General features: G+C 37.0%; 16 protein-coding genes and 2 long non-coding RNA genes across 24 annotated transcripts; 10 read left to right on the top strand and 8 right to left on the bottom strand.

The window, feature by feature from the left end:
- Positions 1 to 5261: 5261 nt before the first annotated feature.
- Positions 5262 to 8356, bottom strand: LOC110855104 (CRAL-TRIO domain-containing protein T23G5.2). The gene is made up of 6 exons (XM_022103525.2): positions 8092 to 8356; positions 7937 to 8015; positions 7543 to 7586; positions 7134 to 7248; positions 6317 to 6607; positions 5262 to 5588 (listed from the first exon to the last, which is right to left on the bottom strand). The coding sequence occupies exons 1-6, from the start codon at positions 8203 to 8205 to the stop codon at positions 5395 to 5397; spliced, it is 837 nt and encodes a 278-aa protein (XP_021959217.1). The 5' UTR covers positions 8206 to 8356; the 3' UTR covers positions 5262 to 5394.
- Positions 8357 to 12937: 4581 nt separating this feature from the next.
- On the top strand, positions 12938 to 14427 carry LOC118436925. The gene is made up of 2 exons (XM_035855611.1): positions 12938 to 14039; positions 14107 to 14427. Exons 1-2 carry the CDS (start codon positions 13616 to 13618, stop codon positions 14394 to 14396), a joined length of 714 nt encoding a protein of 237 aa, XP_035711504.1. The 5' UTR covers positions 12938 to 13615; the 3' UTR covers positions 14397 to 14427.
- Positions 14428 to 14505: 78 nt separating this feature from the next.
- On the bottom strand, positions 14506 to 15573 carry LOC110854835 (putative nuclease HARBI1). The gene is made up of 4 exons (XM_022103265.1): positions 15271 to 15573; positions 14838 to 15186; positions 14636 to 14773; positions 14506 to 14552 (listed from the first exon to the last, which is right to left on the bottom strand). The coding sequence occupies exons 1-4, from the start codon at positions 15571 to 15573 to the stop codon at positions 14506 to 14508; spliced, it is 837 nt and encodes a 278-aa protein (XP_021958957.1).
- A 3156-nt stretch (positions 15574 to 18729) lies between these two features.
- On the bottom strand, positions 18730 to 22424 carry LOC110855106 (zinc finger protein 501-like). Of its 4 annotated transcripts, XM_035855605.1 has the most exons (4): positions 20848 to 22422; positions 20183 to 20323; positions 19304 to 19756; positions 18730 to 18951 (listed from the first exon to the last, which is right to left on the bottom strand). In XM_035855605.1, exons 1-3 carry the CDS (start codon positions 22221 to 22223, stop codon positions 19717 to 19719), a joined length of 1557 nt encoding a protein of 518 aa, XP_035711498.1. In that variant the 5' UTR covers positions 22224 to 22422; the 3' UTR covers positions 18730 to 18951; positions 19304 to 19716. The 4 variants fall into 4 exon arrangements, with proteins under 4 accessions (XP_035711498.1, XP_035711500.1, XP_035711501.1 ...); XM_035855607.1 differs by lacking the exons at positions 18730 to 18951; positions 19304 to 19756 and having other exon boundaries at positions 20189 to 20368; positions 20846 to 22424; XM_035855608.1 differs by lacking the exons at positions 18730 to 18951; positions 19304 to 19756 and having other exon boundaries at positions 20189 to 20337; positions 20846 to 22424.
- Positions 22425 to 34709: 12285 nt separating this feature from the next.
- On the top strand, positions 34710 to 35899 carry LOC110854834 (transmembrane protease serine 3-like). Its single transcript, XM_022103264.1, has 2 exons — positions 34710 to 35154; positions 35562 to 35899. Exons 1-2 carry the CDS (start codon positions 34710 to 34712, stop codon positions 35897 to 35899), a joined length of 783 nt encoding a protein of 260 aa, XP_021958956.1.
- A 3300-nt stretch (positions 35900 to 39199) lies between these two features.
- Positions 39200 to 40471, top strand: LOC110854833 (uncharacterized protein F54H12.2-like). The gene has a single exon (XM_022103263.1). It carries the CDS (start codon positions 39200 to 39202, stop codon positions 40469 to 40471), a length of 1272 nt encoding a protein of 423 aa, XP_021958955.1.
- Positions 40472 to 48488: 8017 nt separating this feature from the next.
- On the bottom strand, positions 48489 to 50936 carry LOC110854831. Its single transcript, XM_022103262.1, has 2 exons — positions 49362 to 50936; positions 48489 to 49286 (listed from the first exon to the last, which is right to left on the bottom strand). Exons 1-2 carry the CDS (start codon positions 50934 to 50936, stop codon positions 48489 to 48491), a joined length of 2373 nt encoding a protein of 790 aa, XP_021958954.1.
- A 10766-nt stretch (positions 50937 to 61702) lies between these two features.
- LOC118436967 lies at positions 61703 to 62639 on the top strand. Its single transcript, XR_004835817.1, has 2 exons — positions 61703 to 61751; positions 62162 to 62639. It is a non-coding gene; the product is annotated as an uncharacterized LOC118436967 (long non-coding RNA).
- Positions 62640 to 74508: 11869 nt separating this feature from the next.
- Positions 74509 to 85851, bottom strand: LOC110855078. Of its 2 annotated transcripts, XM_022103507.2 has the most exons (8): positions 85221 to 85851; positions 84576 to 85147; positions 84081 to 84149; positions 76195 to 76620; positions 75427 to 75551; positions 75252 to 75352; positions 74944 to 75074; positions 74509 to 74886 (listed from the first exon to the last, which is right to left on the bottom strand). In XM_022103507.2, the coding sequence occupies exons 1-8, from the start codon at positions 85582 to 85584 to the stop codon at positions 74728 to 74730; spliced, it is 1947 nt and encodes a 648-aa protein (XP_021959199.2). In that variant the 5' UTR covers positions 85585 to 85851; the 3' UTR covers positions 74509 to 74727. The 2 variants fall into 2 exon arrangements, with proteins under 2 accessions (XP_021959199.2, XP_035711642.1); XM_035855749.1 differs by lacking the exons at positions 76195 to 76620; positions 84081 to 84149 and having other exon boundaries at positions 85221 to 85850.
- Positions 77300 to 82396, bottom strand: LOC110854830 (zinc finger MYM-type protein 1-like). 2 transcript variants are annotated; one of them, XM_035855751.1, is made up of 4 exons: positions 80232 to 82396; positions 80030 to 80131; positions 79310 to 79922; positions 77300 to 79249 (listed from the first exon to the last, which is right to left on the bottom strand). In XM_035855751.1, exons 1-4 carry the CDS (start codon positions 80559 to 80561, stop codon positions 79032 to 79034), a joined length of 1263 nt encoding a protein of 420 aa, XP_035711644.1. In that variant the 5' UTR covers positions 80562 to 82396; the 3' UTR covers positions 77300 to 79031. The 2 variants fall into 2 exon arrangements, with proteins under 2 accessions (XP_035711644.1, XP_035711643.1); XM_035855750.1 differs by having other exon boundaries at positions 80030 to 82396.
- Positions 85852 to 91038: 5187 nt separating the features above from the next.
- Positions 91039 to 92239, top strand: LOC118436990. Its single transcript, XR_004835830.1, has 2 exons — positions 91039 to 91344; positions 91691 to 92239. It is a non-coding gene; the product is annotated as an uncharacterized LOC118436990 (long non-coding RNA).
- Positions 92240 to 93990: 1751 nt separating this feature from the next.
- On the top strand, positions 93991 to 97453 carry LOC110855079. Of its 2 annotated transcripts, XM_035855783.1 has the most exons (7): positions 93991 to 94145; positions 94275 to 94380; positions 94764 to 95397; positions 95754 to 96379; positions 96807 to 96943; positions 97008 to 97098; positions 97349 to 97453. In XM_035855783.1, the coding sequence occupies exons 2-4, from the start codon at positions 94324 to 94326 to the stop codon at positions 96341 to 96343; spliced, it is 1281 nt and encodes a 426-aa protein (XP_035711676.1). In that variant the 5' UTR covers positions 93991 to 94145; positions 94275 to 94323; the 3' UTR covers positions 96344 to 96379; positions 96807 to 96943; positions 97008 to 97098; positions 97349 to 97453. The 2 variants fall into 2 exon arrangements, with proteins under 2 accessions (XP_035711676.1, XP_035711675.1); XM_035855782.1 differs by having other exon boundaries at positions 97008 to 97453.
- On the top strand, positions 96848 to 100765 carry LOC118437059. Its single transcript, XM_035855834.1, has 3 exons — positions 96848 to 96943; positions 97008 to 97098; positions 99855 to 100765. Exons 1-3 carry the CDS (start codon positions 96848 to 96850, stop codon positions 100763 to 100765), a joined length of 1098 nt encoding a protein of 365 aa, XP_035711727.1.
- A 15204-nt stretch (positions 100766 to 115969) lies between these two features.
- Positions 115970 to 116847, top strand: LOC110855015. The gene is made up of 2 exons (XM_022103446.2): positions 115970 to 116262; positions 116368 to 116847. Exons 1-2 carry the CDS (start codon positions 116048 to 116050, stop codon positions 116777 to 116779), a joined length of 627 nt encoding a protein of 208 aa, XP_021959138.1. The 5' UTR covers positions 115970 to 116047; the 3' UTR covers positions 116780 to 116847.
- Positions 116848 to 118843: 1996 nt separating this feature from the next.
- Positions 118844 to 119981, top strand: LOC118436965. The gene is made up of 2 exons (XM_035855688.1): positions 118844 to 119593; positions 119661 to 119981. Exons 1-2 carry the CDS (start codon positions 119170 to 119172, stop codon positions 119948 to 119950), a joined length of 714 nt encoding a protein of 237 aa, XP_035711581.1. The 5' UTR covers positions 118844 to 119169; the 3' UTR covers positions 119951 to 119981.
- Positions 119982 to 120059: 78 nt separating this feature from the next.
- Positions 120060 to 121126, bottom strand: LOC110854829 (putative nuclease HARBI1). Its single transcript, XM_022103260.1, has 4 exons — positions 120824 to 121126; positions 120392 to 120770; positions 120190 to 120327; positions 120060 to 120106 (listed from the first exon to the last, which is right to left on the bottom strand). The coding sequence occupies exons 1-4, from the start codon at positions 121124 to 121126 to the stop codon at positions 120060 to 120062; spliced, it is 867 nt and encodes a 288-aa protein (XP_021958952.1).
- A 7834-nt stretch (positions 121127 to 128960) lies between these two features.
- Positions 128961 to 131113, top strand: LOC110855038 (protein Skeletor, isoforms B/C). The gene is made up of 5 exons (XM_022103474.2): positions 128961 to 129253; positions 129847 to 129943; positions 130259 to 130442; positions 130518 to 130575; positions 130949 to 131113. Exons 1-5 carry the CDS (start codon positions 129085 to 129087, stop codon positions 131020 to 131022), a joined length of 582 nt encoding a protein of 193 aa, XP_021959166.1. The 5' UTR covers positions 128961 to 129084; the 3' UTR covers positions 131023 to 131113.
- Positions 131114 to 131549: 436 nt separating this feature from the next.
- On the bottom strand, positions 131550 to 136761 carry LOC110854928 (synaptosomal-associated protein 25). The gene is made up of 6 exons (XM_022103359.2): positions 136528 to 136761; positions 136165 to 136254; positions 134299 to 134519; positions 133681 to 133803; positions 133054 to 133198; positions 131550 to 132977 (listed from the first exon to the last, which is right to left on the bottom strand). Exons 2-6 carry the CDS (start codon positions 136249 to 136251, stop codon positions 132912 to 132914), a joined length of 642 nt encoding a protein of 213 aa, XP_021959051.1. The 5' UTR covers positions 136252 to 136254; positions 136528 to 136761; the 3' UTR covers positions 131550 to 132911.
- Positions 136762 to 142280: the final 5519 nt, after the last annotated feature.

Genomic DNA, 142280 nt, shown 5'->3' with positions numbered 1-142280 from the left:
GTAATAAACACCCCCATTCGTCACAATAAACTTATCGAGCAATATGCTTTTTACGGGGTTTATCCACACATGTACAAATACACTAAAATTTTGCGAGAAACAATGCTGCATAAATCATGAAATGTTTTAAACACAATGCAATGCGAAAATTAAAACCGTTATTCAATTCGACCCAGCTTTGTGCTAAGGAAATTGGTGATATTAATTCCAAAATTGTTCAATGCATCGCAGGTACATTACCCGAAATTGGAGAATATTCAGTACAGCATAAATTAACTACAACAACAGACCGCGATAGAATTTAATTAATTCCTGAACTCATATTTACACCCTTGAAAATAATGCTACCTTTTCACTCGCAATAATTTTGTGTTACGCTTGGGGTGGTACTATGCAATTGTACCGAGTGGTAACACTATAGTTTCAAGTTGTCTTCTGAGGGTAAGAAATTGGCTTAGGGGTCCGTAATATTTTTATTGCTAGAATGATGACATTTGGGCTTTTCAGGATTTAGCGTCTCTGATCATGTCACCTTTAGGTAATAAATTATTACCGAAGCGGTAGAATTCCATACATACATACATAACTCTGGATTCAGTTTATTCTCTTGATGTTGAATTAAGAGTGTATCTGGTTTTCCCAAGGGTAAAATTATTTTTACGAGTGTAGCATCAACTCATACTCTTTCTTCTACTTTAGCTTCACGACACATGGAATTTAATTTACGCTATAGGATTTATGTACAATCGCGACTGTGTTGGATAAAGGATGAATTTATTATCCACCGTAAATGTCTATTAATCATAATTAAACATGTATCCAAAATTAATTAACTCTAGGAACACTATTGTCATAATAGATAAATATGTGTAGAAAACACATACTATATGTGAGGACTGACAATGTAGGTATTTCAGTATATGCTCTCCGATTTTGACGAAATTCGTCTCACCCTATCCCAAACTTGATTAAGATGTCACTTGCCGATGCCAATATGTGTAAATGTTTACATCCAAAGAGGATAAAATATCCAATTTTTCAGTTTTTAAATTTATTGCGAGTTGAACAATGTTTTCGGTCAGATGAAAGGCTACAAGTCGTTGGGAGGAAGTCATCACGAAAGAGATGAAACTATAAGAGCAAAGATTTTAATATTTTACTGATTAGGATTTCCCCAGATTTGGTAATTAGTTTTGGTTTTGCACATTCTACCCTTAATAAGCGATTACGAGAAGCGATTATGCATAATTTAGGAACGAAAAGTGGAACACTAACTTGGATTTGACGCTTTATAGACCAACCTCGAATGTTGGAGAAAGATAAAAGGAACCGAAATTTTGAATTTTTATGATTTGAGTGGAAATAGCAAATCTGTGGTTGAGACATAATATAGAAAAATGTTTTGAAAATACTGATCGCTCTGAAGATACATACATATGTACATATTTAAATATTATGACTAAAGATATTTTAGATTTTACAACCATTCTGAAATAACAACAGCAATTTTATCCGATTTTCAGTAAACCTTAGTGAATATGTACTATGCAATCTAAATTCAGGTTTATACTCATATCTACTTTTTTATCACATCCATGTTTTCTCATCTTCAAGTATTTCTGCCAAACTTGACAATTAGCTGCTAAGGCCTTATGAAAAGTTTTTATCAATTAAATTTGTGATCGAATGGCACCCATTTGGTCAAAATGTGATAGTCGAGGCTGCGGGGTCTCCATTGTAAGAGTCCGTCATGTGCAAAAAAGAAAATTCCAGATAATTAAAGTATGCATAATTATGAGTAGTTTCTCTTGACATTTGAAGTGTATTATTTAGCTATAATAAATACGCGTTAATGCGAACACTCAAAGTTATATTGTTTAACATCAGTAAAATACTCACGTAGAATTATAACCGAAGACGCTCCATTCGCTGAACCGTTGTTTTGTGACCATGTGTACTGATGAAATGAACAGATAGAACTACCATAATTTTTGGCATAACGTCCTGTTCTAGTTTTGAAATATTCTCTTGTCTATAATTTTTCTATTAGTGCAAAATCTGATTCTTCAAAAATGTACACAACTCACTTTCTTCCTTTTCTACTGCGCCATTTAAAAATAGGCCGAAGTCTGTACTCAGGTCTGTTGGAGTTTGATCACAAATCTAAAAACCTTATTCCGCTAAGATACGGATATTTCGTCTGCAAATTGTTTCCCACCTGGCGTATTGCATTGCTATGCTGGCTCATCTTATCTTGCAGGATTTACCAAGGGCCAAAACATTTCAGGGTTTCGCTATATTTTGCATCTACTTTGTAATTCTATGTGGACGATGGAATTATAACAAGGATGTTGCCGCTGCACAGATAATCAATTCGAGTATGGATTTTGAAAAAAATTTGCTAGCAGGTGAGTATCTACGGGTGACCAATAATTTACACAATATTGTCTTTAAAAATTACTTATGTTTTTATATATTTCTCCGTAATAAGATTAATGAGACTACGAATAAATAAAATTAATTATGACACTACACACATTACGATAAATTTTAATCGTGCAATCTACAATCTGTTTGGAATAGGAAAACGTTCCTTGAAAGAAAACTTAGACTTAGAAAACTTAGGGAGACAAAACTGATGAAATTATTTCTTCAAGTCACCTTCTTCAGCCTCATTGCAATAGCATCCGCAATTACTGGACTAATCCTTTTGGATCCTTGCTCACCCCCATTTCTGCTCTCAATGCGGGACGATTGTGCGTCGATAACCTGGACAAATGCATTGGTGCTCAACATCTTACTTTCCTCTTTGATACATGGATGGCTTTCCATGTCTTACCCGGTACCTTGGAAATCATCTATATCCTTTTCGTCGGAATTGTGAGCATGCTTAACTACTTTGCTGTGCTGAGGGGGTAACTCAAAATACTGTTTTGAAAAATTCGCAAACAATTAAACAATAGAAATTTGTTTTTACAGAGAAATTCGTGTAGCTAGGAAATCTACCGAGCTCCAAAGATGTACCGAAGCGTATCGAAATATTCAAATTCTGGAAAAAATTTTCAACGAATTTCTGATGGTACGCCTCATTCCCGTCTACATGTTGTTGTTGCCGACATTACAGATACTTACGCAGTACGTGTCCCTCATGATGCATAACGAAATCCCGATGCCGGCCTTCCTTATTTTCCCTCTTGCCTGGGTGAACATGTTCGTAAACAATATCTTCGTCATTACCTTGGACTCCTGGGTAAATAATATATCGACAAAGACGGTGTAGGAGCAGGTCAGAGCTATTGTGCAATGCGGTGAGGGAAAGAGAAGATCTGCCCTGACTAAAGGAGCCAAAGCTTGCACCGTACTGAAAATCAAATTTGGGGCCAATTTCATCGACAGCGCGACACCACTGGTGATTCAAAATTTTTGTCAAACTCAAACAATGACTCTTATCCTGATCGGTGGGTCAGCGAAGGGGCGCTAATAATATTAAGGACTAAATAAGTATAACCTTTGCTATACCTGTAGTTACAAAAGGTTAAATCGCCTAATACAGTACAAAATTCTAATTTAGGGCAAACTACATGAGTAGAATTAATTTTGCTGATTGCAGGAAATAGCATTGGATTGTAATTTGTAGTAGATCAGGTAATAGAAGAACAATTGAAGTAAAGATGCTTGATATGGACCTACGTAATGCGTAATAGACAGTAATTTATGTAATCTATGTTATGTTACTAAAATAATCACACTAATCAAGATAATAATCAAGATTTATTATAAAAATTACAAATTATTGAATCATTAAAATGGTCGCGCTAGGTCAGTTAGAGGCTACAGTTACAAAAAGGCAACTAAATATTAATGTGGACACATATTTATATAGCCAATTTTGAAAACACGGCATTGTTTGTGAGAAAATACAAGTAGTTTTGCCGAGTAGTAATTATTTGTCATGGTTATTTTCAACCTCATCAATCGGATCATCATCTGCCACGGGTTTCTCTCTCTCGTTCCACAATTCTTTTAGGTGAGGGTAACAATTATACGTTAGTACAGTACCAGTCGCCTGATCAGCACCTATTACCGACCTGAGACTAATTTGCAATTTTCGATTCATTCTAATACAACGTCCACAAAATTGTTCAAACAGCACACGCGATTTAACATTGCGGAGAAAAACGACTAGCGTGACACATGCATTGTCATACCCTTCACGAAGCATTCCAAAAACCACAGCAATTTTCTTCTGGTTGCTGTGAAACAATTTTAAATTTGCATCTCCTTCCTTGGTTGAAACTATGAATGTTGCGTCTTCTCCCAGAGCTTCAGCAGTGTCTTCGGCTTCCCTTTTGGTCGTGACGAGAATCATGGCCTGTGGTGCGTGCTCTCCAACAAGTCTTCGTTCTTGACCGACGTGTCTTAACAAAGCTTCATCAATATCTTTTCGAAGATCTTGGAAGAATTCCGGATGTTTGAAAGGTGTATAACTCTTTAGTTCTTTCATCTAAAAAATGCAGTTCCGAATTGTGATTCCTTTGGGTATAAAAATAATTTATTTGACATGGAGGGAAAATTAAATTAATATGCATTTGGTTTTGTTCAGGGTATGCTACCCCGGGTTTGAGGGTATTGGGGTTTTGCGGGATTTGTTGGGTGTTGGGGCAGAAAATTTGAGCAATATCCACGGGTAGGGGGGTTTTCAAATATAAGAAAATTTAATAACAGGACATTTCTAACAATTCAACAAATTAATTAGAGAATATAATTGAATTAATATATAAGCAGCGTTATTAGGCAAAAAACAAGAAACAGGAAAACAATTTTTTTCACAAGTTAATACTTGAGACACGGACTCAGTTTACCCCCAAAACCCCGACTACCCACAAAACAGAGGTAAACCCCCGGGGAATGGGATTTCAATTGAAAAACCCCGGGGCCCACATTGCTATTATCCACCTTACACCTCTCAATTGCTAAGAGGGATTTTTTCACGTGGAAAAGTTTAGAAAAAACAAGAAATGTAAGTAACATCTTGAGCCTTTAATTTTAAAAAAACTTCCATTGGTATACTGGAAGTGAAATTAAGTAATTTCAATGAAGAAATAATTTAATTCAGAGCGAGGAACGTGTCGTTTCACATGAAAAATTCGTCCTGAGTACTAGGCTTAATCACGTTTAACAAGATAATTCCCTGTCTTTCTAATGATTAAAGAGAATAAATATTATCATAAATACATTCAAGTATATGCTGAAACACATCATTTACTTAATTTCATTGATTCTTTATTTGCATCGAATTTAATTTAAAATTAGTTTGTCCAATTTGCATACGATGAAATATTGACAATGTTTTGATATGAATTCCAATATTCATAATTAGTGCACAATGATTTTCTATATCTCGTTCCACACTGTCGAATATTTTCTCGTGCCGCCCAAGTTTTCTGGAAGTTGATCTTTTGCAAAGTGAGAGTAGACCGCTTTGCCCCATTCCTCCTTGTTCGCGCCAATTACCTTCAATGAATTCAGAGTACTTTTTGACAGGATGGGATTGATCAGGGAAAGAACAATTTGGAAAATTGAAGGGGCTGAAAAAAATGTAAAAAAAGTTTACATCACACACTCTTAAAAATAATGTTACCCTTTTGTAAATTACGGATAAATGCAGTCTGAATTCTAATTTACACAATCTATTCTAGTTCCAGAGTAAGGTTGACTTAATAAAGAGTAAAGTTTACTCTGGATTTACGGAGGTTTCGTTAATATAGAATTAAGTGTGTATTTACCTTCAAAAAGGTAACAATATTTTTAAGAGTGCACAATCTAACTAGAAATAAGTAATTTATTTATTTCGGCCATTTATTGCACAGTAAGCGAGACCTAAAATGTTTACGGGCCCAAATAAATTTAATACTTGTTCGCATCAAATTTAAATAATATCGAAATAAAGACTGTGCAGAAAGCACTTGATCGGTGTGAAGAGGGGTGGTATCCTTCCCATATTAATTATAACATGGGGAATATATGTAGGTTACGCACGGGGGTAGGGGTAAAAATTCCCCGAAAATCGATCACAAGCTTTATGTACGGCCTCCAGCTGCCTGACTATTCAAAATTTCTAACAGTCTGTAGTAAATTTGTAATCAAAGAGTTATGTACTTTTACTATGGGGGTGGGGCTACTTGTACTTATGGTTGGCATTTTATAATTAGACGTTTTTTTGATATTAGAAACATTTTTTCCTAATTCAGAGTTTAATGCTCAGACCATTGTTACCATCGGTAAAAATAGAATTCTAGAGATTGCTTTGACTTACAATTCACAACGAATAGTTTGTCACTTCCTCCCGGATAGCGGGACTCGAGAATGAGGGCGAGCTCAGTGTAAAATCGGAGGCATTGGATACAGAGGTGCTGCTGACGAGAGAGCTTATCCATGTCCGCGATAACGTTCCACTGGGTTCCGTTCGTCTTGCCGAGTTTGTGATATTCGATGGATTTCTGGTGAACGTCATCAAATGCTTTAAAGAACCAGCGGATCACGCGGTTCAGCCGGCCCTGGACTGCGGCCCCGCGAAGGTCCCACTCCGCAAAGGCAAAGACAAATGCTAAAGATGGGATTTGGGGGAACATAACGTTACAAAAATATACTTCTGTTCATAAATATTACCTTGATTAAAACCCAATTGATTACAAGCTCAAGAAACAAGTATTCATTCATTACTCGTTTATTCAAAATTTGGAAATTAATAGATATTTATCCATTATTAATTTTTTATGAATTGTATCTCAACTTTCCCCTATTAGGTCAATTTCTCAAGATACCACATAAAGATGTTAGCTTTAGTGTGAAAAATTAATATTGCATACAATTTTTCATTCTTTGTTAATGAATGACTGTGAAATGAAGACATATGCATATCTATGAATTTACGCGGTACTAATTTTTTTTATTTTTTTATATAAAAATTCTCACCAATTATTCATGAATTTACTGAATAATGAATGAACAATGTGTTTAGTTCTTTAAAGGGATTGTGGTGCAAGAGTTTTTTTTATTTATTGAGAATTTGTCCCAAGAAATTGCTTCATGGACCGCCCTTTTATTTTGAAAAAGTTAAAAACCCTGCTTACCTGGTTGTCCAAACTTATCGACTCCGTCCGTGTGGAGGGGATAATCTTTCTCAATACTTGTCCAGTCCTCGTTATGAATGTCTTTCATGTTGTTCTCCTCCCACCAGGCGACCGTCTGTAGGGAAACGAATTTAATTTATGATTGGAAAATATTTGGTGGCAGGTATTAAGTTTCCGAAGAAAACTCATTTAAAGTTTAAAAATTTGTTTGCTATCATTCCTGACTATTTAATTATGTAGTCCCCAATATGAAAACCCCGTGCAGAATTCTGGGAACTTTCGCAAATATTCTGCATAATCATGTTTGTAGGATCCTACACAAATCATTCCTTGCAAAGTTTTCTTCCAGAAAACGTATTCAACTTTGTGTCCAAATTGTTATTCGTGACACGTTTAATTAAGTGCATACCTCTTGCAGCATACTCTTAGCTCGTTGAACGTCCCATTGTCGAGCTAAAACATAAAGATAACTTAACCAATCTTTGAACAACAGAATCGATGTTTTTCGCCCGACCCTGAGCTTATGTACCTGTGTTGTCTTTCTGTTATCGATAACTCTTGTAAAATTTACCCTGCCAGCTTGAAATTATGCACCCACTAAAAACATGACAAATTAAGGGTTTAGTATGAAAAGGACTCGAACAAAAAATTTGCTTGGGAAAGAAGGGGCTAAAAAAGAAAAGCTTTTTGTCAGGATTTGTACAAACTGACCTATGTAAATGATTTGAGGTTGCAAAATAGTTTTTTGTAAAGCTTGGGTCGGGCTCAGCCTGTCCTATTTACATATTTAAAATTGGCTTAACCTCTTAGATACCGAACCAGATTCAATTCCTGTTGCATCCACTCAGCCGGGAAGGAAATTTTGGAAACGGCGTCTTTAAACTGAAATTCATATCGAATTAACACAAGTTTTTCAAAAATGCTTTGCAAAATTCTGGAATGAAATATTATGTATTACCTGGTCCAATTTTTGTTTCTCTGCTTTAGTCAGACTCAAATTTTCACGGGATAAAGTTATTCCAACCAGTGAAACAATTATAATGACGGTATAAAACAATTTCGAGTCACACATTTTGTTAAAACGACGGAATATTTGAAATCTAAGAAATTATTTATTTGTCGCTGATGGGAAATTTAAAAAAAAACAGTGGCCTGATTGAGAAATTTCAACACTTTTATTGTGACCCTTGGTCGGGAGTGTGGGCTGGAAGGACGTAATCCGACAAAAGGTGAAAATCCTTTCTTTTTATATGGACTTGCATTTTTATGAAAAATGACATAAACTGGATCAACTTTTGTTTAACATGCAATACGTTGCGTTGGTCAGGTTTAGGTACATACTTTTATTACTTTTGATGCAGATCTTTAAGTGAAAAAGATTTAATGTCTCGGAGCGAAACACACCCAATTTTTTATCCATTCGACAGGGTTTCCAAATTGCATTAATTATAAGTGTTCACTTTCATTTGTTTAATACAGAATGAATGAAATACATATGCATTTATTGTAAAATCAAGTCGTGAATAATGAGTGAATGTTTTTCTGAAAATTTTTTAATGAATGCATATTTATTAAGTATTTATTCATTTCATATTCGTAAAGAATAAATGAATAATTTTGTCGATTTTGCTGTGCTTAATACATGGCGTAAACTGAGAAATGAGGGGAATTTGGGCTAAAATGAATACCAACTAAATCATTATTATAAAATTTCGAATAAATGAACAATGAATGAATAATCTTATGGCCTAAAATATTTTGGCAAATTGTAACAATCGCACAAACTGCCTCATGAAACGTTGGTTGTATTTGGACCACAATTTCAAAATTTCAACCAAATCCGTGGGTTACACTTCACACGATCGCGTTTTAAGCTGTATTTAAACGAGAAATATTTTTTTTAATGATATGTATCAGACATTTATTTTATCGAATAGTTGGTCTGCATTATATAGACACAGATACATATCATATCAGAATATCTGGTTTTTCCACCCTTTTAAGAAACAAATAAAATCTTAATTTGCACGCCTTGTAAGCATGTTGCCAGGTGAAAAAGTGTATCCACACCGCAAACGAATGCACTTACGTATTCACAGCGTCTTCTTAGCCGGACTTTTTTTATAAAATGTGTCATAAACCGGCCCAAGTTCACATAAGCTTGTCTATTATTGTCTTGGTCAGGTTCAGGTACTTTTATTGGATATAAAAAGCCGAAATTTGCATATGTCATAATAACATTTTTATTATTATTATTACACCATTAAGCTCTTAAACAAAATATTCCCCTTTTGGAATGATTGGTGAAAACGGCAATTTCTGAAAAAGATTTTTCGACAGGTAATAAAACTAAGCATGGGTTAAGGCAATCTATTGAATGTATTCATACGTTTATATTCACAATGGTACTGCCATTAGATTACTTGACCTGATTACATATTACACAAAATCCTCCATAATTTCAATGTGAAAAATATTTAGGAAATTAGCAAGTTGTGGTTTCTGAAATTTTAGGTTTAACTAAGTTATTAACACTAGAATTCTTTGTTATTATTTTTATTTGCACATACAGTCAATCGAAAAAGTATTGGCAACCCCAACGCTAGCTAGATAAAATTGGCTATAACCTTGGAATGCATTATACAATTGGCATGAAAATTTGTACGCATTTAGAAAATATAATGTAGTTTTCGATTATAATCATGCTTTATTGATTAAAATTAGATAAACACAGTTTTTTAATAATTTGTTGGAAAATTTGCAAAATTAACCCGCAAAAAGTATTGGCAACCCTTATCAAAGATACGACAATTTTATTTCGATAAACTGCTTCCAGTACTGCGTGGCACTTCGCCTCGATGCAATAAGAGCAGAAATACGCCTTGGAATTGACTGGGAAAATTTCTTTATAACGATTTTGGATATGGCTTCCCAATCTTCTTTCGAACTTTTGACAAGCTCGTTTTTTGTAGAGTGATTTCCCACCAGTCCCTCTTTTCTCATCCCGGACAATCAGAATCACATCGGGAGTCTGTGCAGCTAACAATAGAAGCTTAACCTTTTCGGTCTCCAGAAATGTGCATCGTTAATGTGGATGCATGTTTTGGGGCCACTGCATTTTTGGATTATGAAATTCCTCCCTTGGTCAGGTTTTTGTCAAATGTTTTCAAATTATCGTTTCGAATGATTAATTAGACCTCATTGGTCATTACTACATCGATAGTGACCAGCTAACTGCGCAACGACCTAGTCATTCAACCCCAAACCATAGTCGATCCTCCTCCGAGCTTGACTCCCAGACGGCAGCAATCATTTTTGAGAGCCTCATTTTACATCCTCCAAACTCAAACCATCCCACCCGCACCGAATAAGTCAAATTTACCTAGGTGAGACCACTAGACCCTTCTTCATCAATTGGAAGTCTATTTAGGGTGGTATTTAGCTGATTTAAATACCTTGAGTTGGTTCGTTTCGGGGGCCTTCTCTTCTATGGGGCTACTGGACCCTGAAACCCCATGGCATGATTTTTTATTGATCACCAAATTGTATGAAATATTGACTCCACAGTTGGTTCTCAAATTCTAATTCGTTTTGGGTATTGAAATCTTCCGATTTCAAGTAATTTGTTGCTTGATTCATCATCTGCGTTTGAGCCTAGGTGACTTTTTTTCTTCTGCATTATGGAAAAGCAGAAACTAAAATTGTCATTTTATATTTGTTGGCTACATTTCCAATAGTAAATATGAAAAAGTATGTTTTTTATTGATTTTTAGATATCCAAGTTTTTTTTGCGAAAAATAAATTAATATTTCTAATTAAATATAGCTCGTTTGGTGTCGCCATTTTGGTTCCAGACAACACAACTGCTGACTTAAAATGTAGCTATGGTCATATTTTGTCACCTAATTAACTTACCGTAATGAAATGTGGTAGGTGATTAAGGAAATTGTTTCGCGTAATTAATTTGGCCACATGTTGCCAATACTTTTTGCAGGTTAATTTTGCAAATTTTCCAACCAATTATTAAAAAACTGTGTTTATCTAATTTTAATCAATAAAACATGACTATAATTGAAAAACACATCATATTTACTAAATGCAAACACATTTTCATGCAAATTGTATAATGCATTCCAAGGTTACAGCCAATTTTATTTAGCTGGCCTGGGGGTTGCCAATACTTTTTCCATTGACTGTATGTATACATACATATATGTACATTACATACGGCCGTCCTCAAAAGTATCCGTTATATGCATACATATTTGTAATTAGGACATTGTAATTAGTTTCTTGTGTACTTAGATCTTTGAAACTCTACCAAAACGCCCTAAACTACAATTCTTAGTATTCGTTTCGAATAGGTATGTACATACATATGTATTGTCATGATTAATGAAGTTTCTGCATGCTATTTACACGCAACGTGTTGCGATTAATAATTTACTCATAATAAATTACTCATGGCAGGACAATGTTTTTGTGAATACAATTTGAACCGTAAGTACACTCTTAGCAAAACGGTATTGATTCACATTGTGATAAATCTTCCCCAAAATGTGTAAACGTAACACTGAATAGTGAGGATTTAACACATTGTGGGGTAAATATTATCACAATTTGGTTAAGTCATGTGGGCTTCCCGTTTGGTGATGATTCAATACCGTTTTGCTAAGAGTGTAGCTATGTTAATATAAACACTCTTAAAAACCATGTTACGGTTTTCAGCAGTCAACGTACCCTCAATTTGATACATATACTAAATTCATAGTAAACTAGATAAATAGTAAGTAAATTTTTTCTTGGGTCAGTACGCTTTATATTTAATAGTGCATTTACTACATATTCAACAAAGTTATATTATTTTTAATGGTGTAGCATATTTATGAACGAAATTAAACGAACTGTCGAACGGACGTACGAATACGCGATGCTGAAATCGATTTAGTTTTTAGTTCCGAGAATACTTTACATATGTATAAACTGCAAGATTTTTAAAACATCTAGAAAAAATATGATTCCAGTTTTCCATATTCTTGCATCGTTTTATTTTTTCGACTTTACCCCTCTCATATTCGCCTTTAGTTCCCCACACGACACGATAATTACCTACATCTCCAACTTTTTTGAAAACTCTGAAATTTACTTTATTCACCAACAATTTCTTGGCGATCACCAAACTTCCTCAGGTGTTAAATATTTTGATACCATATGACAGAAAAACCTTTATTCACCTCAAACTATTCAAATGAGACATTATAAAAACGGAAGATATATTTTTACCAATAGTGACCTCGAACGTTACAGTTGGCGAGTAAAATTTCATCGGGTTAAGGTAACATTCTTGAATTTGGCGGTAACGTTAAATAATCTTAAACACGTCGAAACTCCCCCACACCACCAACTATTGGCCGCAGCAAAACAAACTAATCCGAACTTTCTCTTCATCTCGGTTAAGTTTCCTGCTATTAGAGAGTATTACTTAAATTATGCAGCCGAATCGACGTCAAAAGCAATCCTGTTATTTTTTGACCTCTATAATCCTAAAGTAATGAGTATGCCATGTATTGTATGCATTACTTCGCCTACTCCGATTCTAGTCAACCGTATCTCATCTCTATATGATCTCGCCGCTCTGTGGGACGCGACAAACACTCAAAATCTCCACCGTAGTGTTATGCTAACGTTGATCAGATTCAAAAAGCCCGACAGAATTTGCGGCTTTAGTCTCAGCGGCTTTGACGTAAACGAAACTTCCGTCGACTGTACTTTACACCTTTTAAATCAGCGCTATAATTTCACATATGACACGAACATAGGAGTCTCCTTAGGCGGTATTAACCAGGATAGTCAGAAAATCGTTATCGGACATATGGATTTCGACAACGCTTTAACGGAAGAATTTATCTCGCACATAGCATCGGAAAAGTTAATCACTTATGACGTCGAATTGACTACAATTCATTTCGTCATTGTTACCCGGGGGGGAATTCAATTGTGACATGCGTAAGCATAGATTTTGCTTACGCATTGCTGAGCATAGATTTTGCTCAGCAAAAAACGCGATTCAATAGATAAGCATGCGGAAGTTCAAAATTTGCGTATCTCTTGTCTTTTGCTTAGCACTGCGCAAGTTTTTCCACCACAAAACAGTGTCAGCTGGCAAAACTTATCAGAACAGTTATCTAGGTCGGAGTTTGATTATGTAGCTAATTGTCACAACAAAATAATATTTATGTGGTATGGATTCGAAAAGTTCAGTTAAGATGGAATTAGTTGACACAAATGGAAAGAGTAAGAAATTATAATTATAAATATTTATTTTGGGAATGTTCAGAAAACACGAAACGCAAAATTAGTCATTTTTTTACACATCCCTCGTAGAGGGATATAGTCCATTTTTACACCCCATTTTTTTAACTGATCAAGGGGACCAGTAACACAACAGCCTAACCCCTCCCCTGCTTTGCGTTACGTATTTTATGAGCTTTCCCTCTAATAAAAATAGGTCAATTAATAAATACTTTGTAGGACGCCCAAACTTTTCCACTAAGGAATGTGAGGCTTTGGTCGACACCGTTGGACTTCACTACGATGCACTCTTTGGAAGATTTAGTTCAACCTTGACCAACAATCGGAAAAATGAGCTATGGGATGATGTCACCGAAAAAGTTAATGCTGTCTCTTCCGTTAACATTCCTAGAAGCGTAGCCGAGGTGAAAAAGAAGTATCAAGTTTTGAAAAGTAGCGTGAAAAAAATCGAGACCAACAATTCGAATGAAATGAAAAAAACTGGAGGAGGGTCTGCGATTCTACAACCCCAAAATACCGTAGGAGAGAAAATTTTGGCACTTGTTCCACGGGTCGAAATTTCAGGAATTGAGGGTGGAATCGACATTAGTAAAAGTTAGTACGCTTAATTCAATTCCCGTCAGTCAAGCACAATTTTTAAACTCTTTCTTAAAATATTTAGTGTCGACCGTTGATACTGCGCCATTAAACTTGATCTCGGTAACGGGCCTCATCCCAATTGGAGACACGGGCTCAAGAACAAACAAACCGGCTGATGCTTCGGAAGAAAATGCTCCACATTTTTTCAAGAAACAAACGAAACGTCCTCTGGAAACTACTCTTTTCGCATTACAAGCTAAACAAGTTAAATTATTGGAGACTCAAACAATGCAACTGGCACAAATAGTTGATTTATTGGCGGAGCGAAACTCAATTGAAAAGGAGAAGCTACAAATTATGAAAAATAATTAATCCTCATCATTCATTTCTCTAATTATTTGATTATAAATATCTTCATCTTCGTTCAGTAATGCGATATTAGTCGTATGACAAAAGTTGTGAAGCGTGATTGTTGAAATAATTAGGCGACAAACTTTTGTTGGAGTATAGCAAAGTTCTCCCCCGGTCCTGTTAAAATGTTAATCAGCGATACACTAATTTTTAAAGGTTTAATAAATCGTTTAATTACCTGTGCATGGATCTAAACCTACTTTTCCATCGTCCAATTGTGCATTCAATGGCACATCGAACGGACGTTAACCTTTTATTGTAATCGTTCTGAAAAGGAGTAATAATTCCCCTAGCATAAGGAACCTCCATAAACGGAGAACGAGAATATCCTGAGTCACCTAAATAGATACAAAATAAATACATTAAATTAAAATTCCACTTTACTTCTTAGCTATTACCTACCTATTAATTTTCCATTCCCAAATTCTCCTGTCAAAAATCGGTGATGAATGTGAGAATTTCGGAACACAAACGAGTCATGTGCGCCACCCGGATTACTTGCCACGGCGTCAATGAATCGGAATTGGTCGTCGCAAATAATTTGGACATTGATTGAGTGGTTTTGTTTTCTATTCACGAATGACCTTTCGTCTTGACTTGGCGAAATTATATTCACATGTGACCCATCCATAATTCCTATTATATTTGGAAATCTACTCTTGGCATGAAAGGCTGTAGAAATTCTTTTCTGTTCAGCTGCATCGGGAAAAGATACGATTTTTGGCGACTCCGTAACAAGAACTCGGCTGACCTAAAATAAAATCGTAGAGAGCGATTGTAATCTTACAACATAATATAAGCGAGTGTTAATATTACTTAATATTAAAACTTTTACCTGCTCTATAATTCTTGACGCGGTTGGTTGGGATAATCCACAATCTGACCCCATTAACCATTGAAAACCTCCTGATCGAAAGAACCCCAGTGTCGTAGGAACTTTAGATTCCGCCGTCACAGCATGATTTGTAAATTGTTTCGGTTCCACATGTGGTTCTAACCACCCCAAAATCTCTCTAGCTCCCCACCATGGCAAGCCAGTGTGCTTTCTAATTTCAAATTCGGAGAGGCTCTCAAGTAACTTTCTTTGGGGATAGCGTCGATTACGTTCATTCCTCAAAACAAACAATGGCACCGACATGTTTCTTTAACCCTTTAAGAAGTATAATTAACTACAAGAAAGTATTTATTTGGGGACGTTATAAATATGTTGTGGCGACAGTGCGGGAGGAGGAAAGTGATTCACTGAAGTATTGATAAATATTAACTTTGGGCAAGGAAATGTTCAAATTAACATTTGGTTAAGAAAAGAGAAATCCCTCAAAGTTACAACAGATTTTACGCCGCGGAGAGAAAATCATGAAAATCAATGACCTCCTAGAAACGACCACAATTTTGCAGGACGGCTTTAATTTTTCTCTCGAGTTAAACCATCTCTTATTAAATGACGACAATTATCGTTTCAAATCAAAGGGTTAAAATGATAAGGCAGACAGGTACATACATTGGCTATGGAAGTTATTTAAGCAAGAGATAATACTGCTCCTGAGTACTTTAAAAATACGCAAGGTTTAAGAATTATATTTCTAATTGAATAAGATTTTTGGCGTAAGTGTATGAGTAAGCAAATTCCTAAATTCGGATTAATTGAATCCAAATTTTCCATTGCTTAGCAAAATCTATGCTTACGCAATGCTTATCTTCGAATTGAATTCCCCCCCCGGTTTCCTCAAGCGGTTAACAGCATCTGGGGTGTATTTACCCCGTTTGCAGGTGCCATCTGGTGGTCGATTTTGGTATCTTGTATAGGAATAAGTTTAATTCTGCAATTTGAGGGGAAGGGGTCACCCAATAATTACAGTGGGTTAAGATCCGTCCAAGATTTCATTATGGTTCAGTCACTCCTTTTTGGACAAGCGATTGCGGATGAGATTATCAAAAAGGTTAAAAACAAACGAATCTCCCGCCCACTTTTAGCAACTTGGTTCTTTGTCTGCTACATCCTTATGGATAATCTCTATCAAGGAAGTATCTACTCCGACTTGACAGTGGTATCTCCACCCCAAGTTCCAAAAACGATTGAAGAACTTGTTGCGTCGAATATGACAATTATCACGACTTCCAGAATCTTAAAATCTAACAAAATTGAGGAGGGAACCTCGCTGCTAAAGACGTACTTAATTCCAGAAATTTTCAACAAGAATTTCAGCGAAAGGTTTAATAAATTAGTGAAGAAAATGAATTCTAAACTTGAGTATATTCATGGCGGCACTGAAGACGTGTCAATGGTTAAAAATATGTCAAAGTCGTGTAAAGTTAGATCGAATAAAACCTCAAAATGGATATCGACAAAAGAGACTTTTGCAATTATGGATACGACTTTCTATCTGCAATTGTGCGTAGATTCCTTACATATTCTTGGTACAAGATTGGTCGTCAAGAATAATGCAGATGTCTCATTGGGCTTCAGCACATTGTCATTTGGCCGTCGAAACTTCATTTCTCCAAAGATTCGAGGGTTTCTGAGGCATTTGTCCGGAACTGGTATTCTGGGGCGGTTCAAATTCCTTCATATTGCAAATCACAAAATATACTTTATAAAAGGCTTGAATTCAAACTCAAAGGGGGCGAAACTGGTTTATGAAAGCTGGAATGAAAATGACGACGAGAAGGCAATCGGAGCTTTGTGGTACGTGCTAGCGTTATGTTCCCTCGTGGTTACGGTTGCTACTGCCATTTTTATGTGGGAAATCGTGTCGGCAAAAATTACAATAGAAAACATTAAGTTAAGACAGATGCAATTAAGTACTGTTAGGATGGTCGGTATCCGTCTTATTAAACCGTAAGTTAAAAACTGTTTATTAAAAAAAAATAAGTTAATGATCCAATTTTAATTATTCAAGCTGGTAATTCTCTAATAACGTTCTGCAAATGGATGGTTCTATGATTGGAATTCTGGATCAGCTAATACATTTTTGTATTATTTGCGCGTTAGTCACATGGGGGGAGTCATAATCATAATTTAACATAATCATAATTAATTTGAGATCATAATTGTGTCATATAATTTGCCAAAATCATAACAGACTTAACCAGCCTGATTATACTAAAATTATGCTAAAATTTGTGGCTTGGGTAGGATGTAGACTGCGGAAAATAGGGTAGCAAGTAAATTAATTTGACAAAATGTATAATTTAGAATAAAACGAGGAAAGTTATGTAGATATTTACTAATCTAATTTATAATTTATGTTATTCGTACTCAAGTTCTCAGCATTTTACTTTAAAATTGTCATTCCTTTCAATAATTAAGTATCCAAACACATATATCTATACACAACCTCTTGTCAAATTTGTTAACAGGTCTTTGTCACGAATTGTTTGATTTAAGCCATATGAATAAGTATAACCTCTGTTGGTATGAATACCAGGAGAATATTTTTGAACCAGCTTCAACGAAGTGTTTGACCCAATTGAAATTAGTAATTGCAATGTATATCACATTAATTAATATAGATATAGATGGTTTATTTTTTAATACATATGTAAGCTTAGACGAACTAATTTCCGATTTCCTGTAAAGGATTTAATCGCCAACCACATTTATAAAGAGGCAAAGGACATCATCTAGATAATTCGTACAATTTCTAATTTCGAAAGGTACTATTTGAGTAAATCTGGTTGAAAAATCAGTACATAATAATTACTGCTTTCCTAATTCTGGTTGTACATGTTTATTTCTTCAAATCGATTCCTTCAACATTCTTCGTTTCTCACCTGCCACTGCCTTTATAAATTTTTGCTTTTAATTTTGTTTGTTAATACTGAAATTTACTCGACAATGAGTTCTTAAATGATAAGTCGATAATAAAACTTTGTATAAGTTAACAAATGCGATACAAATGTCACAGGTCGGTGGCCAAGGTGGGCGACATTATGCATGCAGAATTTTTGTTTCTTTGTCAATAAACTAAAAAATTGGAAACTGGTTGACAATTTTAAGTGGTTGCTAGCAGGTGTACACAATTATGAGATCAGCGTCATACTGAAAGGAAATTTTATGAAAAATCAATAGTACAAGATAGGTTAAACCGACTTCTGTACATACATTCACAATACTGCATGCTCTATGTAATCATTTATAATACTGATTATTTATTAAGGACGGATGTAATGCATAATTAATGCAACACGTCCGGGGAGGATATCTTGATTTCCTTTACATATTGTAACATTATCCGCACAAATCAACATAGTTAACTGGCCTTATTTATTAACGCTTATATATTAACGCATATATGTAAACAGATAATATTTATTAACGCTTTTCAATCTAAAACTAAATTCATATCTATATAAATATGCATAAGTATTTTTCATCCATTAATAATAACATGCAAATAAAAATGTGCATAATTTCGATTGTCTAATTCATTTTGATTTTATGAGCATATAAAGAATGGCTTGAAGCTTCTGCCTTTGATTTGCACACTTTGGGACACTTTGGGCATTGGAAGCACTGCAATTAAAAAATAATCAAGCATAAATAAATATCCTCAGCGGAACGAAGTACTTAAACTGTAAGAAACCCGGTAAATAATTTATTACCAGGCGGAGTATCTATGTGACTCTACCGCATGGTAATTAATTTACATATTATTGAGTGGTAGAAAACTAGTTTCCAACTGGTAATATTTTCAAATTTCGCGACCAGGGTTACTACCGGTTTGGTAACAAAATGTCTACCACTCAATAATAAATAAATTATCATGCGGTAGAGTCACATAAATACTCCGCCTGGCAATAAATTAGTTACCGGGTTTCTTAGAGTGTATCTAATACAATCTTGCTTTTATTTTCGTTAAACTTACCAAATGTGGATGGCTCTTGAGACGATGATAATGCAATCCTGTCGTGCTAAGAAATCTCTTCGTGGGACACTCCTCGCATAAAACCACTTTCTCCAAAGTGTGTTTTACTCTCATATGATACAATAAGGATTCTTTCCGGGTGAGAGACTCGTGACAAAAATAGCACTGCCAATTTTCTCCTTTTCCCGAATAGAATCTTCTCACATGTCCAGCCAACGTGTCCCTTGAAATGTACAGCTTGTTGCAAAATTTACACGCGAATTTTACTCCCTTTTTCCTGTCTTCGTGTCGACGTAGGTGTGTGGTGTAGGTTCCTTTCTGGTTAAATCCTTGCCCACTAATTTCACAGGTGTGGGGTCTCTCTCCAGTGTGGGTTCTCAAATGCATGGCTAAAGAATACGTGTCCCGTACCACTAATCCACAGAAGGGACACGTCTTTTTTCTCCAGGTTTTCTAAATTTGACAATAAATTGTTTTTAGAATAATTATTTCAGTTATTTACAACCAACAATGGAGGTCTCCCAACGTATGCTCACAGACTTGGGCCAAACTAGCGTCAATCGATGACAAACATAATTAGTCTGAAATTTACAAATGACACTATCTGCTAATGCGCAGGTTTAGCGGAGATATTTGCATAAAAAGCGGAGAAAACGCACCCCCAAGGCTGGCAAATTTTTCATTTCCCAAATTTACTGTCAATTTTTCCCGCTTTGGATTTGGATTGCATTGGCAGATGGTGCCATCTGCAAATTTCATACTAATTATATTTGTGATCGATTTACGCTAATATTTGGTCCAAATCTGCGAGCATACGCTGGGAGACCTCCATTGTGAGTTTTTAATGATAAATGACCACAAATTGTCATGCTGCCTCACCCAATGAACCTTGTAGGTAGGCTGTACAGTTGGTGTTTCGAGTAGAAAAACTTTTCAGTGCATTTTTCACAGGGAAATAGTTCCGACTTTGTGTCCAAGCTACGGCCGCAAATCTCCACGTGATGCTTCAAGTTTCGCAATCTTTTGAAAGATTTCTCACACATTTTACACCACAGAATATAGATTCTACCAGAAGAATCGATCTGATGTATTCGAGTGACGCTTATGGAAGAACGGGGAGAGCCAACCAAATAATTCGGTGTACATTTGGCCCACCTGGGGGATGGCACCTCCGCATCATCATCATCACCACATCTCCTGGCATCAAAAAATGATGATGAAAGCACATGGGTGGCGGTGGCACCTCGATTTGTGCACCAGAACACACCATTCTGAGTATTTCTGAGCTGCGTCTCCACAAATTTGATGCTCTACGAGGGTGTGTTCTGGTGCACAAATCGGGGTGCCACCGCCACCTATGTGCTTTCATCATCATTTTTTGATGCCAGGAGATGAGGTGATGATGATGATGCGGAGGTGCCATCCCCCAGGTGGGCCAAATGTACACCGAATTATTTGGTTGGCTCTCCCCGTTCTTCCATAAGCGTCACTCGAATACATCAGATCGATTCTTCTGGTAGAATCTATATTCTGTGATTTTACACTTAAAGAATTCCTGCTCCTGGGTGTGGCGAATGATATGATCTCGCAGTGTCGCGTGGGATTCAAAACACCGGGGAAGTTTGATACAAAAGTAACATTTGTATCTGGGACCATTATGTTCAGTTCTGTCGTGGTTTCTGAGGGAGTAAACATTGTGAAATTTCCGGGGACATTTTGCACATTTGTGGGTCGGATCTCGATGTAATTCCTGGTGGTTGAGGAACGTTCCAAAGTTGGGAAAGTTTTTTGAGCAAATTTTGCAGGCAAAATATTTTCTTGGTTTTCGTGGTTCTGTTTTAATTTTTTCCAGGTTATGCACATTTTTCATGTGCTTCGAATATTCAGTCTGATAAAAGAATCCCCTTGGACATTGGGAACATTTGAAGGGGGGTTCTTTCAAATGGATGAGCTGATGCCGGGCGAGGGTAGAATGGCTCGGATAAACTTTGGGGCATGATGCACACTTTTTCGGTCTTTTCCAAGTCTCCATATGGACATTGCTTTCGTGATACTTGGCACTGCGTTGGGTTTTGAAGGTTTTCGGACAAAATGTACACTTAAACTCGCCATCAGAGTAATTAATGTGGTATTTCGCGTGAGATTTAAGACTACTGGAAGTGGAGAATTGTTTTCCACAATCTTCTCTTGGACAGGTGTAGGGTTTTTCTCCTGTGTGAATTCTGGTATGGACGGCCAGGGCGTGGGTATCTTTACACAGTCGGTGGCAGAATGGGCACTCCTTCGCCCGGTAGCAGGGTGGGAGTAGGTCCGTTTTCTGCGCTCGACTCGAATAATGCAAAAATGTGTCGGAGCACGTGCGACAATTGAAAACAGCTTCGTCCGTGTGAATCCTGATGTGATCAATTAGTCCGACACGAGTGAAACTTTTCTTGCAAAAGTAACACTTCCAATCCCGCCTCCCGTGAACCTTTTCGAGATGTAGTTTCAAACATCTTTCGGTTTTCAACTTGACGTTACACTTTGGACAAGGGTATCGGTTGAAGGGGTCGTGATCCTTGAGGTGCAGGTTTAACTGGCCTATCCGCTTGTACGAGGAGGAACAAAGGGAGCACTTGAAGGGTCTTTCGGTCGTGTGTACGTCGAGCACGTGACCTGTTAAGGTGCTCTTAGTTTTAAAAGAAACCCCACACTTGTCACATTTCCAGGGTTTTTGACCACTATTCTCATGCTGAGATCGGTGGGCAACGAGTTTTTTATATGTTTTAAACGAGTTCTTACAAGGCGAAAATGGGCATTTGAACGGATTTTCTTTAGTGTGGAGTCGCATATGGGTACTTAATTGAAATATGGACGGTGTTTCTCTTGACCACGTTTTGGAGCAGAAGTAACAAGAGTTATACGCCTTAGGAAGTGGCATTTTAATTTTTTTAAATGTTATTTAGCTTAAATAATTATTTATTAAGGGGATAACAATTTGGATAAGATTGTTAAATATGTAAAACTACTCTTGCTCAATTTTAGTCAAGTGATGGGATGGGAGTGTAACTGGGCCATAAAGTTAATGGCTGATAGACAAAACTGGACTGAATAAAATATGTAATACAATACGTCTGCATTCCATCCAAATGCTGTCCTAGTCATGGGCAAATGTAGTGAAATGGTTACATTGGGTTATATGCATTCCTCTCATACTTAATAGGTAGACACGGATACAATGTATGCTATACGTGCACACATCGTCTCTCCTCCTTAGATTAAGATTAAAAAGGCTGAGGGCATTTGTACATATTCTAAAACATTCTGGCCACCAACTTCCAAGAATTTTAATACAAAAATAACCTAACCCATAATAAAGAAGATGGACATACCTATACATACATAGCTAGTGGATTAAGTAACCTACATAGATACATAAAAATACAAGTGTGCACCGTAAATAATTTTGCAGAGTCATATACGTTACGAATTTTGTTGAAGATTTTGCACAAATTATAAGCTTTTAAAAGATTATTACAGACCAGGTAGACATTTATTACCAAATCTTTGCAGCGTCAGAAAAGTTATTTATGCGCCTCAAGACTCTCGAAACCACGCATAAAGCTTTTTTTCACTGGCAATCTTCCAATGTTTTGTGTGGACAAGGCTAATCATAAATTATACATACACACAAAATAAGGTAGTAATGAATCATTACCATGCGGAATGACTATGTGGCTCTACCACGTCGGTTACGATTTGTCATAGAAATGCTAATAATAAGTTCAGGGAAATTCAAATTCATTACCAAATATTAAGGAAGTTAATACCATTATGTATTAAATTTGAATTTCCATGAACTTATTATTACCATTTTTACGGCAAATCGTAACCGACGTGGTAGAGACACATAGTCATTCCGCATGGTAATGATTCATTACTACCTTATTTTGAGTGTACTTAAAATTATATCTATACAGGGATGGGCAATCCCAACACTTTCGATGGATTACGGATTACAGATTAATTAATTTCAAAATTATCATGGGATTACTGGATTGGGATTACGTCATTTCTGAAATAATGTGGATTACTTGTTGGATTACTGGGATAAATTGATGATGTGGATTACGGATTACGGATTACAGTAATCAGATTACGGATTATTATGTGGATTACAAAAATCTACATTTATGTATTAAGAGGTGAAGCGAAGCGAAATCCCTTAATGGAAATGTTTTGTCCGCCGGTCTGTAATTAACCACGATAACTTTATAACGATTTCGAATTTCATCATGCGGTTTTCGCCAATGGGTTTCTAATTTTTTGAAGTACGGATGAGTTTGAAAATGGGAATTGTAGGTCATAAGGTCATGGCCCCAAGGTGATGATGCCACGAATCAAAGGTGTCGAATTTTTTGTTTTGGCCATTTTAGATATAGTTTTGGACAGGGATTACAAAAATTTTCATAGTTTTGACGTGGCATTACCGCATGACCGTGTCGACGACGCCAACGTCGAAAATGTCGTATTTATGTTTTAATAGTTTTATACGTAGTTCTGGGCGGGGATTTTAAAAATAAAATCTAGACATAGTTTTGGCATGCCATGACCGTGTGACCGTCTCGCTCCACCCCTTTGCTGCATTTCATTTGGAACAGTTCATTCTGAATAGAGTCACACTTATATTTCATGATGATGATTAGTGTAAAAAACGAACGTTGAATGATTCATCCGACAGTTGGTTTCTTAGAACAGACAAAATTATCTTATGGCAGAACTAACAAGACCTTGTGCAGGTGACGATGCTGACAGAGATGTGTTGAAGTAAATCAACCCCTACTCATTTTTCCAAAATTCTCTAAACTTTGCACTTTGCTGAAGAATCCAGACGGTAGTTTAAGCACTCAAGTTCAGCAAGTGACTCAAACTCTGGAGAAGTTGCAAGATGGAGCTGTCACCCCGTTTACAGGTGCAAAGTAATCTAACAAAGTAATCCGTAATCTGATTACATTTTCCAATCTCGAAAATTGGGGATTACGGATTACACATCATTTCCAGACCTAGTTAGGATTACGGACTACGGATTACTTTAAAATGTGAATTTTTCGTGGATTACTGGATTACGGATTACATTCAATGTAATCTGATTACTTAATCTGATTAAAGTAATCCTGGGATTGCCCATCCCTGTATCTATATTATAATTTTCGTAGTACCTAATAAAAGTATCCAATGTATCTGTATAAATTATCATTTGCATCTACTCCAAGGTATGACGTAATATATATATGGATAGCCCCTAAATTTATAAACTCGGCATTTCCGTAGGCGTGGAACCTTTCTATAAATAACCAAACATTAGCTTGATTCCAAGAAAGCACTTTACAAATTAAGGTACCATATTATTGCGTTTAGTTGCTGGAATTTCTCGAGGGTTAAAATCCGTCGTCCACTCGAGGTTAAACTTTTGGGCTTATAAATTTTACATATTTACCAAACACAAAAACTTGTAGGTGTAACGTGTAACTAAAAAATTCAAATCTGAAATTACAATGTACACTGTAAAGAATCTGGTAAAAAACATTACCGAAAAGTGCAAGTATATGACTCTACCAAAGTGGCAATGACAAGTTGTACCGTGTGGTAATGGCTTGGTAATATAGTTTTCCCATCATTGTAAAGAATTTTGACTACCTGGTAAAATATTATTACCTAGAAATCATTACCTGCATGACTTTACAGGATTATTAAGAGTGTACCAGTGTTTTATAATTTTGTAGTGTGCATACCTGCTGCCCAATTTAAATACTTTTTAATGGTAAATTACATATGATTGAGACCTCAAAATGTGAAGAAAATTGATTATTTATATAGTAAGAATCTAAGATTAAACATATTTGGATTTTAAAAAAAGATTCGAGGCTTTTCAAAATTAAGGCAAACCAAGTTACAAATACATAACCGAACCCCACTGAAAGAAATAGAATGGAATTTCCATTTTTTAATTATATTTGTTTCCATAATGGAAACAGTGGATTGCACCCACTGTTCAAAAACATTTAATATAAAGACTAACCTAAAACGACATGTCGTTATACACGACCCAGCAGTAGCGGAACTATAGATTCGGGGCCGGTATGTGAGCTCGATATAGGGGCCTAAATCTAAATTAACTGTTACAAGTGGCAGTCAATTTTTTCTGAATTTTAGTTAAAAAGTTTATAGCAACACTGTAATTCTCCTAGTTAATATAGATACTCGGACCATAAGTTGCTGGGGATAAATCAGAAAGTACTGTTTTAAAATTTTAATGTATGAATAAGGTACTAATATTGTTGAGAAATCATAACTTGGTTTTCACTATTCCCTGCACGGGCTTGTACACAAGACACAAGTCGTGGCGGAAACTGCACGATCGGCACGGTTTTCATTGGAAAAGCGACCAGATCTTGAGTTGGTATGACTCAGGCCTTTTGCACGTGCGAGACTTACAAGGGAAGGTCCCCGACTGCTTATCGTGTCCAGGGTACCCACTATGTTTTTTAGAATATAAATTATTCTCAACTGGTCGTATTGATAACCAGTGGGTGACAGATTTTGATATAGCAATACAAATATAAGATTAGAGTAATATAAAGGGTGGTTTAAATATCAGGTTACAATGGGAAATTTTTCAATGGGAAAAATTTGCAAATCTCCATTACTTACCGAAATTTGGCTCTGAAATTCAATATTTTAAGAATTTTGTCATCAGTGTTCCATAAGTTTTGATAAAAATTAATAAAAATCTCAATCCCAAATCTTTAACTAGTGGAAATTTACGAATTTTTCTCATTGAAAAACGTTCCATTGTAACTTGACATTTAAACCACCCTGTATATATTTTGGCTATAATGGTAACCTGAATTTTAAGAGTGTGCTTACATATATAAATCAAAAAATGAGTTTAATGAATTGATTTTTTCCTGCTAAATTGCAGTGGACGCATCAAGAGAAATCATCAGATCAACCAATGTTCCCGTGCCAAGAATGTGATCGGACTTACCGGGACAAATCCAGTCTTATCTTTCACGTCAATATTTTTCATGGTTCTGGAGCAAGGAAACATAATTGCCGGTTTTGCGGCTACACGACGTATCACAAATCTCATCTAAACCGTCACTTAAAAAAGAAAAATAATTGTGTACAAGTAAACTACGAATGTTATTTCTGTGGAAGCAAATTCTTGACCTATTCCGCCCTGAGGAATCATTATGGTAGGATTCATACGATGGAGAAATAAATGTGATAATTTTAGTAAACTGTAGTTTTGACGTAGGATGAATTACATTTTGTTCAATGTTTTTTTGATAAGATTTTGAAATATTTAACAAAGTGGGAAACCGTTAACCAAAAAAATTAATTTGTTGGACAATTAGTTACATTTTAAGACACAAAATATTTATATTTTTGTTGCTTATACTGAGGATTGGTTACGTAGATTTTGAAGGTTAACAACTCCTAAGCTATGTGTAGTATCAAGAACTTGTAATACATACTTGTAATATAATTCAGATACAGAATATTGCTCCGCAGCTCAGAACCTAAGTAGCTGAGTAGCATAGTCAGTTTTCGTACACAATTTCTTAGTGGCTTACAAACTATTTAATTTATTACATATAAAATGTAAAAAAATAATATGTATGCAAAGTACATCAATTAAATATACTTAGCGTATACATACATAATTTATGCATAAATATGTAGTACGAGTACAGCCCCAAACTCGTAAATTGTATAGCCATAAAGATTACAATTTTACTTGCACTATTTATTTATAAGGTATTAAAGTTCCAAATTGTCGACAAATATCAAGTATGTAAAATGTTACACAATTCGTTGAAATACATAAAGTCTTTTTATGCGAAGAAAGGGTCAATTTGGCTTTCGAGCTTCAAGTGAATATGCATTCTTCTCTTATTTTGAAGGTAAGTGCAAAAAATACCTAAGTGCTTTTACATTAGTGCAAGTAATCCAATTTGTTTAGAGGTTCAGTCAATTACTTTGTACCATATGGGAAGTATGATTAAAGTCTTTCCATATGAATTGGACAGCGCTCAAGAAGTGTTCAAAGAGTTTCGGCTTTAATGCACTTAATTTTAATCCAATCGAAATAAACTGTCGTAAACGCACATAAGATAATAGCTTCAGACTCACATCACCCCAACCACTCCCAAGACATCTGGGGAACACTTAATTTCGCTGTATTTCATCTATAGATTAAATTGCATTAAAAATCTCATTTTGCACTGACCACACCCCCTGGCGCCAAGGTGGGTGGTCCGGTTGCCCCCAAAAGTTGATAGGATCCCCCCTAGGGTCATGTGTGTAATGTCGAAAACCGATTTCGATTATCTCGATCCGTTCTCCTGCTGACAGACAGACAGACGGACGGACAGACAAAGTCTTGGCATAAAGTAGCTTAAGGTACTTAATAAACTAAGTTTTGTCCGAGTTGTTCTCATAAAAATTCTTAGGCGCTATGCTATGCTACTGAGACAAGATTACTTCCAAATTTAAAATTTCCTAGAACAATGTATCAAAAAAATATATTTAGCCTAAATGTCTCCAAATCAAAAATTGAAAAATCACCTCAGGTCTCAAATATCTTTCGTACCAATTTCATTATCTGTTACTACACGGCTAGCTGTCCATTCAAGATTAATTTTGATTTATCCGTGTCATTCAATTGGTTCGCCAAATTAGTTTGCGGGCTTACCTTTTTCCTCGGGTTTTTGAAAAACTTTTGGAAACTTATTTTACGACTGAGATTGAACCATGGGAACAACCCGGTGGAGTATATTTACACTTTGAAATCCGCTACGTCCCTTTGGATGGCTTTAAGTTTCTTCACCATTATTTTCAAGAAAGGAAAGGAAATTCAGAATATATTTTCCCACCTGGAACAAATGCAATCTAAACTTTGCTGGAATCTTGGTAATAGTTTGAATTGGAAACTTAAAATTGTAAGACAAAGAAAAATGTGTTAAAATGCCAAAATTAAATTGGTTTCCTAGTTTAAATTAGCTTTTTCTTCATCATTTCAGGTCTGTAACCCACCTTTATTATACATTTTAAGGATAATTTGGCAAATCTGTTCACTCTACGAGGGAATAATGGTCGCCCTCCCGCCCAAGCATAAATTCCTATTTGCCACAAAATTTTATGATAGCTTTGCAAACTACCTGACAGGCACTTCAAATTCAGCGGTTGAATCAAATTACCCCGTTTATATGGATTCATTTCTGGGTTTGGTCGACATTGTCAGCTCCATCTGCACAATTCGCATTCCTTATAGCGTGGATTCTCTCTTGTTCACGGTAGCTCTGGGGCTGTGGGTTCCTTGCAAATATTTTTCAGAAATCTTAGAAAATGGTAATCTCGAGGTAAAAGATATACTCGACATGTTTGAAGATTTGCGAGTTTTGTCAGATCTTTTGAACCAAGTTTTTAACGGATTGGTTGTTTCTTTCGTGTTGAACACGATGTTATATTATTCCATTCATTTGATGGACTTTGTTCTGGCGCCGTCAATTATTGATAGGTTGGTATTGACAATTTGTTTGGTCGGAACGACTGGGACGTTTTATTTTGCGGCAGAATCTTGTGCAAATGTTAGTCATTACGGAGTTCCAAGTTCGTAAAGAATCGTTTTTTTTCGCTCTTTCACAAAACCCTTCCGCGTTCGATTTCGATATTTTGCTAATATTTTAGCTTAAAAAAAATCAAGATTAAAGGAATTTTATTTTTAGAAAAACTCGTTTTGAGAAAAGAGTGAAATAGCGGTTTTTTACAAAGTTGGGAGTTCCTATTGTATGATTTACTTAAGGTGACATTTTATTCAATATATCAATGTGGTTTGAAGGTTGACACGTTAAAAAAGTGGATATCCAGACACAAGAACAAATTGGATTTTGGGCTTTCATTATCGCAGATTCAGCAAGAGTTGACAGCTTATCCAGTCGGACTTTGTGGAGGAGGGATGTTTACCTTGGATTATTCCTTGGTTATCTCGGTAAGTAATGACATGTTGATATGAGCAGATCTAAAATAATTAATTAGTAATTAATCTTCGTAATTACTTTGGTTCAGGTTCTAAACACAATTTTCACAATTTTCATTCTCTGTGTCCAATTCCAAGACAAACAATAAAGGGCACAGAAGTAAACCATAACGCGATTTATCTGTGGCATCAATAACAATTTATTTGATTTTATACTTCATATGTAAGAAATGATTACCCAATTAAATACATTAATTGTACTTAAGATGTCGTCTACATTGTTAGTCATAGATAATTATCTCCTACGCCACAAATTCTTCCCCGCAAGTGCACAAAAACTGCTGTAATTTTGTACAGTTTGCATTGGCAACTTGGCAACTTGTTAACTCACGAAAGATTAAACTAAATATGATGTACAAAAAAAGATTTGGTGAATCAAATTTGTTTTCGTGTCGATATTAACATATACAGGTAGTATCAAACTATAGGACACTCTTAAAAATCCAGTAATAAAATTTTAATATCGTTTGTTACCGCTGGTGTGATAAGCTATTACTATCAGCGGTAGCCAAGTGTCTCAATTCGTCCCTCACCGCGATATGGAAGTAAATATTTAGTCTCGTGCCAGCATTACGAAGTACAGATTGGGTTGTTCCTATGGCGTAATAGTGCGGCTACGAGCACCGTAGAGTCATATGTGTACACCGCGTGGTAATACAATTTCTTAGAGAGGAGATAATTATGACTCACCATGTATATATATATATGTACATATTTACCAAAGGTTTATTTGCCATTACTTCATTTAATTAAAATTCTGCGAGCTATTTATGAAATTTTATTGCAATTCACTTATTTGACAAATCCCATTCGAATAAATTTTGATTTATCGAAGTCCTACTACCCAAACATATTGCTCTTTTTGACACTAACTTTTACTCCGATTTCTATAATTATTTCAAACCATTCTCAAATTCAAACTCAACCAACATTCTTTCAAGTTATAATAATAATTATCCCGTATATTTAGACGTACCCCTCGGCATTTTGGACATTCTTAGTTCCTTTTTCCGAGCACAAATACTTTCTGCTGTGGACTATTTTCTTCTTTCGGTGGCTATCGGGCTGTGGGTGCCGTGCAAATATTTTTCTATTGTTTTAGCAACAAGAAAGGATCTCAGTTTGCGGGAAGTTTTGGAAATTTATGAAGATTTAAAGGTCTTGTCAAACCTGTTAAATGAGGCCTTTGATACATTATGGGCTCCCTATTTGCTTGAGGTTTTGCTATATTATTCAATGCATTTGATGGACTTGATGATTCAAGAATCGATCGTGGGTAGAACGTGGTTGGCAATATGCACATTAATGAACGTAGCGATTTTATATTTCGCAGCGGAATCCTGTTTAAACGTTAGTGATATAAACTAATTAATTAATTAATTAATTGGGTTTATTTTAATTGAAGGGTTTTTCATATTCTTTAGGTGTAAACGTTGAAAAAGTGGATTTCTAACAACATAAACGGATCTGATACTTTGTCCCTGAAGGGACAGGCAGTCGCACCTGGGTTTTCTTTGATTGCAATGAAAGTTCAGCAAGAGTTGGCGGATTATCCGGTAGGATTAAGTGGACGGGGAATGTTTACCTTAAATTATCCTTTGGTTATTTCGGTAAGAAAAGCCTAATGTTTCAATAATTAACGCAGTCAAGTATGATAATTTAAAGATCATTTTTTATTCCAGATGTTAAACACAAGTTTTACAATTTTCATACTTTGTGTTCAATTCCAAGATAAAATATTAACCTGATTCAATTTATTAAAATAAATATGTAATTGCATGCTATTAGCGATCTCTAGTTAATTAAAAGCAAATTTTGAAGCACCGTGGCGTTAGTGAATTGAAAAGTGTTAGGAAAGTAGGTGTGATTTCGTTTAAATTGCGTTAAAACTAGGTGATATATATATCTGTCTTCTACATACATATATGCATAATGTCCTAGGTGTGACATATATTTGATCAAATATCTTGAGATATATGACGCTACAAGATATTTACATAAGTTATGTAACACATACATTATGTATACATAACACACACGTGTTTGTCAGTGTGTCCCTCATGCAATTTGAAGCGGGCTGGGTGGGCAGCTTTAAGTGGTTTCAGACTATCATGCACCCATTTAGGCTGAATAAATGACCCACTTTTTTCATGATTGAAAGACATAAAATGTTTTTTTCCAATTTTTCTAATGGCACAGGGATATGTTACATATGTATATTTATTTAGCGCAAAATTTGGTCAAAAGTTAGTGGGACAGTGACGTTGGTGTGTTGAAGATTTAATTTAATATTAGACTTCAAAGGGAAGACACATCTATTTATTTCGCTAATTAAAATATTGCATTTGCCTTAGTTCGACCGGCTATTTGAGCACTGACAACAAAGTTTAATTAAAAATGCAAGACGATGTCGCTTTCAAACACAATGAATCCCATTGGTTCATGGTATTGTTATTTTTTACCAAATTCAATAACCTATCCGCACGTCGTGATAGTGAATTTATCTCGTCGAAGGTAGCATCTAATAATCGTGAAAATCAAAGATTGTCACATATCGCAGATATATTTGTAAACTGCACAACAGTTTTTGACATGAGGAATGGCAGTCGTGATTTTGCCCTCAATGGAATCAAAGAACCTCTAATTCTTGTAAATCCGGAACTCGTGGTTACAAATATCGACACTGTTCAGATATCGTTGCCAAGACGGAAAAACATATTAGGGAACTGCTATGCATTTATTCTCACGTTCCCCGAGAATGACTATAATTTGAGAATTGGGATTGAGAGCGGCGGCAATTTCAAAGAAAATTTAATCGCCCACCGTAGCAGCGTGTGGTATTATATTAGACAATTCTATTTTCCACAATATTTCGTTTGGGTGACAAAATTCAGGTCCGAGTTTCAAAAAGCAATTCAGGCCTTGGGCTTGGGTATACTACGGCAATATGAAAATGGTAACCTGGGGGATTTTGGATTAGTGAACTTTGTGCTGATTGATGTATTAGAAGACCGTGGGGAAAGTGGTGAAGAATTTACTTACAATTCCGATATCTTACTACATTGTTATAATCGATACTATTCGGAAGAAACGCAAAATGTTTTGCCACCTTGGACCACCATTTCATGCAGAAATGGCTATTATCCCAGCTGTTTTGAGGATTTGATTATTCTCACCGATAAGATTGCCGACTTGAACAAATATTTCTGGACTCTCGAGGCCTGGCTTAAAATGAGTAACGCGGGTCCATACGTTGACAGTGAAGTTGTCCACTTTATCAAATCCAAATATTTAAGTGAGAATTCCGAAAGCTTTGACATGCGTGAAGTAGTTGAACTAACGACATTCGAAGAATTCGTAGGATTCTGGATATTTCAAGATGTTTTGTTTGATTCGGTGAATAAAACGGAACCGCAGGAAATCAAAGTACTTCACCTCCTTCCGCAAATAAAGGAACTAATGTATCTCACCTGGTACTATCATTCTGTCTTACCGATAGAAAGAAAATCTTGGAGTTTCTTGTCATGCGATGGGGTTGGTTATCACAGTAATATGTGGTCCCCACTGGTTACACCTTTCCAACTTGTCGTCTGGGCATTGGTTTGCATCAATATTTTGGTTATCGTCCTTTTCCTGAGGGTACCTGGGTCGGACATCAATGTAAAACTTCTAGTTGTTGGTATCCTCATGGAGAATTCTATCCTTTTGAATGTAGATAGCAAAGTTAAGGATTTATGGTGGAAACACAGTTTTCGATTATCTTCCGGATTCTTTACAATTCTCTTCGGCACTATATTAACTAACTATTACAAAACCAGCTTCACGATGGAAATGATAGTGCCGGCGGAAAAATTTGCAATGTGGCGAACACTCATGGATATGAAAAATTTCACATTTTACATCCCTTATGAAACCGTCTTTACTCACGGCACGATTGAAGGACTTGAGGCAGAAAACCTGCTGGACAAGATGTTTTACCCAAAATTGCAGCTCCGTCTATTGACCAGAGGATTGTGCAATGCGGAAGAAAAGTTGATCCCATCGCTTGCGGGGTATTGTGGTATGGCGGAATTACTTACGTATAGTATAACTCATCGACCTGGGAGTCACACTGAATATATCAGTCCGTTCTTTAAGCCGACACGCTACCGGAATTTTACACAATTCGTGAAGGAATTAGGAACTTGTGATAAGGTAGCGTATATGGATTTTTCTGGAAATGTTGAGAGTGCAATTGATCACCTTAATGATAACCAAAACCACAAAGTTTACAAAAAGGGAGCAGATGGGTTTATGTCTGTCATGCATGGTTGGGAATCTCTTCCCGTACAGAACAATTTTGTTTTCAAGAGGTTGAACGTCATGATTTCGTCAGGGATATTTAAATATTGGGATGAGTGGTTTAAACGTGTCAAGCCGGAGAAGCTATTTAAGCACTATGCAAATTGGAAATTTCCTGAATTCCGTCATGTGATACTGGAACAATTTAATTCTAAGATTTTCACGGCATTTTACGCATACGGGATTTGTGTTGGGATTGTTGTGATTACTTTTATGGTTGAAGTAGTTTTTCGTGTTTTAAAGCTCTGTTATGGCTTTTATTCGTCTGCACTACCCAGGCGGTGTAAATCTTACGTTTTGCATAAATTGTGCACTAGTGTAAGTGGTCACCCACGGAAACTGTAAATTATGTGTATGAAATGTTTGATAATAAATGCGTATCATTTTCTTCTAGGATGACCCAGCCAATTAAACTTTGTTAACCTTGATTTATTATACATGCTTGCACTTTGTGAAATTATCCGCATGATAAATTATTAAAGTATGTAATGCTTTGATGACTTGATAAAATGATAATTAAATAATAAATTTGACATTTCCGTCTCATTAATTTGGATAAATGCATTCACAAACACTGGCGGCGAATTTTTCATTTTTACTGCGCATTTTGTCGCATACTGCATCGCAAAAGTTTTTAATGGAGTTAATGAATCGTTTGTCCAAAATGATATGCACTTAACTTAGGCAATCTGTTGGATTTGCTCATGCCTGTCCAAATTATGCCGTCAATCTTAATCTGGATTTCTTGGAATAATAAAAGTGTCATTAGTCAAGTTAACAGCCGGTCCAGAATCTAGTGGTCAAATATGTGCCATATTTAATTTATCCTCTATAAATACATACTTGCAACTAAAACTGTGCATAATAAAATTGTCATAATTGTGTCAACTCAACCCTTAGTGAATCCCAGTTCGCATCCAGTTCTACAGTGGGTCGTACATAACTAAACAGAAACCTCAGAAAACTTAAGCTTTCCCAATAATGGTTAACAAGGTGACATTTGCTGAAAATCTTAATAGCATGTCAGCAATATCAGTTGGTCCATCATTTCCGGAACCAGTTCGGGCTGGTTTTCCAGCAATTTTGGGCGAATTTCCGTACCAGGTTTCTTTACAAGCCTACCACGACGATGAGTCCTGGAACCATTGTTCTGGTTCAATTTTGACCAACCTTCTAATTCTCACGACGGCCAGTTGTGTCGTACATTCGAGTCCGGAGGAATCGTACATCGAAGCAGGACTGGTACGGACGGAGGACCTGCGTGTCGATATGATCCGCGGAGTCTTGAAAATTTTGACGCACAAAGAATTCAACGTGGGAGGAAGGTTGGAGAACGATATGGCGATTTTGGTGTTGACTTCGCCCTTAGAATTCTATGACTATGTACATAGAATCAATTCCGAGACATATGGGGACGGAGGAAATAGCGGGTAAATTAAATTAAACTGTAGCTCACCCTGTAATAAAAATTTAAATGTAAATGTGCACCAACAGTGCAGAATAATTAGATGCATAAATTTTGATGTAATTTTGCATTACTGGTGGAAAATGAGTGGACAAAATATTGCGCAAAATGCATACATAAAAATTGGAATGTATGTACTGTTCACCTAACATTTACCAAAATTTCAAGTATCTCGAAACTTAAAATAGCGTCCGAGTTTTCAAAATCGTTCCAAATTCACCGACTCACTTTTTATTATGAATACATACATAAATATGTGCAAATTGTGCGATTTTGCAATTATTTTCTGGTGTTATTTATACCAGTATGGGCTTTGACAGCTTGCATTTTGACAAATGTTTACTATTTACTTTATTTCCTTCGTCCAGTCGGAACACCCGCTATTGTGGCTGGATGGGGAAAACCATTTATGCCTCAGGAGAACCGACATTTGTTCAAAACAAACGTGTCCGTGGCCTCTTGCAATACTGCGGATTCAGAAATCTTACCCAAAACAATGATCTGTGCAGGTCACAAAAAATTCGGGGCCTGTCACGCAGATTCGGGAGCTTCCCTTATCCTCGACGCTGACAAAGTAGGTGGGGTCATCATCGGGGTTTTTTCATATGGTCTCGAGTGCAAAGAAGGTGGTAGAAGGCTAGGCGTGTACACGAATGTGGCCCATTTTACGGATTTTATTGAAAATGCGATGGAACGATATAAGTGAGTCTGGACTTTTTTTTATATATTCGCAATCTGCAAAAATACAGGGTGGTTAAAATGTCACGCTGCAATGGATAATTTGTCGATAGGAAAAATTCGTAAAGGCCCCTACCATATAAGACTATCAATTTGGGCTGAACTTTGACCGCATAAAAATGATACACGACAAAGTAAGGGATTTTTGGTGCGCTGGAGAAAAGTTTGGAGAATTAACAAATAATTGATTAGTCCCGATTTTAGCAATCCCTTATTTTGGCGTCATGGGGTCACCCCGATGCTTCCCCAGCGGGTTTTTGCATGGAAATTGAACGAAAATTGATTTTTTTGCTGAATTTTTGGTAACCATGATGTCTCGCGGCACGTAAATGAAAATTCATCCATAAATATACCCATTCATAAAAAAAGTTCTAGCTTGCGGACTTATCTAATCATCGTGTGTCTGTCTGTCGATAAGTCCGTAATTGATCTCGTATGTTTGATCGGCTTCAAATTTTCCTGAATATCATGCACATCTCGTCTAATGTTAATATTCCCACGAGATATTTTTAAATACTACTATCTAATAAAAAGTTTAAGGTGCAAAAAGGTATAAAAGTCCCCATGGACACATAATAGAATGAGACACAGGTTCGGGCTTTATGAAGTTACGCTATTGACTATTTTATGCCAATGATTAATTTTTGTTGTCAAGGGCTTGATTTTCGAACTAAAAATTCGTAAAAACACCCATTAAAAAATGACCCAGGAATTATTAGCTCACCCTGCGTAGCACGAGAGCTATTGGATTCCTCCTGTCCGTCTGTCCGTCCGTGTGTTCACGAGTTTTTTGCATCAATTGATGCTAATTATAAATCCCCTTGTCCATTATTGACTCAATTAGTTGCACCATAGGTATCGAACAATCCATGACGCAATTGGTGCGAATCAATACAGAAAATCGATAGTGAAAGGACTACAATTTTAGCAAAACTAGCACCTTTGGGGTCGAATAATCGGTTATCGAAAATGATGCGAAATAATTGGGATCATAGTAGTATACCTGGTGTATAACCAGACTCCAAACGCTATACCCAGCCGGATATAGGTATATCCGGTTGAGTATAGGGCTAAAAAACCTGCTTCACGCGCTATAGTGGTTCGGATATAGGTATATCCCACGCTATATATGGCTAAAAATAGAAAAGGTAGAGGACGAGCCCATGTATATGAGTGTATATGAGACCATGTATATGAGTATATGCATGCATATGAATATAGACCACGTGATATGATCTTGCAGATGTATTTTCATGTGCTAATGTCTCATATTACCCCAAAAGTCTCATATCACCCCAAAGGTCTCAGGTCACCCCAAAAGTCTCACATCACCCCAAATCTCAATGTACCCCAAATTACACAAATTATGTTACAATATATAAAACTTTATTCACAAAAACAAAAACAAAAAAAGCAAATTATAAATTATTTCGAACCTAGAGAACTAATAGTAGTAGAAGAACTGGCAACTAATGGTGGTAGTGATTCAGTAACTATAACTCCTTGTTTGATAAGTCCTGGTATGGATTTAATAGGCGGTGTGTCGTGGATAATGGAGCCAGTTCGATATCCTACAAGCGCATCATGCATTGGTTGTGTTGCAAGTTCAACAGCGTCATCCAAGGTGTAAGGCTGATCGTTTGCCAGGGTATCTACGATTTGGCTCCATATTTAACATAACCATGGAGTTCGCCATCATCACCATGAATTAAAACTTCACTTCCAGAAATAAGTAAATCCATTGCAGCACCACCAGCAGCTCCACCCACGGCAGCGCCTGCAGGTCCTCCAGCAACAAGCTGCCTTGCTTGATTTATAGTGTGGTTGATGTATTGTATGCCAAGAGCACACGTTATTTGCTCCTTAAGTACTTTTTCAAGAATTTTGTCAATTGCGACAATTAGGGCAGTATTGTTATTAACTTGAAATTGGCTATATGAATGTTGATTTTCAATTACGGCGTAAAAACACATTACAACAAGGAAAATTAAATTCGTTACTAAGATTATGAAACTTAGCCAAAATAGGTCTTTTGGAGCGCAAATCAACGCCATCTTTACTCGTTGAAAGTTGGATTAAGACTGATCATTTAAATAAAGGTTGAGACCACGTTAAAGGCATTTGTCAGCTAGATTTACAAGTGACAACATGTCGTCGTTTTACATTCACCTGGAAAGTAATTCTTCGTATAATCATTTCCAGGACAATACAGTAACAACGTTTAGGAATTGGATGAGCACGCCTATAATATTGGAGCCAAACCAATTCGAAATAGCCTTGGTGGAATGTTCCTATCCATCTACACCAATTCAATTTACTAAAGGGACAATATTATTCAGATTTCAGAAAGAAAGCAATTCACTTTACATGGATAATTCTGACAATTGGTTCAATATATTTGCTTCCATAGACATTAAAACAATTGACGAGCTAGTTCAGTGTCTCAATTGTGAAATCAATTTCAAATTGAAGGACGGATTTGTTTGCCTAGAGCCTGTTAGTGAAGTGTTATACAAACTAATTGAAAATCAGTATATTGGCGATACAACAGCGCCAATGCTGCGTTCATTTGTGCATGTGCCCACTCAACAAGATGTCATAGTTTCAAAAAGTTTCAACAATTTACAATATGTTTCGTTGGCCAGGAACGAATTTGACTCTATACAAATGTATATAAGGAACGAATTCGCGAAACCCCCACCATTTACTTTTGGTAGTTTCAGTGCCACACTTCATTTTAGAAGAAAACGTATGTAGTGAAAATGTATTCCTGTCTGGACAACGTGGATGACGACTTTTATGAGGTGTATTTACCTCAAGTCGGAGGTTCGCTTGCCTATAAAGCTAGTTATTATCGACAGAAGGGAGCAGGTCTTGGAGGTATATTTGGAGCCATAGGAAGAAGGCTATTGCCCTACGTTAAAGCAATCCTGCCACATGTAATACCATCGCTTAAAACTGCGGTGAAAAACATTGCTTCAGACGTAATTAACGACAAACAGTCGTTTCGCAGCTCTTTAAAATCAAATGCCATGGAAGCTTTAAAAGGGGTTGGAAACAGTTTAGTGTATCAGTCTGGTAGTGGAGTTAAACGACGAAGGACAGTGAAGCGGAACCCTAAAAAGCGAAAATTTGTTCGCAAACGTAAAACAGTGAAACGTAAACCTTTAAAACGGCTCACACGAAAAAGAGCAAAAGGAGTTACACGAAAACGGAAAGCAAAGCCAAAACGAAAACTAATTTCAAAAAACAGCTTATTTGACTAAAAATGGCGAAAGCAAAGAATGTGGTTAACTTTATCCGATCAGAGACAGATCTCTTTTCGGAACCAGGATACGATTTAACTCTTTCAAGCTCTAATCGAGTTGATTATCATCCAATTACAAATATACAAGACCGATCGACGCCGCTAACATTCATTATTCAAGGAAATGATTTGCAGTACATTGATTTCTCAGAAACTCAATTGTACATTCGTTGCAAAATTGTTGACAGTAAAGGAGCTGGAGAAACTTCAGCAAATATTGCTCCAGTCAATAATTTTCTACATTCAATGATACATCAAGTAACCATTCTTTTAAATGATGTACAAATTACTCCACCATCAACCTTATACCCTTATAAAGCGTTCATGGAAACTTTCCTTTCTTTTGGGAAAGACTATACAAAAACCCAAGCTCAAGCAGCTCTCTACAGCAAAGAAATTGAACCTACTACAGACGACGCGGGATGGATTAGTCGTGAATCTTTGAGTCATAACAGCAAAGTGTTTGAAATGTGTGAAAAATTGAGATGTGACATTTTCAATCAAAATAGGCATTTAATTCCTGGTGTTGATGTGAAAATAGTTTTAAACCGATCGCCAGATAACTTTTGTCTGTTGGGAAAAACACCAACCGCTGGTTCTACGCTTGATCAAGCACAAGTTCATATCGTTGAAGCCAAACTGGTTGTTCAGAAACATACACTCTTCCCATCGATTACGCTAACTCATTTAAAACTCTTAGATAAGGGTCAACCAGCTTGTTATCCTATGCGAAGGGGGGATATCAAATCATTCTCTCTTTCAGCTGGAACGTTACAATATACAAACGAGAGCTTAATCACCTGTCTGCTACCCGATCGATTAGCAATTGGAATAGTTTCAAGCAAAGCTGTTCATGGAAATTATCTGGAGAACCGGTTCAATTTCATGCAAGCTGATATTTCAAGCATTTCGGTGACTGTAAATTCAGAACAAGTTACTTCTCAAACATTTGAGCTTGATTTTAACAACAAGAAGAGTATTGAAGCCTACTTCAGTGTGTTTTCTGGACTTGGTCTCTCAAATATTGACGCAGGACTCGACTTGACATTTGAAGTTTTTCAGAATGGAAAAACTATATATATTTTTGATCTACGACATCAACATGATGGGTTCGCTATTCCACGACATGGAAGTGTTAAAATTGAAATTAAACTAAGACAAGCAATAACATCAGCTCTAACTGTAATTTGCCACTGCGACTATCAATCAGTGCTCTATATTGACAAGAATTGACACGCATATTTCAAGGACTTTACAACATGAATACTGTACAAATCTACAAGATTTTATCTGGACTTTTTTGCTCAACCAATGTTACGTACAATGTCTTGGCTTGTGATGAATTGGATTCGTTTGAAACAAAAAAATATCCCATTGCACTAGTTGTAAATAGTAAGCCTTCTTCTCATCCTGGAGAACACTGGCTTAGTTTATTTAGTGCAAGTTCCACTTCACCAATTAACCTGTTTTGCATCTACGGACTAGGGATTGAAGCTTACTCGCAACATTTTCAAGATTTTGTGGACCGACACGGGAGAGGTGTAATTCAGAATAATGTGCAGTTACAATCGCCAAATAGTGCAGTGTGTGGTCAATATGCAATATATTTTTTATGGAAACGTGTTAGTGGTTACTCGTTGGCGAGCGTTTATTGTAATTTTTCATATGATTATGGTAGAAATGATAGATTAGTTAAGCAATTTCTAAAGAACAAGTTGTATTTATTGAATCGAAAGTGTAAACATTGTAACATTAATCAGAATTCAATAAAATATTTATTAAATTAAAATTTTGTCCATCGTACAATTCTTGGCATCCTTTTGGCTCTTTTTTTGGCTCGTTTTATGCTAGTCATCCTTCCGCCTCCAACCTGTTTCCTGTTAAGAGTGGCATTAACGCTTGCTGGGAATAGATCGATGGGTGGCTTTTTGCTCTTGATGAACTTTAAAAGTTGCATGACTGTGGGATCAGTCAAAGCAGTTGATTTTGCACTTAATCCATTGCATAAAGTAATTAAGCATGTATTCATTTTCTCGAGGAAATAGCTCACACCACCAACATCAACTTTATCGCTGCTAATAACGGCTCCATGCTCCTTCAGGAAATCCAGGATTCTTGATCCGCGTGCAGTTGTCTTGTTTAATAGTTTGTTTATTGTAGTTGTAGGTAGAGATTTTTTAATGTCAGCTGAAAGTGTAGGTTTCTCCTCTTCTACGTTCTTAACAAGCAGTGGTTTCTTGTCTTGCTCATTTTTTGTCAATAATCTGTCGATTTAAGTTCTGCAGCAAAGGTAGCTTGATGTCATCAGTCAAATTGGAATCTTTAAACAGCTGATTTCTCTGATCTTTTAACTTATCTTCTAGATAAGTTCACATTCCGACAAGTTCGGAATCCTTTTGTGAGTTGAGTGCCAAAATCTTGGCACAATTTTCATTTTCTGGGCCATAATGCCGGTCCGAGAATTGCAAGTGTTTTAACAATTGTCCCCAGCAACGGTAGAAATCCGCCAGATTGGTTCAGGAATTTCTTCCTCGTCTTTATACTTGGCTTTTTTGCAGTCAATTTAAGTAAGCTCGATTTGAATGGCAACAGCTTGTTCTTTTTGCAAGGCGTGACTGGAATGTTTTTCTTGCACAAATTGACGCACAGCTCGCAAATTGAACGTATTTCTTCTCCACTGGCCTTATTTATTAGTTTCTTTCGACGCTGCGGTTTGGCGCTACATACGCTTTTGAGGAATGCAGCGTTAGCGACTATACGATTCTTAGCCATCTTGTTCAACTGAACTCGTCCAGTATAAATACTGCCCTATTTATACGTTGGAGATTAGTTCATCATGGAACTTCAGCCAATATGGAGTCAAACATTAAACGTGCCTATCTTAACCCAAGATTCCCATGCAGCTTTAGCGGACTGACAGGATTTAGAAAGTCTGGAAACTTTATAGAATCCGTGAAGCAAATTGAAAACGTTTTGAAAACAATTCCTGCTAACACTTTGCATCGATCAAGACGAATTCATTTCCCTAGACGAGTTGTTTATGCTCCTTATATAAACGCACAGTGGGGAATGGATTTGATGGATATTTCTAAATTCGCCAAATCAAATAACGGAATGCATTTCCTTTTGACTGCAATTGACATATTCAGCAAACGTGGTTATATCCAGCCTCTGAAGAACAAAAGCTGAATTGTTGTGAAACAAGGAATTGAAAAGATATTTCAACGAAGTTACGGAATCCCTAATCGAATTCAAACAGACATGGGTTTAGTATTCTATAATTCTAATTGCAAAGACTTAATGGACAAATATAAAATTAAACTATTCTCAGTTCAATCAGAATTAAAATCATGTGTTGTGGAACGTTTCAACAGAACTATTTTGGAGAAGATTTATCGTTTTATGACACATAACAACACTCAAAAGTTTGTAAATAGAATTAGAGAAATAGAAAATTTGTACAATAAGTCATATCATAGAAGTATAAAGTGTCGACCGATTGACGTTGTGCCAGCAAAACAAAGTGAAGTGTATAAGAATTTATATGGACATCTGACTGATATGAAGGACTTGAGAGCAGAGATATTTAAAGTGGGTGATATAGTTTTAATTTCTAAAGTGAAGAAGATATTTGAGAAAGGAGCAGCAACAAATTTCCAAGCGGAAAAGTTTATCATTCACAACATTAGACAAACTGTTCCCCGCACATATATTCTTAGTGACCAGTCTGGTCAGATTCTGGAAGGTGGTTTCTATAGAGAGGAACTACAAAGAATCCGCCATTAGAACCATGGCTGCGTTAAGAAACTATTTCGGAACCATTTGTGATTCCATTAAGCAATTCAAATCAAACTGTTGTATTTATATTAGATCTACCTGTTGTTCGTCTACATCTGTACTAAAATCGGGTAAAGAATTGAATGTTGCTGAAATGGAATTTGCTGTCAATCCCGTTAGAAAGCTAAAATCTGATTTTTGTTACAAATCCTGTCAATTTTACATTAGTGATGAGGAAGAACCCAGATGGATTCTCATGTGCTTAAAATGTCGAGTGGTCTACATGGAAAAGTACCCAGAGTTAAAAATACCTTTGTGAGCAAAAACGTTTTAGTTAGTAGTATAAAAAGCTGACTCGCAGCTCATAATCTATCAGTCACAATGGCGGGCCCACGCAGCGATTTTGGAAGGAACACTACAGCAAAGGAGGAAACTCCGAAAAATCCATTTGATCCAGCTGGAATTGTACTTGTTGTCGACGAAGGAATTCGCGATGGCAGACCAACATTTCGTCTCAAAAGAAAGGGGAGAGTTGTGGAGCTCAATCGCTCGGATTGTTTCAATTTGATTGAAAAAATACTACTTGGAAGACTACGCTCAATGGAAGGACTTGATCAACTGTTTAAGCTGATGAACGACACATTTCCAACAAAAGTTTCAAAATTGTTGTTTGGAGAAGCTGCGGCGAACAAATTTGAAGAAAAGAAAGCAAGCAACACAGAATACGTCGTCTGGCTAAGTCATTTCGACCACATGGACTATGTCTACGTGAAAAGTGGAAATTCTGTCGTAAACTTTAATAGTTTACTCGTTATTGAAACTCTGAAGAAGATTGTGCAAATTTGCTTCACAAATCTGGAGAAGGACATTGGATGTTACATTGACTTCTTTTCAAAATTTTCAAATTTGTTGACAAGCGTTGTCACATATTTTCCAATGATTGTACAATTGTCATCATACAAGGAACTTCAAGATATACCACAACATGGGACAAAACGAATTTCGTGATAAGGCTCCTCCGATATTTTACTTGGTCAATGATTGGATCATGCCAATTTCTCTAACTCCAAGAGTTAAAAAGAAAAAAAGAAACGGAAGGACTCGCTTATCCATGGGGACAAACAATTCTTCGCGCTACAGACCAACGAGGACAAGAATGGATAAAGTACCTCGTAAAAGACCCGTTTTCACTTTACGGTGTGGCATTTGATGAAGTTGACATGTTTTAGCTTTTTTGTGTTTTGAAATAAAAAATCAATTTGAATTGTATTTTGCATTTCGTTTCAAGAATCTCATTTTAAGAATATATACTGCATACATCTCTCGTCACAGTTCATTCTTCATTTGACTGTCAAGATGGATAGTGCTGCTAAATCATTCTTTTGTCATCCACTAATGTTTATTTTTGGAGTCATAACGTATATCTGGATGACGATATACATGTGCGCGTTTGTCTTCTATAGTCACTTATTCATTCTGTGCTTACAACAACAGAGGAATATTTCATTGTGTAACGCAACGTTTTTCTTCAACGAAACGTTTTTAAAAAGTTAGTCATCGTTCAGCTATCGGACAGTAAGCATCTCAAAATAGATCCGCTCACGAGCCGAGACGTATACCAAAATATTGGAAACCAGATAAAAAAACGAAAAAATAAAAAAGATCACATGGACACGAAAAAACCAAAATTGGTGCAACGAGCCATGGAGGACTTACAAAAACTCAAATTGACTCAAACCCAGATTACTAATATGGATTACTATTGGAGGGGTGTTGCAGTTATACATGAAAACCGGCCGATACGGTTTGGATAAAGACGAACATCCAACGTTTATTCCAAAAATAAGTTTTGTGCTAGTGAACGACACTGGTAGCCTAGAATTTGACAAAAAACAGTTATTACATTTATCAATCAATCTACTAAAAGCCGCTATGTTGGACCCTGAACTGGATATAACTGAATATAAGACAGCCGTAGACAAGATTTTGAGGGGAGGAAAGCATCATCTAATGAGCCATCAAACAATGGTGCTACGTTTTGACGACCGTCGAGAAGCGCCATTAGACGGAGCTCAAGCCGTGCTCAAAAGTATGTTCAACATGTATAATCAACGTATCCAGAAACAACCTGCTGAGAGCATGGCTACAGTGGGACCACCCGCTGAGAGCATGGGTACAAAAGCACCCGCTAAGAGGTTGGCTAAATATAAAAAAGCACCCGCTGAGAGCATGGGTACAAAAGCATCCGCTGAGAGGAAGGCTAAATATAAAAAGGTACAGAGGATGCGCCAGTATAAAAAAAAGGCACACGACGAACGTCGGGGCTCAGTCGTGCTCCAGTAACCACAATGAGTAGACTGGAACAAGAACATAATCATGGCGCCTGCTCCAAAAAAAATAAAGACAAGATACAGTACCGACATGGACCGTCTCAACCAAAGAATTAAGTCTTTCATTGGAACGGAATTTCCCCATCCACCTAATGTACTCGCAGAAGCTGGTTTTTATTACCTGGAGTGTAAAGAACTCTGCATGACTTTTTGCTGTGGACTACTTGTTGACGGGTGGATGCCTGAAGACGATCCATTATTCGAACACGCTTTACACTCTGAGGATTGTAACTATATAAAAAGGAAGACAAGGAAATTGAAAATAATTCAGAACGTCACTCAGCCGACTGTTATCGCACGAACGGATTCTCTTTGCAAAGTGTGTAAAATCAACGAAGCAAATTACGTGAACATACCGTGTAGTCTTTTAGCTACCTGTGCAGAATGTGTAAAGAAACAAGAAGAAGGATGTGTAATTTGTAAACCCTCCATAAGTTGTTTTTTAAATATTTTTATATAAATTGACATTATGGATTCTACGGAGGCTGTTGACATGGATTCTGAAGACCAGCCCATTGTCACAGATCCTCAACACAATCTCCTATTTCCCTTAACAATTAACAGATATGAAGCAATTTCGCATCCAGACATGATCCTCCTTCCCTCAAGATTAAAATCTTTTGAAGGAAAAATTTCAAAAGCCAAGCAAACGCCACAACAACTTGCTGAAGCTGGTTTTTATTGCGATATCGATGGTGGATGTATCTGTTATTATTGTGGTATTGGTATTTATAAGTGGAAGCCAGAAGACGATCCATGGGTCGAACACGCTTTACTTGCCTCTCATTGTGGATTTTTAAACTTGTGGAAAAGTGAATTGAAATGTAAAATCGGAGAAACTCCTCCTCCTGTTGAGACCATTGTTGAACCAATAGACATTTATCTATGTAAAATTTGTCAAACAAACGTAGCAAATCACGTGTACTTGCCGTGTCGTCATTTGGTTAGTTGTTTAAAATGTGCAACTACACAAGATAATTGTCCAATTTGTCGTGAAAAAATAATTTGGTTTCTTAAAATAATCTTATAGACAAAAGGTACAAAAACCTTTGTATTGTTAACAAGAGGTCAATGGCCTTCATTGTTTAGAAAGTCCTTATTGTTAAAATTAGAAACCTTTGTATTGTTAAAATTGGAAATCTATAAATAAACATAGTCCAAATCGTCAAACGTTTTTGTGCGAGTATAAAAGTAGCCGCAGAGCTCAACTTTTTGTCAGTCGTGTACCGGCATCATCATGGAGAACATCAAAGGACAAATTTTACCCTGCAATACAGGTGTGTTCGAGTCTTTTGTAAAGAGTAATGCTTTCAAAGATTCGCCCTTTGGACCTGTTCACTTTCTTGTGGATCGTGTTGTTATACGGAACAATCTTGGACAAATTGAAATTGAAAAAGAGAAAGTTTTACACTTGGCCCTGAATTTACTGGCAATTGCTCGTGATACACCAACACTTCAAGACCATCTCGGTTATTTTGTGAGTGAGTGTCAAAGCTTGGTTGAAGATCACAACAATTTCAAAATCAAAAAAGGTGTTTATGCCAACAAACCGGATTTACCTCAACAATATTGCCCGAAATCGTTTTTGTTTTCAAAGTGGGGTGAAGTTTCAAAATACCAGCAAAACGTTTCTCCACCAATTTCAAAAGAGGAGAAAAAAATCAAACACAAGTTCATTGCTGCTCGACTGCTCGTCATTGGCGATATTGCTGGCTATCGAGAACACAGGGGCTGCCCTTCAACTATCTGTACCGAAGACGTTGCTGGGCGGGTTTGTGACGTTTGCTACCATATGCCAGAGGCTCACTCAGCGTGGGAGGAGCCTGCACGTATGCCAGAGGCATAACCTATCTCTGATATATATGCCGAAGGCATAGCATATGCGAAGCATAGCCTATCTATATGCCAGAGGCATAGGCGTGTCTACCCCCTCCCCCCTTTACGTTGATCATTTGTGTCAGGATGGCGAGTTCAACATTGTTTGACTAAGCACTAAATCTATTTGACGACTTAATTCAACAACCAAGTGACGAGCCAAATAGTAAAAAACGAAAATATTCACCTCGGAAAGACTCATACTCTATGAAGACCGAAGTTATTCAAGGAAGTACGTTCATCACAATCAGTCAAGTGTTTGGTGATGCAGAAAACAAGATTCATATTCAACCGTCAAGCGTCCCTCTTCTTTTGAAAAATTTGATGGATTTTTCGGTCATTGCCTACCGTAAATCTCTATTGGACCAGGTCGGACATGATATAGTCGTCCCCAATGAAAAAAGTACGAATAGGACCCGCAATCCTGTTCTACATTGAAGACGAGTATGAAATTGAGCAACAGCGCAAACAATTCAAAAAAATCTTGACAAATCGTTTTACAAGATTTTGTGCTTGGTGTAGAAAAATGTTTAAAAGACGTTAAAATTACAAATTTACAATTTATTTATTCAAATTTGTATAAACTGTACAGTTTTCTGGAAATAAACTAGATCGTATCCTTAACTTGTCATCCTGTGTTTGGCTCAAGTCTATTACTAAATATCCATACGACACTTTCATAACATCAGTTAGAGCATATTGCAAAATTGGGTGATTTCGTCCGCCATTCATTTGCCGACCCAATTTGCTAACAAAAGTTGTATCTCGTGGATTTTTTAGAGCAACAATATATTTCAAATTCAAAGTAATACTTCTAGTTTTTCCCTTTTCAAAAAAGTTTTGAGTCAAAAAGATTATTGAGACATTATTGTGATGGGAATAAACACTAAAGGCTTTCACCATTTCATCTGAACGAGAAATGTCAGTCATTAAGTCATCTAAAACTAAAATTAGCGCCTCTCCATCATCATTAATCACATTGGGCAGTCCTTTTTCAAATTCAATATGTGGTATATCCTCTCGAATCTGCTCAAATAACTTGGGCTGATACTCCTGATAACAGTACTTCACATTATTTACTGGCGGATCCAACAGTTCCATGCGGCGAGAAAGCAGCTTTGCAGTCAAGGTACTTTTTCCTGATTGAGTTCCCCCAACGATCGCCATTGTAAAAGGGGTTTTTAGCGTAATGTCAATGTCACCCTCTATCATACATACAAGGGAATATCTTTATGTCCGTGTGCTAACGTAGTCAAATGATCAATGACACAACGTTTCGTATCAAAGCCATTTAGACCCTTCTTTATAGTTGCACTCGTTCGAAGCACATGTTTCCGGCTTAGAATTGATTTAATCACCACACTGGTTTGAATATTTTCGTCCAATACTTTCCAATATTGGTCAAACGTGATTTGATTGGCGATTGCGGCTTTCTTGATCCCCTTGGCCACTTTTTTGGTATATATGGTCATCTTTCCGTCTTCAATTGAAAGTGCTTGAGCTCCGTACATTTTTGGTTTTGATGCCGCAAATCGAAAAATTACACTTTTTGGCATTTCGTCCTTCATCTTGCCGAGGCGCTTCTTGTTTTCTTGATTATTTAAGTGAGAATGCATTCCAGCATAGTCGCTCAAATCAAAACGTTCCTTGTTCTCCACCATGTCTTGATACAAATCCTGAGTTTCCACGTGGTAGACTAAGGAATCCGTGTCACCGTAGAGAACTCTGGCCTTGTCGCCGTACTTTTCCTTCGTGTAATCATAATGGAACTCATACATGAAACACTTTGAAATCTCTAGAATAGAGATTCCAACAGCAACTGGTTTATCCAAAAGCACTTGAGTCACTTTCTTCACACCCAGATGCACTTTATCGTTAATGGTAATTATTCGCTGATAAGTGGGTTTGTTGACAATCTTCTTGAGCTGCCTTTCTGTGGTGACGACTGTTATTGACGTTCGTTTTCTTTTCTGTTCTATTGTTTTTCCGAATGAAGAATTGTTAAGCTAAAAGGGCAAAAAGAATGCATAAGTATGACAGTCAACATAGTTAAGATGAGCAGTTGGTAATAGGTTACTTACCAACTTGAAAAAGTCTTTTTCAAAGTCTGTGATTGCCTTCTTCCTCATTTCGGTGTTGAACAAGATAAACGGTTTCATCCAGGCCCTCTGCGTAAATTTGACCGCACGATGAACTTGCGTAATGACAAGTCCAAGCTTGATGTACATCTTCAAGTTACGATAGTGTGTCACATAGTGCTGTTTGGGCAGCAGGTCAGCTACAAGTTTTGCGTTCTTGAACATAGATTCAGGTACTTGGAGATCTTGAATCTGCTGATGCTGGTGTGGGGCCACTTCGTCCTTATTCACACATCTCTTGGTTGGGGCTGGCGGGTAGTCGTTTAGCTTGTTATGAATCTCTGGCGGTATCTCAAGATTCACTTCGAAGAAGTAACCAGTCTCTGCATCGTCTTGCAGAGAATTTACGAAGGCGTTTGGATTGGCCCGTACTCTGCTCAGCTCATATTCAGTTAACCACTTGTAGTCTTTTTCAGGAAGAGCAGAACACATTGCTGATCCGTAGAGGTTATTAATATCGAGGAACGAAATGTAACTGTCAGTCTTTGTCTCATCGTACTTCTCTCCCATATACTTGTTATTCGCCTCGGCTGCGCGAACTCCACCAACACCGCACACACCACCTCGAAGTGCTGTTTCGAACCAACAATGCATTGTAACATCGACATAGTCCAGTTTGGCTTTCCCCATCTTGCAGCATGCATCATACGCGATCATTGGCAGACTAAAATAGTGAGCCAAGTCCAAGTTGTAAGAGTCCCAGAGAATTTCTCTGCTCCTCTCCATACAATCAGCTAGCAACGTCACATCTAGGAGTACGTAGAGATGCCAATCTCCAAGATTTTGCACGTTGAAACTCTCCCAGACTTGTTTAGCATGATCATATACTTTCTGATCTAGTGGCTGGTCATTCAGATCGTTGTAAAACTCCCTGATTGGTGGAAGTTGGGTCTCCTCAAAATTCGCAGGCGATTGCATATGTGTATATGGATAGGCACCTTTCTGTAGCAGCAAGTCTACATTGATTTGCTGTCCCAACTCTTGAATTTCTTGATCAGTTCCTCCACGGTTGTAAAGTTTCATTACATTTTCTGCTTTGCCGAAAATCTCCTTGGTAAGCTTGAAATCGTCCGTGTTGTTCTTCTTTAAAGTGTTTGTAAGATTTTCTAACGAGGAACTCAAGAATGAAAACGAGTCACAAAATCTAATTTGTTTATTCACTGTAAACGACATAAACTTTTCTGAAGAACACGGTATTATTGTCGCCTCCATCGTCTCGTCGAATGCTTGCACAAGGAAGTGGGAATCGTAAGACTTGAGATTGTGAATGAAACATGGAGATATCGTGCTGATTGATGCCTCCAAGTTGCATCGATTGTGAGCAAGGGCAACGAACTTTCCCGAACAGTGATCATGGTGGAATACAGCCATGTTTGGTCTGTCTTTAAACTCCTTGGATATTTCTTCTTTGCTTAGCCTCTTAAACTTTTCTCCACAAAAGTAGCATGGATCAAGTTTAGTTGGGTCTTCACGGATTTGCTTCTTAAGACTATCTCTCAGTTGAGGGTTAATTATCATGGATTTAGAACTTTGTTGCTGAAGTAGTTGTATGACGTCTCGTCGTAACTTGTGGTCTTGTAGTATTTCATCAAAAAATCTCTTGGCAACATTTTCTTCTTCGTCATCCGTACGGTAGACACTCCACTTAACTTTGCTTGCCAATCAACACACACCCAAGCGTAGCCGCACGGAATATGATTTGATTCTTCCACTTCTAGTCCGTTAGCGTTCCGTTTTCTTGTCTTTGGTTTGACAAAGGCCTCGAAATCTCCGTAATAGCGATATGGAGTGCGCACCATACGATGATACTGGTTGAAAAAGTAGAAGGGTTCTTCGGGCACGTCGGTTTTCTGAAGTTTCATTTGATAACAGAATTCGCGATGGTCCATGGCAGACACGAGTGTAGTGAAGCTATTTAGACAATTCCGGCAAGGATGTTTATACAGAGTACCAGTTCTTAGAAACGATGATAATTTTCTGATTAGGTTGAAATGCGAATTGTTTCCATCTTCGGTTTCCTCAATCACAAGCAATAAGTCAATTTCGATTAAGTTTGACTCCCTCACCGATTCGCTGCTCTTCTTGATTCTGTCTTTGAGTTCAAATTCCGCAAGTCTCTGAGACATGTAGAGCGGGAATGGAGAATTTCTTATGGCACGATGAACTGATGTCTTTTGAAGGTTGGTCAAAGCACTAAATGGTTTATCGCGATACTTGAAATATTCTGATCTTGCAGCGTCGCCCTCTTCGTAACCGAACACACTGATGGCAAAACCAGGGTTTTGTTCTTCGAATTTAGGAAGTTGGCTTAATGTCATCGGAAAGACAAGGCCGTCAAAGTTTAGTTTCTTCTCATTTAATACTTTTTTGTATTCTTCGATTTTACCATCGTATCTACAACTATGCGCGCCCCATTTCTTCTTGAATCCACACACTTTCTCGTGTGCTAAACACGAATACATAAAGCACCTCATCTTGTCCATATACACGATTGTCAATATTGAGGAGGACACTTTTGTCTTTAAACTGTAGCAAATTATTGTTGGGTATATAGGCTCCAGCTCTGAATGGGGCAAATGGAGAAATGCTGAATTGAAGTTTGGAAATGAAGTCTAAAATCCATCCACTTCCCTTGTGAATAAAATCATTACAACTTTCAATCAACTTGAAGGCGATGCTGTTAATTATTTCAGGAATGAAATGGCTCTGGAGGATAGTGTGTGGAAAAGCATGAAAAACTGGATCTGGTTTGGTATGTTTCATTAGATCACTTTGTTGTTGCTCAATGTCCTCAAAATCGACAACATCCGCAGCCAAATACGGGCGGTGAAAGTGGGCGTGCATCTCGGTGGCTATCTTCACGCACTTGTGTTCATCCAACTCTGTCTGGACGATGGATTGGAGTTCACGGACAATTAGTCTAAACACACTGGCTACGTCGGTGTAAGTGTGGCTAGCAGTGTCCAAAGTATAAACTCGTACGGTATTTAATATGGTGTTGGATAGACGAAGTTGGTTGTCCAGACCTTCACCTTCCTGGTTAAAGTAGAGTGGTTCGGCTGCCGTTGATCCATGATGTTGTTGGTAATATGCATCCAATGCTCCTTTGTAGGTGAACACTTCCCCGCATACTTTGCACGTACCCGTCCTGTAATCCAGTCTGGGTTGTTTTTGAGCGAGCGATGGTGAAGGGGCGATAGGCGGCGGCGAATCTTCAAAGTCAGCCAATATAATGGTACATTTACTGGGGCAACGTGATTCAGAACAGAACGTGCACTTTTCACTGTGATGATGGTTACAGTCACTACATAATTTAAAAATATCGGGATATGGGGCAGGAAGAGAATTTTCAAAGTCGTCCAGTATATAGTTACAAACACTAGGGCAGTGCTTTTCTGAACAAAACGTACAGTTTTCAGTATGTTGTTGATTGCAAGATGAGCAAAGTTGGACGGTGCATACATTTGCACAATGAAGTGCGGCACAAGTTTCACAGTGAATAATGTGAAACCCGCCACAAGCATCGCAAAAACTCTCTCAGGAATCCATGTTGCTGCAATAAAGTCTGAAGCTTGACTGACCCTTTTCTTGCTTGGTGTCGAGGTGCTTGGAATTTCTAGCGAATTCAGTTGCTCCAAAATTCTTAGAATTCAGCCGAGTACGTTTCCCCTAAATTCTTGGAAAAGGGTTGGAGTAGAAATAAAGTGTACAATTCTTGGAAAATGGTTGGGGTAGAATAAAGTGCTCAATTCTTGGAAAATGGTTATGCTAGAATAAAGTGCACAATTCTTGGAAAATGGTTATGGTAGAATAAAGTGCACAATTCTTGGAAGTCAGAAATATGGCTTTATTCAAAATCCTTGATGCAAGAAAAGTGACCCTAAAACAGGTAGAATCTATAAATAGAATTCTTGGAAAATGACCCTTTTTTCATGCGGTCAAACATTGACTCCCCAACTCTCGGAAATGCAAGAAAGGGTTTTATAGTCTAAGTTAGACCTAGGAGCGTGCAAATGCAACGCTTTTGGGGGTGTAACACCATTTTGAAATTTTCCCTGCAACCACTATGTTGCTTCTAGGTTTTTATTTACACAATGGCATGAATGAACTAATTTCTCTAAATTTAAGTTCCCAATTTAACACACAATTATTTTTATTTATTGCTAGTTGTTCCAGTCCGCCACTGTTGCCATTCTTCGTCGTGGTTGGGGTCAGGCCTACCTCAATGACCTCACGACCACTATCTTTGGAACCCCAAACCCGAAGTGGTCACCTTCCAACAATCTTTTGTGGAATCGGCTTCGTTGGGATGAATACGACGAACTGACTCATGTGACTACGGACAGTCAAGATCTTCTCAAATCATATGATGTTACCTCTCCAAATAATGACGACTCAGAGGGGGCTCTTGATTCGAGCACGAACGCTTTTCTTTCGTCTCGCGTCACCCCACCCAATGTGGAAATTTCGTGTACGTATGTCTTCAAATTTTTCTGTGTAGATACTAAAATCCGTTCAAAAATAACTCAAAGCCAACATTTCTTTTTTACGAACTACGACTTTCTTTGTGATATGCATGCCAATCACAAAGATTTTCTATTTATCCCTGTAACCTTTATTGCTGCATATTTTCGTGATTTCTTGCCTAAGTATTACTCTGGCTGCGGTCATGCCGCCTTTATTTTCGTTGACACGACGCGAAATATACTTGCTTATTACGATTCTAACTATATCGACGCCGACCGACACATTTATGACCGTGCAATTTACTATGCTGCTGAACAAATAGGAAAAGTTTGGGGGAGAAAATTTACTGTTCGTGACTCTACGGATCCCCATTATTACGAACAAATTAAGGACAAGCGTGGTGGCATAACATTAAAAAAGCATGACAATGACCTCTGCGACTTGTTCCCTTACATGACGGCGGGTCGGGGCGACTGCGCTTTCTCTGTGGCTGCTAGTGCTTGTCTTTTGTATTCTTCATCTCCACGAGAAGTCTCTGATATTGTTGGCTTAATAAAGCACAACAGACGAGTATCTTTAGACCCTGGTCGATTGGATGAGACGTATACCACTCACACTTCTGTATATCACTGGACCGTGTCTTTCATGCATTTAATGCGTTGCACTATTTACGATGTAAATTCCATCTTTCAGGATCAAAGCTATTGGCATATGCTCCACATTTTTGGTTATGACGATGACGGTCTTTGCAACCGAGCTTACGTCCGAGACTTTTGCAAAAAAGTTCGTAAAAATAAAAAAAAAAACTTTAGCTAAGGTTCAAAAGTATAAATGTATGCGTAGCAAAGAGGAGTGCTTGGCCCGCTTAAATAATAAAGCTAAAAAGCGAGCACTTGAGGGAATTGACCCGAGGCCAATTTCTTCTCCAATTAAACGCGACCCCAACGAACCGGTTTATTTACGTTTAGAACGGGATCGCCTCAACGCTGACTTTTTTGCCTCTCACCCTAATAAACGGGTTAAAATTGAATTGGCTTAATTTTTTATTCTCTTTTTGCGATCGCGAATTCTACTTCTTCGCATTATTTATTAGGTAAAAATATTCGAGTGTAACTTTACACACTATTATTATTTTAATATTAATAATTTTTAAATACATTTTTACACACTATTATTATTTTAATAATTTTTAAATAATTTTTTATTAAAAATCTTACTTTATTATTATTATGCGTCTTACTTTAATTTGTAAAATATTTTATGTAAAAATTTTTCGAGTGTTATGAAAAATTGTAATTTATGCGTCTCGCCTAAGGTTTATAATTTTGTACATTTTAACTTGTGTGTTTTTCTTAAAAAATATAAAAACTTGTATATTTGTATTTCACTTGTCCTTCACGTGCTCTATATTCATATTCATATGCATGCATATACTCATATACATATATACATGGTCTCATATACACTCATATACATGGGCTCGTCCTCTACCTTTTCTATTTTTAGCCATATATAGCGTGGGATATACCTATATCCGAACCACTATAGCGCGTGGAGCAGGTTTTTTAGCCCTATACTCAACCGGATATACCTATATCTGGCTGGGTATAGCGTTTGGAGTCAGGTTATACACCAGGTATACTACTATCATCTATGCAAAACGCACCAAAAGTGCAGAATAACTGGAAGAAATAATTACACAATTTTGATTAATCAGTATGCAAATGGTGCGACGCAGCTTGGAAAATTGATCGACGGAGGACTACAATTTTTAAATAAGTCGCACCGTTAGTATCGAACAATCAGTTGTCCAAAATGATACGAAACAATTGGGAAAATCGATGTAAAATGCACCAACATTGCAGAATAACTGGAGGAAATAATTAAAAAAATTTGACATCATGTTTTAATTCGTTCGTGCCAAAAGTCCAAATTTCGTAAAAACTAAATATTTATTTTCTTGCGTTATCCTACACTATTGGTGCAAAATTATATGATTACCATAAATATCTAATTTCCGTGATTGCTCTGCACCAATGGTGCAAAATTGGATAACACGTATGCACTTATTTTGTTGGCTAATTCTGCACCTTTGGTGCAAAATTATAGCAAATCATTATTGCAGGGTGAGCTACTTCTAACGTTACTACGGTTTATTAGCTCACCCTGCGTAGCATGAGAGCTATTGAATTCCTCTTGTCCGTCTGTCTGTCCGTCCGTCCGTGTGTTCACGAGTTTTTTGCATCAATTGATGCTATTTAAAAAGTCCCAAAACCATTTTTACCCTAATTGGTTGCACATTTGGTATGCCTTAATGTATGTCAAAATTATTTAACAATTTTTCCCGCTTATTTTCCATAATTGGTGCATAATTGTATCAAAGTTATATATCTAGTTTGTATAGTGCAAAACAATGGGGGCAATTGATGAATGTGCAGTGTCACTTAAGCAATCTTGACACCTTTCTGGGGTAGCTGGATAAGAGTCCAAATTATGTTAAAATTATGTATGTGTTTTTCACGCCTACGTCCCACTATTGGTATCAACTTGTGTCGAAACTATGTATCTCCTATGTCGGCTTATTCTGCACCTTTGATGCAAATGAAATCCAAATTCTGCCCGTTTTGATCGTTTATTCTGCACCTGTGGTGCAAAGTTATATCCCTATTATTATTCCAGGGTGAGCTACTTCTAACGTTACTACGGTTTATTTACGTTTCTGGGGAAAATTTACGATTTTTGTTCGAAAGTTAGCCCACACAGATAAGCTTAACCGGTAGGGGCCTTTCCATTACTGAAATTTTGTCTCTAAAATTCAACATTTTAAAAATTTTGTCATCAGCTTTGATAATAATTATAAAAATCGCAATTCCAAATCTCGTAACTAATGGAGGTTTAGGGACTTTTCCCGTTGAAAAATTTCCCATTGTAGCGTTACATTTAAACCACCCTGTACATATATTAATGCATAACACAACCGAATATTGTATTTGATCCGGAATTGTTACGTGATTACAAATGTGATATTTTTTTTTACCTATGTTAAGTACCAGCAAGTGTGGTCCCAACACATTCTACTGTATCAAACAGGATAATTGCATCCCACGATGGAAGCTCTGCGATAATATAAATGACTGCCGTGATTGGGCGGATGAGGAACTCGAGTGCGGATGTAGAGATTATCCCTGCTCTTCTCAGAAGGTTGGAAAATTTGTCTTTGTTCGGGACAATTTTATACATAGTGCAACGGAATTTAAGCTGAAGATTGCAATATTTTCGAAGAATATTTGGTACATGGTTGGCTCCTGGTTCGGGGGGTGATGTATTGCTTTCAATCAGTGTTTGCAAAAAGGCTGGCTTTTTGCTATTTCTTCATGCCTTTCTCCATGCCTGTTTGATGCCTTTTTGCTCGATTTTTGACGATTGAACCAGATTTCTTGTCGTTAATAACGTATTGAAGATATTGTAGCATCTACGTGGGTGTTTTATTATTGATTTTCAAAAGGTATGTTCCGCACTGTTTCTGACCAAACTTTTGATGAAATAATAAACTTCAAATACATTTAGGATGCTGTGATTTTTTTCAGTTCTGTAGGTTAACATTAACACTAGCAATAGCTCATCAAAATTTACCTCTAAAATATGCCAAAATTTACGACTTGATTTCGTTATCATCAGAAAACCGTTTCCCCCTGATGTCTTTCTTTAAGTTTCGAAACGAATAATAATCACCAAGGGTCATGTCTGGACTGTACAGGAGGTGGTTTATCTAGGTGAAGCGATTTCCGTCTGCAGCAGCCCTCGTAAAAGCCAGGTATGAGGTGGCGCTTTGGCGTGCTAAAAATGCACCAACTCTTTTTTTTGACCCCACGTTTTTCTTCAACCACAGCACACAGCTCCTTCTGGATTCCTGCATAGGCTGCCCCATTTATCATAGTATTTTTACCAATAAATGTAATAAGGAGGCGACCTTTGGTATCCTTGAAAATGGGAATCATCAATTTTTTGGCAGGTTTTTGCACTTTTGCTTTCATGGGCGGTGGCGACCCCCCGTGCTTCCATTGTGTGAATTATTATTTGGTCTCGGGGCATAATAGTAAACCCAAGTATCATATCCAACTATTAAAATATAAATCAAGTTCCAGGTTTCATTTGAAAGGGCAAAAGTTTCATTCCAAAAGTCGATTCGATCCAGTTTTTGAGATGCCGAAAGCAATTTTGGTACCCAACGGGAGGAAGCCATTTTCATACCGAAGACTTCAGTTAACATGGAACAAATTGTTGGTTTTGGAACACCCATCTCATCTGCTAAATAGGGCAGTTTCAATCGCGGATCTCTCATTATTGGTTCCTCTAGTTTCCGGAGCCTTTCTGTGGGAGAAACAGATTTTGGGCGTTCTAGCGGCTTTTTGTCCCAGACTTTTTTTCGCCATCATTTGAAATTATTAACGCAATTGAATTTGTGTTTTGTGTTGGGCAGTTTTCATCGTAAATTTTAAGCATTCGATCATAAATCTGCGACACGTATTGCCCCTCCAGCATTAAAAATTAAATCACGCTAGGATATTTAATTTGCAAATCTGACATTTTTTCCGTCGAGGTAAAGTTTGCTGATTTATTTCTAGTGTTCATGTTAACCTACAGAACTGAAAAAAATCACAACCTCCTAAATGTATTCGAAGTTTGTTATTTCATCAAAAGTTTGGTCACAAACAGTGCGGAACATACCTTTTGAAAATCAATAATAAAACACCTACGTATTTAATGTTTTTAAGATAGTATTGGAGTGTTCTGGCTTTCAGCGATACTTCAAATTAGTTGAATAATTTTCCATAGATATGTTTTAGAGATGTTTTTCAGGGTTGGGCAAAATACATGGGTTGCAAAATACAAAATGAAAATACACTATTGTGAACCTTCAAAATACAATTACAAAATACAAAATACCCGAATCTCATCAAAATACAAAATACAAAATACTTTTGCCCAAAATCGACGAAACTTCAAAATACAAAATACGAAATACGTACTTAAAATACATTTCAAAATACAAAATACTACTGCCATATTTAACCCGGAAAAATGCAATTCAAGCTCAAATTTCAAAAGTTTTGCTAACTGATTTTATTTCACAGCGTTATTTGGAATTTAGTAATTAATGTAATTATGTTACTGGGCATGTGTGATGTCATTTGAATTTCATTCTATATGAAATTAATTATATACGAAAAAATTATATATGAAGAAGCCCGCAAATAATTTCAATCTATCTAATTTTAATCTTTCTCACACTACAAAAAGACTTTATCGTACGACATAGCGTGGACAATGAAGTAAAAATATAGAAGTTTTAATTACGATCTTAATACTTGATAAAAATTTTAAAATGAAAATTAGTCACCCGCATATGTAAATATAAAATATTTTGTGTAGCTTTCTGGCACAGCCAGAGTCCATTCTTTCTATTCTATGGAGTCCAGAAACTGAAAATAACCGATGAGGAATGGTAGCAATAGATATATTGCATAGACCAACTCTTGTTCTTCTCATGAGTTCGTCTCATATTTCTCAAATGTATTTTGTAAAGTATTTTTGTATTTAAAATACATTGACCGACTTGAAAAATTAGAAAATACAAAATACCCGGCTAGCTTCAAAATACAAAATACTTTCATCTGAACCATGGCCCTCAAAATACAAAATAGTATTTTGTATTTTGTAATTTGTATTTTGTATTTCAAATAGTATTTTGGCCAACCCTGATTTTTTTAAAACATCGTTATCAGGTTAATTAATCAAATTTTGGGCTAAAGATTAGGGATGCACCGAGTGGTGAAAAATAAGACTCGGCCTAGCACCGAGTACTCGACAATTCTTGAAAGGAGTACTCGGCCGAGCACCGAGTACTGAGTAATACATAAAAATCGGGCAACATCTAATAACAATAGACATCTCGTAGCATATTCTACTTAATTTTGGAGATACTAGTGTCAATCGATCACAAATATAATTAATACATCCAATTTGTGAAGGCGCTACAATAATGTAGACAGGTTTGTCTGAGATATTTACATACAGAGAGGTGTAAACGTGTCTCAAAGTTAAAAATTGCACACTTTCCAAATTCAATGCATGTTTTTTCTTATTCGGATACAAATATCTATCCCATCCTTATGAGATATAGTCGCGTGAAAATGTGACATTAACTACACAAATCTGTTATCGGTTGAAATTAATTTGGTCAGAATCGGTGAGAATACGTTTAATGATATCCATTGCTAGTACAGTTTTTAAAAAATCTTTAATTTCGTCGTCGCTCATGAATTTCGACTTAAAATACGCAAAAATGTTACGAAGTATGCTTTACAAAAACCAGAATGCAAGAAAACTTCTTGAAATCAGTTTCATGGACAAAATAATTTGTTACAAATTGCCAAAAAAATTGAGAAAATACTCGGTCGAGTGGTTCGACAATACTCGGCCGAGTCCGAGTAGTAAAAATACAGGCCGAGTCGGCCGAGTACTCGGCCTGGCCGAGTACTCGGTGCATCCCTACTAAAGATCATATTTAAGAGAAGTATAAAAAACGAATGAATAACTTTCACTTTAGTTTTATCACAGGGTTTTTGTCTCATCTCGCTCCAATTAGCAAAAGGCAAAAAGGCACCCATTTTTGTGGGGCAAAAAGGCACTGCCTGCCTTTTTGCTCTGCACACACTGCTTTCAATGTTGTGTAATTCTGTTTTAGTATTTAGTTGCCAAGGCTTAATCACAATAGAGATTTAACTTTTTAATCTGGTTATTTAATAAATACAATTTATGGAAACTAAACACAGCGAATTAATGGAGGACGAGCATGTGCATACATATGTACCTGCCATTAGTTGTACATATAGAGCAATAAAAAATGATGCCTTTCTGGACACATATGTTGCCAGCTACTTGCGTTCTGGTTTTTTTAGTAAAGCCTAATGGCATAGAAAATTATAACCTAAATAATCCTTCATTAGTTAGGACTATAATATTATCCAGGGGACATTGGATAGTACATAAGGTTGTTCAGTTGATAGAAGAACAAGAAAAGCAATAATACATACTTTTTTATTAGATACATATGAATTAATCAAAACTATGAGAATTTGCTGAATATCGTAGCGAATTTTAAATTAGTTTTCTCAGCAGTGGTATTGACAAAAATTTGCCAGAATTTGATGACACAAATTCCCACACGTGTGGTGTTCGGGTACAAACAAATTAATCGAATTACATGAAAATTGTTACGAAACGGTTATCATATTACATAAAAGTCAATAAGAGAATTAATCATGATTCAAATTAATGGTTTATTACACTTGTTTAATTTTGTACATCGATAAATTTCTTACCGAACCTAACATTTTCAATATCGTTTGCGGTCACTTAATCGGTGACACGGGCCATCGAGAACTATTTAATTGCTTTGCCAACCTCCACCTTGGCAAATTTGGCCCATTATCTGGCACGCTTATGCCATGAGTTATGTTAAATTTGTACAATCTTGTCGTGAATTTATAATTAATAAGCGTTCTGACGACTATTATTATTATCTATGAAGTAAGAGTTAGAAAAAATGTAGTTAGGTATTATTATGCTTCTTATATAGTTATAGCATTTTGTGTCATGGTTTGCAAACCAGTTATTGTTAACTGATATCCATTTACACGTGAATAAAAGTTGAAATGAAATGAAATGAAATGAAAATAATTTCAAGGACAATGGAGCAATTAGCCGTGAATAAAAAGAGCTCGCAAAATTCTTACCCCGACACAAGAATCTACCCCGAGAAGACATTAGCATCATAATTATCTGAAAACTTACAAAAACTTGGTAAGAAATACATGATTATTTATAATTATTTATTACTGAATTTTAACACTTTGGGAATTAAAAATGCTGAAATTTCGTCAGGTTCAGTATATAATTCTGCACACTCTTAAAAATAATATCACCCTTTTGAAATGTAAATGCACTCTAAATATTTACTTATGTTAAGCAAAGTATACTAAATCCTGACCAAAATAAGCAAATCAGCAAGTCAATGTTACTCTCAATTCAGCATAGTGTTCTTTCTCAACATGGAATCCAGATTGAATTTATTTTTAAAAATGGTGACATTATTTTCAAGAGTGGACTATTTTAATCCCTAAAATTAACCGATTTATGTATGTAACCGAGCCGTAAAATATTTCTACATTTTATGCAAACAAATTTCTTAATTTCAAACTGTACATATTAAGTTTCCAGTCATCATGACAACGCCATCCAAGCCGGTCATCTTTTTCGCCGCGGTGCTGACGCTTTCGTTCTTCCTCACCTACGCCACGGCCAGGCGTGCCTGCAACAACGGGGCGTCAAACTGCCTGGCCTGCGTCTGCAACGAGTGGGACGACACGGCCGTCTGCTGCACTGGCGAATTTAACGAGAGCAACGGCAATTGCGAGGGCATCCTCAAGGGAAAGAACGGACCCTTCAAGAAGTGCTGCGGAGGAAAACGTGGCTTTGGAAGGTGCTGGTAGATACATACATAACCACGCCAACAGAAAATGTTTGTCTTAAATTTCGTTTCATTTGAATAATTGGAGATGCAAGAATTTTAATATGCAAATTCTCATTTTTGCAAAAACATTAAAAGTGTATGTACCAAGTTACCACTAATTGGTAAAAGTATTGGACTAACCAGTCGAAATAAAATACTATCTTTGAATATGTAAATAATGTGAATATGTACTATTCTGTCTTGTGCTCTTCTTAACCGGTTGAATCGTCTTCTCGTCAATTTGAAATTAATTAAATAATTTCCTAAATATGTAAGTACATATTTCTGAGACCAAGGGGTTAAATAGGCACAAGTTTGCTGTTTTACTTATTTACAATACCAATCTTTTATTGGAGCTCGTATATAAGTTACCGCTATTATGTATAAATATTTGGTGGTAGTATACTTCCGCCTGGTTATATGAATATGTACATCCTGTCACCGAGTGGTGGGTGTTGCCAACACTGACGGATTCAACTCCGCTGTAACCATGTGGTGACTTATTATTCCTATTCGGTAAAGCCACGTAAATATGTATGTATACTCATGGGGTGGTACAATTTGTTATGTAGAATGAACACATTTGTGACCTTCTGTTGATTTATTTAAATGTCCCCACAATCTAAACATTTAATTAGAAATTTGAATATTGATTAATATTTAAATACAACGTTTGTAATGTAATGAATTCACAGTATTCGTAATTATAATATATATAAGACGGAAGATCAGAGAAGCAACAAAACCATACATAAAGTGTGATACAAAACAAAGTTTTACGTTTATCTTGTATCTTAACAAATCATGCCAAGTTTAAAGGAAAATTTATTCCCGAAAGGATCCCAAAAATTTAAAATTATTTCCCTTGAAACTTATTTAGATTTTCGTCTGTGAAGTTTAACATCTCCAGCTGTCGAGAATACTCCAACAGTCCATCCAGAACGCGCTGGAATACGAAAACATCTGTCCTGTCCAACATTACACTGATTAATCCAATCACAGCTCTTCTGAGATGATGCCCGTCGAGGAATTCATGCGATCTTGTAACAACTTTAACGAGCTCAAAGTAAATTCGAATCTGACGCTTTCTAATGATATTCAATTCCACGTCATCATCATCAATAGCCAATCTCAATAAGTTCCAAATCGAATTTACGATGCCTGCACACTCCTGCACGATTTCAGTATTACATTCCTCTCCTACAAGCATGAAGAGTAGTTCCCCCCAGAATTTATCCATCTCAGCTTTAGGCTTAAGGTGGAGACGTTCCTTTACAAACTTTCGAACCTGTGGAAGATTTAAATTACAAGATATAATAAAATTAGTTCATCAAATTTAATAAGCAAGGGTGACGCATGAGACAATTCTGGGCTGTTGATTTCTCGTAAAATTGAAAGCATTTAATTCCTTACATAAATTTCGACATCATTATTTCTACATAAATTCATATTTATTCCATACAATCAGTAAAATTTTAGCAAATTTTGAATATTAATTTTAAACTAACGCCATCCTAACGCCACGAAAGGTACCATACCTGATTCTCCAAAATATTTCTCCGTTCGCGATACAGTCCTCGATTCACCAGCCAGGTCCCTATAGTTTGACAATGACGGCATTCTTCACTTCCCTCCGATGGAGGGACGATCACTATATTATACAACGGTTTCCACTCTTTTTCGTGCAAGGCGGGTACGTTTGAATAAAATTTCGCTAGTTTTCCAGAAGTGAATGGCCCGTGTTTCGATGAATTTATAAGTTCCTTGTAGACTTGGGATGTTAAGTGATTCAATTCCGCTATTTGAGTCACAGCCACATATCTGGGGTCTAATCCATAAATGACCAAGACCCCTTGGGCAAGATCAGATGCCCAGTCGTGCGCCTTATCGCTTGCATCACAGCTACACTTGGCACAATCATCAACCACACAAGAGGCGCATGCGTCAGCGTATCCAATAACAGCAGTCCGACCGCCATACCTTGCTGCAACGGAAACACTGTTCATTGGTTCTCCATGAAAATCGCTGATCAGGTCGATAATATCATTGCTGAGAAGGTATAAATCGAGACACCTTCTTATAGAGGGACAAATTCGGGTTCCAATCGGATTGAGCCTGTCATCAACTGGAATTCCAGCCCCATCTGCAAGCACAATGGGGAACTTGAGGAATTTGGCCAGAAACCCATCCAACCATCGGACTTCGTTATATTCCAACGGCGATGGCGCTTGGTCATCAGTAACCCTTGGCAAGATATCACCATTCTTAGCCCCTGCCGTGATCTCATTCTTATACACCAGGAATGCCGCAGTAATTACGACTTGTTCCATAATAGCGGCGTACTTCCCTCCGCCATAAAGCGTAACAGAGTCATTTAGCGCGGCGCGGTATGCCTCCTTAGTGGCAAAATTGGAACCATCATATACATCGAGAAAATCCATGCAGAATGGGAGACATTGGGCTGATGCGGCAATAGAAAGGTCGCATAAATCAAAACCCCTGGTGAAAACTAGGATGTAACCGTTTAAGACGAAATCTCTGATACTACGGGCATACAATTCTGCCTCGTTGGTTACACCCATTTCGGCGTAATACTCCTTTACCCCATCTCGCTCTTTGATGCTGTCCTTTTTCAACTGAAGAGGGAACGGTTGTATTTGGTAGAGCGAAGATGTGAAATCTTTTTGAACCTTTTCGGCCGAAAAATCATGTATGATACGAAACAAGTTTGCTTCTACCCTGGTATTCTTGAAACATGCGCGTACAGCGGGGTGACGGACCCGAGAAATGATGGCTTCCACAAGGGGCGAAGTACCGCCAGAATTAATAATCAACTTGTCCCCAAAAGAAAGATATGGTTTCCCTAGGCGAGTTATTGATTCATCCACATGTTCAGTATCAAAGTGCCCCGCGATGGAATAAATTTCCTCTTCCACGTATCCCAAGATGTCTCCAATAGATGCCAAAGTCCATGGTGTGTCTCCCAGCGAATCAGGGAATGAGGGATGATCGTTTATATTCCCGTCTACTTGGGCAATCGCTTCCCACATCTTTTGAAATTTAGCTGAATACACGTGATACATGATGGACCAAGTTTTTCTCAGGTTGTCTCAGTCTGGCAGTTTAACTTGAAAGGGGAGAATATTTTGCGAATAAATTGGTCATGATAATGATATAGATAAATACTAGACATACTAGACAATACTAGACTAGATAAATACTAGTTATACAAATGCGTTACGTTATGAAAATTTCCGTAATTCTCCCAGTATCGACTTTAGAGTTTATAAAAATCCAAATTTTCGGACAGAACGTACAAAGTTTTTGTATGTAGGCCAATTATAATTATGCCGCCAAAATTTTGGCGGCACAAACCTAAGCTAGTTACGAGATTCAAAAAATATCATTGCAAACTGTCTATCTAATTTAATGAAATCTAATACTTCTAAGTATGCACATCAACCATTATCTCGTCAATTTTCCACTTACCTTCCACGCACAGAGCGGTAAAAAAATATGGTTACAAGACAACTAATTTCCAGAAAAATTCAGTAAAATGAACAAACTAAAGATTTTCACTGGATGCTAGGAATTTTAATTTTTTAATTTTGTTGGAAAACAAGATTTGTTATCAAATTTCTTAACCATTCCGTAGACTGTTAAACGTATGAATTCACGCAAATTACCTTAAATCAGGAACAACAAGGGACGACTCGGTTGTTAAGTCTCGACTTAACGAAAATCTGAGCAAGCCACGCATTAAATAGGCAGAAAGAAATGCAAAATTTGATATTCTGATACACTTTTCCGTCCCACAAGGTACGTGTCTGGTATTTTTCTTACCGATCATCCTGAAAATTTCAAGAAGATCGGCTCTGCTTAAAGGAAGATCCGTGCGAAACATGTCTTACATGCGCATTGTCAGTAGATTTTTAAAAAGAGAACCTACCCGAAAAATGCTTTCATGTTAAAAGAGTGTCTTGTTTATAAAAATCAAACCATAATTGCACAATGATAGAAAGTTTTATCCTGCATTGCTCAATGCTTTATTTCGTTAACCATGAAATATTTTCAAATTATATTAACATTTTTTTATACAAATATTTATGTATAGTACCCAATTATTTTAATTGAACATAAGTCTTACCCAGGAAAAAATGGGAGGAGGAACTCACTTTCGTAGAGTTGGTGTCCAAATTGTAGGCCGGGTGTGGTTGGGGGAGGTTAAATTGCCAACGTTTCGAACTCTTGTTCTTTTTCAAGGCGGCGGAGGGGAAGAATTTTGAGAAGTTGTGACTTCACGTGCCGAATTGTGAGTGAGGAAGGAAGGGTAAAAAAGGGTAAAGGAAGACCGTTAACGCGTGCGTAACGGTACTACGGTCTGCAACCACTTCATCCGCAATCACGATATTGATGATATCATCATCACTGCCCTCTGCAACGCTCCTTCTGATGAAAGAAAGCGTTTAACACTTGAAAATAAAATCATCTTTCTTTTCCAGTCCAACAAGCCCCCTGGCTTGAACGTTAACTTCAGTTTCCTTCTAAAATAGTTTTTTGGCAAGTTCTACATACCCTCAGGGCGGTTTGCATTGCCGACGGGTGTTTGGGCGACCCCGAGGTACCTGAGCCTGGACCGTTACGCACGCGTTAACGGTCTTCCTTTACCCTTTTTTACCCTTCCTTCCTCACTCACAATTCGGCACGTGAAGTCACAACTTCTCAAAATTCTTCCCCTCCGCCGCCTTGAAAAAGAACAAGAGTTCGAAACGTTGGCAATTTAACCTCCCCCAACCACACCCGGCCTACAATTTGGACACCAACTCTACGAAAGTGAGTTCCTCCTCCCATTTTTTCCTATTATTTACTCACTATGCACATTCTACCAAATAAGTCTTACCCAGTATTGTCTTGTGGCAGGTTTAGGTCATCTAATTGACAGAATTGCATTTCCTTAATAGACTGAATTTATTCGCGCAATTCAGAACAATTGTGCTAGCCATAAATGCAACACTGGTGTGTTGTGTGCCTTTGTGGTCTTCCTCAAACATGGCACTGAGTACCTGAAACATGCACACTGCAGAAACCCAGACGATTAAGAGTGCTGATATAGCTGAAATTCCCACAAGTCTGGAGTTCTTATCCTTATGTAATTTGATAAAAAATAAAGGGAAATGCATTTAAATTAATGCAGGTACAATTGGTTATGATTTTTGACTCACAACTAAGTTGACCGATAGCGAGGGTGAGTCTGGTTCTTACATCCTTGAAGTTTGTAACTGCAGCGTAATTAATAGGCTCACAAGGAAACATACCGAGGTGTCCAACGAGTTAAGGGTCGACACCTCTACCAAAATGACCACAATATATGACTTATGAAACAAACTGAAGGAATTTCCGTGTAAAAATCACTTTTGGTCAAGTTGTGACGATATTTGTGACGAGCGCATGACCATCGGGTTGCCAGCGGGAGAGGTCGGCCGATGAACGATCAGTTCGAACACAGAGAAGCGTCGTCGTCTTCAGAGATTTCAAATTCTTTCAAATTTTGAAAACATCTTGAAATTTTGAAAAAATTTGAAATTTTGAAAAATTTTGAAATTTTGAGAAAACTGAAATTTTGAGAAAATTTTGAGAAATTTTTGAAATTTTGAGACATTTTTGAAATTTTGAGAAATTTTTGAAACTTTGAAGAAATTTCAATTTTTTTTCAAAATTCTAAGATGTTTTTCAAAATTTGAAAGAATTTGAAATCTCTGAAGACGACGACGCTTCTCTGTGTTCGAACTGATCGTTCATCGGCCGACCTCTCCCGCTGGCAACCCGATGGTCATGCGCTCGTCACAAATATCGTCACAACTTGACCAAAAGTGATTTTTACACGGAAATTCCTTCAGTTTGTTTCATAAGTCATATATTGTGGTCATTTTGGTAGAGGTGTCGACCCTTAACTCGTTGGACACCTCGGTATGTTCCCTTGTCAGTCCAATGTCAATCATGCATTGCGTGCCATATCTCAGATTTTATGGCTAATTTTACGATAAATACATAATATGTAAGTACTTCAATAAAGTCAATAGTGAAAAAATACAAATTCTAAATTCGACATTGGCCGAAATTTCAAATTCTTTGGAAAACATAAAATATTTTTCTGTTTGAAGCACTGGATGTCACGTAATTTTGGAAAGGTTTACCTCAACGTAAAAGTTGTTGTAGGCACTACAAACTAAATTCTAAAATTTGATAAATTCGAAAGATTTGAATCTTTGCCATTTTCTAATGCTAACTTCAAAACGCTCTAACTTTTTGCACCCTGTCGTCTGCAACCCAAATTTCATAAATTTGAATGCCATCTTAAATTCCTAAACTACCATAGAAAAATTAGGTTGTAGACGAGAGGGAGCAAAAAGTATATTGATTTCTGAGACAGATTAATACATGTGAGCTTATGGATGTGAATATTAACAGAATCATCGAAAAGCAAGAGGCGTAAACAAAACTTTTAGTGAAAAAATTTAAAGTCACATCGATCAAGACTTATTTTTAATATTAAGTTCTAGAAAATGTAAATACAAAAATGTACAGCCTTAACTGCGCACAATGGTTTCAAATGAGATTTCCATTCTCAAAAATAAAATTTTGAGAATGTCTAACTTTTCTTTTGCATATTTCGAAGGAGTGAGGCACAAGGAGTATTGGAAAAATAGTTCCATACTGCCACACCCCCAGGGGAGGAGTTTCTCCCCCAGCCCCCCCTAAACGAGTTGCGTGAAAACTGATTACGGCGTTGTATTCTGCATCATTTGTTATGACAAAACTGGATATAATCTTTTTTCGAAATTCCGCATGTTTTCCGAGATATGTATTGGGGTGCAGAGTTTCCCCGCATATGATCTTTAAATAGGTCCATTTTTTACCTTGTTGCGACGAACGTGGAAGTTAGCTGAGGAGGACAACCCTTCACCGACAGAATCACCGATCTTGATGCCCTTTGGATATGTTGTAGTCCTAGGTGAGTCTAGCAAAAGTGAAGAAGGATTTCATTCCATGGCCCCATTTGCGCCCGCCACACCCACTCAAAGGTGCGAAAAACACGAAAAATACCTTGTTTTCGTTCATTCAAAAAATCACCAAAAATCCAATTTTGTTCGGATTTTCACAATTTAAGCGTTTTTGTGATCTTAGATAGTTGCTTTATCATATCCAATAGCAAACTCAATTTTTTTGAAATTTTGATTTTTTCGAGGGCATACCCCTGGTCAGGAAATTTCCGAAAATATTCAAAAAATTAAAAAAATTGGGTTTGCTATAGGATATGATAAACCAACTATCTAAGATCACAGAAACGCTTAAATTATGAAAATCCGATCAAAATTTGATTTTTGGTGATTTTTTGAATGATCGAAAACAGGGTATTTTTCGTGTTTTTCGCGCCTTTGAGTGGGTGTGGCGGGCGCAAATGGGGCCATGGAATGAAATCCTGCTTCACTTTTGCTAGACTCACCTAGGACTACAACATATCCAAAGGGCATCAAGATCGGTGATTCTGTCGGTGAAGGGTTGTCCTCCTGAGTATGATGTCTAATGCTACTCTTCGTAGAGTACGAAGACCAAAAAGAAAATCGCTGCGAGCTATTCAGGTTTCAAAAATATTGGTTTGGGAAAATTGAGACGACGTTGTGTGAAGGCCAAGTTAACTTTTTGGGGGCTTGTGGGCCATTGATTTTTTTGCACTTGATTTGGGCTTAACTATTGGCTTCCTGGTCAGGGTAAGGAAAACCCCGGGATTTTGCTATTGAAAACGCATACCCCGGGGTTTTACCTGGGTAGTCGGGGTAGTCGCGGTTTTGGGGGCAAACTGAGTCAGTGTCTCATGTACTAAGTTCAGAAATGACTAAAAAAAATCAGTTTGTCAGTAATTTAGCAATAAGACTGCTTATTAATTATATTTTAATGAGTAATTAATTTGTTGAATTGCTAGCAATACCCTGTTATCATGTTTTTTTTATTTGAAAACCCCGACTACCCGGACGACCGGTCGGTATTGCTCAAATTTGCTACCCCAAAATCCACCAAAACCCGCAATACCCCAATACCCCAGAAACCCCGGGTAGCATACACTGGTCCTGGTGCACCTACTGCCCTTGTAAGTCAAATGAAATAATAACCCCATGGGGGGTTCCACAGTTTTTTAACCAAAAATCTCAAAGTAAATAAATAAATAAATTGAAAAAGTAAATAAATTTGTCATGTATTTAAATATTTTGTTTCCCCTATGAGATAATGGATTAGGGTTGGTTTTTTTATTGACATTATGTAAATGCCTTTATTTCCCTAATTGGTTGAATTAGAGATTGTTTGTCATGTCTTGCATGTGCATTCCCAGTAGGTAAATACTGTTTGATTTTTAAGAGGAAAACCTGTCCGATAAAAGCTTTCATGGTCAGAGAGTGTCTTGCTTAAAAAATCAAACCATAATTTTCGTACAACTATAGAAAGTTTAATCCTGCCCTGCACCTGCCTTTCGTTGAGGATACAATATTTTAAAATTAGGTTAATAGACATTTTTATAGACAAATTTTTATAGGAGGCAATTGTTTTAATCAAGCATAAATCTTATCCTGCATTGTCTTGTGAAAGGTTTAGGTCCTTCAATTGGCAGAATTGCATATCCGCTCTAATTTTTTTGTGCAATTCAGAACAATTGTGGTATACACATTTATGTATGCAACACTGGTGTGTTGTGTGCATTTGTGACCTACCTCAAACATGGAACTGTGTACCTGAAACATTTCACTGGAGAAATCCAGACGATTAAGACTGGTGATAAAGGAAAGTCACGCAAGTCTGGAGTCTTCTCTTATCGAATTTGATGTAAAATTCAAGGAAATTTGTTCAAATTAATGCAGGCAAAAATCTTTATGAAACCTATTTTGACTTCTGACGCAGAACTACAATTTGTAATTTGGCAGATAGCGAGGGTGAGTCTGGTTCTTACATCCTTGAGGTTTGTAACTGTAGCGTATTTAATAGAAATCATGTATTAATTTGAGCTACGATGACGAAATGTTTATATCGACATGAAGCCGTAATGTTTCAAGTTTGAAACTCCGTACACAAATGTCAAACGTATCTGCCGATAAGATCTTCTTCGGTAATTTCTAATCTCGCAGATAGGCTAAAGGTCAGGATTATTGTTTTTCTGAAAAAATTTGAGGCGTCGAATTAAATAAAACGTAAATTATCGCATGTTTTTGTCATTATAAACTGGTATTACGTAAATCATTACCAACCGGAGTACATATATATGATCTAGACACAAAGATTTCAAAATTTTAGCCGGGTCTCTAATTATGGCCGGGTCCTTAATTATGGCATGTCTTGTCCGCTGTGTCCCCGTTCATAGCCCATTCAAGAAAAATGGTGCACATTATGTTAATCAACGAATAAGTTCAATTACTAATTTTTTCTATGGATTTCAAGTTAAGAATGGACATATCGTGACAGCAAATTAAAAAGGCCTACCAAACCTAGTTTTAAAATGTAGATTTAAAGTGAATGGGTAACTGGTGGCAGCCTTGCGAAATAAGAAAACTCAAATTGGGTCAGCATGATCTTGTAAAATTTAAAATTTTTGGCGGAACAAAATTTAGCGGGTCTCTAATTGTAGCCGGGTCTGTGGCTTTGGATTTTAGTCCCGGCTATAAATAGAGTATTTACGATACTTATTTACATACACACTTCCGCTTTTGATTCTTGTTCTTGATACATTATTTATTTTATAAAAGACATGAAGACTCTAAGTTTTGTTCAGTGTGAAAGTTTCACACTGAAACTTTAATTGTGAGATTATTTAATAGGGCGATTAGAGTTAAAATAAGTCAGATATTGGCGCATCAAGGAATAACAATATATGCGTATTCAAATTGCGCAATTTTTTTCATCAAAACAAAACCATTTCGGTTAGGCAGTGGCTTTAATTAATTCGCAACATTTTCAAAGCACTGTAATTGATAAAACGTTGGCAGAATCTTTTGTATGCACATATGTATATTGGTATTACGACACATGCTGATCGGCTAAAGACGATTAATCTAATGATGTATATGAAACTCGTTATCAAACGGTTAAAAACAGATTGTATGTTATATATTTAAAACTTTGTTCACAATAAGAGAATCTATCATGATTTAGACCACAAATTGAATCTCTGGCCATTTCTCTTCTTTATTTTGCCACATCAATAAATGTATTTCTCCAGCAGAATGAAACCACACGTAGAAAACTTAAGTGTCGTTCGAGGTAACTTAATCGGCAACAAGGGCCATCGGGAACAATTTCATTAGGGTTGCCGTTTTTATCCGATATTATCCTATGCGATACGGATATCCGACCCTTGTTATAACATGCATCCTATCCGAGGCTCGGAAAGGATAATTATCCAAATTAATAAATTAATAAATTAATTTCGGGTTATCCGATCGGATAGGATAGGATAGAATCGGCAAGTTGCCGACGGCAACCCTAAATTTCATTGCTTTGCTACCCTCCGCTTTGCAAAGTTAGTTGATATGTGGCACACGCTTTTCCCATAATTTCAAGGACAAAGAGGCAATTAACTTTGAATAAAAAGAGCTCGCATAATCCTTTCCTCGACACAAGAATCAATCACGGAACAATATCAGATTCACAATTAAACTTTCAGTAACTAGGTAAGAAATATTTACGTGATTATTTATATTTAGTATTTAGTACCGAATTTTCAAAAAAAACAACCCGTTGTGTACATACATATGTACACAACGGGTGGTACTAATTCGCCATACTCTTAAAAATAATACCATCCCTTTAAAAAGTAAATGCACTCTGAATTCTACCTGTATGAAGTAAAGTACCTACACACTATTTAAATGTGGGCCAAGCTTAACTCTTCATCAAGTAAATGTTACTATGGGTTTAGCATAGTGTTCTTAACACAGAATTCAGAGTGAATTTAGTTTTCAAAAGGGTAACATTATTTTCAAGAGTGCACTATTTCAACTTCATTCCATAAAATTAACCGATTTTTCTTAGCCGTTATGTTTATTGACACTCTTAGAAATAATTTTACCCTTTTGTAAAGTATTCTAGATTTCAATTCTAAATTAAGTAAATTATACTAAATCCTGAGTAAGTTTTACTCTTTATCAAGCTAACGTTACTATAGATTTATATATTATACTTTACTTAATTTAGAGTTAAAATCGCTATTACTTTTCAAAAGGGTAAAATCATTTCTATTTCTAAGAGAAGGGTATGCTACCCTTGGTTTTTTGGGGTATCGGGGTATTGCGGGTTTTGGTGGGTTTTGGGGTAGCAAATTTGAGCAATACCCACGGGTAGTCGGGGTTTTGAAATTTTACAAAATATGATAACAAGGCATTACTAGCAATTCAACAAATTAATTACTTATTAAAATATAATTAATAAGCAGTTTTGTTGCGAAATTACTGAAAAACTGATTTTTTCATTAATTTCTGATCTTAATACATGAGACACTGACTCAGTTTGCCCCCAAAACCTCGACTACCCTGACTACCCCGACTACCCGCAAAACCCATGTAAAACCCCGGGGTATGGGTTTTCAATAGCAAAACCCCGGGGTTTTCATTACCCTGTCTAAGAGTGTACATTTTATGCAAAAAAACATTTTTAAATTTCATACTACATTATTTTTTTCAGCCATTACCACGCCATCCAATCAGGTCGCCTTTTTCGCCACGGTCCTCACGCTTTAGCTCTTCCTCACCTTCGCCACGCGCCTGACGCCCAGCGGGGCGTCCAACTGCTTGGCCTGTGTCTGCAACGAGTGGGACGACACGGCCGTCTGCTGCACCGGCGAATTTAACCGGAACAACGGAAATTGCGAGAGCATCCTTAAAGGAAAGAACGGCCCATTCAAAAAGTCTTGCGGAGGAAAGCGTGTCTTTGGACGTTGCTGGTAACCATGAAAATACAGATATAATTTTAATGCAATTTCATGTAAATAATTTGGCCTGCCAAACAATATGTATGTAATTCGTAATGTTGCAAATGTATTAAACTTGTTTACTATGATAAATTAGGGGTACAGAATATTTATGTTCGAATTATTTAACATATATTTTTGAGTTCGTTCTATAAGTATTGGTCCGACGGTCGAAATACTTGTATTTCGTGTTTCCGGCTGGTAAATTTTTTCCCTTGCAAAAATTAGCGGAGCGAGCAGTACCGATACTTGATAATACTCTAATCAAACCTTATCAGTGCGTTCATTAACTTTTTAACTTTTGCTTTTTCACTAGCATCCAACCAAGTTTCAATCTCTTCGTTAAGCTCTTTTTTATTTGCAGCGATAAATTTCAGCACGTTATCTTCCAACGTTTCCAGCCGTTGATCTACCTCCAACTAGAAGTAATCACATTCATTCCAAAACTATTTTACATGGTACCTTAACTTTCTCACCTTGCTGTTATGGGTCTCCACAAGGTTAAAAGTTTCCATTGCGTTCCTAACTGTCAAACCGTGCATAATAGCTGTCTGACAAGTAGTGACAAGAGGTTCCTCCTTGTTGATTTGGCACAACCGGAGGACATCTGCAGATAATAGACAAGCTGAGTTTCTGCATTAATATCAAGGAACTTTAACTTCACCCAAATTTTGGCTTCCGATTTCGTATCCTTACCATACTAATAGAATGGGAAGGATACCAGCGCGGGATGGGAAAAGAAAAACTTCCTTGGTATTAATTTAGAAAATTATATTAATTTTACCCATAATATACTTCACGTTTGACTTTCTACAATTGAGTTTTCCGGTATACACAAGAAAAATATATGCGTCGAATGTTGTGTGCTCGATATCGGGTATCACACTAACGGATTAACAGATACAAATTAAATATGTTACATATTTGTACAAAATGAATAGTTCATCCTATGTACATACATCTCTGTTTCATTAGTTTGGTATGCTTCCAAAAGACATTTGAAAAAACCGCTTTTTCTTATCAAAATGTCTCTATGCCCGGCAATGGTTACTCCATCAACGATGAAGAATAAATCGGCCGTCACCTGTTAAATATAGGTATACCTATATAATTATTGTTCACAATAATTATCAATTTTGTACTTAATTTGCGAGTTTAAGAACCTTGAAAACTTATTCTCTTTACCACATGGAAAATAATTTGGTACCCCGGCCATTGCAAGTACTGACTATTTATGTATGATTACCTCCATCATGACAAATTGTAGCCGACCGGAAGTAAATAAATTTGCCAGCACGATGTAATATGCCGTCTCCTCTGACCGTTCATTTATTATTACATTAAGCGTAGAACTTAACCCACCCTGCGCTCGTATCCTATCCATACTATTTGAATGTTGGGAAGTAAACCTTATGGATTTTCTTTGCGCCAAATTTACGTCCCCGCTTGATTGGGGGCTGGCTGAACTTCAAATCAAAGCCAATGGTTGATTTCTCAACTTTCCAATCAGTGTATACCCGTTGGGTATATTGTTAAGGATACGAACTCGGAAATAAAATTTTGGTCGAGGAACGCTCACAATGCATATTAAAGCGTGAAAAAAATCCGTAAATACTTGTATGTAAGTTCAAAGCCGTAGAGTCACAATTGTGATAACCGTATAGAAATCCGGATTATTTTAGTTTGTGGACGTACATATGCGTGTGCAAAGATGCATGAATTGGTACCTGTGTAGCTACAGGGATTGGTCTTGCAATTGCCACTGGTATTGATGATGTAGTTGGTGTTGAGATAGGGCGTGGACTGACCGAAGGGATTGATCTCACGGTGCGAGCTCTAGCAACCAAAATGGTTGCAAAGTATGCGTGGCATAACTTCTTGAAAGGGTCGACAATATTTTTAAAATATGTCACCGTTGGTCTAGTTGCCTGGTCTATTCCCCAAAGGTATAATTGGTTTCCTGCTTCGCATACACTCAAGTTGAACATTGGATGTGAGCAAATATCTTTTACAGGTTGTTGAAACTTCAGCGGGACCGGATAGTGTGCAGGTTTTGCTGCTTTATTACCAAGTTGGGAAAACGAATTGTTCCCCCAAACATACAAGTCTCCATTTTCACACAACGCAATGAAATGTAACCGCCCACATATGACCTATTTTTAAAAAAAACAGATAAGAACGTATAGAAAGTATGAAACGCATATAATAAAGGGCAAGATTTTGGATGGTGTGGTTATTAAGCAATAACATTGCTACAACATCAGCAGTGTATGCTCCCAGCTTATACAGAGGTTGCCCCATTTATTTGTGTGCAAATTCGACAATTTTTCTAACCTACAACCAGACCTTTTTTAAATGGAAAAATTGCTCAACATGACGACTCATGTTCTTAACTTTAACAATGCATCGCTTTTTACCCGATAAAATTACTTCCAGGCAGTTTTCTAGGGTGTCTTTCGTTGACGAATTATTTTAAGCGTTCCAAAATGCGTCAAAAATCGTAAATTCTTCGGGATAAAAGTTGCCGTATCATGATGAAAAATCCTAAAAATAATAATTGGTCAACGTCGGATGACTTACAAGGGACTTCTTGATTTTTAGGCCTTTTAAGATGGCCTTATAGATTTGTCAAGATGTCTGTCTGTCCGTCCGTCTGTCTGTCTGTAGGCACGATAACTCTCTTTAAACAAAAGCTATCGACCTGAAGTTTTGCATGCTTTTTCTTCGGGTAAAAAGTAAGGATGAGTTTGAAGATGGGCATGATCGGTCAAGTGGTTGGCCGGTGGGGGTCTTTTCCACCCAAATGTGTTGCCCTTAACCAGTGCCCAAACTTGCCTGGCCCGGCCCTGGGAACTTTTCCTGGCCCGGCCCCATTTAATAATTTACTATGAGTTTATGCATAACATTCTAATTCTAAACTTGTGTGCTAAATCAGATCAATATGATGATAAGCTTATTAATGACGTCCAAATTAGTAAAGGTATGACTTTATTAAAGAATATTTACTACTTCGACCACTCTATCTCGTACTTCAAGGTTATACAATCTTAATTTTGCGACATTTTTGGGAGGCGAAATCATTAATCACCTCATCGAAGTCAATATCATCTGCAACCTCTCTTCCAATAGAAATTAACGCAAGGGCGTTAAGCCTCTCCTGACCCATTGTCGACCTTAGGTAATTCTTGACTATTTTCATCTTCGAAAACGACCTCTCATTTGACGCAACAGAGACGGCAGAGTCAGAAATATCCTAAGTGCTGTCTCGCAGTTTGGGTAGGCAGACGCTAAGCCATTGGCGTAAAGAATGTTAAGGACATCCATGGGTCCCAATTGAGCAAGGTCTCTGCCAGTTTCGTTAAATGCAGATATGGTGGTCTCCAGACTCTGAACTTCATTTAACAATGTAGGACCGGAAAAATCGGAAGGATATTCATGACACAAATCCTGCATGCATTTTTGTTTCTCTTGAATTTCCATCTCTTTAGGGTTTCCACCCCACAAAAATTCAAAAGTCTCCGTGCACTTCTTAAAGGCGTCGAATCTGCGGGAGATTTCGGAAATGAGCTTCTCCATTAATTTGTCAAAAAAATCGGCTTCAAATCGTTCATAGTTGGTTTGCTTTTGCGCAACCAGAGCATCCGAACGGTCCATATAACGTGGATTTATCCCTCTTCCCTGACGAATATTTTCAAATCCACTTGACATCTCTATTCCCATGTTTTCGGCAATTTGTTGCGCCAAGACTTCGGATGACTGAAATCCGGTTTCCTTGAAATTCTCCAACCAAGTTTTGAGGACATTTAATTTCTTCTTGGCTATACTCACATCAATTGTTTTATCTTGCAGGTTGAGATTACAGATGTTTATTTGGAACAAAATCTGGTTCCAAATAGTGATTCCAAGTAAAAATTTATAGTTTAGCATGTCCCGCAATCTGCTAAGGGCATTGGCATTCACATCCGAAGTGAAAGACTCTGAGGTTGAAATTTCGGTAAGGGCGTCAACGATTTCTGGGTACTGGTCATATAATGCAGAGACGGCGGCGGTTTTTGATGACCATCTTGTGTTACTTTGATATTTCAGGGTTAGCTTGACTATGGATTGAAGAACATCCCATCTTGATGTTGATCCGGAAAAAAATAAGTAAATATTTTGGACGTCGCCAAGAATCAGCTTTGCGGGAGGAACTTTCTCCGCTGCATTAACCCCCACCAAGTTCAGGCTATGTGCCGCACATGGTAAAAATTTTGCCTTGTCATTTATTTCCAAAATTCTTGCTTGGACTCCAGAATAGATGCCCGCCATGTTTGCTCCATTGTCGTAGCCTTGTCCTCTGCAATCCATCAAGTCCAATCCATCCATTTCCAGCTTCTCCTGGATGACTTTAGAGAGTCCAAGCCCGGTTTTATTGGTCGTAGTGATAAAGTCTATAAAACTTTCAACAACTCGGCAACCCATTTCTTTGCATTCCACTGTGCGAATAACTTGAGAAATTTGATCTTGTCGAGAGGAATCCGGAGTGCTGTCGAATAAAATTGAAAAATATTTTCGTTCCTTAATGTCATTGACAAGTTTTGTTCGAATTCTTTGGCCACAGCAAAATAAATTCATTTTGGGAGATGGCACTAAGATAACTTGGGCTGTTTTCTTGTAAGTGATCGACGTGGGCGGCCAAGGGGGCATAATACTTCGAAAGCAGCTTGATGAGGTTCAGAAAATTTCCACAATTTGGATCGGTTATTTTTTGACTTCCACCTTGGAAGGCCAAATTATTCTTGGCTAAAAAAATATTAGGATCAATTATTAGGACGTAAAATATAATGATAGAGGACTACCCACCTAAGAATAGTACGGCGTCTACTATTTCACGCAAAACCAATCTCCAATGATTGATGTTTTCATCATAGGTTTTCACACAAGTGCCTGTTAGCGATGTGGGATCCTTGACATTTTTTAGGAAACATTTCCATGTCCGCGTCGCGTCGAAATGGCTAAGGCTGTCCTCGTGGTCTTCAACTCCCCGCTTCGCGTGTTTTAAATCCTGGAAACCGATATTTCCAACCCCCCAATTACTCCATGGTGATTTGTTTCCAGATTTGGAGGAGAAAAAGCAACATGGAAGACAAAATGCGCTATTAGAAATCTTGCTGAATCTCAGCCAATCACGAAAATATGATTCGCCATTCTTCTTTGATCCAGTAAAATATCTTCCCGAAAATTTGTGACCGTTAACTGGGACGAAAGTAAAGGTAGACTCAAAATTTGGCACTGACTGCAAGATTCTGTTCCGATTTTCCTCGTTCAGGATTTGGGGCCAACTACTCGGATCAAACAATGAAATTGCAGCGTCGTCATCAGCATCCATTTCGACTTCGGAGGTCGCCAGAAATTCTTTATTTTCAATATTTTCATTAGGAATTTTAACGGGTAGAGAAGACGCTTCCAAATCAATCTACATTAAATACATTTGAACAGTATTATTTATTGGTCAGCTTTGATGCCAACTTAATTTTGCTCAATAAAAAATGAGCTTGGCATAATTTTTTTAAAGTTCAGAACCTGAGCAGACACGATTGCTTCCTGATTACGTGAACCATCCGAACGTACATCGTCTACAGAAATTTGCAATGATGTTGAAGTTGTTGCCGGCGAATCCGTCTGCTTAATAATTTCATTAATTTTCAATTTAGCGATTCTAATTTTAATGAATTTTACCACAATATTTACAATAAATAATCGTTCAGAAAGTGTCACAACTTACCACTGAGATATCCGAATGAGGCTGTGTAGGTGACTTATCTTCTATTTCTTTCTGTTTCTTACGTTTTTGAGCTCCGGAGGGTTCTTTCGACACATCACTAATCGGTTTCTGGTTATCCAGTTTATGTTTCCTCGTCATTGCGGGATAGTAGTAACGATAGAATTTGTGAAATTTAATTGTAACAAATTTAAGCTTGGATTTTGATGGTGAAAAGAAACCTGGCAATAAATTCCCGCAATAAGTTTGTCGGATTGGGAAAGTTGAGAAGCGTCTCAAAAAAATTTTGGTTATACTGTGCAGAGTAAATGAAAAGATGGAAAATGACAACATGTGCAATTGTTAACATACAAACTTCTAACTACTTTTTTACACAAATTACTTAGGCTTCCTAAGTAGGAAGCACACACAATTTTTTCAGGTGTTTGCTTAGTGTGTTAACTATCGATGCGCACTTAGGATAGGTATATTAGTGTCAATGTTTAGGTTTTATGTTTGGTGTTGGTTACTGAAAAACTATTTTTATTCATTTTAAAATCAACTGCAGTCTGAATATTTTTACAGCTAAAAAATACATGCATACATAATTATCCATTGTTGCCACTCGTGTAAAAATGAAATAGCCTACATAATAGCCCACAATATGCCTGAACAGTGAAGGATGGCCTCAGGCCTCTGCCTGTTTTAGGATTTTGAGGTCGACCTCAGTAAGACATGAGGTCGACTATTATTTTGAAAATGAAAATCTTTAAAACTAATCGTTAACCAAAGGCTTCGGTAAGGTCAAGGCCGATCGCGCCATGGCTTTAGGTTCACGATCTGAGGTTTGGACAGAAATTATGAGGCCTTGAAATCAGTGCTCTTAACTAGCAGGGCCAAGAGAGCTTTTGGTGTGCTGGACTCGGCTCGATAATAACCGAGTCGAGCTGAATTATCTCAAACCGGACTAAAGTATTTGCTTGGCTCGAGCTCCAAAGTTAACCAGCTGGGCCGAGCCAGCTCGGGTTTTCCTGTAGTAGTATGGAAGTGGTATGAAACATATACACGAAAAATTTCAAATGAAACAGAATGTATCGATAGATGTATATTTCGCAAAACATTTTACATGATCTAGTGCACAAATTGACGCAATTGTTATTTAACCATTTTGATACTGATATGCGCATAAATTTATATTTTTTGTTCTCAGTTATTGTTTATTTTAGGTTCAACATTAGCACGCTACGCCACTGCTCAAAATCTTCTAAACACTTAAATAATCGCCTGTGCAATTTTTTTGATGGACACCAGGGCCCGGCCCCCTTCGGGGCCCGGCCCTGGGAAAAACCCCCACCTGGCAGCCCCTCGTAAGGGCCCTGCCCTTAACTACCAAGATGGCATTAATGCCATCTTAAAAGGCCCCGCAAAGTTGCTTGGAGTAGGTTTTTAGGACTGCAGGACCAAAATCACCGTCATCCGTTTTTGCGCACTGCTGAGATTCCTCCGCAGAAAGCGGAAAAAAGTTTGTTTTTTTCTAAATGGGTCGACCTACTTTTGTCATTTTTGTTATAATATTTCCTAAATCAATTTTAATGGTTCCCTGGATAGTAGGGTTGCCGCGGGTAGCGAAAATGCTGCCCGTTACCCGACCCGCTACCCGCAGCACAACTACCCGTACCCGCACGGGTACCCGTTACCCGCTACCAGTTATGAGAATTAAGTTAAAAGCTAACCAACCTTGAGAATAAATTCGATTTAATTAATTATTTGCTCACTTGGGTTGATATATAGTTTGAGATAATAGTACGCAAGTATCGCATGCCATAATTTGCTACGGGAATGTCACTAGTTGTTCTGAAACCAAACTTTTTGACTTGCAATGGAACGTTTTTCAAACTACATCGGGATTTCTTAACGAATTATATCAGAAAATCAAGCCAAAAATTAGGAATTATCGCTGATCTTTCCCTTAAATAGCCCGTTTAAAGACAGCTATTGGGGGCATGGTTCAAGGACCACCATGGTTTTCGTCCAGTGGAGGAAAAAGTTGCTGAACATTTACTTACAGATAGAACTTTGCCGCCAATATTTTTCTTTAAAGTGGACATTCAACGGAAAGTATCACGCGATTCTTAATTTTTGGCTTTAACTTTTTAATATACTCGCTAGACAATCTTGGTATAGCTTGAAAAAAGGTTCAATCTACATATAGTTTGATTTTTTTAAGTTTAGATTTAAATGAAGTTTTAATTACAAAATTGTCTATAAATAACATTTTTGCTTCCAATCGCCAATCGGATTCAAGTTTTTCACTTTCAAGGTAGATATAAATTAAAATATCGTTAGTCTTACATAAATACATACAAGTCAAATTGTTACTCATATTTTAGAGCAGGCAAATTATGCTTGAGAAACAATAATTTCTTCGTATTCTCGGGACGTGAAAAGCATTTGAGACTGAAGTAGGCTACTGTAGATTCCGAAAAGACACACACGCTATAAACCCTAGTTGCTGGAAAACGGCAAATTTTGAAATGGATATATAATAAATTGGCGCTTTTGTTGGTAAATGGGCTAACCTGCTGTTGACATTCTATGTGAACTGATTTATGTCGAAAATTAAACAAAAACTGAACTACCCGTTACCCGTGCGGGTAGCTTTCGCTACCCGCAGATAACGGGTACCCGCAAGAATTGTGCGGGTATGCGGGTAACGGGTACCCGACCCGTTACCCGCGGCAACCCTACTGGATAGTTATTTATTGTAATCTAACGGTTAGACCGTGCTGCAGTGGGATAAAGGATTTTGGTGGCTGGTTAAGTCAAATAAACCAAATTTTCAGATTTTTGGGGCGTTCAGCAGTAGGTAGTTTCTCGAAGGTGATAATGATGTCAGACTATTGGATTGAGTTTGAATAAGTCTACCATGCACTATTTTATAAATTAACTGCACATTTAGTTCATTACAATATAATTTAAGCTCTGTTTCATAACGATTCCTGTGGAAAATCGGCTGGAAAAGTATTTCACTTGTACCTCTGCTTCAAGTGAGCACGGTGAGGGCATTTTTTAAAATAAGGTTACAAAAAATTTCATAAAACTATTTTTTGAGTTGCTCTACCCGATTTTGGCGACAGGTTTGAATTTTATTTACCCACCACTGAGCATGGATGTCTCAAACTTTCACACAAATAAATGGGGCACCCTGTACTCTACGATTTTGGCTACATTACTGTCAATCGATCGATAATTTAGTTAATGTGAAATTTGCAAAAGGCACGGTATCCAAATGCTCAGGTTTGGCAGAGATATTTTCATCCGAAGACTAGAAAACACTGACAATGGAGGTGCAAACCATGTTCAGCCCAGATTATTTTTTGACCATGTTAGTTTGGAAGAGTAAGTCTCTAGAAACAACATTTGGTTCACCACATGAGCAGATGCGCAAAATTCAGCAAGTTATGGGCGCCACAAGTTCGCAAAAAGTGGTCGAGAGTGACGCGCTGGACCTTGCATCAAAAATCATGCGTTTTTGCGAACTTGTGGCGCCCATAACGTGCGGAATTTTGCGCATCTGCGCAAGTGGTGAACCAAATGTTGTTTCTAGAGACTTGCTCTTCCAAACTAACATGGTGAAAACATTATCTGGACTGAACATGGTTTGCGCCTCCATTGTGAGTAAATGTGGATGGTATAAAATTCGTTAACTTTTGAGCGCATTTTCTCCTCTTTGGATACAAATATCTCGGCCAAATCTTAGAATTTTCATGTAGTGTCAATTTCAAAGTCCATATTAATAAAATATGGAATCGATTGACACTGGTTTGGTCTGAATCGGAGAGCATTCACTTGAAGACAGTGTGTGTTACTTGCCTTTTTAAGACTATGAGGTATTCGTATTCGGTATCCCGTACTCGTGCGGGTTGACCTCCATGAAGTAACCTTTCAAATAATGAAGACTCAATATCTTTAAACAAAATCAACCGGACTAAGGTGAAAATATTTGTAAAAATTTGTCGCAATTCTTAAGAGACCTGTACAGTTATGTGGCCTAACAACAATCACATTTACGCTCAAAATAAAGTACGTATTTACAAATCATCATCTACCGGAATTACAACACATTACGTTCCATCATGTTGGTTCGATTTGTTAAATTTACTATAAAACCTAATTTCAACAACCGCTATCGGATCACGCTGCACGAAAAGACGTATATTTCCAAAAAAACAGTGCTACCAGTTGGTAAAATCACAACCAAAATTGTATTGCATCATAATAAATAATTCTACTAGCTAGATAGTCGTTGTTACTAATTTTATGTGCGGATATGTATAAAAACTATTGACTTCAAATTTTCATACTCACCTGTCCTCCCTTTGAAAATGCGGCGAAACAATTATACCCCGCAGATATTCCGTCAACAGTCATCCAATCGAATAATGTGGCGGGCATAAAAATTTTGCTCTTGTACTCGAAAGGGGTGTTGTTTATTTGTAAAGACAACTCGCCAGATATGTAAACCATTTTTTTATCGGACATGGCGAAAATAAAGTCCTTACAACAAGCGACACTAGTTATCCTTATTGATTCCAATCCCCTTACGTCAAATTGTTCAATCTCGCTGTTACTGTCTTGTTCTTGGACACCTTGGGCGTCAAGATCCTCTTGGACTCCTTGGTCGTCTTGGTCGTCTTGCTCTTCTTGGTCGTCTTGGTCGTCTTGGTCTTCCTGGTCGCTGCCCTCTTGGTTTTCTTGGTCACCATCGTAGTCTTCGTCCAAACTGTCGTCTCCGTCATTTTCGTCATCGTCTTCATCAACATCGATCTCGTCACTTACACATTCTTCAATACAACCACCGGGTATATTAGATCCCCACACATACAGGGTGCCAGATTTAGTTAACGCCGCAAAGTAGTTACATTCGTGTGAGTAAAGTTCTAGGTCAAATTGAATCATTCATACATATTAACCCGCAGGAAAAGAACACAGTGAGTAAAAAATCTGCCTTACCCACAATATTTTTACCACATAGTGGTCCCAGCTTTTTAGCGAGAATATTATTTCCTTCAGTAGATTTCATGTTAGATGTTTCGGTTGGTTGCAGCAAAAAAACCTCATCTTTCTTCGTTACTATAATTGCCGATAGAGGTCCCATAACATAGGCTCGCTCAATATTTTCAATAATTTCTGACTTTTTAAAAAATTTAAACACGGTCCAACTCGCTAAGCTCTTTTGATTAATGGTCAAAAGATTTTTGAATCGAGGATCCCGGGACGTTTCAGGTTCTACTTTTACAGCATTCATGTCCATTTTATGAGACGCTACGCTACTTGAATACTTAAAAATGTAATATAAATATATATATATATACATATATTTATTCTTTACTCTGTTTAAACGTATTTAAATTCTATAACATAATCTCACAATCGAACCTTTTTTCAAGCCACGCTGGGATTTTTCAGTGAGGTTTACATAAAAACGTCGAGCCAAAAATTAGGAATCATATGGAACAGAAAAATATTTGGGTTGTGGTGCAATTTTTTTAGTAAATTGCTCTCCGTTTTTTCTCTATGGGGTGAAAACAAAGGCGGAAATTAGCCCCCAATACAGAGCGTCGCTTTTTTATCTGATAAAGAATTTGACCTTGAATAACCCCGGAACGGTTTGTCGTAGCGGGTCAAAATTTTGAACAGAGGATCATGTTATCCTCTGGTAGTTGTGTGCCAAATTTCAACTCTCTACTTTCAAAAATGCCTCCCCCACAGCCCCCAGAAGGTGAGGCAGTCATAAAAACTCGTTGCAAACTTAAGTACCCGTCTAGCCTAAAAACAAAACATCTTAAAAGTGAAGGAAAAACATTTGCGAAATCTAGAATCAATAAGGTATTTAAAAATATAGGTGAAAAGCGAGAAATTTTGAGCTAAGGGCAACCACCACCTCCTCTAAGAAGGCAAAAAAGTGTTAATTCCGACTGTGCTTAGGAAAATTTACCTATTGACCTCCAAAGACAATCGACCGACCCAAAAGGAAATTTCCCTTAAGGTTGGGGTGTCTAAGCGTTGAGTGAAATGAGAAATTAAGATTTTGAAAACACGACTTCGTCGGAAACCTCGTGTGCATCAGCTGACCGAAAAACAAGAAAAAAATCGCGCCCGCCTTTGCAAAAAAATTTATTCAAATTTTCTGTCAAGGAATAAGAGTAAGATTTTGGTGACATTTGACGAAGCACTAATTTCTCTACAAATTACTAATTGGGTTCCAAGAGCTTACTACACGACAAATGCCGAAAACAATTCACGCAAGTTGGTGCTTGCCCGTGAGGAGAACTTTTGTAACAAGTTTATGGTCGTGGGTGCAATGTCGGGTCGTGGTGTCCTCCCACTTATCAAGTCCCCCAAAAAGTGAAGGAATCTTTGAAGTATTATGTGGACCGGGTATTGAAACCACTTTTAGAATAAAATTTTACTAAATTGCACGGTAAAAAAATAATTAAGGTAATTTTTCATCATGACGGAGCGTCTTCCCAGACGGCAAAGTTGACCCCAGATAATGCAAAGGTCCTTGAAGCTATATTGGGGATAAAAATCATTTCGAATAGTGAAATACCTGTATAGTCCCCCGATATAAGTCAAATGGACTTATTTGGGGTCGGATACTTGAAAAGAAAATTTTTTCTGCGGAGACCGAATTTTTTAGACGGAGTTTGGAAAGAGTAAAAATGAGTGTTTCAAGTTCTGGGGGCTGTGGGGGAGGCATTTTTGAAAGTAGAGAGTTAAATTTTTGCACACACCCAGTGTTTCGGGTGCAAGTAACCACCTGCAAGAAACAACCGCAAGAAATTGGTTTCTTGCAGCTATTTTGACCCGCAAGAAATGCAAAGTGCAAGAAACTCCTTCCCGCCGCCATAGTTGTGTAGGCGCGTCGCTAGAGGGCGCCGTGTTTCTTGCACTTTCTTGCATTTCTTGCACCTTGCATTTCTTGCATTTCTTGCTTTGCAGTGCAAAAAATGAGAAAAACCCGCAAGAAACGAAATACTGCACACACCACCCTGAGGATAACATGCTCCTATGTTCAAAATTTTGACCCGCTACGACAAACCGTTCCGGGGTTATTCAAGGCCAAATTCTTTATCAGATAAAAAAGCGACGCTCTGTAGTTGCCTTGAAAGGGACCATTCAGACTAACGATAAGCCCCATGCGATAGATAGTTTTTGGTTCGATTTCGAAAATCCCAAGCCTGGCTTGAAGAATGGTTATATAGTGAGGATAATTTATGTGTCGTATCTTACTGGCAATGAAGGAAGCTGGAGTGTTAATAGAACTGGTCACTGACATGTAGTCGCCGTTACCCAGGAATCCGTATCTTATCAGGAATGATATTCACAAGCTAATCCCTGTCTGACAATATTCGTACAAGCAGGATAAAAAAATAGCATCGCCCCTAAACTGAATATGTAAGTATGCTTAAACTGTGTATTTATCTATTTACATACCTACACAGGTATGCATTTGAATTTGTAGGCCAGACAAATTTGTCAATAATCTAAATCTGTCAGAATGACCGGTATTTAATCAATACATTTATCACCAAAATGTAAATATGTAGGATGGTTCATCCAACCAGGAAATCCACTTTACACTTGTACACACAAGATTGCCACCGGACATTTATCGTATCACATTTTATACAAAGATAAATTTGCAAGAATGCAGGAAAGATTTTTTTTGCTACAAATACAAAAAATATATGTGTGCAAATATTTAGTATCGATCTTTCTTACATGTAATTGTCTGCTCATAAACATCTACTGTCTGTAGACAAAATTACTTTGACTCTATTTAGAATTTGTCATTCCTTATAGTGGGCACCGTTATACCAACCAAATGTTAATTGCCATATATGTGTCAGAGGTCAACGCCGACAAATTTTCGGCGGCGGCTGCGCCAGTTTTTGGTGATTTTTCGGCGGCGTCGGCGGCGCGGCGCGGCGTCGCAATGTTAGAGGAATAGGAAGTACAATTTTTCGGCGGCGGCGCGTAAAATGCATCGGCGTATGGCGGCGCGGCGGCGTGAGATCGGCGGCGTCGACCTCTGAGATGTATGTATGCATAATCACACAATTTGATCTACATACATATTTATGTCCGGTTACGGGCTGGAAATGGTAAGGATTATTTTTTTTCATATTTGGTTGCATTTTTTGCGTCTTGAACTTTAATTTGAATCAAACATTTATGTAACATAAATTATGTTTAACATTCTGGAGCATGATTTTAATATTGAGGGTTCGGGTTCACGTCTCGATGTGAAGGATTAACATCATGGTTTGTGGGATACTTGGATGAGAATGCAACGGCACATCTGAATTTTATATAACTACTGAACTCTTGGCGCCGGTCCGTTAACGAGATTTTTGCGCCTAGAGACTAACACTATTTTGATCGTCATTCCGAACATACAGACTTTGGGATGCAATACAACATTTCTTCCAGGCTATTTACCTATTTAGCGTTGCCGCGGGTGGCGAAAAGTCTACCCGTAACCCGACCCGCTACGCGAAGCACAGCGACCCGTACCCTCACGGGTACCCGTTATGAGAATTAATTTAAAAATAATAGGGTTGCCCCGGGTAGTGCTACTACCCGGTACCCGGCCTAAAATGTTCGGCGGGTACCCGGCTACCCGGCCGGGTACCGGGTAATATTTATATATTAAAAATAAAAGGAGTCTTTCCACTTTTCTCTAGAATTTGTAACACTTTTACCAGTTTTAAAAAGTTGCAAGTTAAAAACAAACATAAAGTACAGATTGCGCGTACTCACGACAATGTCTTATTAATCATCTCCACCCATTTAGCAAACTTGTGCAGCTTGAGGGGAGTCGCAAAATATCACCTTGAAATTCTCGCAGATCTATTAAAGACGCTTATTTTGATCTTGTTTTCATGGATTTTTTAACTTTTTTTCGCTGATAATCGGGAGGATGAGTTTGCTAAATTATGATATGCCTAATTGCTGGACAAATTTGCAAAACCAATGGTTTTCTAGCGAAAGCTTTGAGAAATGTCTCAAATTTCGCAAAAAATCGCCACTTATGTGGCCATGGTTAATTGGGAGATATGTATGCAAGGGTTGACGTGAGTGCGTTAATATCTGGATAATAATTTCCACCTAAGAATTGACCTAGTTTGTACGCATTTTTCCAAAATATATTATTTTACACCAAGGAGAAAAATGAAATTCATCGGATTATAATTTTTTTGTAAGGTTTTGCAAAAAATTGAACATTTAAATTACCCGGCCGGGTAGACCGGGTAGTAAAGTCTACCCGGCCGGGTACCGGGTATCCCAAAACAGGCCGGGTATGCCGGGTACCGGGTAACTACCCGGTACCCGGGGCAACCCTAAAATAAACTAACCTTCAAAATAACTTTGATTTAATCAATTATTTGCTCATTTGGGTTGATATATAGTTCGAGATAATGCTATGCAAGTAACTGATGCCATAATTTGCTATGTGGATGTCATAAGTTGTCTCTGGTACCAAACTTTTTGGCTTGCAATGCAACGTTTTTCAATCTACGCCGGATTTTTTAACGAATTATATGAATGTTCCAAGCCAAAAATTAGAAATTGACACTTATCTTACCGTTGAATGATCTTTTCGAAGAAAACTATTTGGTTCAAAGTCCACCCTAGTTTTCGTCCAGTGGAAGAAAAAGACGGGGAAAATTCACTTAAAATTGAAGTTCGACGCCGATATTTCTCTTCAAAGTGGCCAATCAATGTAACGATACGTAATCCCAAATTTTTGATTTGACATTTTGGTATAACTCGCTCCCAATGTGGCTGGATAAAATGTTCCATTGTTAATGTAATTTTATGATCGTCTACAAATAAAATGTTTTTAAATTCAACCTGATTGATGTTTTCCACCTGCACAAATTAAATATCGTCAATTTCGCATAACTACAACAAAAAACGATTCAAATTAGTAAATATATTTTAGAGCAGATAAATTGTGAGAAAATCTTTTCTGCGTATTTTCTGGACCTAAAAAGTATTTGTCGCTACCGTGGGCTTCTGTGGGTTCCGAAATCACAGGCTCACTATAAATGTTGCTGGCAAATGCCAAACTTTGAAGTGGATAAATAATAAAATCATACTTCTGTAAATGTAAGACCTGAATGAGCTTCTAACTTCGTTTGTCAGCCAATTTATGGCCAAATTGAATAAAAGCTGAACTACCCGTACTCGTGCGGGTAGTTCCAGCTACCCTCAGGTAACGGGTGCCCGCAAAAATCGTGCGGGAAACGGGTACCCGACCCGTTACCCGCGGCAACCCTAATACCTACATACAGTTGTATTTATGTAGCATTTTCCAAGAAATATTTTTATCCAATTGCTTTGTTTATTAGATCAATAACGCATTTATGTATCTGCAACTCTTACTGGAGCATATTCTCATCAATTTTCCTACAATTGGTTTATGCAGGTTTAGGGGGCTTCCTATTGAAAAATTTTCTATTGTAGTGTGAAATTGAAACCACCCTGTGTATATTACACGTGTGCAAATTTTGCAATTTTTTCCATCAAAATAAAACCGGGTCAAGGGTGTCAAATTAGTCGCAATATTTTCCAAGCAATGCTATTGATAAAAAGTTGTCAGCATTTAATGGTATGTATGCACATTCATATTACGACACATGATGATTGGTTAAAGACAATTAATCTCGTTACGAAACTGCTAAAACCAGATTTTATGTTATATAAAAGTAATTTGCAACAGGCGAGAATCTATCATGATTTAGACCACTAATTGAATCCCTGACCAATTAATGTTCGTTATTTTCCTTCATTAATAAATTTCTCCAGCAGAACGACACCACACCTCGTAAAGTCCAGCATCGTTCGCGGTCACTTAATCGGCAACACGGGTCATCGGGAACTATTTAATTGCTTTCCTAGCCAAGTTGGTCCATTATCTGGCACGCTTTCCCCATAATTTCAAGGACAATGAGGCAATTAACGGTGAATAAATAGAGCTCGCAAAAACCTTTCCTCAACACAAGAAAAACCAATCACGGGATAACACTACATATACCACCGCAATTAAACTTTCAGAAACTTGGTAAGAAGTACATGATTACTTATCTTTATGTATTATCGAATTTTCACCCTTGGGAACTAAAAAATACTGAAATTTTGTCAAAGATAAACAACTTCCCGTATACCACAGGTGGTACTAATTCGCCACACACTTCAAAACAATATCACCCTTTTGAAAAGTAAATGCACCCTGTACACGACAGTATACATACATTTTAACAAGAGTTATTTTATTTTTCAAAAGGGTAACGTTATTTTTAAGAGTGACATATTCCAAACCATTCCCTAAAATTAAGCGATTTGTCCTTGTCGTAATATTTACTTTTGCACATCTTATTTCTCAACGTCCAACTTTGCTAATTTTTCAGTCACCATGACAATGTCTAAGCAGATCATCTTTTTCGCCATGGTTCTCACGCTTTCGCTCTTCTTCACCTGCGCCACGGCCGGGCGAGCCTGCAACAACGGGGCGTCCAACTGTCTTGCCTGCGTCTGCAATGAGTGGGACGATACGGCTGTTTGTTGCACAGGCGAATTTAACGGGAGCAACGGAAACTGCGAGGGCATCCTCAAAGGAAAGAATGGCCCCTTCAAAAAGTGCTGCGGAGGAAAGCGTGGCTTTGGAAGGTGCTGGTAGATGCATGACCATGCCAACAGAAAATGTCTGTCTTCAATTCCATTTCATGTGAATATTTGGACGCAAAAATTGAAATGTGCAAATTACCTTTGTTGCAATGATATTATAATTTTATGTATCAGCTCAACACTAATTGATAAAAGTATTGGTCCAACCAGTCGAAATGAAATATTATCCAATATTATCCATAAAATATTATATTATCTTGTGACAGAATTCTTAACCGGTTGGATCGTCTTCTCGTCAAATTGATTAAATAAATAAATTTCCTAAACAAGTATTTCTGTGACTAAAGGGTTGCTAAATTTTTCTAACTATGTACAAGATTGCGGTTTCATTTACCATACGGTATTGTAATGAGTGGGGTTTTGGTGGTAGTATGCTTCTGCATGGTGATATAAATACAATTCGATTGGGCTGTAACCAAGCGGTGACACTACTCCATCTGGTAAAGTCACACATGTACATTAATCGGGTGGTAAAATTTCCCATGTAGAGTGTACACATTTTTGAGTTTCTGTTAATTTATTGAAATTTCTCCACAATTTAATTAGAAATCTGAACATTGATTAAGACTTTAAGCATCTTCAATAAAATATACACATTAAAACGTCAGCAGCAACGTAACCGTCGAATCTGTCACTGCATTCGCCACTTTCACCGTCCATTTATTCGAGATCATCCCGAACGGACCGCATCTCGCTCCAATCGGTCTCAAAGATCTAGCCACCTTCCTCTCAAACTTGACGGTGCACATCTTTCTCGCAAATGCCACGAAATCCACCGACTTTTCGTACCCTTCCGCCGCCTGTGGGAGCAGGGTAAATTGGAACGCCAACGCAAATCCAGCCGTGGCCGGAAGTAGTGGATAAACCAAAATGGGAAGGGCAGTATGAATTTGTAATAAATTCCAAATCTACTGCATTAGCAACAACCGAGCCGTGTACTTTGTTTTGTGCACAAACCCAATATTACTTGATAAGTGTGTTGAAATTGCTTTCAAATTATTCTCGAAACTAATCTTCATCGGGGAACACGACCTGATAACCCTTATCAAAATAGTCCTCTGCATTTTCCCACCATTATTCCCACAATTAACTGAATAATTCTTCCGAAATTTGGATATAGATTTCGTCAACCATTTTTGCACAAAGCCGGCAAACGTGCCCAAAACAATGGTAAACATGGTTGAGAAAGCAGTGGCTAAAGAAAAATGCAGTCTGAAACTATGTACACTGAATCCAGAGTTAACTTTATGCTTATCAAGTTTACATTACTTTGGATTTATGTACATTTTCCTTTAATTCAGACTCAATTTATTTTTCAAAAGGGTGAAATTATTTCAAACAGATTTCCAAGAAGGATAATTAATGTACTTAGCAAATTTCCGTGGATATTGTCTAATATAAATTTCTGGCTTGCTCAACAAAAGAGCCAGGCTGGACCCTGTGCCTTACTCCCCCCTCTCGCGTTACGTAATTGATTACCCTAATTTAAATACTTAATTTACAAATAATACTTAATAACGGAATATTCCAAATTTCATAAATATACGTCACAAAACCAACAAATCCACAATTTTCATGAACAAAGATATATTTACGTAGTGAATCATAACTTATTTATAACACGAAGCCGAACGTAAAGGGACCTAGCGTAACTAATGTTGCTTATTTCGCATAAATCCTACCTCTCAAACACGTGGTGGTTTAATTACCATTTATTTAAATCCCGATTAAAGGATATCTTGTCTGCTCCCTTCTTCGAATCACGTCCCTTCTGCACGTTCTGAAATAAAAGGGGAGGTACATACGTTAAGCATGTGGTCAATTTTCGAATTTTGACCCTTCCCATCTTTGTGTGACCTTTACTTATTCCACATGTCATAATTACCACGGGAAGCATTGACCCCAACGCTCCTAAGAATGCATGACATCCTGACTGCACAGGCCCTACGCTTATGCAAACAAAAGTCCAATCCTCTCCATAAATGTAACCCACATTTTAATCATATGATGTGATTCTGAGGCAACAAGTGTTCTCAATAAAATCAGAAAAAAACAATACAAACGTTTACATTTCCGTTTAATAATTTAAATTATGTTAACATTAACTGAACAATTAATTAGAAATCTCAACGTATTTGATCAAAACTCCTTTAATCGTTACGTTTATTAATTTGAACGGTAAAATGGATTAAGTACATATTTGTTGTTATAATATTGAATTTTTGCAGTGCACCGCCTTTTTTTCTTTGTTTACTTCATATTCAAAATTATTTGTTTAATGTGAATATTTTTTAAAAATATTCTTAGCTTTCAAAATACAACTTTCTCTTCCTTTTCACGACAAATCCTCGGCTCAATGGAATTTCAGCAAGAAATCATCAACCCGCAAGAGCTCGCATTCAACAATCCGATCGTATTTATTTTCCACTGATTACAAATAATTAAAAAATTAATATTAACAAGGGGACGTTCGTAAACTTGAGATTTTTTTTTATTTTTTGGATACCTACCCACTCACCTTAAATATTTGATCTACTCTCAATTCGCACAAAGTTGAACTTTTACAGAAATTGACAATTCTGAGAAACTATAGCATTGTCATTCTCATTTTCCCCAAATGTATGGTGCCAGGGGACTTTGAGATTTACAGTGCCATAGTTTCTCAGAATTCTCAATTTCTGTCAAAGTTCGACTTTGTGGGAATGGAGAGTAGATTGAGTTATTAAGTTTACAAGCGTCCACTGAAACCTCTGGTTTTTGAAGATATTTTAAAAATTTTTGAAACCTTCATTCCAGATTTTAACCCAAATATTAAACAACAACCCAATTCCCTTGAAAGATGCCCGACTCGTTTCTCAATTTTGGAATAGTGCCGTCCTCTCTCTTCCGAATACTAAACTCGCCTTAAATCTACACCCCCAGAACGACCCGCTTCCCCCCAATCCTGACCTCGTCCCATTTTTCGAGACAACTTCCACCTTCGATGCCCGCCTTGCTCGACACATCAGCCCCACTTGTCCCTTCACCACGTGCACCGACGAGCCCCGCCACATTTACTCCTTTGCTTATAAACTGCTCCATTTCAGCGATAAATTTAGCGACAGGATACAAACCTTAGAGATTTTCTTGGCGTACGAAAACTGTCTAAAATTCGTACATCAAGTCGTGAAAAATTGCGGCCCTGCTTTGAAACAGTATCGGCTCACGTGCAAATTTCAGACATCCACAGATTTGGATTTGACCCCAGAAAATAAGCTAATTTTGGAATCCTCACTCCAACAAAAGCCTAATTTGACCTCGTTCTCACTCAGTTCAAACATGGTGACCCCATTTCTCACAAGTCTTGCTCAAGTGGTTGTTAACTCTGCGCCAAACTTAGGGGAGGTCACGCTTCCCTGGGGGTTCTATCCGGATTTAGCTAATTCTAAAGGTATGGACTCTTGCATATTTTTGTACCTGTTCAAAAAATATTCTTCAATCAAAATGCATTCCGTTTAAAAATCGGAAATAATTATTCATTTATTATTCATTCACTCACAACCTGAAAATTCAATATTTATTCAAAATTTATTTTTATTAATTTGATCTCAAATTCGACTCATTGCATGGATATCTCAATATACTAACTTTATTAGGAATTAGGTGGAAATTGAAACATTAATCAGATTATTCATTCCTCCTTCATGAATATCATAGGAATAAAGATTTATTCAATTTTCGTTGAGTCCAAACTTCTGAAAAAATCAATATTCACGACTTTTTCAAATAATGAATGAATATGAACAGGTATCACCTCTCTCACAATCACACTGTACGGCGTGCACCTAAAGACCATCCCTTCCGCGAAGACTTACCTTTCTCACCTCACCCGCATGTTAACGCAAGTTCGAGATCAACTCATCTCCCTATATTTTAGCTGTCTCGATTCCACCTCCGGGATAAAAGGAACCGACGAGGAAATTAATACCCACTCAGGATTCCAGATACCAAACAGGATGATAAAATTACGCAAATTTGTGAACGAGTTCGTCGACATTTTTCCGTGCGAGGATCTCCTACAAGGAAATATTTCCGGCCTGGAAACCCTCGTGTTGGGAAAAGCGTTTATTGAGTCGACCCGAATGGACGAACTTTTTAAAAAAGTTAACGATACGAACAATATTTTGGAAAACGTAAAGAATTTAACGCTTTCCGGAGTTCACGATCCAAAATTACTGGATGACCCAAAGCTTGATTTGAGGAGGTTTTTTGGGTCCAACGTCATGGGGCCGGCACGTGTCACTTTTCCCTTGGCTCTGAAAGCGTGTATTGGTTGGGAGAAGTTGAAACATTTGAATTTGGCGGTGCCATCCCAATACAATTTCTGGATATTGTAAAACCTCTCGTGGATAACAGGGAATTGTATGACTCTGGTGAGTTGCAGAATTTTTGATAAAATTGTATTAATTTTTGTTTGCAAACATGTAGAGGTGTGTTGCGCTAAACATTAAACCCGACCCGATCGGGATGAAGAATAAATAATGAATAAAATTATTCATGCATTCCTAATGAATAATTTTACTCATTTTTATTTTTTATGAATATAACGTTACCACCCGATTCCACTGGAGTGCCTAAAATGAATAATATTATTCATTCATTCTTCATGAAGATGAAATGAATCAGTATTTATGCAATATTGGTTCAATCCAAACTATACAGAGGGGTCTGGTTTTGGTTTAACCTGGTTGACCCGTAACCCGACTCACCTCTATTGCAAACACCAGCTTACATAACCCTTCTTTTTGCAGGATGCATAGTTTCTCCCGGTATTATGTATGATAATTTCCTGAATTGTAGGGCTCAAAACGTTAAAAGTTGGCAAAGACGAACAGTGTCACATGGCTTATAAGTTAACAGAGGAAGAGATTTGTCTCTTCAAACGATTAGTCAAGATTATCAGTGGAATGGACCGGGTCACAATTTCTAACCTTTACGTGAGTCTGATTTACTTATTAATTTGCTCCTAAATATTGTCAACTTTTGACATTTTAATCGCAGTTGAACAAAGAAGCGGCGGACGCAATATCCGAGTTCATTGTGGAGAATGACATGCCCTTATGGAGATTTGACATATTTACTTCGAGTGAAGGTCTGATTTCAGAGTGTAAATGCATTGCTTGTATCCATGCAACATAAGCATGTATTTTTCTAAATCTCCCCACGTGCGGTTTTCAAGAACGTCCTTCCATAAACCTAAATATTTAAACATTTGGTCACGCACAGACTGTAAACTCAATCTATATTTAAACTAACCGTGTCACTAATTATGTAATCTAGTTTTGTAAACTAAAGTTTCTAGAGCTTACATTTGATCCACACTCTTAACATTATTTGTACAGGAACTCTCCATAACCCAACACTAAATTGTATACATTAAGTGTATCTTAATGGACCCGAAGAAGCTTTGAAGGATAATTCAATAAAGCTTATATTATCATCTCTTATTCATATACAATTTTCTAAAATGCGATGCACTACAGCTCATCTACCGCGGCGTTATTAGCTGCTTCGCACTAGCTCAACACTTCAATGGATATCCTAGCGAATTATGAAAAAAATCGACATAATGATGCGAGAATCCTCTCAAACATGTCTTTCACACCAAAAATGAACAACTTTCAAGGGGTGTCAATTTAGAGGATTAGAAGATCTACCCCAGCGGCAGTTTTGTTGCACATGATTGTAGCATATCTTTAGTAAAGAATAAGAAGCAACATCTTAAACATTTCTTTGATTTTGACGTTTTAATTTATTAATTTTTGAATGTTTTTCATGAAAGAGTTCTACAATCGGTGAATAATTTTATTACCTAACTACAGTAAGTATCTGTCTAAATAAACAAATATATTTGTACTCGTAAATAGATTTTGGATTTTTATTAACTTAATATTTTTAGCTTTTGGAAAGAAGACTCATTAGTGATAATTGAAATTAAAAACTTAATTCAATTTAGTTTTTGTAAGGACCTTTACAAATTAGCAGCCAATTCCAATGCCTTTGACAAATCTACTGCATTAACAGCACACGAACCGTGTACTTCGCACATAAACTCAAGATAACTAGCGGAGTCGAAATTCCTACAAAATTATTACCGAATCTGATCTTCATAGGGGTACACGATCTGATAACTCTTATCAAAACAGTCCTCTGCATATTCTCATTCTTACCACAATTAACTGAGCAATTCTTCCGAAATTTCACTATGCATTTCGCCGACTACTTATGCACAAAGCCGGCAAACGTACCCAAAACAATGGTAAACAGAATCGAAAAAGCAGTGGCCAAAGGGAAGAATAGATTTCCAAATGATCAAGTAATCTAGCGCCTAATAAAATGGATAAACTTAGCCCCAAAGTGTTTGTTACAACTATTCCAACAACGAATGTGGGAAGAGACACTTTACGCAGACAAACTTTGCGCCACGATAATTTGCAGCTGGTTGTAAATGTGTAGCGCTAAGGTCAATTTTATCCTACGAAATGGGCCTTCCGATATGAAATACACATGATTAAACTTTAGTCGAATACTCGTAGGTTTGTACTAGAATTAAATTACACTCTAAATAAAAATGCGTAAAATTTACTCAAGGCTGAGTAAAAAAGAGGACGACAACAACAAAATGGTAAAACTTTTCCAACGTTGTGCAAAACTCACCCACCATTTGGACAAATTCTATTCAACCTTGGACAAATTTTGCACAACATTAAGTAAATATTACCTTTTTGTTGTGTCATCTTCTGTTTGACTCAACCTTGAGTAAATTTTATTCAATTTTGTTAAGAGTGTAGAAAAAAGAGATTATTAGCTGGGAACGAAGATACACTCATGGACAAACGTGAAAGTTTTACCTCTTTTTTTACCTCTTTAGATAACAGAGATGTTCAACAACACAATACAACGAATCGCAAAGGACGGTAAACATAAAGTCGGTTATAGACCAACCCAGGCACAAGATCGCCCACGCCTGCATCACCAATAAAACACCAAGCCCAACTTGGCTTGATGCGAATGCACAATCGTTCCATCGGGATCCTAAAAACGGCTTTATTCCCGCTTCGATAACCGTAAGTAGTACTAACGCATAGGGTTGCCGCGGGTAGCAAAAATACTACCCGTTACCCGACCCGCTACCCGCAGCCCAGCTGCCGCTGGGCCGCGGGTACCCGTTACCCGCTACTCGTTATGAGAATTGAGTTACAACCTAACCAGCCGTAAGAATAAATTCGATTTAATTAATTATTCGCTCATTTGGGTTGATATGTAGTTTGGGATAATGCTACTCAAGTAACGCATGCCATACTTTGATATGGGAATGTCACTAGTTGTTTGAAACCAAACCTTTTGGCTTACAATGGAACGTTTTTCAAACTACACCGGGATTTCTTAGCGAATGATATCAAAATATTAAGCCAAAAATTAGGAATTATCAATTATCTCTCCCTTAAATAGCCCGTTTAAAAAAACTATTGGGGGCAGAGTTCAAAGTCCACAATGGTTTCCGTCCAGTTGAGGAAAAAGATGCAAAACTTTTACTTAAAAATTGAACTTTACCGCCAATATTTCCTTCAAAGTGGACACGCAACGGAAAGTATCACGCGGTTCCTGATTTTTGGCTTGACTTTTTAATATTCTCGCTGGACAATTTTGGTATAGCTTGAAAAAGGTGCAGTCTAAATACAGTTTAATTTTTTGAAATTTTGGTATACTTAAATGAAGTTTTCATTATAAAATTGTGTACAAATAACATTATTGCTTTCAATCGGGTTCAGGTTTTTCACCTTTAAAGTATAAATTAAAATATATACAAAGTATAATATAATATACTAATTATAATACACCATAAAGACCCTTTCATATCCTTCTGGAAGCGGTACGTTGATGACACCTTTTCCCACATCAAAGAAAATAAGAAGGAAGTCATCCTGGCGAAATTAAATAGTTTTCATCCGAAAATCCAATTCACAATTGAGGAGGAAACAAATAATCAACTACCATTCCTAGATGTCCAAATCTACCGAAAAGATGACAACACCTTTGGACACAGAGTCTATAGAAATAAGACCAGTACAGATAAGTACCTCAATTTCTCTTCATATCATCACATGTCACATAAAATTTCAGTCATAGATGCCCTTTCCTACCGAGCAATCAGAATATCTGACAAAGACTCTTTACCATCTGAATTGTCTCATGTCACAAATGTTTTAATTTCTAAAAGGATATCAACTATGAGACACAAACTAAGCCTACCCAGACAACCGCCCTCTAGTGATGAACCGACCCCAAGATTTGTGTTACCATTTCTCGGACCCGCAACTGGAAGATTAACAAGTTTCCTCAGAAGGAGAACAAATTTCGATTTTGGCTACAAAACCGGAACGAAACTTCACAAATTCTTCACCTCTCACAAGGATAAAAACCCTCCGATAACCTGTGGCATATACAAAATCCCTTGTCACGATTGTGAAGCTACATATGTTGGTCAAACCGGAAGAAATCTAAAAACAAGAGTCAATGAACATAAACGAGACCTCAGAAAAATGTCAGAATCTTCGGCTGTAGCACAACATATTTCTCAATATTCATCCCATCAAATTGATTTTGATTCGGCAGTACTCATTGAAACAGAACAAAAATACTTCTCAAGAATATTCAAAGAGGGTCTCTACATCAATGCCGAGAAAACAGCAATGAATCAAAAAGATGGAATGAAAATCAACCCGATTTGGACATCCGCATTATTACATTTACTGTAACATAACAACCAGTCTCCATTGTTAGTCATAATTGTGATCTTCATGATTTGTGCATTCTCATAATATCGGTGTATCTTAAATTACATTTTTACCATCTCCCCTGATGAAGACAAAAGTTTATTGTCGAAATATTGGGAAAATAAAGTGTTCTTAAAATAACGTCAACACACAATGTCCGTCTCAACGTCATCTAAAAATAAATTAAAATCTCATCAGTCTTTCTTGCACACAAATACAAGTCAAATTATTACTCATATTTTTGAGCACGCAAATTATGTTTGAGAAACAATAATTTCTCCGCATTTTCGGGCCGTGGAAAGTATTTGAGACTGCCGTAGGCTTCAGTGGCTTCCGAAAAGACACGCTCGCTATAAACCCTAGCTGCTGTAGAATGACAAATTTCGAAATGGATAAATAATAAATTGACGCTTTTGTTGGGAAATGGGCTAACTTGTTGCTAACTTTCTTTGTGAACTGATTTATGTCGAAAATTAAATAAAAACACAACTACCCGTTACCCGTGCGGGTAGCTCTCGCTACCCGCAGATAACGGGTACCCGCTAGAACTGTGCGGGTATGCGGGTAACGGGTACCCGACCCGTTACCCGCGGCAACCCTACTAACGCACTGGGCGCCGTCATCCTTAGAATGTCTGATGAGATGTTGTTAAACTTGGATATAAGTTTCCACCTTGCAACTAAATTTGCTGGAGGATCTGTACAAAGTATTATGGAGATTTGAAAATTTCAATGACTCTTAGTTTTATGACATTATTAATTAAAAGCATTCCAATAAAAATAATTAACTTACTTAGTAAATTTGCATGGATATTTTCGAAGTAAAATTTTTGTCTGGAATTTAGTAACGATACGAAAGGATCAGGTTCGATAAGCATGGGAGAAAAGGCTAGGAATAACAAGGAAAATGCAAGTAAGACAAATAGGATGAAAGTAGTTTCCTGTATTGCTAACTTGGTGAATAATATCGAGTAGAAACCATTTAAGAAAATGCCTAACAGGATGGAGATACATGCGCTAATTTTGATACAATTGTATATCGTGTTGCGCCTATTGGAAAATTTGCTTAGTTTTGAATCGAAATAGATTAAATATAGGTGAAAAAAAGATTTCGCTTTTTTGTACAGGTTCACCATTTCAAACTGGTAATTATTCTCGAAATGTTCCTCAAGTTTTGGCGTCCGTTTCGTGCAGGAAACATATATAATGTAGGGTTTATAGAAAATTGATGACTAACCGGCAGGTGTTAAATTATTGAACAAGTCAATAATCTGGACATGGACGGGGCATGTTTTTTGGTGAATAATGAAAATACATAGGTGCATACATGTACATATACATACATATTTATTCGAATGTAAAGAATTCCTGTGGGAGGGACTGTAACATTATGTAAACGTTCATACATATATTCAGATTTATCTTCTTTAGAACTTTCCCTGCTCCACTTAAGCCAAGACTGAGGACGGATTTTTCACGCGAAGAGGAAGTTTCCTTGTTTCTTATCATTAAATTACTTGCATACATATTCACTGAAATTTCTTGAATTTTCCCATAAGAAGTGCAGCCCAAATGTAAGTCTCCTTTCAAATAAATAGCAAATTACTGTTTATTCCTGCTTTTTTTCTAATCTATTAGAGCCACTACTGTTACGGAATTACGAAGGCTGACATGCAGTGCTTATATGTATTTTTACATGCATACAAGTCGCTTTCTTTCACGTTCCACGTTACCTATCTATGCATTTATAACTGGAATGCTACCAAACCTGACACAACGTAGGTCGAAAGAGACAAATAATACGACAAGAGGTACGAACTTTGCACGAAATTTTGCTCCGTCAACTCCAAACCGAACAGTTGCAGACTTTTTGCAGCTATGCGACCAATTTTGTCCTCCTTGCTCATCCTCATTTTCACTAATTGTCTCACCTGTAACCTATATTTTACGGCAAGTTTGAACTGATACGCACCTGGAAGAAATATTAACAAAGAAATTATATAACTATTGATAACAAGACAGGGGAAGATAAGGTACGAATCGAGCGGAATTTTTCTCGGTAAACGAATCAAACCAAGAGAACCGACCAACAGATATAAGAATAATACGGCGAGAATGAACGGAGTGCTTATTCCGACATGGGCAGCATTCATGTATTTGCACAGGAGGCGAAAGTGGCTATAGTCTCGGGCAGAGGAACGTTGGGTCTGATTAGTTGAAATGTTTGAAATCCTGGTAAAAGTAAAATAATTCTGTATAACAGACAGCAAAAACAAAGACTCAGATAGGCTTAGTTTTACCGATGAGTGTATTTAAATGAGTTAGGCTGAAACCCACAATGGCTAGATGGTTAATACATAAGTTGTGATAAATTCAGTTTTAAAAAATTTTAAACTTGAAATTTTGTAATTTCTGAATTTTAGGTAAATGTGTGATAAATTGTACAAGTTTAAAATACGTACACTAACGTTGTTATACTGATCGGAATACCAAACAATAAATCAGCGGTTAATGAGTTTATCGCAGGCTAAAGATTGTCAATTCGCATTTTTTGATTTCCTTAGAATTTAAAACATTGAACCACAAATTCGTCTCTGAGTTAAAAATAATTCAAAATTCAATTCTGTCGGTATATCCTGGTGACTAGCGATATTAAATATATATAATTCTCCAACTAATTTAAATACATACAACTCATCGGCAACAGTACATAACCCGATTCTTAAAAAAAATCTTCTTACACTCTCCATCTGAGCCAGTACGAGTGGATTAAGAGCATCGCCATAAGGAAGTATTGATCCCAAACGACATGAAATAACACCGCCGTTTTTGACCAGGCTTCAAACGTGAGGAAAAAAATGAAATACATCCATTTGTACGAGTTCGATACCAAAGAAAATATGAAGGCGTCTTTCTCCTGAATTTTGTACAGGATAATTGCCCACACCGTGAATGCAGTCAAGAATACGAAGGCCATGACGAACGTTAGGTTTTCCAAGAGTTTATACTTGTCCCGTTGCTTTGTGGAGGCTGCATACAAATAAACTCTAATAAACATATTCTAATAAACAAAACTATTTAGTTCTGAATATCAAGTCCTCATACCGTAAATCACACTAGAAAATAAACTCTGTTCAGCCACTTATGCAACAAATCATTCCATGACTACACTGGTCTACATAAGTGCATAAGTCATCGTGCAAAATGCACAATTTACCGCTACCTGTGACCACTTACATACATACATACATACACTTTCAGAAATGGAGTTACGATTATAACCAAAAAGTAAACGTGTGTGACTCCACCGCCGTGGTTATGAATTTGTCACCAACTGGTTATAAATGTATTATGGTCCATCCAGAAAAGACGGACCATCGGCCAATGTTAATAATATTGTAAGGCTAAATGGCCGACCTTGCCATAACTAACAACATGTAAAGTTTCAAAATTAATTGCACGGTCATTTCTTGATGGATTTTCAAAATGGCGCACGTTTTGGAAACCTTGGACCCTTGGGCGAAATATATATTTTCAAATTTTTGAAATTTGGCCCCACCCACCAGTTATCGAGGTCACAAGGTCAAAAAAATCAAAAGACATTGCCGTATTGAATTTCAAAATTCTGCAAGGGAATTCGAAAGACCTGGGTACAGATTCTTGGCGGATAGTCAGGTCATCGTATCCAGCGGTTATCTGGCCGCACCCGTTCATTAGGGGTCAATGGTGGGTGTGGTCAAAGGTCAATTCCCAAGAAATACAATAGAAAAAATTCTTACCACCGTAGTTTCTGAAATTCAACGTCACCATTATTCATAAACTTCATCGTGCACCCCATCTGAATAACCTGACCTTATCGTAGACCTCATGACGACAAAGGGGTGTGGCCATCGGCGCTTCTGCGAATACCCAACTCATATACGGCATGCGACATATCATTCTTCTCAGCTCGATGGGGAGATCAAGATTAAATATTTGAAATTTGGAAACCACACCCCCAGTGGGTGTGGTCATCAGCGACTTCTCCATTTTAACGAAACCACGTCATGCGACATATCCTTCTTCTCAGCTCAATGGGGAGATCAAGATTAAATATTTGAAATTTGGAAACCACACCCCCAGTGGGTGTGGTCATCAGCGACTTCTCCATTTTAACGAAACCACGTCATGCGACATATCCTTCTTCTCAGCTCAATGGGGAGATCAAGATTAAATATTTGAAATTTGGAAACCACACCCCCAGTGGGTGTGGTCATCAGCGACTTCTCCATTTTAACGAATCCACGTCATGCGACATATCATTCTTCTCAGCTCGATGGGGAGATCAAGATTAAATATTTGAAATTTGGAAACCACACCCCCAGTGGGTGTGGTCATCAGCGACTTCTCCATTTTAACGAAACCACGTCATTTGATATATCATTTTTCTCAGCTCGACGAGGAGATAATGGCAGAATACTTAAAAATTGGAGACCACACCCCCAGTGGGTGTGGGCATAAGCTACTTTTCGATTTTAACAAAACCACGTCATGTGATATATAGGTTTTCTCAGCTCGATGGGGAGATCACGACTTATACCTTGCAATCTGGAAACCACACCCCCAGTGGGTGTGGTCATCAACTACTTATCGATTCTATCATGCAATAAATCATTTTTCTTAGCCAGATGAGGGGATCTTAATTGGATAAGCAAAATTTGGAAACCACACCCCCAATGGGTGCAATCATCAGGGAGTTTTTGATTTTGACAAAACAATGTCATGTGATTTCCCTCGTCAACGAGAGAGGATTCAAACGATATACTTCAAATTCACGATCCACACCCCACTGGGAGTTGAACTCGAAGGCTTTTCGGTTTTAACATGCCTTGTGATACAATTTTCTCAGCTCGTCTGGGGGTTTGCGACTGAATAAGTAAAACGAGGAGAACACGTTCCCCTTAAGGTGGCACATTTTTCACTTTCCAAATTTGCTGGGCTCCCCATATTGCAGGAATATGTCACCATTTGCCAATTTCATTTTTGACATTTTGTAAGTCAGAAGGATTAATTTTGGAGCAATTTAGAATGAGTAAAAAAAAATTTTACCCGAAAGATTTCGGGTTTTTAGGAACAGATTCAAATGGTCTCTGGTAATCAGACCCATCCTTGACACGAAATTTAAACAGAATTATGCAAAATTAGAGGCGACTTCCATTCAACAGGAGGGAAATTAAGAGCATTAAGGTGTGAAACGTATTCCCCCTTCATTGGTTGGTTCAATCCCAATGTCCCTCTACTACCCGGTGAGCCAGTTCTCGTTCGCCTTATGACCCTTCATGCGGATGATGATAGTGTGATGACGATGATAGGATGACTATGATGGCGGCGGGTATGGCCTGGCAATAAGAGCTGGCTGGAGGATGAAGAAGGTTGTTACTTGTCCGAAGGTCGATTTATTACTGAATTGACTTTGGCAATGTGCAATACTTTTATGATACAAAATGTTTACAAATTAACTCCTCCTTCATTGCCATATCACCAATTCTTCCACTTGTGCACGTAGATGCACACAGAGGAAGCGCGAGAGCAGAGTAGAGGTTGAGTGGTTTCAGATGTTGCTTTCCACTTGGGAAATTTGTTACATTTTTGGACGGTAATTCCCCTTGTATTAAATTACAAGTATTAAATTGTATTAAATTGTATTGATACATTAAATTACTTCCTATTTGTGACCGACTGATTCCAGTCTAGTAAAAATTTGTGAGCATACGTTGGGACTCCCAACTTGGGAGATCTCCATTGTCGGTAGACATCCGATTTGAAAATAAAAATTCAGTCTAATTTTGCCCAGCTGTATATAAAGAAATTCTCGGGTGAATCAGTAAGTTTAGAATCCACGTCCAGTGGGCGAAGAAAAAAAGTCACCCCAAGTCCATGACTTCCGCAAATATAAGAATCATGCAGACTACTTATCAAATTGCCGTGTCCACCAATTGGTGTGATTCCGAGGAAAACTCCCAGTGGGGTGTGGATCATAAATTTGAAGTATATTATTTGAATCCTCTCTCATAGATGAGAGAAATGACATCACATGACATTGTTTCGTTAAGATCGAAAAGTAGATAATGACCACACCCAGTGGGAGTGTGGTTTCCAGATTTTAATTATGCAATTAAGATTCCCCCATCTGGCTAAGAAAAATGATATATTGCATGATATTGGTTAGAATCGATAAATCGCTGATGACCACACCCACTGGGGGTGTGGTTTCCAAATTTCAAATATTTAATCTTGATCTCCCCATCGAGCTGAGAAGAAGGATATGTCGCATGACGTGGTTTCGTTAAAATGGAGAAGTCGCTGATGACCACATCCACTGGGGGTGTGGTTTCCAAATTTCAAATATTTAATCTTGATCTCCCCATCGAGCTGAGAAGAAGGATATGTCGCATGACGTGGTTTCGTTAAAATGGAGAAGTCGCTGATGACCACATCCACTGGGGGTGTGGTTTCCAAATTTCAAATATTTAATCTTGATCTCCCCATCGAGCTGAGAAGAATGATATGTCGCATGACGTGGATTCGTTAAAATGGAGAAGTCGCTGATGACCACACCCACTGGGGGTGTGGTTTCCAAATTTCAAATATTTAATCTTGATCTCCCCATTGAGCTGAGAAGAAGGATATGTCGCATGACGTGGTTTCGTTAAAATGGAGAAGTCGCTGATGACCACACCCACTGGGGGTGTGGTTTCCAAATTTCAAATATTTAATCTTGATCTCCCCATCGAGCTGAGAAGAATGATATGTCGCATGACGTGGATTCGTTAAAATGGAGAAGTCGCTGATGACCACACCCACTGGGGGTGTGGTTTCCAAATTTCAAATATTTAATCTTGATCTCCCCATTGAGCTGAGAAGAAGGATATGTCGCATGACGTGGTTTCGTTAAAATGGAGAAGTCGCTGATGACCACACCCACTGGGGGTGTGGTTTCCAAATTTCAAATATTTAATCTTGATCTCCCCATTGAGCTGAGAAGAAGGATATGTCGCATGACGTGGTTTCGTTAAAATGGAGAAGTCGCTGATGACCACACCCACTGGGGGTGTGGTTTCCAAATTTCAAATATTTAATCTTGATCTCCCCATCGAGCTGAGAAGAATGATATGTCGCATGCCGTATATGAGTTGGGTATTCGCAGAAGCGCCGATGGCCACACCCCTTTGTCGTCATGAGGTCTACGATAAGGTCAGGTTATTCAGATGGGGTGCACGATGAAGTTTATGAATAATGGTGACGTTGAATTTCAGAAACTACGGTGGTAAGAATTTTTTCTATTGTATTTCTTGGGAATTGACCTTTGACCACACCCACCATTGACCCCTAATGAACGGGTGCGGCCAGATAACCGCTGGATACGATGACCTGACTATCCGCCAAGAATCTGTACCCAGGTCTTTCGAATTCCCTTGCAGAATTTTGAAATTCAATACGGCAATGTCTTTTGATTTTTTTGACCTTGTGACCTCGATAACTGGTGGGTGGGGCCAAATTTCAAAAATTTGAAAATATATATTTCGCCCAAGGGTCCAAGGTTTCCAAAACGTGCGCCATTTTGAAAATCCATCAAGAAATGACCGTGCAATTAATTTTGAAACTTTACATGTTGTTAGTTATGGCAAGGTCGGCCATTTAGCCTCCCGAGAATTCCGATGGTCCATTTATTCTGGATGAACGATAGCTCTGGTGATAATTTGAAACCAAGTCGGTTTAAACTTAGTAATTAGTCGATGACCACTCGATGACAAATTTATAACCGTGGCGGTAGATTGATATGCGTTTACACTTTGGTTATAATCGTAACCCAATTTCTATGAGTGTACTATGCATACTTAAAGGTGTAAATGTTGTGGTATGAATTGTACACCTTTAAACTCACCTTCCATTCCTTTGTCAAACCAAACGAGTTGATTAAACGTGTAAACCATCTCGTCCCCTCGGCAGCGAAAATTCGACATTGCAATCACCCCCCACAAATAGACCAGTCCCCACACCAGCATTATCATCATGCCGTAAAAATCACGAGAATTCGATCGAAAAGCGAGTACTAATCGGGCCAGATCGTAAATTCCGTATGTCACATGTGTCAGTAGAGTAAAATTTAGGATGAAATATTGATATCGCTTCAGTTTTCTGACTTGAAGCAAACCAAGTTTCAGGTCATATTTCAATGTTGTAGCACTCCAGGATGCCGCAAGATTTATAATTTTGGCAAAATATTTTAGAAAATTGTACGTAATCATTTTTAAAATACTGTGTGACAATTCAAAGATTGTTTAGAACGATGCAAAATTGCGTTAGTGACTTCGTATCTTTCGACTTCTTCTAGCAGAAGGACATTACCGACTGAAATATTTATTATTATATTCTACCGCCCACTAATTACCAAGTGGCATTAACCGCTTAATGTGATCGTTTTGTCTGTCCGTTTGTTTTCTCGGCTGTCCGTCTGTAGGAAACATTTCTCGAGTAGGCCACAACATAAGCAAACGCTGTTTCCGTAATTTTTTAGCTCTTAAATTCCTACTTCTCTGCCTAGTGTAAATCGGACAGTGCGAGTGGGTGGGGGGGGGGGGGTGGGGTTCAAAGTTAAATCTATCTTACCTTTCATATGGGGTATCATTTTGCGAAGGTCGAAGTTCGTGTATGTATGTATAGTGTAATTTTGTAAAAGAAATTTCAAACGCCATGTATAATGCCACTTTTTTATCTTCGTTGGCACGGTTTTTGTACTCAAGGATAGGAAATGTCAAGGAAACCAAACCCATTCACATGCGCAAGTTAATGCCATCCAGTTGCGTAAATTTGTATATATGTATCAAATAGATTATTAGTATTTATATACATATTCCAAAGAAATGTAGGGCAATCGTTCAGCGAAAATGTCAATTGTTTGCATACATATAATTCGTAGGCTTCCACTTGTTTTTTTGATTGAAAGGGCAAATATAAAGTTTATGCTTGCATATATATAGATACTCTCCCCATGCACATAAACCTACTTAATTGGTGACATTTGGAAACATAACGATGGTTAAAAAACTCCTCAATACACACGTATCCTAAGTACTGGCATGGACATAAGGGTGGAACATAACTCTACCAGATCGTTTATGCGATCATACGCCCACAGAACTTGGGCGTCTTATGCAATTTGCCATTTGTTTCTCCTAATAGATGAAATATAAGAACCTAACTTGGTTTGAATTGATGGTTTTATAATTGCTAATGGTAGCTGCTACTAGCAGCCTGCTAAGTAGTCCTAAGCTCCATACATACATACATACCTATGTATGTATGTAGGTGGATTAACCATGCTGTAGCAAACCTTACAGTGTGTGTATATACAGTCAATGGAACAAGTATAGGCACCACTCACGCAAGCTAAATAAAAATGGTTATAACTTTGGCATGCATTATCAAATTAACATGAAACTTTGTACGCATTTAACAAATCTAATGTAGTGTTCGATTATAATCATGTTTTATTGATTAAAATTAGATAACACACTTTTTAAATAATTTGTTGGAAAATATGCAAAATTAGCCCGCAAAAAGTATTGGCACCCTATAACTTATAAAATCATAAATCAAAGAATTACCAATTTTATTACGTCACACTGCTTCTAATATTACGTGGAACCTCCCCTCGACGCAATAAGAGCATAAATAGGCCGTGGAATGGACTCCACAAGTTATTTTATAACGCTTTTCTATATGGCTGCCCACACTTCTTTCGAACTTTTGATAAGCTCGTTTTTCGACGAGTGGCTTCCCACCAGTCCCTCTTTTCTCAACACGGACAACCAAAATCATATCGGTAGACTGTGCGGCCAACGAAAGAGACTTAATCTTTTCGGTCTTCAAAAACTTACACCGTTAATTTGGGTACATGTTTGGGGTCATTGCATTTTTGGAATATGAAATTCCTTCCTAGGTCACATTTTTGTCAACTGATTTCAAATTATGGTTTGTAATGATTAATTAGACCTCCCTGGTCATGATTTCGTCGATAATAACCATGTCAATACGCCGCGATCAAGTCATTTAACCCCAAATCATAATCGATCCTCCTCTGTGCTAAACAGCCACACGAAGATATTCGTATTTCTGAGAATTTTATGGCATCTGCCTGACTTGAACCAATGAATGAGCTCCGAATAAATAAAATATACCTATGTCGGACCAGCAGACCATTTTTCATTCATTGGAAGTCCACTTAGGGTGATATTTAGCCCATTCCAATTTATTGAGTTAGTTCGTTTTGGGGACCCTCGCGTCTGTCGGGCTACTGGACCCTGAAACCCCATTGCATGATTTTTGATTGATAACCATATTGTATGATATGTTGACCCTACAGTTCGTGCATAAATTCAACATGGTTTTGGGAGCTCAAATATTCCGATCTCGAGTGATAATTTGATTTATTAACCCGTTGATTTTAGGATTAGGTGACTTTTTTCTACCGGATCATTGGAAACCAGCAATTAAAAATGTCGCTTCATGTTATTTGGCTACGTTTCGAATAGTAAATATAGCGGAGCATGTTTTTTATCTGAATTTTCGATATCCAACTTTGTTTGAGGAGGCGGCAAAATTATTTCTCGCTCCACCAAAAATAGCTCGTTTGGTGTCGCAATTTTGGGTCTAGACAATACCAATCTGGACTTACGAAGCAGATAAAGTTATATTTTGTGATCTGATTAACTTACCGTGACAAAAGGCAGAGGTTTATCGTTATGAAAATTTCGCACAAATAATTAAGACATAGGTTGCCAATACTTTTTGCAGGTTCCAACCTGACGCGTTCGTGTCAAAATCAGAATAACGTTACGGTTATATAATTTTAGTCGGGAACATGATTATAATCGAAAACTACATTAGATTTGCTAAATGTGTACAAAGTTCCATGCTAATTTGATAATGCATGCCATAGTTATAACCATTTTTATTTAGCTTGCGTGGGTGGTGCCTATATATGTTCCATTGACTGTATAAGCTAAATATGAAAAGAAAAATTGAAATGCAAGTAATCTCGGTTAAGAAGCTTGTTGTTTTAAAAAACCAGCTTGTTCCTGATTTTTTTCACCTATTTGGCCTAACCTTGTAATTGTATTTTTATTATGTAGCGTCAGCTACTTATTGTGATCGTTTTGTCCGTCCGTCCGTCCGTCTGTCCGTCTGTCCGTCTGTCCGTCTGTCCGTCTGTCCGTAAGCAGGATATCTCCAGAACGAGTCAACATAATCAAACCCCGTTTTCGCCATTGTGCTTCTAATTTTTAGTTCTCGGTCGAGTTCGGAAATTGGGTCAATCGGACCACACCCAACGGCGCCAGGGGGTGTGGTCGAAATTAAAATGGACGTTAATTTTCATGTGGGGTGTCATTTTAAAGGAAATTTGACGGAGATTTCAAGGACGTTAATATTTTTGACCTCATGACCTTGACGACGAGGTCAAAGGTCAAAAAATGCATAATTGTCATATGGGGTGTCATTTTAAAGGAAATTTTACGGCGATTTCAAGGACGTTAATATTTTTGACCTCATGACCTTGAGATCCAGGTCAAGGGTCAAAGATACGTAATTGTCATGGGATATGAGATAATTTTAAATTAAACTTATATCGCTCTGACGCTACTTTTTTATATTCGTTTGGAGGGTTTATTTTAACCGAACAACTCATCCAATGGGGAATTTATCCATCTGCACGGTTTAATCTGCCGGTTTAATTGAGGCATAAAAACGTATACTTTTCAACTCTATTAAATTTTAAAAAATCACATGTTATACATATGTACAAACCGGTGCGGTTAAGTTTCCAATCCTGCTTTGGGACCATCCATACGTTATGTCATCAAAAATTCTGGATTTTATCACCCACCCACCAACCCAACGTAAACATTAAGGGATAGGGAATTATAACAGGCGAAATATAGGGAGACCTAAACCACCCAGCCACCAAAATGATGACGTAATATATGGACGCTCCCTTTTGAAGTCGCCATTTATATTCATTAAATAAAGATAATACCCGAACATGCATAACTTCCTTGGGGCATGACAGGTCCCAATTTTTCACCAATTTTTGCTGCGAGGTTGGATATAAAGGACGCCACGGTAGCTTGTCTTTACCAGTCGACGACTAACTTCTCCTGCAGCGTTAAGAAGTTACCTCTCCAACAAATTAGATAATCGCCATGATACTTATTTCAAAGATAACCTTGAGCTTGGTAATATTTCAGCGTAATTTTAACCAGGGATGCGGTAAAATAAAACGTTATTAATTTTCAAATTTATGTATATAACTTTTAGCTTATCGTGCTCGCCCTTGTGAGCAATTGCGTGGGAAAGCCAACCACCGACGAGGTAAGCTTAACAAATTTAGAGAAAAATAATATGGGCAGGTTTACAATATTTTAAAAATATGTATGGCACTGCTTTAACTAAGCATGTACATTTGTATGTATGTAATAGAAAAAAATTATCAGCACGGTAGACGGCAGTGACCCCTTAAGACAAACTTCCAACCGAACCCCGCGCCAAGGGAGATGGCCGTTTATCATTTATGGCGGATGGTCAGTAAACTTTGCTCAAAATTCGTCTTTTATCCAAGCCGAAAGAATTTAGAGACATCTATCTGACCTTCTATACTTTACATAATTTGAAGATACACGCGGAGGTACTATCTATGGTACTCATTTTTCAGGTATTGGTTAAGGACACGTTCTGTTACCAACAGGAAATAAGTCAGAATTCGCGTACTAAACAAAGTTAGTTAAAAAATGAGCATTTTTACCTTCTGATAGGATTTGTTTGCAGTAACATTTTAGGTGTTTACATAAATAATGACGTCACGTTTGTTTCGTTTACTATTTAATTTTGTACTTATTTTCCGGTGGTGACGAAATGTCTTGTTTATCATTACTCAAAAATAGAGTACTATATATGTTACCTTGGTGGGTGACGAGTTGTCACCAAATTATTTGAAGTGTATGTATGTTAACCACGTTTTCTCCTCTCCTCTGCATTAATTTACCCGTCAATTTTCTTATCAAGTTATACACTTTTATGACAAATTGAGTCTCACTCACATTAAAAAATTCTATTTATTTAGTTCACCTCCGACCCGGCCGACTGCTCTGTCAAAATGGAATCCGTATCCGGCAAGCGGGACACCATCTTTCTGGGAGACTGCACCTCGGGAAGGTGATAACACGAAATTGATTTTCATGCATTTTCATATACTTTTCTCAAAATATTTTACGGGTGTTATTAAAGGTTTAAAATCATTTTTGTGCACTAATTTCGTGCAAGTGTTATTTTATTAACAGTAGAAACACTGGTATACATACTTCGTGATTAAAATTGTGTCCGTATTTTTCAGTGCTTTTTTAGGTGGCGAATGAAAAGTATTGAAAAAATAAGATATTACGAAGTATGTATTAGTTTTTATCGAGATTTGGAATCACACCCCTACACGACCAAATATCTTCTGGTTACATGTTTTTTAATGTTCTACATAACATTACGGCTTGATGTAGATATTTTCATGCTGGATTTCCAAGAGTGGTTTAGGGCGTGACAAGATTTAATCTAACATCTTTTAACGTTTATGTATGTACCCGTAGGAGGAACATGCAACTTCTTGGGAGCACCAGTTCCAGGAACGACATGCAAACTAGTGTGTTCCGCGATACAGGCGCCACCAATGCTCACTTGTCCGCCGGGCACAGCGTGTTGCATGCTGTAAAAGATGGGGGATGTTGAGACGCCCTGATTTTTTTTGGAGGTGTTAATATGTTTCCCAATGTTGGCTATATTTAATGCATAATGTTGATAAGTAATAAGTAAGTAATAAGTAAGTAATTTATTATGTATAATTAGCAAATAAAACTGCAAGTTTGTATACTCGATTAGATAAATTGCCTCAATAAACTTCTGTTTTCTGTCATGAAAATTCCCAATGGTACAAACTTCAACTTCTTACATATATTTAAAAATTGTTTTGTTTTTGTTCATGAGAAACTAGTCATACGAGATTTTGTGTAAGTTTAAATGAAGGGGGGAGTTTTGGAAATTATTGCACTAGCAACAAAGAGGTTAATATTTGTAATAATAGCAACGTTGAGATTTATTTACTGTGTTTAAAATTAATACATATTGTCTTCTTGTACTAGCTACTTAATTACTGTTTGGGGTAATATGATACATAGTTTAATTCGCAATCTCATTTTCTCATTTTGCGGAAAGTTGAGATATGCGCAACAGTCTTGTGCAGAGGTTGCAAGGCTCTGACAAATATCGGATGTTATTTCGGATCTGGTCCGTGGCTGGCTTTATACTACAGGACGGACCGACAAGCACCCGTGTACGTACGTGTTCAACAAATAATTATTCATGCAAATATTCATTTATTGAGATGAAATAGTGGCAACGTTCATTCAATTATTCATTCATTGACAAAGTCTATATCCACAAGGCTTTCAACATTTGAAAATATGGTTTGTTCTTAAAGATGAAATTTTGCTGGGTATGTATACTTAATATTCTTGGGAACTTAGACAATCTGTTGATAATTTACGTCCTCAAGAATGGTAGAAATTCTATGCAGTCTAAATCATAGGGAAGTTTGTCGCTTCAACACTGGTGTGTTATTGTGTCAAATTAAAATAATAACTAACTGTATGTTCCACTAGTTTTAAATAGTTTATGCAATCATACGATTTACAAAAACACAGTTTAGCATAATACGACACATACGATCTATTGTGCAGTTCAATATGACATCAGCATATGCCAGTTGTGCAGTCAGACACGTACGTGTTTGCCGGTGAGACACTTATAGTGACTATGATGACAGCATGGAAATATGGGGTTTAGTCCCAAAAGTTATTTACCACTGTGTAAGTTACCCAGCGTATGTAGCTGCATCATGGTAGTGCTCCAACTGTCCATTATTATTATAATCTTTTCTCATAACTCACCGTATTGTTTGGTGCATATATTATTACAGAAATTGCAGAAAAATATTTTTCCTCAATTCTGCATTAATTATTTTCTCGTAAGAAAAATATTTTGAATTACACACCCTCCATGAAAACATGGGCCTATGCAGGTATGCACTTCTGTATAAATATGACGCACAGATACCCCAAATGAATCATTCCAACACACAAGAACTCAACTATATTTCCAAAAAATATCTAGCAAAACGTTGAAAATGCAAGCAAAAGCATTTTTATTTATATCTCTCTACGCCACCGTCACGCTATTTGGTAATTCCCTGGGGTCAAGTGGGGTCCCCCAATATCTCCTTCAATACGTTGGTGACGAGAATTGCACAACAGGAAACCATTCAGTAAACGTTACCGAATTCGAACACGACTTGATTGCACCGGGCGACGACGAAGCCGTTTATTTCCAAGTGATGGGATTGTAAGTCACATTTTTTGGTTACAATTTTGTTCAAATTTTTTGGTAGGTCGGTGCCAATGAATATTTACTGCGAGGAGGTAAAATTTTGAATTTTTATAAATATAGTTGGAGGATTACCCAATATAATGAACTCGGTCATCACGCCAACCTCTACCTGGACGGAATTGGGGATGAATGTCAGCATATGTGGATAATTTACAATTACCGATGGACCGCAACTCGACTCGGTGATCCATTCCAGATCGAGAAGGAAATTCAACTCTACGGCGGTTCATATTTTCATGGCGTGCCATACAAAGTCAAGGGATCGATGCCGTCAATAATTCCACCGGTGAACGTTGGATCCTTTTTCTTCAGCGGCAATTACTCTTGGGGATTGTTTTCAGGGCCGAATTACACAGGTGACACGGTATGCTTCATGCCAATGATACAAGGGAGGGATTGGGGAATTACGACATTTCCACTGTTTGCTAACGATTTTCCTCTAAGAAGCTTGAAGGAGGGGTGTCATCCTTAAGAAAATGTGTGTCCATATTTGAAGTTTTTGAGGAAATAAATAAATGTCTTAAAAATTTTATATTTGTACATGTTCTTTTAGGAGAAATTTACGATTCCGCATAACAATCACACCTATTTACTTATTATATGTATGAACACCAAAATGCTCAAACTATACATTTATCTATATAGGCAATTGTATTAATAACCTAGCGTATAAGCCCGTCTACCGCCGGGCGACGGAGACTTTTTAACTAAATATTATTATTATACCGATACTTACATTTCACTCTGAAAAAATGGTCACAAATAAATCGTGGTATGTAATTATATATCTGACTCGTTTTTAAAACGCATTGTCTGAATTCGTAACCACTATGTTTTTTACTTGGACCCCAGATGAAGGATTCGTTCATATGTCCGTGTAAAACTCATATTTGGCGCCATGGCGTGGCGCTAAACTTTAAGATTTGCATTTTCGAAAAATTTCAATCCCTAATAACTTTTTCAGTTTACAATGGATTTTCTAAATTTTATGCTCACAAATGATCACAAAAGTGAAAAGTTTGGAGAAAGAAATAAAAACAAAAAAATTATAATTTTTGTGATATTTTTATCATTTTTCGACGAACCCCCATGTATAAGAAAATTACGAGAATTTGCGAAAAGTTAAAAGCGATTTTTTCGAATACTTTCATGGGATACAAAAGTTTAAGTCCTTGTCATGATTTTTGCCCAAAATTTTGAAAATCCGTCCAGGAATTCAAAAGTTAGAAATAAAAACATTCAAATTTGGCGTATTTTGAGCCACGGCACGACGCCGAATGGGAGTTTTGCACGGAAATATGAAGGAATCCTTCATCTTGAACCCTAGTAGATTAATAAAACATAGTGGATACCCAGGACACGATAAGCAGTCGGGAACCTTCCCTCGTTAGTTCAAAAATTCTCTATCATGTGACACCAAACTAAATGCAAAAAATACAAAAGACCCTGATCTATGTAGGTATATCGGAAAATCTGACCACTATTTCTCCTACACTAAAGATTCTTAAATATAAAAAAAACTCGTAACCTGAATTTAAATAGAAAACAAAAATATGATTCGGTTTAGCCAAGTAGTTGATTTAAAAAGGCAACTTGTTCTTGATTCGCTCCTCTAAATTCGCAAATGTATGCACATATGTACCTACATATCTCGTTAAGATCCTATGGTTGGATTGAGGCGTAAAAATGTACACTGTTCACCTCACTTAAAATTTTGAAAAATTACGTGCTACACAAACCGCATTGGGTTAAGCTTGTGGTGTATATAAGTTTCCAATCATGTTTTGAAGCCAGCATTAACATTCATTAAATAAAGATAATGTCCCCATTCACATAAGGCAAGACTGCTCCAAGTTTTTCAACTTGTTGAATATAAAAGACATCTTTATAAAGCTTACCTTTACCAGTCGTCCGTTAATTTCACCTTGCTTTACAACGTTTAGAAATTGCTTCTCTGACAAATTAGATCCATAATAGCCATGAAACTTATTTTGAAAACACCTTGGAGCCTGGTAAGACTTTAACTATACAAGTTTATTTATTTTTTACTGCGATCAACTGAAACTTAAATACATCAGTTTCAAATTTATAACTTTTATGTAGCTTATCCTGCTTGCAAGTGTAAGAAATTGCGTTGGGAAATCAACCCGTGACGGAGTAAGCTAAATAAACACATTTACGGGAATCAAATTACGGCAAACTTAAAGTGTTTTAAAAAGATGGCACTGCTTCTAATATTCAACAGAAACAAGTTCCTATCAGCATGGTCAAACAGAAAAACCTTTTTACGCAAACTTCTACCCGAACCTCACGCCAAAGGGACTGGCCGCTTATGATTTATGGCGGATGGTTAGTAAACCAGGGGGGGAATTCAATTGTGACATGCGTAAGCATAGATTTTGCTTACGCATTGCTGAGCATAGATTTTGCTCAGCAAAAAACGCGATTCAATAGATAAGCATGCGGAAGTTCAAAATTTGCGTATCTCTTGTCTTTTGCTTAGCACTGCGCAAGTTTTTCAACCACAAAACAGTGTCAGCTGGCAAAACTTATCAGAACAGTTATCTAGGTCGGAGTTTGCTTATGTAGCTAATTGTCACAACAAAATAATATTTATGTGGTATGGATTCGAAAAGTTCAGTTAAGATGGAATTAGTTGACACAAATGGAAAGAGTAAGAAATTATAATTATAAATATTTATTTTGGGAATGTTCAGAAAACACGAAACGCAAAATTAGTCATTTTTTTACACATCCCTCGTAGAGGGATATAGTCCATTTTTACACCCCATTTTTTTAACTGATCAAGGGGACCAGTAACACAACAGCCTAACCCCTCCCCTGCTTTGCGTTACGTATTTTATGAGCTTTCCCTCTAATAAAAATAGGTCAATTAATAAATACTTTGTAGGACGCCCAAACTTTTCCACTAAGGAATGTGAGGCTTTGGTCGACACCGTTGGACTTCACTACGATGCACTCTTTGGAAGATTTAGTTCAACCTTGACCAACAATCGGAAAAATGAGCTATGGGATGATGTCACCGAAAAAGTTAATGCTGTCTCTTCCGTTAACATTCCTAGAAGCGTAGCCGAGGTGAAAAAGAAGTATCAAGTTTTGAAAAGTAGCGTGAAAAAAATCGAGACCAACAATTCGAATGAAATGAAAAAAACTGGAGGAGGGTCTGCGATTCTACAACCCCAAAATACCGTAGGAGAGAAAATTTTGGCACTTGTTCCACGGGTCGAAATTTCAGGAATTGAGGGTGGAATCGACATTAGTAAAAGTTAGTACGCTTAATTCAATTCCCGTCAGTCAAGCACAATTTTTAAACTCTTTCTTAAAATATTTAGTGTCGACCGTTGATACTGCGCCATTAAACTTGATCTCGGTAACGGGCCTCATCCCAATTGGAGACACGGGCTCAAGAACAAACAAACCGGCTGATGCTTCGGAAGAAAATGCTCCACATTTTTTCAAGAAACAAACGAAACGTCCTCTGGAAACTACTCTTTTCGCATTACAAGCTAAACAAGTTAAATTATTGGAGACTCAAACAATGCAACTGGCACAAATAGTTGATTTATTGGCGGAGCGAAACTCAATTGAAAAGGAGAAGCTACAAATTATGAAAAATAATTAATCCTCATCATTCATTTCTCTAATTATTTGATTATAAATATCTTCATCTTCGTTCAGTAATGCGATATTAGTCGTATGACAAAAGTTGTGAAGCGTGATTGTTGAAATAATTAGGCGACAAACTTTTGTTGGAGTATAGCAAAGTTCTCCCCCGGTCCTGTTAAAATGTTAATCAGCGATACACTAATTTTTAAAGGTTTAATAAATCGTTTAATTACCTGTGCATGGATCTAAACCTACTTTTCCATCGTCCAATTGTGCATTCAATGGCACATCGAACGGACGTTAACCTTTTATTGTAATCGTTCTGAAAAGGAGTAATAATTCCCCTAGCATAAGGAACCTCCATAAACGGAGAACGAGAATATCCTGAGTCACCTAAATAGATACAAAATAAATACATTAAATTAAAATTCCACTTTACTTCTTAGCTATTACCTACCTATTAATTTTCCATTCCCAAATTCTCCTGTCAAAAATCGGTGATGAATGTGAGAATTTCGGAACACAAACGAGTCATGTGCGCCACCCGGATTACTTGCCACGGCGTCAATGAATCGGAATTGGTCGTCGCAAACAATTTGGACATTGATTGAGTGGTTTTGTTTTCTATTCACGAATGACCTTTCGTCTTGACTTGGCGAAATTATATTCACATGTGACCCATCGATAATTCCTATTATATTTGGAAATCTACTCTTGGCATGAAAGGCTGTAGAAATTCTTTTCTGTTCAGCTGCATCGGGAAAAGATACGATTTTTGGCGACTCCGTAACAAGACTCGGCTGACCTAAAATAAAATCGTAGAGAGCGATTGTAATCTTACAACATAATATAAGCGAGTGTTAATATTACTTAATATTAAAACTTTTACCTGCTCTATAATTCTTGACGCGGTTGGTTGGGATAATCCACAATCTGACCCCATTAACCATTGAAAACGTCCTGATCGAAAGAACCCCAGTGTCGTAAGAACTTTAGATTCCGCCGTCACAGCATGATTTGTAAATTGTTTCGGTTCCACATGTGGTTCTAACCACCCCAAAATCTCTCTAGCTCCCCACCATGGCAAGCCAGTGTGCTTTCTAATTTCAAATTCGGAGAGGCTCTCAAGTAACTTTCTTTGGGGATAGCGTCGATTACGTTCATTCCTCAAAACAAACAATGGCACCGACATGTTTCTTTAACCCTTTAAGAAGTATAATTAACTACAAGAAAGTATTTATTTGGGGACGTTATAAATATGTTGTGGCGACAGTGCGGGAGGAGGAAAGTGATTCACTGAAGTATTGATAAATATTAACTTTGGGCAAGGAAATGTTCAAATTAACATTTGGTTAAGAAAAGAGAAATCCCTCAAAGTTACAACAGATTTTACGCCGCGGAGAGAAAATCATGAAAATCAATGACCTCCTAGAAACGACCACAATTTTGCAGGACGGCTTTAATTTTTCTCTCGAGTTAAACCATCTCTTACAATCCATCTCCGACAATTATCGTTTCAAATCAAAGGGTTAAAATGATAAGGCAGACAGGTACATACATTGGCTATGGAAGTTATTTAAGCAAGAGATAATACTGCTCCCGAGTACTTTAAAAATACGCAAGGTTTAAGAATTATATTTCTAATTGAATAAGATTTTTGGCGTAAGTGTATGAGTAAGCAAATTCCTAAATTCGGATTAATTGAATCCAAATTTTCCATTGCTTAGCAAAATCTATGCTTACGCAATGCTTATCTTCGAATTGAATTCCCCCCCAGGGTTTTGCCATCCAACGGGAAATACGCCAAAAAATTGATGTACCAAGCAAGCGTGATGTGGTGTTTTTAAAAAAATTGAGCACTTTATCTGAATACAAGATCTAGTTACATTAAAATTTTACACTTTTAAATAACGTCACATTTACTTGGTGTGCGATTTAGTTTTTACCCGTTAGTGATAAACCGGCTCCTTCATAATTACCTAAACATAGAGTACTACATATATACCCTGGGCACATATCTTATCTCCGCCGGTGACCATTTATCTCCCAATTATTTTTATCACGTTTCCTCCACCAAATTTAACTACTCTTTGATATTCTATTAAATTATAGTCCCTCATACTAAATCAAGTCAAACTCAGATTAAACAATGCTATGTATTTACTTAGTTCACCCCCTAAACGACAGGCTGCCCTGTCAAAATGGAATCCATACCAGGTCAGTAGGACGCCATCATTCTTCGAGACTGCACCTCGGCTAGGTAATAATTTTCCTTTTCTTGATAGCTTTACCTCAAGAGAAAAAAATCAGCTCACTTTCCAGACAGGTTTTGATAAGCGACTTTTTTGCGGTACTGAAAAAGTTTCATTTTTGCAATATAATGACATGCGAAAATTAGTATTCGCTATAGAATGCGGTTATGTACATACGTTTATAACCAAAAGGCAAACATGCAATCAGCAACCTTACTGTACTCTGATTTATGCGTGCTTTAATTTTATCCACGTCTTTTTTTCTTGAATAGCGTGCATCTGTTTAGCACCCACTTGTTACGGTGATGGCGATACTTCCACCTGCAACAACCAATTTCTAGGTCCCCAGTTTCTTGGCAGGTCGGCCACCTGCCAATTTGTAAGTGAACAATGCGGGTTTCGATGTCAAGGTGGATACTTCAATGAATGCCTCTCGATTTAAAAATAACACTGTTACATAACCTGGATCGATGTGTTTTTAAAATAAACTCACAATTGAATGTTGATTATAAATTGATGTGTTAATTTCATTTCACGTCATTTTTATTCTGACAACTTATACTACAAGCAGCTAATTAATAAAAACTGGATGGTGTAAAAGCGTATTTTTAAGTACATCATCAACATCAACCGCTTATTCCTATGGATTTTTATATGGTAGTGCATACATAAACACGAAAATTAAATTCCATTGGAAATCCACAAAATACAGAGCTTTGGATTTTATCCACCAATAAATATGCGCAACGGTATTAATACAATTTTATTTGTATTTGATTATATTAGTAGTAATCAATTCCAGCGTTGTTAAATATGTACATAATTGACTAATTACTTCATTAACAATACTCGAACCGTGTACTTGGCGCAAAAACCCAAGATCACCAATGGTGTCGAAATTACAATGAAATTATTCCCGAATCTAATCTTCATTGGGGTACACGACCTGATAACCCTTTCCACCACATGCCTCTCCATCTTCGCAGTAGGAGCTGTACAATTTTTCCGAAATTTCGTTACACATTTTGTCGACCATTTATACACAAAGCCAGCAAACGTGCCCAACACGATGGTAAACATAGTCGAGAGAGTCGTAGCCATAGGGAGGAATAAATTTCCAATGTGATCAAGTAATCTAGCACCTAATAAAATGGTCAAACTCAGTCCCAAAATGTTCGACACGATTACTCCCACAACTGTTGTGGGAAGTGATACTTTACGTAGGCAAAGGTTAATCTGCGCCACAAAAATTTGCAGCTGGTTGTAAATCTGTAACGAAATGGTTAGTCTTGTCCCACGCAATGGGTCATCTGACCTGAAATACAGAGGAGTGAAGGCCTTAGACTCGAATTTGCATTAAAGTATAGAATGAAATTATAAACTGGAAACGATTTAATAACGTGGGACGCGATGAGTAATCGCCCAAATTATTTAATACATTTTTATCACTTGTCGAATCTAGTAATTTATTCTAAAGCTCTGAACAACTAATTTGTAGTTAGTTAGTTAGCTTAGCTTACTAATAAAATCGCCGTGAATTTCTTTAAATTAAGGAAAGCAAATTCCGAGAAGTAGTAATTCGGAAATGGTCTGATACTAGGGATCTGCTACATTCCCTACAAATTAGTCGTCCAGAATTGTAACATAAATTCTAGGAGCCGAGAAATGATGAAAATGTGCTGATTTCGACGATTTAGGCGATGATTCATCCAGTCGTACTTTAACATTGACGCGATGCTTCAAACCATGTTGCAATGATAATGATATTATCCTTTTAAAATATTTACCTCTTCAGATAGGAAAGATGTTCAATAACACAATGCAGCGACTCGAAAAGGACCGTGAACATGAAGCACGTTAATGACCCAGCCAGGCAAAATATTGCACACCCTTGCACCACCAGTAGAAATACAAACCCAACTTTGCTAGAAGAATCATTCCATCCACATCCCAGAAACGGCTTCATACCCGCTTCGATAACCATGAGTAGAACTAGCACACTTGGAGCCGCTATCCGAAGAAAGTTGGAAAAATTGTTGTTCAACTTGGATATGAATTTCCACTTTGCGACAAGATTTTTCGGAGGATCTACAAATAGTAGGAATATATTAACTTATCGGTACTCCGCATTACTCGATAGTTGACTCGAGGACTCATCCCTAAAATAATCAAAATCGGTATTTTTAAACCATTTTCGGTTTTTGGGATGTATTTAAAAATTCTGGGCGAATATCGTTCTAATTTTTAGCCCGAGTCAGGGCTTATGGAACCGTCATGTCCGTCCGTCCGTCCGTCCGTCCGTCCGTCCGTCCGTCTGTCCGGCACGATAGAGCCAAAACGGCTGAACCGATTGACTTGAAATTTTTACCATATGTATATTGGACAAAGTTAGGAAACGAGTTCGAAGATGGGCCAAATCGGTCAAGTGGTTGACCGGTGGGGGTCATCGGAGTGGTGGGGTATTATGCACCAAAATTTCAAAATTGTCGTAGAAAGCTGAAATTTGGTACAGAGGTTGCTAATGCCTCCTAATATATAAAATTGACATCAAGTTGGAAAAATTTTCATCTGGAGGGACCCTGGAGGGTGACCCATACCGATTTTTCAAAATTGTCATATCGAGCTGAAATTTGATACACAAGTTGCGTGTGGGTCTTAATGGAAGAATATGAAATGACATTTGTAAAATTTTTATCTGGAGCGACCCTATGGGGTGACCCATACCGATTTTTAGAAAGTGGTTGAAAAAGATGAAATCCAGCACGGTGATACTTAATGGCTCCTTATGAAATAATATGAAGTTAAAAGTTTGCAAAATGCAACCAGAGTGACCCTGGGGGTGACCCATACTGATTTTTCGAAATCTTCATATCGAGCTGAAATTTGGTATGGAGGCTGGACTATATGCAACTCAGTATGTATTTCAATTCAGACAAGAAGCGGACTCGGACTTATCGAGTCAAGGACTCTGTCCCTGACTCGGGCTATATGGAGTCTGCACTGTAGGTTTTTAAAAATGTGTATGCACTAAAGATTTTGACACATTTTAAAGGAGATATGAAGTTTCTGAATCCTTCTGAAAAATTGGGCTGAGAGAAACTGACTTTAACAACTCCCCGTTGTTTTATTAATCAACTTACTCCTGTAAATTTGTCGTCTAAAATTTTAAAATAAATTTCCAGCGTTAAAAAAATTGAGTAATGAGTCATCAACCCGAACATTAAGAAGATACAAAAATCTATATAATTCTTAACTTAAATATACGTAATTATTAATTTACTTAGCAAGGTTCCGTTGATATTTTCCAGTATAAATTTTTGTCTTCCGTTCAGTAAAGATATAAAAGGATTAAGCTGAATAAACATGGGAGAAAGGATTACTAATGATAAGGAAAAGGTAAGCAAGACAAATAAGATGAAAGTAGTTTCGTGTATTTCTAGCTTGGTAAATAATATCGAGTAGAAACCATTTAAGCAAATTGTTCCCAGGATGGAAAAACATGCACCAATTTGCACCCAACTATATTTCGTGGTTGGTCTTTTTATAAATTTACTTAGCCTTGAATCGAAATAGATTAAGTCCAGGTGAAAAGGGGATTTCACTTTCTTGCAAAGTTCCACCATTTCTAGAAAGAGTTTGCCTCGTGCCGGATTCATGCTTAATGCAGGGGCGATACTTAATTAATAATGAAGTTATGTGTATGTAGGTGATTGTTGTTAAATTATTAAACAAGTCAATAATCGCTACATTGACGGCGTCATGTTCCTTATAATGGAATAATGGAAATACATAGCTAAGGATGTTCTATTGTGAGCAACTTCATTTAGTGCTACGACTCGACTGTCATATTGTCATATTTAAATTAATTCGGCTTTCGATTTACCCGTCTTTTCTTATGTAGGAGGAGAGCTTCACTACTTTACCTTCTCAGATTTAGATGTTCGACTACTTTGTAGGACACGTTGACCTACAAATAGTTTGACCCCGCAGCCACATTTGCCCCTACCACGCCCACTCAAGGGGGTAAAAATTACTCCAATAAATGGCTCCATGTTACAGGGTCAGGCGCGTAAGATATAACGATTTTGGCCTTGAATAACCCCGGAACGGTTTGTCGTAGCGGGTCAAAATTTTGAACCGACGAGCATGTTATCCTCAAATAGCCGTGTGCAAAAATTCAACTATCTACTTTCAAAAATGCCTCCCCCACAGCCCACAGAAGGTGAGGCAGTCATTTCAACTTGTTGCAAAAAAAAATTCGCCGGTGTTTGCAAAAAAAATTATTTAAATTTTCTGTTGAGGAATTGGAATGAGTTATTGGTGTCAATTGACGCAGAACTATTTTCCCTACAAGTTACTAATTGGGTTCGAAGAGCTTACTACACGACAAATGCCGAAAAAAAATTCAAGAAATTTGGTGGTTTTCAATGAGGAGAACTTTTTCAAACATTTTATGGTTGTGGGTGCAATGTCCGGTCGTGGTATCCTCCCACTTATCAAAGTTCCCCAAAAAGTGAACGTATCTGCAAAGTATGATGTGGACCGTGTTTTGAAACCACTTTTAGAATAACACTTTCCTAAATTGTACGGTGAAAAAATAAATAAGGTGATTTTTCATCATGACTCAGTGACTTCGAAAACGACAACGTTGACTCAAGATAATGCAAACGACCTTGAACCTAGAATGGGGATAAAAATCATTTTGAATAGTGAAATACCTGTAAAATCCCCCGATATAAGTCAAATGAACTTATTTGGTTCGAATACTTGAAAAGAATATTTTTTCTGCGGAGACCGAATTTTTTAGACGGAGTTTGGAACGAGTTGAAATGACTGTCTCACCTGGGCTGTGGGGGAGGCATTTTTGAAAGTAGAGAGTTGAATTTTTGCACATGGCTATTTGAGGATAACATGCTCGTCGGTTCAAAATTTTGACCCGCTGCGACAAACTGTTCCGGGGTTATTCAAGGCCAAAATCGTTATATTTTAAGCGCCTGACCCTACTGTAATTATCAATGTCACTTATTTCCCACACCAAAAAAAAACTCACAAGGCGTGACAATCAGAGATAGGCCAGTGGCGAAGCTCTCCTCCTTGTTCAGTCTAAATTAGTGATGTTAGTGAAAAATGTTGCCTGTACGTTGCACGTGGCAACATTGACTTAAGTGTATTTGTATTTATATTTGGAATAGTGTCAAACATTTACGGCTAGAAGTCGATTAGAATTAGGTATTCATATGTATGTCGCATTCAAACCTCCCTCACGACTTGATATTCAAAATTATATATGTTTAAATAATAATACTCTTGAACGGTTATATCATAGAGAATGTTCCGACATCATAAATCAACACAGCGGAAAAAAACTAAATCCGATATATAGTCTTCCATAATGCTACGCCACCTTAAACACCCGGGACAACAATTATAAAAACAAAAATTATTGTAACTATCATACATATTTACATATATGCCACATACCATGTTTTGATTTTCAAATATTTTATCCCTAATGATGACAGGAGTACAGTGTCGACAGCTTGGGAAATAAATTCATTTCCTTCTTTAAATAATGTCATACGACAATTCCTCTTTAAACTATAACTAATATGTCGGCCGTATGCAGTATTTATGCTGAAAAATTGTAACATAATGGAGAAGATTTCTAAAGATTTATAAAAATGTATTTCTGGGGTCTGCTGTATGTACTATTTTCGGGTAACATATTGTCTATTGCAATTATCTAATCACAATATTTATAAATAATTTCGTTATCATTACATATTCAGATAGAAATTTATTGAACAATAATTGACCATAAGTTTATTTACGTTACCCCAAAACTTACATTTTTTAAGGCGGATGTAACTGCGATTATAACATAATTATTTATGGACATGCTTACAACATGGCAAGTCAAACTATGTATGTATGTTACATAACTCATCTACACGTTTGATAAAAAGTACATTAATTGCCTAATTTTTAATGCTTGTATGTAGGTATCCCATCTGGAACCAATTTTCAATGGTAATTACAAGAGGCCTTGCAATGTCTAGTGCATGAAATTGACGATGACTTTTATCGACAAATATTTGGCGAAACGGTACTTATTTGTGATAAATGTAATAATTTGTGTTTAAAAACAACACGATTTATGTTGATTCCAAGACTGGGTGAGAATGTGGGCCATGAAAAAACCGCTAGGTTGCATATTAGTGTTATGCCTGAAAATATTACATGCTGGTACGTAAGATCTATGGAGTCATCATTAAAAAAAGAGACTTAAGCTTTGCATGTAAAGTCTCTTTTTCAAATGATCACACCAGCCTATTATAAGTTTTTTGCTTATTCTATTTCAGCCCTTGCTAAAGTTTGATTAATTCTCCCAAATGGAAAGCATATGTTAATAGCATAGCATAGCATATGTTATGAAGAATTTATGTTAATAACATATGTATGTACAAGTGAGGCATTGAACTCAGACAACGGGGAATTAATATTAATTACGTATTTATTGGTGAGGCATTGAATTGAGGCGAGTGATAATTAATTAATATTAATTACATACTGGTGACGCATTGTTAATCATGTAATTGAGTTGATCAACCACTGTAATGTAATTTTATTAGCGTTTTCCTGAAAAACTTCAGAAATAGACCGAATACATACATACTGGTGAGGCATTGAACTCAAGAGCTAAGAGCTAATTAATGACACAATCATACATAATTTATGATACGCTTTCCTATTTATCACCGCATTCCTTCGTCATGTTTTTTGTGTAATTTTTTCGTTTAGTGAGGCTATGCATACTGCGTCAGTATTTAGAGATTTAGAGACCAGTGGCGGTATAGCAGATTGCAGGCTAATTGCTAAGTTCTAGACAATAATCAAAATGGAACTGTGCTTCATATTGCTTACAATTTTTTTTTCAAACTCCCTGGGCCAGGAGTTTCCACTGGGTGAAATATCAGAATGGGGTGAACACGAAATTAGCTCTGGGGAAGCCACTCTTCTCTCCGATAAGAAATTGCAAATTACCAACTTTCATTATGACGGAGAAGGTAAAAACTGGTTGTTTTTTATAACCAGGGTTGGGCTAATCCCGAAGGATTGCCTAATCCTTAATCGGTAACCCACAAGTTCCATAATTACAGAAGGGTGCCAATTTAACGCTCTAACGAAGTTATGTTATTCCAACCAAAACTATTAAATAAATAAAAGGTCAATTTATTACACCCAACGAAATAATTAGATTTTTTAGATAAGGAAAAATGTACTTTTCAAACTATTTTTCGACCAAGTTTGGATTTTATTCTAAAGCAATATCGATTTTTCAAAATTGGAACAGAAGTGGGTTTTAGGCGAGCTCTTGGAGATTTTTTTAAAATTTCTTGTTAGACGAGAAACACGTAGTAAACTCACTATTATTTGGTTGGATTGGTTTATCATTTTGGTTGGGTAACAAAATACACTCGGTTGCCATTTCATTATTGGAGAAATTATTATTCGGGTTGGATAAGATTATATTTTCGTTGAGTGGTATAAAATAAACCCTTTACAAAATTAATCCCATTCTCCGGACGTTCTAGAATTGTAAATCTTAAAAATGGATTAATCACCCAACTCTGGTTATGACCTTATAAAAAAATGTCAGGTCCGGCCGCTTGGTTTATGGTGGGGAAAGAAAAGGATGGATACACTGAAGAGAGAGTTGAACTGGACGGACTCATCATTCCTAATGAGAAGGGAAGGTAAAGAAATCCATTATTTAGATACATACCCGGGTGAAAAATTTAAGGGCTTTTATGAAATATTTGGCTGGGGTTTTATGTAGAGAATTGGCTGGATTTTATGCAGAAACAATTATTGCACAAAATATGCAGAATGATGCATAATTGTGCTAAATCTACATAATATACATGTCAGAAGTTTTATGCAGAATCGTTCATACTTTTTCTGCAAAAACCATTATTCCCGTCACTTGTGCAGAATTATGGCAAATTCGACATACGATTTTTTCACCCGGGTAGGTTTACAAATATTTATAAACAATTAACTCTATTTAGCTGCGACATCCTGGGAGCATATGATGACGAAAACATCACCCTTACAATTCCGAAGGGGATGAAATTCACGGATTATTCCTATCTGTCTGTGTACTGCATTGAAAATAATCACAACTTTGGATATTTCCGTATAAAAGATGAATACGCTTTTACAACCCCCGCACCTATTTTGTTGGTTAACGTTGTAAGTTCTTTTTCACGAGCATACATATTTAGTTGGAGGGTAGAATTTGTATTTATTTAGTAAACGGTATTGCAGACGACGGGTGAAATTACGCAACAAAGGGATCTATCAGAGGATGACGCACCAGAAAATTGTAAGCCTATGATAAAAATGTATATATTTAATAAATTATATTTGTAGGTGGGAGGTAATTATGGTTAATCTTTTTTAAAATATAATTAACTGCCATGTATTTAGTTGATCCACTGTTACTATTAGGGACTCTCAACTCTGTAAAAAATCGTTTTTTTCTCAAATCACTTTTTTATTAATTCTGTACGCGATTTCGTTCTTTTCTTACTCTTTTGGTCCAAAATAAAATTATCGTAGCCTTGATTTTGTTTTTAAGCAAAAATATTGGAAAAAATTTCGAAATCGCTAGCGGAATTGAGAACAAAGCGTTTTGTGAAAGAGGGTAAAAAGGATTTTTCTTACAAAGTTGGAACTCCTTATTATTTCTTTTTTAGGTGATCAAGAGAATCTTGTGCGACGGCGGAGAAGGGATCTGGGAACTCCATATCGCAAGTACCAACTGAGATAGCCTTAGATGCTTTAATGTATCCCAGGATTCATAGGTGTAGTTTCAAAGAAATAAAATTTAAAATGACACTCAAGTTATACATACATACACACCGACGTAAATTCCTGGAGCCATAAAATCATACTTTGTGGCAACAATTATTCGAAATAGTTACATTATAATGAGCCTACTCAAGTCAGCCTTCGCATATTTCGCAAATTGAGCATAGCAACATAACTTGCGGAGTTTTGCGAGATATGCTAGATTTGGCGAAAATTTTGCAGGAAAACCATGGGAGTTTTTTCGCAAATTTACCCAAAGATTTGACATGTTCTTGTTTCGCAAACTGGTCCTCACCATCTCCAGAAATACAAATAACAGAAGTCCAGGGAAACAACATGGAAGTACTTATTTTTGGGTAAATTTGCGAGATATGAGAAATTTGCAGTCAGATTTTGCGAATCCCCTCATGACAGAATTACTTATGTTTATGTATCTTCACAAGTTTGCAGGATGAGTTGCGATACGAAATAAGACGCTGTCGTGAGTACGCGCAATATATTTTTTAATTATGGATATGCTTGATAATTCTAGGCTAATTAATTAATTACTTCCATGTGTTTTGAGAAATTAACTAAATTTTCGTCAAATAACATATCGTCGCATTAATTCTAGAAAGACTTAAGTGTAGTGAGTACTTAATTTTAAAAAGACCCAAGTGCAGGCAATATTTAATTTTAAATTTCTATTAATCTATCGAAATGGCTTTGTCAGGCAGAGAAAAATTACATATAACATGTCAGGGTTCTATTTAGTTAAAACTAGGCGACCAGGACCACAACCCCTGAGGGTGTAGTTTTTACGTTCCGAATAATCTGCCGAAATTGCCTGGAAAAAATGTTATAGTGCACTTCCGAATTTCAATTTCCTTAATTAATTCGCCGATAACCACACCCCCCTAAGGTGTTGCTGTTAAATTTCAAATTTTCTTTTAGTACTAGAATCGTGGGACCAACAAGTTCATACACATTTCAGTTCACCGTAAACTTTTGAATAAGTAATTGACTCTTCATAATTTTGGAATTGCAGTTAGGCCTTTTTCTAGTTTTTATTGTGCAGTTAGGTCTTTTTAAAATTAAGCAATGCACCTGTCTTTTTAAAATTAAACAATGCACCTCTGTTGTTAAGAAAATTAAACATTGACTGCACTTCGGTCTTTTTAGAATTAAGTACTGACTGCACTTATGCCTTTTTAGAATTAGAGCAACAATATTTATTTAACTCCTTATTTAATTCTTTATCCTATTTCTAAGCCAAAAGTAAGGCTGAGTTTATTACTTTTTGTTCTATACTCAAGAGAACGTTCCTAACCTAACCTCATAACAGGTACAGTGTAACACATAAATACATACATACATACATAATTGAGTAACTGCGAAAGGCATAAGTTTTATCCAATAAAATGTCTTTAACACCTAACATGAATTACACTGTGAATTAACTTGTGCAAATTTTCCCACAATATTAAATTATTGCTTTATAAATGTGTACTCACACTAATTTAATAACGAATCAACACCGTGCCGAGTTACCATGGTAACTCAGCATTGCTTTTTATCATTGAACGGTATCAATAAATTCAAATTTGTAAAAATTTGGGACTTGAGAACCAAATTTTAATTTCGTTGAAATTATTGCTGCTACTTGGTATCACATTCTGACTCCTCGTGGTATTTATTCGTTACCAAATTATTTTGAGTCTGGCGTAAGCCTGAGAAAGGGTTGAGGCATTTCATGTTTTCACAATATTGCGTAAATTTTGCACAAATTGATGTACAGTGTAGAAATGTCTATGTAAGCCGAATATTTAATGTGGATATTCAGAACTCCAAGTTCAGTTGGAGTTTTTCTTATTTTTTGAGAAGCAGGTTAGCCTTTTCATTGGCAACGTTTATCCTCGTCACGTTCGACTCGGCCTAGGAAAGTGGAATGATAATTTGTAAAATATTGCCCCTCTCCCTTGGAGAAGGCGAGTAAATTTAATGCATTTACCATCATGTTGATCCTGTCAATTTGATTATTTTGATTTCCAATCTCTCCTCCCATGTCGATTGCCATATTTCTCAAATTTCCCACCATGATAGAAACTTCGTCCATGTTTTGCTCCATCTCGTCCTCCCTGGCATCATTGGAGTACCTGTAGGAGTAGAAATGTGTAGGGTTTAATTTGCATTTTGTATGATGGGTTCCTAATAGTATGATTGACAAGCGGTTTGGCGAAAATTTATTTTCGCCAATACGCAATAACATGCTAATTAAAATATAATGTAAAGAGAGTGGTATTATCTTTATCATTTAGCGTGCTCATATAACTGACATTTTCGCCAAATGTGACATTTTTTCGCCACATGGTATTTCAAAAAAATTGTGCTAAAAATGCCTTTAATGGATGGGTGAAATATTTTTTCGCCACATGGGACTTTGTTTTGGCGAATTTTTTTTCACCAAAATAGTTTTCGCCAAACTGTCCGACTTCCTAGGATTTTTTTGTGTTAAAATACACATCTTTCTAGTTTTTTTGTGTTGTCAATTTGTATTAAACACAGACAAAATACAGAAAAGAAGAAAACACGGTGTTTTAAGAACCCTGTTTCTACACTTAATTATATCCCATCATACTTGGAAATGAATCCTCCATATGTTGGAATTCCTGCCCCGTCCAGTCCTCTTCCCGGGCCTGGACCCCCACTTCCTCCTACGCCGTCATCGTTAACCTTGAACATGGCGTCGTCCTTTGATTTCCTGAAAAGCAGAGGTGAAAGTTCGGAGAATCATCCCCACAAATTACTATATAAGTTAACAGTGAGGTTTAGAAATCAGTCGAACTTTGGGTTGCCTCGACTCAACGATTTTGCAATGAGACGAGTCGAGTAAAACACAAATTTGACTGACAATGGAACCTTTTTTCAAGCTACACCGGGATTGTGTAGCGAGTTATATCAAAAAATCAAGCCAAAACTTAGGAATCATATGGCTCTAATCATTCCTTTGAAGAAAAATATTTAGGACAAAGTTCAATTTTTTATTAAATTTTCTCTCTCTTTCTCTCCAAGTAGTGAAAACCAAGGCCCTCATATGTACTTTCCCCCCAATATTTTTCTTCAAAGGGGCCATTCAACGGAAAGATAAGCGCCATGTGATTTCCAATTTTAGGCTCGATTTTTTTATATAACTCGCTAGAAAATTCAGCTTGAAAAATGGTTACATTGTGAGTTCTAAATCTCCCTAATAACTCACCCAGCACATATAACAGAAAGCGGAGGACACAGGCCAAAACAGCAGCCACCCATTCCTTGCATGGCTTTTTCAGCTTCCACCATGTCCTCGTTGATATCGTGCATCCCCTTCTCGATGTTGTCGAGCTGCTCGCCTTGATCATCCAGTGCGACGAGGGTCTTAATCCCGGCCTCTTTGGCCTCCTCACACAACAATTTCATCCTCCTGGTACTCGACAAGGACTAAATATTCAAATTATTAATTAGTAGCGCCCTTATTTATCGTCATGGAAAACTTAAATATTCATAAATATTCCCACTGATGAAGGGACCCTTAAAGGGAAGAGTTTGCCATAAATAAGCAACAACTCTTCAAAATGGGATACTCAAGTCAAGGAAAAAAATCCGGTATACAGAGTCTCTAACCCGGTCCCCCATTAATGATACCGATTTATAACATAAGCTACTGTTCATCCAGTATTATTAGTCGCAAAAATTTCTTAAAGGTTACCTGACAGATTATTTATTTTTCAATTAGCAATCAAATAACCTCTCAGAAAATTTTCCAAGAAATTGCGACTATTAATATTAGAAGAACAGTAGTGCCATTGTTATTACTTGAGGGTACGAAATTATGCTTTAGGCATTTGAATTAAAGACATTTAAGATTGTATCTTGTTGAGAGGCTTATCGGCCGACCGTTGAAAACTAAAATTTGCATTAGGTGCAATTAATATAGAATGACAACAATGTTAACCTTAATCTGGAGGGCCAGAAAAAATTGATTTTGGGCGTACTCACAACAATTTCTTATTTCGCATCGCAACTCATTTAGCAAACTTGCGAAGATCAAAATATTTTTGTCTATCAAAATATTTGACAAATTACAATTACTTCTCTAAAAAATTTGCTTCAATTACAATTTCAAATTATATAATTGAATTGCATCACAAATTACCAATTACTATTTAATATTCAAATAATTTCAATACTTGCTCACTTTTAACAATATGTACATATACTAATAAATGCCTTTACATAAAAATTTCCACCTAGAAAAATAATTTACAACGAAAATTTTGCAAGTAAAAGCATTTATGTATTAGTACATATGTGTATTCTTAAAAGTGAACAAGTATTGAAATTATTTAATAATGAATGTTCATAAAAGAATCTCAATTTTAATTAGTAATTTGTCTTATAATGTGTTGCATTTACGTATTTTAATGCATACGGCCCAATGTGACAAAGGAGTTACATGCATACATATACACCCTAGTAATTAATTCTGATTCAATTACAAAATTGTCTAAAGCGAAATAACGCTTATTTTTATCCAAAATTCAGCGAAATGTTCACATATGTATGTACAAAAGTACGGCAAATTTAACAAAATCATAGGTGGTAATTTAGTAATTGTAATTGAAAAAGTAGTTGAATTAGAATTACACCATGTTGAAATGTGCAATTACAAATTACCAACTACATTTAGTTCAATTACAAATTTCAATTATAATTACATTTTTTGAATCAAGCAATTTGTAATTGTAAGTGTAGCTGTCAATCGTAAATTCTCCCAGAAACTAACATCCGTTTGGCCACCCCAGATTTATTGCAGTTTCCGTATATACTAAACGTGAATGCATTCCGTGGGATAAAATCGGGCTGACTTTTCCTGCTATGCACTCGTTGTAATGTAACGTTTTGCAGAGAAAGTGAGCCAGTAGGGCAGGAGAGACGGATCGATAAATCTGCTCAACTTTCTCTCGCCCTCTTTCTCTCTCTCTTTCTCCGTGCCAAATGTCTCGCCCTGTGTAATCTTCCCTGGTAGGAAATCCCTCGCAGAAATTCACAACAATAAAAAAAATATATTTATGTATGTATTTACCTCATCCGTTACTTGACTAGCCTTCAGCTGTAAGGATTCCGCTTCATTTCTTGGTTGCGGTGGACTTTCTGGGGGTGGCGGAGGCATTTTCTGAAATTTCAAAAATAATTAATAAGAGAGGGGGCGGGGTCCAAGCTCCAATTATATTGTGGCTATGCTAAAAGAGGGGGGTGGGGTAGGGGTCAAAAAATCGGGTTTTTTTGATAACGTAATGTATGAACTGGCCTTAAGACGAAAAAGCTAGTGAGATAAGTGAATGATTAAAAAAATTAAATCTAATTTAGATGAAGATTTAACAATTAGTTTGACAAAAACTCCTTAAATTCTTGAATTATGAAAATATTTAAAAAATTATGGACTCACAGCTTAAGAAATTTAAAACAATTATCACGTATGCACGCCAAGAAGGACACGGACACTTAATAAACCAAAATATTCAAGGGAGATTGATGGGATTAAAAATCTGTTTTTGTAAAAATGTAATGTTGAGCAAATCCGAACGGGAAGAAATTGAGCAGAGCTGGATCAGAATCGAGCTCCAGGCCAAGGCTACGAGAACGCACTGCAGCAACTGCAGTGGTCGAGGACTGAGTGTTAAAGACACGAGTCGGAACACGAAGAGAAAGTATTGTGCTCGTGAGCAATGTATGTACCGAAACAGGGTTCCCGTGTCGCATTTGCGGCGTAAATTGCGTGTTGGTAGGAAAATCGGAGCAAAATAGGTTAAAAACGAAGAAATATGCAATGTTTTGATGGCCTATTATCGAACAGGGTTTCCAGCATGTGGGATGTTTTGCAGCTTTTTATGTAGAAAATATGTAGGTACACAAGCACATGTGTGTTTTTATGCTTTATCAGAGTTAAACGTCAACGTCATATCGTAAATTTGTGTTAAACAAATAAAAAGACCAAAAACACGATGCGAAAAAATTGTGTTAAATGACAGTTTATAAAACAGGGTTTTAGACAGGGTTTCGTTGTGTCGAATTAAAACCAAATTTGATTTTAATATGAGAGGAAATAATTTTAAAAATTATTTTAGACTAGAATTTTATCAGCTATGTACCTTGATTTCTGACCGTAGTTTTCTAAATTTGGTGAATATTGCAAAATAATTGCAATTTCGCTATTAGTTAAGACTAGCGTGTAAGCCCGTCTCCCGCTGGGCGAGAGTGAATTTATTTGTTAAAATTCTACCGAATTAGATGTTTTGTACATTATGAAATCAAATAACCACCACCCTAAGATAACCACATCCCTAAGAAATCACCACTCTGAGATAACCTCAACCCCCCGATAACCATAGGACCACGCCACAAAGAGCATCTGACATTTAAGTTTTTGAATTTAATTTGTTTTAAATATTCACGCCACTCGAAACTTAACTTTCTTTGCTTTCACTTCTGTTTTGGAAAATTACTTTCACTTCCGTTGCAGAAAGACATTTCCAACTTATAATATAGATCGATATGTACAATGAAATCGTGTTTTTTCATCTTCCAACGCTTTCCATGTTTGATAGCTCAAAATTTCCGTACTTTTGTGTACATGAGGAATCCGTAATAATATGGTGGGGGAGGGGGTATACCAGCAGTTTTCGGGATTTGAGCCAAAGTGTGCGAATTTTATGCAAATTTTGAGTTTTGTTTCATATGCATTCAATTGTGGTTAAATACCACTGGAAATAATTTTAAAAATTGTATTGTGCCAAACTTTGGCCACTATCTCGATTTCGGACCCCATTTTTCCAATTGGTTGAGTATTGCAAAATAATTGCAATTTCGCCATTAGCTTAGATTGATATATATGCAATACAATCGTGTTTGTTCGGCTTCCTACGATTTTCGAGTCTGATGGCTTAAAACGTGCGTAATATCGAGTATATCAATAATCCGTAATATAACTTGGGGCACGCTTACCCAGTTTTCGAGATAAATGCCAAAATGTGCGAATTTTTTTGCAAGTTTTGAGCTTTTGAGTCACGATTAAATTATGAAATTTTGATATGCAATTTAGGTTAGCCCATAAGTTAGTACATAGAATGGATTTATTGGATAAAATCCGTTACTTATGCCCAATTTTAGCAGTAAGCAACGGGAAATTTTGTTAATTACAGGTCGCCTTGTTTTTAAACTCCGGTGACTTTTCCACCCGGTTATTGGTTGCTACCTTTTGCGTCTGGGAGTTTTGTTGTGCAATTTTTTTTGCAACATCATACCAAAGGTAAAGCCTTCTCGCAGGCACAAGGAAAAGAGTATGCTAGCAGTATCCGATTCAGGGATGCTAATAAGTCCCCATCAAATTTCAGATTAATATGACAACATTTAGTAATCGGTGAGGGTCACCCCATAGGGATCGTAAATAATAATATCTTAGCAATTTAGCCTCAAATTAACTGTTGCATACTCGGTATCGACCACCATGCAAATTTTTAGCTCTGCACGGCGATTCTGTTAAATCGATATATATGGGTCATCCCCTTGGGTCCCTCTGGTTGAACATTTTGAAAATTTGTCTTCACATTCTTCATTACAAGTCATTATTGACCGCTGAGCGAAATTTGAGCATTTTACGACGATTCTGAAATTTTGTTACACAATAATTCCACCATCAACATATGTACATGACCCCCACTGACAAATTTCGCTCATCTACACACGAACTTAACCCCACTTTTGACGTTACATATGAACGCCAAATTTTAAGTCAATCGGATAAGTTTAAAAGGAGTTGTAGTGAACACGGAGAGCCAGAGAGACACTCGAGCAGACATGATGACTACACAAGCCCTGGCTTGTGCTAAAAATTATTATTAAGTATTGATCCTTTCAATGTAAACGATCAATATTTCATGTAAATCTGGATTGATGAATAAAATGAATAAATGTAGGGAAAAAATGTTAAATTTGGTGGTAATTTCCTAATTTAAATTAATTCTTCTTTCTATCCTTAACCTAAAACCTACAATGCAGACTTGCCTAGCCCGAGCCAGGGGTTTGATTATATTTCTTAAATCATTACGGATAATTTTACATTAAAGTTGGACTGACCTACTGTATATTAATAATAATTTATTAGCAAGGTAACAATTTTATAGTACAAACTGATTTATGACCCAGACCGCGTCAAATTCGATAACATGCATACATATAGCTATACGTATACAGTATGTCACTTTATTGTAGATGCAAGGCATGTATGCATTATATAAATCACAAATACTCCACAACAGGTTAATATTTCAAATTCGTTTTTAGACCAATTATTAGCAATATTTCATACTACATTTGTGCAAAATTTCAAATGAATTGGGCTAAAACTGGTGAAGTTATAGATACTTAAATGTCAAAAAGTTGCAAATTGCATGCCACAAAATTGTGGATGCAGCTGAGTTTGATAACGATAATGACCCAGTCTTTCAGTCTACATAGAAATTTTGTTGGGGAATGTTTATTTTGGGTAAGAACAGTTGTTTATATTGTCAATAGAAAATATTTAGTAGAAATTTTATTCCAAAATCGTACATGACAACGAGGTCAATCTAGGATTTCTGGTGGAAAATGTCGTGAGTTATAAAAAAGGGTTAAGTTGTGGAAAAATTTTCGGAGAACATGAAATTTCACAAAATATTGTCAAAAGAATGGGATTAGATGAAAACTCTTGTGAACAAGCACGACCGTGGTCAAAAACGCAGCACATCGCCGAGTGAGGATGACGCAATTATAAGAACAGTGAGGATAATCCTCGTCTGCTCAAACCAAAAATTGCGAAAAGTGTTTAAAGTGACCTTTGAACTGATGACCATCTATAATGGATTAGAAACAGGCAGATATTCACTGAATGATCGGGAGATTTGGCAAAATAATCTGTAATAATAATAATATCCATAATAATAATAATCTCCATAATAATCTGAAGGAGAGGCCATAAGGAATACTTAGCCTTGGATAGGCAGAAGTCAGGACGTCCGTTTGTGAGAGGAAAAAATTTTAGTTTCTAGATTACACCAAAATTCCATTTCCTGGTTCAGATGGAGTGGCCAGAGTGTGGTGGAATCAAAACGAAAGTTCGACAAATTAATTTCTGGGACCAATTGTAAAAAAATAGACGTGTCAAGGAAATCTTAGCTGTGGGTACATATAGTATATGGTGTGAAACCTCTGACTTTTTGCAGGAATGTAATTGTTGGGCGCAGTCACAGTTAGGTCGGGGTATTAATATTCAAATCTGTCGCTTATGTCATCACAAACAAGTCTTATCTTGATTTGCTGAAAATAAATCTTTGTCGATTTATAACAAAAGCTGACTTTGGTCAGCGATTTATCCATCAATATGGCGAGTATTATATCAATATTTAAAAAATCTTCTCAAAATGCTTCAAGGGTAACGGAATAAAGGTGTTGGGTTGGGTTTTTCAATCCCCTGGCCTCAGTCCGACCTAGCATTGCGGCAGAACGGAAACCGACAAATGGAGCTTCTCTGAAAACCATAGTCACAAAAGAGTGGTGGAAGATTGACCAAAGTGTCACTAACACTTTGGTAGATTCGATGTTAAGACGAATTCAAGCCGGCATTGCCGCTAAAACTAGGTCAGCAACATATTGAATTGGCAGTTCAGCTGCATCTACAATTTTGTGGCGTGCAATTTGCAACTTTTTGACATTAGAATCTCTATAGTTTTGTCAGTTTTAGCCCAATTCATTTGAAATTTTGCACGAATGTAGTATGAAATATTGCTAATAATTGGCCTAAAAACGGATTTGAAATATTAACCCGTTGTGGAGTATTTGTGCTATATATAATGCATGCATGCCTTGCATCTACAATAAAGTGAGATACTGTAGCTCGTAAATTCTCGTCAATGGTGTACAAGAAATATCAATGCTTAATTATATGATCATTTTTTCACCATGACCATCTTAAATTAATTATTAAATTAATTATTTATCATCATATTTTTTTCCGCGGAACAGTAATTTTCTCGAAAATGCAGTTTTACAACTTTCCCCCATAAGCGCAATGTTATAATTTTACAAAAGTGCATTTTCAAAAACATTACTTTTGTGCAAACAAAATTATAATTGATATAAATTATAATTGTTTTGATGAGGGGAAAGTTTTACTTGTTTATAGTGGTATTGGTAATTGGGTAGTTATTTAGTGTCGGAGAAAGTGACACAAGTATAAAAGGGATGAGGAAAGAGCCATAACCATGCGGGAGCTTTATAGTAGCAAGAATCCAAGGAATAGTTTTTTTGTGTTGCATGGAAAAGAAGAGTTAAAACCCGGGTAAGTTGGGTACCGCTTTAACGTGAAGGTGAATATACGTTGTGGGCCCTCCGTTGTTTGTTACATCGGGCATGAGTCCAAGCCTTGATTTGTGCTGAGGGAAGGGTAGGATCACGTTTACTCTGTTGCTTGTGCATCCAGTCAATGTTTGTAATAACGCATTACGCGAGCACGGGGATATGGGTTGGTTGCCGGTGATAATATTTTCACATGATTTGAGCAGATTTGCAGTCGCTTTCACCGACGTATGAATTCTGCCTCTATATCAGAGCGTCGATTGGACAACTTGTTAAGTGAACGCCGTGTATAAGCATATTAGAAAATTATTGAAAATGTATGATTTATTTTGTACTCTATCAAGAAAATGGCTGAAAATCAAAACAATTCTGATCAATCTGAGAAAAAACCTTTTACTTTGGTGAATATTTTTGAGAACCGAATACTTGTCCATTTTCAAAATTAATGTTGGTATGAAAAATTTTCAATGTTGGTATGTATGAAGGTATCCTTTCGAACAAATTTTCATTAATAATAACAATAGGCCGTGAAATGTTCAGTTCATGAAATTAAAGAAGAGTTTCACCGACAAATATTTGTCGAAACAGTACTTATTTTAGATCAAGGTAGGAATTTGTCTTTAAACATTTGCACATTTAACAAAATTGGTCTAACAAGTATTATCAAGTTACCCTTAAAATTATATAAATGAAACGATGTTGATGTAAATGTCATAACTGGGTCATGCTAACCCTTCAATTTCATGTCCATTGGTTAAAATATCATAGCCAGGTACAAATTTATTCACATTTTTACGTCAATCTTACATA

The sequence above is a fragment of the Folsomia candida genome, unplaced genomic scaffold (genome assembly GCF_002217175.1).
Source record: "Folsomia candida strain VU population unplaced genomic scaffold, ASM221717v1 Fcan01_Sc011, whole genome shotgun sequence".
NCBI lineage: Eukaryota > Metazoa > Arthropoda > Collembola > Entomobryomorpha > Isotomidae > Folsomia > Folsomia candida.
Note: the sequence above shows the minus strand (reverse complement) of the source record. Positions and strands in the feature narration are given on the sequence as shown.

Bases quoted from the DNA above. Each gene is read 5' to 3' on its own strand.
- LOC110855104 (XM_022103525.2), bottom strand. From the start codon at position 8,205: ATGTGTGACTCGAAATTGTTTTATACCGTCATTATAATTGTTTCACTG. The intron at 7,587-7,936 runs GTTAAGCCAATT...TTTATGTTTTAG, and splicing joins TCTGGTTCGGTATCTAAGAG to CTCGACAATGGGACGTTCAA. The intron at 5,589-6,316 runs GTAAGTCAAAGC...CATTTTTTTCAG, and splicing joins CAAACTATTCGTTGTGAATT to CCCCTTCAATTTTCCAAATT.
- LOC118436925 (XM_035855611.1), top strand. From the start codon at position 13,616: ATGAGCTTTCCCTCTAATAAAAATAGGTCAATTAATAAATACTTTGTA. The intron at 14,040-14,106 runs GTTAGTACGCTT...TAAAATATTTAG, and splicing joins TGGAATCGACATTAGTAAAA to TGTCGACCGTTGATACTGCG.
- LOC110854835 (XM_022103265.1), bottom strand. From the start codon at position 15,573: ATGTCGGTGCCATTGTTTGTTTTGAGGAATGAACGTAATCGACGCTAT. The intron at 15,187-15,270 runs GTAAAAGTTTTA...ATTTTATTTTAG, and splicing joins CGTCAAGAATTATAGAGCAG to GTCAGCCGAGTTCTTGTTAC. The intron at 14,774-14,837 runs GTAGGTAATAGC...GTATCTATTTAG, and splicing joins TGGGAATGGAAAATTAATAG to GTGACTCAGGATATTCTCGT.
- LOC110855106 (XM_035855605.1), bottom strand. From the start codon at position 22,223: ATGCCACTTCCTAAGGCGTATAACTCTTGTTACTTCTGCTCCAAAACG. The intron at 20,324-20,847 runs GTGTAAAATCAC...ATCTTTCAAAAG, and splicing joins CAGGAGCAGGAATTCTTTAA to ATTGCGAAACTTGAAGCATC. The intron at 19,757-20,182 runs GTGAGGCAGCAT...TGTCAAATTTAG, and splicing joins CTACCTACAAGGTTCATTGG to AAAACCTGGAGAAAAAAGAC.
- LOC110854834 (XM_022103264.1), top strand. From the start codon at position 34,710: ATGGTTAACAAGGTGACATTTGCTGAAAATCTTAATAGCATGTCAGCA. The intron at 35,155-35,561 runs GCGGGTAAATTA...TCCTTCGTCCAG, and splicing joins ATATGGGGACGGAGGAAATA to TCGGAACACCCGCTATTGTG.
- LOC110854833 (XM_022103263.1), top strand. From the start codon at position 39,200: ATGGCGAAAGCAAAGAATGTGGTTAACTTTATCCGATCAGAGACAGAT.
- LOC110854831 (XM_022103262.1), bottom strand. From the start codon at position 50,936: ATGATAATTAACCCTCAACTGAGAGATAGTCTTAAGAAGCAAATCCGT. The intron at 49,287-49,361 runs GTAAGTAACCTA...TTGCCCTTTTAG, and splicing joins AAAAAGACTTTTTCAAGTTG to CTTAACAATTCTTCATTCGG.
- LOC110854830 (XM_035855750.1), bottom strand. From the start codon at position 79,153: ATGCCCCCTTGGCCGCCCACGTCGATCACTTACAAGAAAACAGCCCAA.
- LOC110855078 (XM_022103507.2), bottom strand. From the start codon at position 85,584: ATGTATATATATATATATTTATATTACATTTTTAAGTATTCAAGTAGC. The intron at 84,150-84,575 runs GTGAGTATGAAA...ATTATTTGAAAG, and splicing joins CATTTTCAAAGGGAGGACAG to GTTACTTCATGGAGGTCAAC. The intron at 75,075-75,251 runs GTAAAATTAATA...TATTATCTGCAG, and splicing joins AAACGTGAAGTATATTATGG to ATGTCCTCCGGTTGTGCCAA.
- LOC110855079 (XM_035855783.1), top strand. From the start codon at position 94,324: ATGGAATTTCAGCAAGAAATCATCAACCCGCAAGAGCTCGCATTCAAC. The intron at 94,381-94,763 runs GTATTTATTTTC...CCTTCATTCCAG, and splicing joins TCGCATTCAACAATCCGATC to ATTTTAACCCAAATATTAAA. The intron at 95,398-95,753 runs GTATGGACTCTT...GAATATGAACAG, and splicing joins GGATTTAGCTAATTCTAAAG to GTATCACCTCTCTCACAATC.
- LOC118437059 (XM_035855834.1), top strand. From the start codon at position 96,848: ATGGCTTATAAGTTAACAGAGGAAGAGATTTGTCTCTTCAAACGATTA. The intron at 96,944-97,007 runs GTGAGTCTGATT...TTTTAATCGCAG, and splicing joins TCACAATTTCTAACCTTTAC to TTGAACAAAGAAGCGGCGGA. The intron at 97,099-99,854 runs GTCTGATTTCAG...TACACCATAAAG, and splicing joins CATATTTACTTCGAGTGAAG to ACCCTTTCATATCCTTCTGG.
- LOC110855015 (XM_022103446.2), top strand. From the start codon at position 116,048: ATGCAAGCAAAAGCATTTTTATTTATATCTCTCTACGCCACCGTCACG. The intron at 116,263-116,367 runs GTAAGTCACATT...TTATAAATATAG, and splicing joins TATTTCCAAGTGATGGGATT to TTGGAGGATTACCCAATATA.
- LOC118436965 (XM_035855688.1), top strand. From the start codon at position 119,170: ATGAGCTTTCCCTCTAATAAAAATAGGTCAATTAATAAATACTTTGTA. The intron at 119,594-119,660 runs GTTAGTACGCTT...TAAAATATTTAG, and splicing joins TGGAATCGACATTAGTAAAA to TGTCGACCGTTGATACTGCG.
- LOC110854829 (XM_022103260.1), bottom strand. From the start codon at position 121,126: ATGTCGGTGCCATTGTTTGTTTTGAGGAATGAACGTAATCGACGCTAT. The intron at 120,328-120,391 runs GTAGGTAATAGC...GTATCTATTTAG, and splicing joins TGGGAATGGAAAATTAATAG to GTGACTCAGGATATTCTCGT. The intron at 120,107-120,189 runs GTAGGTTTAGAT...ACATTTTAACAG, and splicing joins CACAATTGGACGATGGAAAA to GACCGGGGGAGAACTTTGCT.
- LOC110855038 (XM_022103474.2), top strand. From the start codon at position 129,085: ATGGAACTGTGCTTCATATTGCTTACAATTTTTTTTTCAAACTCCCTG. The intron at 130,443-130,517 runs GTAAGTTCTTTT...ACGGTATTGCAG, and splicing joins CTATTTTGTTGGTTAACGTT to ACGACGGGTGAAATTACGCA. The intron at 130,576-130,948 runs GTAAGCCTATGA...TTTCTTTTTTAG, and splicing joins GGATGACGCACCAGAAAATT to GTGATCAAGAGAATCTTGTG.
- LOC110854928 (XM_022103359.2), bottom strand. From the start codon at position 136,251: ATGCCTCCGCCACCCCCAGAAAGTCCACCGCAACCAAGAAATGAAGCG. The intron at 133,804-134,298 runs GTGAGTTATTAG...TCTGCTTTTCAG, and splicing joins CTTTCTGTTATATGTGCTGG to GAAATCAAAGGACGACGCCA. The intron at 133,199-133,680 runs GTATGATGGGAT...CTACTCCTACAG, and splicing joins TATGGAGGATTCATTTCCAA to GTACTCCAATGATGCCAGGG.